The sequence below is a fragment of the Electrona antarctica genome, assembly GCF_951216825.1.
Source record: "Electrona antarctica genome assembly, chromosome: 19".
Classification (NCBI taxonomy): domain Eukaryota; kingdom Metazoa; phylum Chordata; class Actinopteri; order Myctophiformes; family Myctophidae; genus Electrona; species Electrona antarctica.
The window spans coordinates 30,155,633-30,284,606 of record NC_136800.1 but is presented as its reverse complement, the minus strand read 5'-3'; the positions used below and the strand labels follow the sequence as shown (position 1 = coordinate 30,284,606).

The window sequence follows — 128,974 nt, the reverse complement described above, 5'->3', positions numbered from 1 at the left end:
CTACAGATAGTCCTTTAAGACAAATGTAGATTTAAATATAGTGCAGTAGCTCTTTGTGGTTTGGTTTGTATGATTGCCAAAACCCAGCTATTATTGAGTTGATTGTTTTTATACTTGTTAATGTTCACTTACGAAAGCACAAGCGGTCTTGTCTGCAAATTAATGCATTCACTCACGAACCAATGACCATCAATTAAGATGGAGCCATATTCCCTCGCCAAACTCCACCAATCGTCGCTTGCAAAAAGAAAAAAAAGAAAAGAAAAGAAAAAAAGAACAGATCTACAAGCTAACAGGGCGTCGTTGGCTTGCAGATCTGCTCTGTTTGGACCAGCAGCGACACCGTCCGTACTACGTCAGCTTGTCCCGCAGCCAAACACCAGTCATAACAACAGCGCCTCGCCCATCCCCCACTTCACCTCATTTCTGCCTGCCGGGTCACCACTAGGCATAGATTAATGACCCCCCCCCCCCCTCCTCCGCTCTGCTCAGTCATTCAGACTGGGAAAGTCAACAACTCTGACATCACCAGCTCAAATGGATGTTTTACACTCATATTTTGTACGTAAATACATAATCCATGATTGCATTTTGTATTCATATATGGTGTTTGACCACATAACACAAAGAAAAACACTTTAGAAAGCCTTGTCACTTAATACCAGGTCCCTTTGTATGTGTTTGTGTACAGTATGCCTAAACATACTGTACATTGATTGATTGATTGATTGATTGATTGATTGTACAGTACAGTCAAACACTTAGTCCAAAAGGGATAGCACCAACAAGTCCTTGCGTTCCTGTGCCCTATGGCCTATGCAATCAATTCATGACATGAAGAATAACAACAAAAATGCAATATCATCAATATCAACAACCAAAATCTATATCATTGCAGATAAAAATAAAACACTGTATGTACAGAGTGGGAAAAAAGATAAGGGGGCCTTGCAGAAAGGTGGATTTTCATGCTTTAAAAGACTAGACCAGTGCCCGGCTGTAGAGCACCCAGTCGGTAACTTTGGAAGTTGGAGATCCATGCCCCACCATATGCAATAGCTACCCGTTGTACCCGTGTCAGAGTACCCATGTCTGTGTCCCTTTTATGCCCATATATGGAGATTTCTGTATGTGTCTCTCTGTGTTGTGATGTCAGAACAGGCCAGAGCCCGGGGAGAGGCTTTTGTGCTGCACGTTCTCAATAACCGGCTATCCGTCGGACCTGACTCCTGGAACGTGTGTGTTGAATTTGAAGTCGGTGGGTTTTCGAGTTACGTGGATTACAGACATACACACGTACGTACGTACATACCCGCACTGTTCGTATGTACGTAGAGAGATGTGGTGCATTTATAGATAGATGTAAGTGATCTGCATTTTTTGAGGGAGCGGGTCAGGGCATTCCACGCCTGGGTGGCCGTGCTGTAGAAGGAGAATTTACCCCTATTTGTTTTGAAAGTGGTAGGTACAAGATGGTTGTTCTCGCTCCCTCTAGTATTGTGGCTGTGGGTGTCGCTCACTTACAGCAGGCAGATTCATCAAGTGAAGTGCTTCTCAACGTGGGGTCCGGGCGGAAACCCCCTTGAAAGTTGTTAGTATAGCATCAAAATCAGTTACTACTTTGCCTTTAACCCTATATATTTGATGATAGTCAATATACAAGCTCCCAAGTCACAACGCATCACATAGGACATGTTTTGCAAAAGGGGGAAAAATCTAGAAAAAAAACTTATTTTAATTTTTTTTACATTAACAACACAGATCTTGTATGGTCTCTGGCACAACATATTTTCAGATGGGAGGTCCGCAGCCAAATTCATATTAATTTGGGGATCCTATGATTCTCAAATGTTTGAGAATCATTGCTAGAGAATAAGAATCAAGAAGGTTTATTTGTCACTAGTCAGGAAAAAGCAGCTAATTTCAACCATCTGAGGTCCTCAGACAAATCTGTGCCACAATCAACTTAAAGGGATAGTTCAGATTTTTTGAATTTAAGTTGTATGAAATACTTGCCATTAATATAGTGGTTGCAACTGTATTCATTGATTGCCGAACTGCCACCATGGGACTCGGGCAATCAATTAATACAGTTGCAAGTATTTCATACAACTTAAGTTAAAAAAATCTGAACTATCCCTTTAAATAAGCAATGAAAAAAAAATGACTGTTCCTCACTGCACCCAGATGCCCTCTCAAAGTGACAGTGGCAGTGTCATTTATGCCAGGGCCTCGTTGTGTTTTCCTGCCTGTGTGTGTGTGTGTGTGTGTGTGTGTGTGTGTGTGTGTGTGTGTGTGTGTGTGTGTGTGTGTGTGTGTGTGTGTGTGTGTGTGATCACGTGCGTGCATGCATGTGTGCATGCGTGCATGTGTGTGACTCGTAGTGACTAGTGACTGCATGTGCGCCCTTGTGAAACGCTCCAGTGACTGTGTGTGTGTGTTCCTGTGGGACATGATGACATATCATGTAATGCTCAATCTGCGGCTAGCAAGTTGTACAACTGCAGCTGCTGTGTGCGCGACACACACGCACGCACGCACGCACGCACACACGCACACACACACACACACACGTCATGGTCATACCAATACAAATATAACAAGTTATTGTCTCCACCAGGCCGAAGGCATGGGGAGAGAGTATGTTTTGCACTCCGTCCGTGTGTGTGTGAGTCCGTGTGAGTGTGTTTGTGTGTCCATCCGTCTGTGTACAGCTAATCTCCGGCACAGTTAACCCGGTCAATGCCAAATTTTGCACACACACTCCCTGGATGCCAAAGATGAACCTCTGCCCCAAATTTTCCAGAACAGCCAGTTATTGCGCCACCAGGAGGCCGACTTTTGTAAAACACATTTTTGGATATATTACTCCTCCAGATTCTGTCCAAGAATCCCACAAATCGTTACACAGTATCTCTATAGTCAAGAGACGGATCTGTCCGATATTTCATATTCCATCCTAATTGGCTAATATTGGCTTTCAAAGTTTGCAGGATTGGCCCGTTTTGAACAAAAAAAACTCAAATCATGAACGCAGCATGCAATTTACGTGAAATCTTTTCACGTAACGGACTTTCCTACTAGGCTAGGCTGAGGAATATATCCCACCCTTTTCACATTGGCCTGTTATAGCGCCACCAACAGGTGGATTTTAGCAAAACACATTCTTCGAACAAAATGCCTCAAATCATCCAATTGCCATCCAAGGCGTAAGAAGAAATGGCACCCTTTTCACATTGGCCTATTATAGCACCACCAGGAGGCCACAACCTGACCTGCCCTGGTGGAGACCTGTGCCCCGAGGGGCACTTTATCTATTTTTCATTGTTTTGAACAAGATGGTAGGTATTGTATTGTTCGTTCCAAGAGAAAGTGATATGGCCTGATGGCAGCTCAGTATTATCCACATACTTATTTATTCACCTGTGATAATCTGTTCATTATGTTCTCTTCACATTTTGTGAATGAAGCCTCATTTTGTAACTTCATCATTAATCACAATGTTTTTGATCATTGAGGTGTGGCCTTATAGATGGAAATGTGCCTTTGTACTATACGTGTTTCCTTAATTTTTAGACTAGTCGTGTAGTCGGTTACAAAATAAATACATACACGTTTCAAAATAATACTAACATTTGTAGGTTGCACACTTGGACTTTTTGAATTTTGCTGAGTGGGCCCTGAGCCATCTTAAGTTGAGTAGCCCTGGTATGACACCCAAGACGTCCTATAGCCTACGCAAATTTCAAACAATCGCAAAAACAACTGGATGCAAATTTGATGTTGGATAAGTAGGCCACTTTTCATGGAGGAGGCCATGTGTATAGTCTTCTTCAGCTACAAGCCACAGTGGAGGACATGACTTCACTAAAATCCCATTTGATGTGATTTGCATGGGATCTGATACTGCAATGCAACGTGTGAACACTTGACATTTCCTTTTGTGTCTGATAAATTATGTCTTGTCTGCACGCTGTTTTGGTGTGTGTGTGTGTGTGTGTGTGTGTGTGTGTGTGCGTGCGTGCGTGCGTGCGTGCGTGCGTGCGTGCGTGCGTGCGTGTGCCCCTGCACTGTAAAAACAATTTTAGACAATTTGTCCATTTGCAACTCTGAAAAAGGTATTAACTATTAAACTAAAGTCATGCAAATGTAACCAAACAGAAATGCTTGTGTACGGTATATGGAGACTTTGGAGTGCGCATTAACCAATACTGCCAGGGTTAGTGGGTGTTAATTCTCATTGAGGCTTCATTGAGGTCATGTGTTGTCCCAGGCACTTACACTTACAATATTTCATGGTCCTTGGGACAAAAGTGTTCACTAAGATGGATGTATGTATCTGGAAGTATCTATATAAAGCTAGGGGTGGGGGGGGGGGGGGGGGGGGGAGAAAGAAAAACATTCTATATGTGGAATTCATGGGAAAACTAAGTCATGGTGATGCAGACAGTAGGAACTTGCTGGCTGGACAAAAAAATGGCAGAGCAATTTCATGCAATATATTGCTTAGAGCCTTCTACTAAATGCTGCAAAAGATGGCTAGCTGGGTACTGTACATCCATTAGTTCCACCGTAGGTATTTTCCCACATTCCACCTCCCCTTCCTGTCTCTCTGTGTGTGTGTGTGTGTGTGTGTGTGTGTGTGTGTGTGTGTGTGTGTGTGTGTGTGTGTGTGTGTGTGTGTGTGTGTGACTGCGCTCTGGCAGGAAGTAATGAAATGCAAAGCAAATTCCTCATTTCCAGTGCCAGGCCTTTATGCAACGCATTATTCACTACACGGAAATTGTCAATTGACGAAACATCAACCCTGACCCCAGCCACCATAAATCCTGAAGGATTTATTTTTATGCACAAACACATGCCTTCAATGCAATGTACGTCGTATACAGTCAAATCCTCAATGGATCCCATTTGGTTACATTTTTACACTCTCAGAGATGTCTGTCTGTCTGTCTGTCTGTCTGTCTGTCTGTCTGTCTGTCTGTCTGTCTGTCTGTCTGTCTGTCTGTCTGTCTGTCTGTCTGTCTGTCTATTTATAAAGTAGCTATTTCATTCATATGTTCCCCTTTGCCATATTTCTTTCCTGTGTGAATCTACCATATGGATTATTACCTGGAAGGTTTTTGCCTTATGAAGACTACCTTTCTATGCGGCCCTGCCGATGGCCTTGCTACATTTTCAGCGTACGTCTACTTGTGCATAATGCATATATTATGTAGATATCTTAGTTTTTTCTTTTGACATGTTATCTTTTCTGTTTTTCTCCTTGCTCTCCCATCTCTCTGCTAGAGAGAAGGAGATCAAAGTTGAACATGTTATATGTATAAAGTTGAATTGGGTAGATACAAGGTTTCTGCTTGACTGCGACAATATGCAATGGACCTGTTGGCATTGTGTAATTGCTTGGATACAAGACCATACCAGGCAGGGAAAGCTTTCATAACGGCCTTAGCAACAGCACTGCTGTGCTGAGTAGGTATTCAGTGTGCTTGTCTGTAAGGAAGAGAAAATTGAATGGACAACAGAAAATGTAGCAGATTATTGTTATCCTTTGTCAGTGGTTCTCAGACATTTACAGGTCAAGGACTCCCATATTAATTATGTATTTGGCCACTCACCACCATTTGGGAGGATTTTGTGCCAGGGACATCATAAGAGAATCTCTCAATCTCAAGTGTTATATCAAGTACAGCATTCTACAACTTGTAGATGGGGAGAGAGAAACATATGATTTGAATAGTCATTCTTAAACAGTCCATGCTCAAATTGGATATCCTTCTAGCTGGAGGAATTATGGTGAAATTAATCTCCCCCCATCCTAGAATAGAGAACTTATAGTTATTTGAGGGTGGGGGTATGGTACGTCTGTTTTCATTTATTATTGAAAAGACGCCAAACTGTCAATGTAATTTCTGTCATCGGAAGGTGGGGGTGGGGAATGGTTGCTACTAGGCATTTGTGCTAACAAAATGTTAACAGTAGCACTACGCTTTATTGGGATTTAAGGTCGTCCATAAAACTATTTAATGCACACGGACCACGGTTGTACTATCACATTACTACACACACAAGGGCAAGGCCAGTTGAGAAAGGAATGAGTTTTTAATTAAACAGACAGGCAGGCAGGCAGGCAGGCAGGCAGGCAGGCAGGCAGGCAGGCAGGCAGGCAGGCAGGCAGACAGACAGACAGACAGACAGACAGACAGACAGACAGACAGACAGACAGACAGACAGACAGACAGACAGAGGTTATTTCTCCACTGCCTGCTCAGCGAGATCTATTTTTAGATGTAGAAAAACAAAGAAGAAGAATGGCCTTTCATCCCCCATAACAATGCTGTTCCACCTCCAAATGTGTCTGAGAGAGATGGCTTGTCATTCTTCTGGGACTATGTTTAGGACAAATATACAAATGCCATTCCATCTGCACGCAGATGCCATTGTAACTTACAGTATATATTTACTATATAATATATAGTATCATATACTGTACAGTATATGATAGTATATAATATATAGTATAGTATACCAGTAATACGCTTGAGGGCGAGAAGCGACCTCGAGGTCGCGTCCACGCATCCGCCTCGTTGACGGCAGACTGCTGGGCGAGCATTGGCACTTTGGCATGGGGGATCAGATCAACATGGAATGGATTATGTACTGGCCATATAAGGAGCATGTCTTGAGTGTATAGGGTTTGATGAGGTCAGATCAACATATGGAATGTCAGAACAGGTCAGCTCCATACAGTATATGGAGATCTAAGGGTGGTAGTGGTGTACAGGGTTTGATGAGGGCCCAGGTAGGGCCGGGCCTTAATTTTCTGGCCTGTTGAGAACTCTAGTTTTCGCCAGCTGCCGGGCGCGGCTGCACTAATAACTTTGGGGCAGGCCCGTCTAGAGTTTGAATGGACAGGTGGGCCTGTTGAAAACTCTATTTTTCGCCGGCTGCCCGGCGTGGCTGCACTAGCCTAATAACTTTGGGGCAGGCCCGTCTAGAGTTTGAAATTTGAATGGACAGGTATAAGTCAAAAGGGAGACATCGAAGAGGAAGGATGGATGGGGAAGGATCAACATATGGAATGTCAGAACAGGTTCTGAAATGTATCCATATATGGAGATCTAAGGGTTTAAGGTCAGATGTAGAGTTGCTGGCCAAAAGTGATGACATCAGGGATCTCCATATATTGGCCTAACTGTGACAGCAGGTCGCATTTACTATGACATCAGGGTCTCCACATCTCCATCCCAGATGATGTCACATGATGTCACGAGACCTGGGCACCATATATGGTGCCCGACACACTAACTGACGGGAAATGCTCGATTCCATAGTTAACTTCGCAATTATACACTGTCACCAGTACGTCAGTGATTCGCAACCTTTTTAATTCCAAGGACCCCCTGTTTCATATGCCTTATAGAGTTAGACCACAGACCCCCATTTGATACCATTTTCTATCTAGAGTGTAGAGTGTACAACTACAAATAGAACCAAATGGACCCTAGCTGATGGTCCCCAGACCTCACATTGAGAACCACTATAGATCATTAGCCCCTAAAAAGTAAGCTGAGATGATATGATCTGAGGGAGAGCTGGGAGGGGGGATCTTTTATGATCTTAATCAAGAAATGCTGGTATTGTAGCAACATTCAACAAGATTTATAATTGATTAAAAAAAAAAAGCAAATACAATTGACGTAGACTCTGCTCCTCCTGGGTTATACATTCTTTCTATAAATGCTATTAATATTATATGAAACTATCTATGCATGTCTGTAATCTATCCATCTCTATTATGAACGTACGATCACCATGCATGATTATAATGATGACATATCATATAGGGCCTGACATATGATATGTCATCATTATATTTATGCATGGTGAATACTGTATATATAGGCTATAGTTCTTCCATTTCTGTCTGGGGCATATCCTAACCCCTGACAACAGGTTACATATTTTTAATGTTCAGCTGTTGTGTGATAACTCAACATGACTGTAATGAGTTTACCAACTCTCACCTGGGCTGGTTACTGTCTACTATAGACAGCTACTATCTGTCTACTATCTAAATAACATTATGAGAGTGACCCATCACACTATATAGGCTATAGGGTTGAGAATGACCAGATTTCCACCTCTTCTTCTTTATTCTGACCTATATATTCAGAACAAACATTAATATAATGAAGGCATTACCATTAAGTCCACAGATCATTAGCCTACCCCACAACAACAACAACATTGAAACTGTTTAGTGTACCTACCTTTAATAAAGATCAACAAACAACATGTACCGTACATTGTAATTTTGTACATAATAAAAACATCAAAATGGGACTGCCGATGACTTTGTAAGGCTACAGTGACACCGTGTGGCCGAACTAAGTAACAACCATTTGATATTAATGATATTTACAGCGCTGACCTGCGCGGTTGTTGTACTTGTATTACACAACTTATCACAACAGAAGTTTGAACTAGAGGAACACAGGGGTTGTTAGAAAGAAATATGTCTCTCTCAAACGTCGCTGTGGGCATGCTGTAGTGTAGGCTATCTATTCTACTAGAAGTTTAACAACCAACTCACTCACACAGGACAGGCAGGGGTCGCCTGAAAGCCAGCTGTACAGTTGAGTTGAGATTCATTGTAGCCTCCTTCAGTTCACCAACTCACGCAGGAGGGCATTGTGTGACGGTGAATTCCTATTACGGCGCACAGACTGGCATCCTGTTCACAGTCACTTGAGTTTAAATAAGAGGTACCGTAGCTCAGTAGCTGGCTGCTGTTCCCGAGAGTGCAGAACATGTTGGAGTGAGAGAGAGAGCCTTCATGCTGACAGTTGAATCCCCAAACTGGGATTATTTTAACAAGCTCCCAATAAGAGGTAGGACCTCACACTGTCACACATCACTCACAGTATGTCTGGCTAGTAGGCTACAACTAAAGGCCGTTATTTTACTCTGACTCTGATGTAAATTACTCTAGATTTGAGATTTCAGTGTCTGTACCACATGGCAAACAGCCAGGCTATATGAGAAAGAAGACAAACGATTCTTTATGGTTGATGGTTAGGTTTTATTTGCATTTTAATAGATTCAGGAAGGCCTACAGTAAGGCAGCTTTTAATTTCAAAACACATTTTACAATGCACCTTTAAAGCAAAACAACAGTGTCACATGCCTAAACTGAATTACAAATAAATAGATGTAGCATTTGAAGATTAAATTGATTTAACCTTACACTGTAAAAATAACAAAATCACACTTGTGTGAAGTGAGGGGCCGGGGCGTCCAGACTTTTGGGGACATGTTGATGTTCTCATGTCCGTGAAAAATGACAGCCTAAATGTATTACAAGATGTATTTATATCAGCGAGATGACTACTGATTTACCCTAAACAAACATTAAAGTCCATTTGGCTGGCACAAATTACATTATAATTTACCCTTAAACATTAAAGTCCATAGACTTGGCTGGCCTATGTAATTTTGGAAAGCCATGCAAAAAAATGAAACAAAAAAACATCAGTGTTAATTTAAATAAGAGAGAATAGCCTACACATGGAACTAAGGCCCCATTTACACTGGCAGCCAAATCCAGCCTGAATCAGATCTGAGCCACATCCAGACTGGAATCTGATTTGTTTAAATGAGTCATGTGACATGTTGGACTCATTTAAACCAAGATTGGATTTCAATCTCGATGTGGCACAGATCTGATTCAGGCTAGATTTGTCTGCCAGTGTAAAGCAGGCCTAAATGGCCCTATGTAAAACATGTAAAATATGCGCAGCATGCAGGGTCACATGCATGCTATGCATGCAACATGCATACAATGTTCCCTCTATGAAAATTCTCAGCAGCACCATGCAGTACACCTGGCCACACACTAATAATCACGTCGAAGAACGAGGCCAGTAAATGCTTCCCAAGATATTCTTCATCAAAGAGTCGCCTGATGGGAGCTAAGCTGTCAACTCCTGTGTCCACTGTGCCCCCCCTTGCATGTAACATCATTGTCATGTTACAGTTACATTCACTGTCGTCCTGGCAAGCTAGCCTGTTGCCTCCTACAATTTTCAAATGCTTCCGTCATACATACAACTGTATATAGGCCTAGCATTCGGAAATTGTCGAGTAGTTGTCTTGCTACGCGAGATTACTGTAGCTTGTGCCTCAGCCAATTCACTGCCTCACAGGGTGTATGCCCACTTTACGAGGGTCACAGATCCTTGTTATGGAGGACATCGGGACCCTGAAGGCCCCTGAGCCGAAACGCCTGCATTTTTAAAACCTGGGTTCTTCTTAAGTTCACCTGATTCTCTCACTTGGATGTCAGGCTACCACAAAGGGAAGGGACTTAAATGTTTTGACCTTTGACCTACACATTTTTTTTGTGTTTATTTAATTTTGTTTATTTATCTAATTGTGGCAGAAATGGTCCTACATATTAAAGCCCCACTAAGGAACTTTCCTCTTCTACACCCGATTTGAACCTGGGTTTCCTGCAAAGTGCTTTTTTTAAATTTATTTTTTACCATTGAGCTAATAGAGTCTGACTGCTTGATCAGGGGATAAATTCATGTCAAACCAGAAACAGGATCGTGTCAAAGGTCATGTCTCAACAATTGCACGAGTCCCTCCGATCCGAGTCCGAGTCGAGTAGCAAGTCATTTGGTCCAAGTCTCAAGCAAGTCTCAAGTTTTTCTGTTGTGGGCAAGTCAAGTGAAGTCGAGTCACAAGGTTATGTCAAGTCGGGTCGAGTCACAAGGTTGTCGAGTCAAGTCGGGTCGAGTCACAAGGTTATGTCAAGTCAAGTCGGGTCGAGTCACAAGATTGTCGAGTACTGTACTGTACTGTACTGTACTGTACTGTACTGTACTGTACTGTACTGTACTGTACTGTACTGTACTGTACTGTACTGTACTGTACTGTACTGTACTGTACAAGCTCTCCTCCCTGGCCTCTGTGTGTTAGGCTGCACAACAGTGACACTTGATGGTGGTGTCCGAGTCAGCTTGTCTCAAGTCGAGTCGAGTCTGGAGTCATTGTCTTCCAAGTCAAGTCGAGTCTCAAGTTTTTACCCTTAAGTCCAAGTCGAGTTGCAAGTCGTCAAATCAATGACTCGAGTCGGACTCGAGTCGAGTCATCGAGTCTCGAGTCGAATACTCTGTCACCTAGACAGAGGGCAATGACTCAATAGAAGAACAGGGAGACAAAATACAATCAACCCAATTGTTATATTGTATTAACATAGTTAGTACATACCATATACATATTGGACAAAATTAAAATGTATTCCTTAAAAAAGTTACATAATACCGCTTCCTCCATAACTTGTGGCCTAGGACATATAGTTAATTTAAAGATATTATGTGAACCATAGCATCCTGCAGTGGCTAGCAGTACTGAGAGTACTAAGCATCTCGCTGCTCGCTCAGCCACAGAAGGTCCCTCTGCAGTGCCTTGTGAACATTCAGCCGCCGGAATACGAAGGCATATGACGTCAATCTGTGATTAGAATAGCTCATACTGAGCATGAAATAACCAAGTTTCACGTCATTCAAACAACCTTTATGCACAATTTTGTCCATGCAGCCAACCCTTTCATCCACAACGTGTGTTTTCTTTAATCACATAATGAAATGTATATCAATGTCAGATTTAAAATAATAATAATAATAATATAAATATAATTATAATAATATAATGATGTATATATATATATATATATATATATATATATAGACAGTATATGTTTATGTAATAATAATAATAATAACTATAGAACTGCACTCTGTCGAGTGCCTACTTTCTTGTTGCACACAAGTAGGCCGTGCGCAAGCAGAGCGTGCAAGTACTGTCGACCGCTACAAACTGTCAAATCTCAGCTATTTGCTACGTACCTACTTTGTGCACGTAAAAAAGTAGTATTATGAAGTAGTATTATGAAGTATATCGTAATAAAGAGTGTATTAAAGGACCCAATGCCTTCGATGGTGACGTATATCTCGATCAGTGTCGGGTGGATTAAAGGAAATGCCTCTATGTCCCAGCATATGACGTCAGGGTATAACTGGCGTCATATGCTAGCTCTCAATGATGACTAGCTCTCAATGATGACGTAATAAAGATGTGGATTAAAGGTCCCAATGCCAAAGTGTAATTGGTTTTCGATGGTGACGTAATGACGATATGTTTTAGTGTCGGGAGGATTAGAGGTAATGCTCCTATGTATACATGTATGTAGTCTGGCACCACTGCCGTATCAGGCACAAGTAGTCATTACGTAATTTGCTGGGACGGTGCATACGCATCGTCGGGCGAAACTAGTACTTGCGCGCTCTGCTTGCGCAAGTAATAATTAATTGCATTTTTATAGCACTTTTCCAAGTGATCAAAGCGCTTTACAATGGTTCATTCATTCATACATTGGGAGGTGAAGCGGCGAACAGTCGATGCCAGCGTCCTCACTTCCCACATTCACACACCAATGGTGGCATGCAAGCTCACACCGATCAACTCATTGGAGGCAATGTAGGGTTCAGTGTCTTGCCCAAGGACACTTTGGTATGTTGACAGGAGGAGCCGGGATTCGAACTGCCGACCCAGGGATCATTGGACGACCTGCTCTACCTCCTGAGCCACAGCCGCCCTGATAGATATTAATAGAGGATATGTGCGTGACATCATCATCATCATACCCGGATGTTATGCAGGAACGCCTACAAGTTGCAATAAACTACTTTCTGGCCTTGACAGCCCATACATCCAAACAGAAATCTGATCTGATTGCATTAAACAACGTGAAACTCACTTTGACACTCACGTTGCCACTCGATTTGCCACTCACTTTATGCATGCACATACCCTCTATATTTTATAAATCTATCCATTTAAGACAAACCAAGGCAGCCGTGCCAAAGTCATGCACTGAGCCCAAAGTCATGCACTGCGCTTGAAAGTGACTCTACCTGTTCCAGCTTTCACACGTCATTAAGGAGACTGCCACTGGTCGTTCCTTATATGTGATTAGGGCAGAAGGTCACCTGCTCCAGCTAGTTCAGCCTCTGTGGAGCGTGAAGCACTACTGTATCATCTGCTGAACTCAAGTGCCTTTAATAGCAATGCCAAAGTCTGAGAGCCGGTAGACGGAGTCCAGGCAGTCAAACTGACTGTGTGTCCCTGTTTAGCTGAAATCAATACAGTTATGTGTGGAACTTGAGGCACTCCAGAGGTAATGTTGTTAGCATGCTTTTTGCTCACGAGAAATGTTGTACATTTTGATGATACTACTGTCATTAAAACTGAATGTACTCTGTTGCTAGAAAGTATGCATGCACATGGCCGGCCGTTATGTTGACCGATATTGAAGCTGATTCTAAGTATAAGTTGTAGCTTCGGATTTCTTTTGGTAGTTTTGTATTACATTGACGTTCTTTTCTCAGCAACATTTGTCGGTAAAGCAGCTGGGAATGAAATTCAGCAAGGAAATTACTCATCCAATGGGAACTTGTGTATTGGCGTGTTCCTCTCTCTCACTCTCTTTGCTGCTCCTGGGGGAAATGTCTCATCCCTTACTGTGAATGAAGTCATGTTTATTATGTTTACATGGAGTTGGACGCCATAATGCAGAGGATGTACAGTGTAAGTAACATAAGACTTTATACTGTATAGCCTATTGATGACAACTGTAGAATAATGATTATACGAGATATGATTCTTTTCACAAGGTCATATTTTGGATTTATAGGCTTTAATACTAAATTAATTATTAAACATAATCATATAATTATCATCGTTCAAATGTATTTCAGCACAGAAATGTGCTAATTTATGTCATTTGTTTGTGCCTTTTTTATATTGCGAAATGGACAAGTCAGACTTGAAACACGCGGCCATGTAAACGTTTCCGTCTCGTATATTACTTATGAATAACGGCCTGGCAATCTTCAAAGTGGGTTTTCATCGACCCTCACCTTAGTGCTGACCCTGGGGTGAACCAAACCTAATAACTCACAATGCCTGGGTCATCATGACCCAGGCATTGTGAGTTATTAGGTTTCAGTCCCTGATTCATGTGAAGAGTCAAGACATGACTCATGTCTTGACTCTTCACATGAATCAGGGACTGAAACCTAATAATTTATGCTTCATCGTATGACCATTATTTTTTTGTGTTCATGCCTTTTAGCCTAACAAAGCTGCTTGGCACTGAATGCTGTGTTCGTTTCAAAACCGCAGGAGGACCCAGACAGAAACGGCATGAGCGTGGCAGGCAGTGTGGCACCGCGAGGGGACCCAATGAGTTTGTGTTGACAGCACTAGTAGCCGTCCACACTGCTGCAGGTATGTCTTTCAGCAGCATTAACACCTTTCATCTGTTGCTATCCATCACCTTGTCTCAACTTAACAGCATTTCTTTGTGTTTCAAAACGAGTTGTTTGCCTGGTTTGCACTGACCCCGCGAGCCTCGTGTGAGAGGGCTCCGCTCTGTTCCATGTGTTTAGGCTATATCACATACTGAGGCTTCTTGTTGTAACGGTGGGTCGTTGTTTATATAGGGTTGTAAAAGAGTAAATACATATTGTATCCTTTGTACAAACGTGGATTTATTTTACGAGGGCAGTGTTTGATATGCACCAGAGGTACAGTATATTTTGTACCGCTCTTTATCTAAAACAAAAATAGCTCCTTATTACTTATTCACCTGCTTACTTTATCTAAATGAAAGTGAGCAGGTTTTCTTTTCAAAAGAATAGAGGAGAAAAAAGTGCAGTTTATATGTTCAGGTGACAGGTGTAGAGTGGACTACATTTACATAAATCCTTTTATGGTTTGGGACGGATGGACGTAAATCAACTCTATAATTCTTCCCACTCAGGTCTTTTCAACAACCTTTCCGCTCCCCCCAGGGGAGCAGAGTAAGTCGTGGGTCATCAGGGAAAATGTTCTTCGTGGCTTCCAGAAATGCTCAGGCAGGAGGACAAAGTAACAACAGAAGGTAATGTGACTGTCTATAATAACTTTCAGTTATCGGCTCTGATCCAGTGATTCCCAACCTGTGGGCCCACTGGTGAGTTGTGAGGATATTGCAGGTGGGCCCCCAAATAATAATGCAAAACACTTATGCCCCCCTTGATCATACTACAGCGTAGATGCAAAAGCATCAAAAGTAGCAGATCTACAAGCTCGAAAGGTGGCGTGAAGCTATGTGTTTTGAGCTTGTAGAAATCTTGGACATAATGAGGCTTCCACCCGACAGGGACGATATAAAAACAAAACAAAAAACAAAACAATGTATTTATTCTTTAAAGCCTTGAAAAATGTGTTCCCATTGTGACAGATAAATAGGAACTTAAAGTATACTATGCTATTTCCATTGATCGAATCTGGAACCTAATCGACCCTGATCCGGTAAAGGTTGAGAACTTCTATGCGCTCCTCTCCTCTCAGTACACACTCTTTCATCTCATGCCATTTTAATGCCATCAAATTATACTTTTGAATTTCCTATCAGCCGGTCATTCTACCAGAAGACTCCTAAGGGTGATGTATTGGACAAGAAGAAGCCTGTGACCGCCCTGAGGGCTGGTGAGGACCGGGCCATCTTCCTGGGTCTGGGAATGATCCTTTCCTCTGTTGCCATGTACTTTGTCCTAGGCATCACCATACTGCGCTCCTACTCAGACAGGTACCCACACTATGCACTCCTTCTACTCTGACAGGTAACCACACTATACACTCCTACACACAGACAGGTACCCATACTGCGCTCCTACTCAGACAGGTACCCACACTATGCACTCCTCCTACGCTGACAGGTAACCACATTATACACTCCTACACACAGACCATTACTGTGCTCCTACACAGCAAAGATTCTTGAGCCAGTGGGCCACATTTGTTTTCACGGTCCTGTGATGTGATGTGACTCTCTCATGTTTTTGGTGAGTGGTCAGTGAGTGTTTTCTTACTTACTGCGACAGATTGTCGCCAGTGTTGTTTTGTTCCACAGCTGAGCTGACCCTGCTGGGTCGAATCCGACCTCAAGCACTTTTATTGCACCTCTTTACCACCTTTCGAGTCCCTCTGCTGTCCTAAAATAATCAAAATATACAATGTCATTGAATAAAATAGTCTAGTACAATTATATGATGTGCTCGTTTGGGGCATGGCTGCCGTTCAGAACACATGCCAATAGGGAGCTGACCAATTCTGGATAACATGCTCATCTGATTGACTTCCCACTCGACACTGCACTTCCTTGGGTTATCACTCAGTCCTCAGCAATAAACACATGCTAAGTGTTAATCCGGTAAGTCCACCGGATGAGCGGTTCGCAGGATAGTGTGCCTGCAACTGAGTGGGCTGATTCTCAAGAACTGTTCAACCGATTGAGTCCACATTCCACACTTAGCTATTTCTTGAGTCCTCGGAAATACAGTCAGTCAGCCCCCAAGTGTGAAGATATGTGAAGGACATGTAGTCCTTAAATTGTTTTGCGCATTAAAATGTGATTCTCATTCCATCCCGCCGCAGTGCGTGGACAGAGGAGGGCATATGTGTTGTCGTCAACTCGTCCATCACGGCGGACATGAACTGCTCCTACAGCTGCGGGTCAGACTGCTGGCGGGCCTCCAAGTATCCCTGTCTGCAGGTGTATGTCAGCGTCAACGAAACGGGCCGCGTGGGACGCTTGTCCCACAACGAGGAGACACAGGACTCTAACTCTGAGGTGAGTACAGCGAGCGTCCCAGGGAACCCTCTGAGAGTGGATGAACCCAGTGGTGGAAGAAGTAGGCTACTCCGATTTTCTTTTACTTTAATTAGTAAAGTAAGAAGAGCAATACCACAATGTAGAAATACCGGTAACTAGTAAAATGTTCACCCGATGTAGTATGAATCCACCCATCGAATGCACAGGAATTACTATAAATGTCCCCCATCGTATGGGCTCAGACTGCATAATTCAGATAGTCTGAGGAGATGAGATTACCCAAATTACTCACTAATGCCCATCTAATGGTGCGCTTTTTACTATTGGTTTGTTCTCCTAGCCACCCCCGCCCACCCTTTCAGGGGGGGGGGGGGTGAGTGAACATTACATAATCTCAGCAAAGTAATAATAATAATTAATAATAATAATAATTATTAATAATAATCTCAGCAAAGTAACTAGTGACTAAGGTTTTCAGATAAGTTTTTTTTTTTTTACCATATTTGCCTCTGAGATGTAATGGAATAGAATTATAAAGTTTGAAAAAGTAAACACTCGAGTAAAGTAAAAGTATAGCTCAAAATTGAACTTTAGCACAGTAGTTAAGTAAACATGTACTAGTTACGTTGCACCACTGGCTGAACCATAACGTTGGCACATGCTGTCAGATGCCGTCTTGGTTGCCTAATTTAGACCAACTGTGGTACCTTCCAAGAAAACTTTATCGGACCTGGATTACTTCCCAGACGCGTGAAAGGCCATGAACTGTTTGTCAGCATGACAGATCTATTTGGGGTTATTCAACATTTCTGAGTAAAAATGTCTTGTAACTTTCTGATTTTTTTTAACGCCCACACACAATGCAGCAGGTCAATCATGCTTGCTCGGTGTGGTGAAAATGCCTAAGGGGCCGAGTCCACTGAGTGACTGAGGCATTTCTTCCTGAGTGCAGCAGCGTATGTTTTGAATTGTTTCCAAAGGGAGTGCCGTGTTTTTGGAAACAAGCATCTATTTTGCACTCACGTGTTCACATGTGGTTGTTGAGAGCTGATATATTTTCATTTTTAACCTGTTCTGTAAAGCACTTTGTAAAGTTGTTTTTGTAATTGAGTCCAGAACTCGAGCTTGAGTCCTGGCTAGGATTTGAGTCCAACTTGAATCACAGTAACCCATGACTTGTGACTTGACTTGGACTCAACAATCTCTGACTTTGCATTGAAGTCAAGTCTGTCCGAACACATTTTTTAAAGTAACTTTCAGGATTTCACTGTGTAGAGTTCACTTACGGTAAATGATATGGTATGTGTGCCAGAGGAGGGTGATTGGGTGAATGACAGGAATTTGGTTTGTGCCAATAATGTGTGACTTTGACACAGCCTTGAAGCAATGTGTATTGGTGGAGCAAACACTTGGTCGTCTACACTCTCCCCAGACCAAAAGTAGAGGATAGTCATGACAAAAGACTATACACATGGGGTGGGGGGGATTCTTATTATAACCTAGTTTATTGGTGGCCTTTTTTCCCAGCTGAAAATGCAAGACGCTAACAAACAAATAACGCTTCCAAATATCTGAGTTGAAAATATATCAGCTCTCAGCACAGGCCCTTAGGCATTTTCACCACAACGAGCAAGCATGATTGACCTGCTGCATTGTGTGTGTGTGTGTGTGTGTGTGTGTGTGTGTGTGTGTGTGTGTGTGTGTGTGTGTGTGTGTGTGTGTGTGTGTGTGTGTGTGTGTGTGTGTGTGTGTGTGTGTGTGTGCGCGTGCGCACTTGTGAGGACTGTGTCCCTAGACTCCCCACAAGTATGGTCAGTGAGGACCACATTTTCCTGGTCCTCACGAGAGAAATGGTTATTTTATGGTTAAAAAAACATGATTTTTACAGATAGGTTTACAATTAGGAAAATATTCAGTTTGTTGGGGTTAGGATCAGGATTAGACATTTATATTAGATATTAGGTTTAGGGGTCGGAATTAGAAGTTAAACGTGTTTTATACTATAGTTGTGTGCCAGACTCATGCACCCAAAGAGTTCTGATAGAGCGTCGCAGTCCCGCCCCCTTTCAGAACGACGAGTGGCCCAGGAAATGATTCCCCATTCATTTTCCCCATAGGTTTTTCAAAAAGTATCTATTTAAAGACGTTTACACCGCGGATCGTGACAAATCAGGAAAACAAACACAATGTTTTGGACAGATCAAATAATTAGAAAGAAGGAAAAAAAGGCAGGGTACAACACTTTTTGTTATGTTTTTCTTCTTACTAATTATTAGATCGGCCCAAAACATTGTGTTATTACTATTGTCATGATTTGTCACGAGGTTTTGTCCGCGGTGTAAACGTCTTTAAATGAATACTTTTTGAAAAGCCTATGGGGAAAAATAACGGGGAATCATTTCCTGGGCCACTCGTCGTTCTGAAATGGGGCTGGACTGCGACGCTCTATAAGCTCTGCTTATAGGGGATAGCCGTGACAAGGACTATACACATTTTCCCAGCTGAAAATGCAAGGCGCTAAGAAAGGCGATGTGTGTGTGTGTGTTCGTGTGCGTGCATGCGTGACACAATCTCCTGTCCCTGCAGTGCTTATATGTGCCGAAGTGCCAGAAGGACAGCTGGCTCATGCACGCCATGGTCATGAACATCTCGGAGCGCCTGCAGGTGCACCAGCAGGTGCCCTGCTACTACGACCCAGACGACCAGCAGCAGGACGTCGTCCTCCTGACCCGCATCTATGGACACAGTGCCGTCTTCCACTCGCTCTTCTGGCCCTCCTGCATGCTCACGGGAGGGGCCCTGATCATCCTGATGGTCAAACTGACACAGTACCTCTCCACACTGTCCGAGGAGATTGTGAAGTTCAAGCGGTGATAGCCTTGGATCAAGACTATACCACAGATGCAGTTTATCGAGTCCGACTTTCGTTATCTTCTATGATAATGAGGGCTCTAGCCCCCTTATAGTCACTGGACATCTGTGCGCAAATTCTATACTTCTCTGGCATACATGTACAAAGGGAAAAAATACATGCGGGGGACCACATGTAATTCCGACGGAGCATTAGTCCGACATTCGTGCCACATGTCGGACATGTGCTGCTCCCGTGCTTGCGGTTATGGTTAGGTTAGGGTCTGAGGTACTGTAGGTTATGGTTAGGTTAGGGTTTGAGGTACTGTACGTTGTCGTTTGTCGGACCAATGACTAGTCTGAACGTACTGCACCCAGCCACAGATGTTAACTCGCCATTCGGAACCTGGGTGGACCGTATTAGTCCGTATTTTTCAATAGATATGTTTTAATCCCGTCTGGGCCTTATAACAGCATTTTATTTCTGACAGAATCCGACACAGACGGGATTAAAACACATATCTATTTAAAAGAACAGAATAATGCAGTGCATACAGGTTCCTAATGTCGAGTTAACATCCATGCAGGCTACAGTGTCTGTCGGTGGTAGAGATGAAGACTATCATAAGATACGAAAGAAAATGTCAGACTCGATAAAATACACCTATGATAGTTTCGATCCAAGGCTAAAGCAGTGAAAGCGGTGGGTGGCGGAGGGCCAGCAGCTGAAGGGAGCCACCCCCTGTCATGTGCCGGAGATGACACTAAGACATGAAAGAGATTATTTTAACCAAATGACCCCCCCCCCTCACCTCCTCCTCCTCTTGCAACTTCTCCACTCTGGCGGGAGACATTTAGAACAGCTGGCTTCTTTTCCACGCCGACGATGGAATGGTTTTTTTAAAGGGCACTGAATGTTCGAGACAGCTAACTGTCAAGCGTGTCACGTCGCTAGCAGTTAACGCGGAGCAGCCGTGAAGCGGGCTTTTAGTGTGCATGCTGTTCAAGAGCAAGCAAAAACACTTGTTAAAATGTTAACAAGGGAGCTCGGTGTACCTTGTTGTAGAATCCTGAACATGGCATCTTACAGACTGAGCATGTGTTTGTTCTTTCACCCCAGGTGATAATACTGAGCTGAACGTGAACTGACAGAGGAAGACTATGTTATGCTTGCTTGCTTGTAGATTTGCGATTTTTGCCCGCGCATCACGGTATTACGATGAAGTATAAACCAGACTCATGTTGGCAGTTGATTCTGATGACTGTGCTAAATGGTGTGACTTTTCCAAATCAGATCATTTTGATACCCTGTGTGATTGTTGTGAAACACACAATAAAGCATTGTTTTTTACCCACATTCCCAGTGAAATATGTTTTCCAGGCAAATACCCAACATAATCAGTGACTTACTGAACGGATGTATAACTTCAGTGATTTTTGTTACTATCAAGTTTTCATCAATACTGTTGAACACTAGAGATAAATATTAACCACTTTAACCCTAGTCTCTCGAGACAGACTGTGGGTTCTCAGATTGCTTTAACCCTGACAACATTTTGGGCATGTTATTATAAGCGACACTTTTGAAAATGTTTGGGAATGTTTCAGCACATCTACAAGCTCATAGATCTTGAAGATCTGATATTTATTTCTGGGGGGGGGGGGGGGGGGGGGGGGGGTATGGCTGGTTACGTGGTTAACATATAGTTTACCAAATTACTCCAATTTGTGCCAAGACGTCTCCAGACGTCCTGGGAATTACTATAAGGGCTTTTTGAGGTGTGCACACAACCAGGTAGAATGCTCACAATGTAACTGGCTTCCGTTCCATGTCATCCTTGCTGTTCCTCTTCATAGTATCTAATAGAACACAAGTTGTGCAAATAATAATTGGCCCGATTTTGCTAACTTTAACACCACAAAACACATGAACTTTATAGGCCTGCATACACATTGGGTACATAGATCAGTGGTTCTCAAAGTGGGGTCTGGGGACCCCCAGTGCTCCATGAGGGGGTTCTAGGGGGTCCCCAGCTAATTAGGAACCAATAGGACCCATGCAGGTCTGTAACTGAGTGTACAAATGGAACCAAATGGACCCAGAGTTATGGGGGTCTGTGGCCCAAACTGGGGGTCCTTGAAATTAAAAAGTTTGAGAACCATGCACTGATCTCAATTAGTAGCTTTTGTGGGAATGGTGGTAAAGATACTGATAGTGTTATCAATGCGGAACTTGAGAAACAGAATTTGGACACGGACCCCCATTTGATACACAGGGATCATATCATAGTAAATGCGACCTGCTTTCGCAATTAAGCCCATATGTGGAGATCCCTGATGTCATCAATATTAGGCTATATGGATGGTTCTGACATACTGTATGTATGTCAGAACCGGTTCTGACATTCCATATGTTGATCCTTCCCCATCCATACTTCCTCTTCGATGTCTCCCTTTTGACTGATACCTGTCCATTTTAGACTCTAGACGGGCGTGCCCCAAAGTTATTTGTGCAGCCGCGCCTGGCAGCCGGCAAAAACTAGAGTTCTCAACAGGCCCGAAAATTAAGGCCCGACCCTACCTGTGCCCTCATCAAACCCTGTACACTCAAGACACTGCCACCGCTGCCACCCTTAGATCTCCATATATGGAGCTGTTCTGTTCTGACATACCATTGTTGATCTGACCTCATCAAACCCTGTACACTCAAGACACGCTCCATATATGGCCAGTGCACGCTGACGCGACCTCGCCCTTGGGCGTCTTACTGGTGATACTTTGCTATAGAGTTTGTTCAGTAACTAACAGGGGTCTCTGCATCTCTCAAGCTTTTAAGAATCATTTTCGCCTTGATGAAGACCTCTCATGGTCAAAACACGTTGGCAGTTGCCTTTTAATTCAACAAAGGATAGGCTATCCCTCTTTTTACTTTGTTTGTGTCACCACTTCCAATTTCTCTTGTTGAATCTGTATGCTCCTGATTGGATAAAATTGGTATTCTGACCTGAAAATGTAGCCTATTTTCTGTTTAATGATAAGCTGGAGAGACATGGAGAGCTGTTACTGAACAAACACTCTATAAAGAGTACTATCAGAATATAGAGCTATTTAACACTTATTTTAACCAAATAAAAATCACTTACCCATATAGCACCATATAGCAAATGGTCTAATGCCTTCCTGGATTGGTTCCTGCTGTAGAAATATTTGTCTTGGGGCTTTGCATTACTACTGTACCTACAAATAGAACATTGTCTTGATGACTCATGAGCACATGACTCTGGCAGATATACTGTACTGTAGGCTAAGGCTATACGAAACGAACCATTCAATTTACAGTAGCTGTAGGCTACAGGCTGACCACCGGTCCACCACTGATAACCGCTAATAATGTCGTTTTCTAATCATAAATATGAAATAAAATTACAAAATTAGTCCATCACACAATAATGTTGTTGTAGTAGTCTACTGCAATATCGAAAAGGCCGGCGGGCAATTAATTAGAATGCCTCTCAGCCAATCACAATGACATGTCATGTCAAAGCATTGACATTGAAGTGGGAAATGTAACCGAAATTAAACTGCGACGGCCGACGAAAAGCTTCAGGCTATTCCTAAACCCAGCGAAACCATGAATAGGCAGAGCAGATAGAGAAGATAATTAAAAACAAATAGGCTACATATGGTATTTTTGACTGAACAACTTTCACTTTTATTGCCAAGAGTAGGCCTACTTATACTTTGAAGTACTGGAGTTGTGTAGCTACTATTGTCCAACATCGGTGGACTCTTTATAATATTGTATTTTCTACACTGTGGTATGGTATTGCTACTTTTACTTAAAGTAAACAGAGTACTTTCTCCACCAGTAGGTGGTGGGCGGTCCGTTAGGTTATGATGAGCCTGATGCTGCTTCTAGGCTAGCCGTGTGGAAGCTAAGCACTTAGCTAGCATTGACACTGTGCTTGTGTTTATGTGGGGAATGGAATGGCACGATGATGATGGACAACAACACGATGGAGCTCCTTTACAAGCGTCTTCCTCAGCGATACACTGACAGCATCATCAACAGCTACCGTTAGAGGGACCAGGGACCGACGACAGGGGCCCTTTGTCGTGGGGTGTCCCCTGCCCTGCCCGCCCCGGTGCGGTGGTCCCCCCCAGCCGTGTGGATGGACGCGAGCCCAGCGACGCCCGGCGGTCCAGAGGTCTAGGACGGGACGGGTACCTCCTCCTCCTTCTCTAGCTAATGCTAATGCTAAACGCTCCAGCTGTCTGCATCGTATTGGCGGCTAACCCGGCTAGCTGCTCTCTGCTAGCTTGGCTAGCTGGCTGGCTTTACATTTGGGTGGTTTAGTGTTTTTTTTTGCTTGTGAAATTATGTGTCGAGACTGAGTCAGCTTCATATATCCACAACATGGTTTGCGAGATATTATATATATATATAAATATAGTTTTGTGCATTTTACTGCGAGGAGTGCTAAAATGTAGCTTGTGTTTGTTGCACAGTTGAACTTGGGGGAACATATCTAGCATGTCCCATATTTTATCAAGGAGAGGGAACAGGAATGCAACATGATAGCATGTAGTGTTAGCCGCTGATGCTAACCACTGTTAGCTGCAGGTTTGTTTACATTGTTTCGTATCCGTTTCATGACACATCTGTATTGATAGTTTACACGAACTGACGCATATGCTGCGTACTTTGGACACACGCTGGAATACAGTTTAGCGCCGTACTTGCCAAATCGGAGTGTTTATATTTAGTTTTTATTATTTATCCTTTATGACAGTTGTTAGCGTTAGCTAACTTTAGAATGAACGTGGGGACGTCCCCTCCTTTATGGGCAGTTGGATCATTAGCAAAGAAGTTAGCAATGACATTTAAAAATGGGCATGTCATGTGTTTGTTGTTGTTCACCAGTGCCACACCTGCCACTTTATACGTCACACAAAATAAGTCCTGTGTTTTGTTGGCTAACATTATGTGGGGTGGGGGGTGTCTAATGTTAATGCAACCAAGCTAATGTAATTTATATTACAACACACCCACACCCAGGGGTATCCTTCCATTTCTCTTTATAAAGTACCCAAGGTATGACCCATCCTGATAATGATGATATTTGGTTACTTTGCACGTACATTCTTTTTCTGCTGTCATCGTGCAAATCTGCCTCCACTCTAATCATGTTTTACCATAAACATCTTGCACGATTATAATCGGGTCACTGGCTCTGATGTAATAATAATCTCTCTCTCTCTCTCTCTCTCTCTCTCAGTGGATAGACATTACTCAAGCTAATTACCAGGCGTTGTGCTGAAGACAACAGACTAGCGGCACCACCGCCATGCCTCCCAGGCCGTCCTCGGGGGAGCTATGGGGGATGCACTTGATGCCCCCCAGCATCCAGGTGGACTGTCTGCTGCCGAACGGCATGATCCTGACGCTGGAGTGCCTCCGTGAGGCCACCCTGATCACAGTCAAACACGAGCTGTTCAAGGAGGCACGGAAGTACCCGCTGCACCACCTGCTCCAGGAGGAGACCTCCTACATCTTCGTCAGCGTCACCCAGGAGGCGGAACGGGAGGAGTTCTACGACGAGACCCGGAGGCTGTGTGACCTCCGGCTCTTCCAGGCCTTCCTCAAAGTCATCGAGCCAGTGGGCAACAGGGAAGAGAAGATCCTCAACAGAGAGATTGGTATGACGTCGCTCACTGGCTGCTGTGGCTCGGGTTGAGGAGGTGGCCGGGCAATTTACTGAAAATATAGCAAAACTCGCATTTAGAAGCTTAGACTTTTTTCTCTCGAATTCGAAGAATCGACACGAAGAAATTCAAGACTATTTTTCTTAATCTACTATAACCACAATATGATATACTTCGTTGTACAATGGTGGCATACAAAAGTTTTAAATAATTCTATTTTATATTGATTTGAAGTCATATCACCAAAGTATGGTGCTCACTGCTGTGACTCAGTTGAGGTGGCTAGGGTGTTGTGTGTGTGTGTGTGTGTGTGTGTGGGTGTGGGATTACCCCTGTCCAAATGAATGGAATAGATTTTTTAGAGAGTAAACTAAATATTCCATCGTGGGAGAAAAAAATAGGATGCAATCACTCACTGCCAGCCTGCTGATTGTTCCCGGACTGGCCAACCTGCAGGCTTCTCTGTGGGGTGGAGGCAGCTAGCGGCATCTTCCATGCTGAACATCAGCATGGAAGATGCCGCATCTAAACATAAGAACATTTGTTTTTGGAAATACACATGTTATGCCCAGTCTCTAGTCTGTACTGCACCAGATATGTTCCTTTTTTCACTGAGACCAAGTTGTAGTGGTCCTTGAGGGGGAGAGGATTTTTGTCCAACCTTACCTAGCAAAGCAACTAATGTCATATCATTGAGAGGTTAGAGGGGCGGGACCACGGACGGGACTTGACAAAGGGTGAATTGCATATCGTCGCTGTTGGGGTAGAAACCTTATATGTCCAAAACATCAGGATTCAAATTCAAAAGTACCAGATCTACAAGCTGAAAATGGATACTTTTGTGTGACGCTGTACTAGTATGATCAGGTAGGGTGTTAATTTACGAAAATACACAAAGAGATAGGAGTTTTCTACCCGATGGCAGCGATATTGTGTTAGGGATTTTAGTCCAATATTATGATATGACATGCTGCCTTTCAGATCCAAATGGTAATTAAAGTGCATGCTTTTTATTAATATTATTTGTATTATTAATTTATTTTTATATATTATTGGGTTGGCGCCCCAGTCTCCATCCTCCGTGAGGAGGAAGCCCAAAAACATTTGATGAGGCCTTTAGGAGGGCCATTCGAGCCGCAAGCCTGCAGTACCACCGTTGCCCAGATGGAGCCTGCGGAACCATTGCGGCTCAAGAAACCACCACTCCTGAATGAAGTCTCTGGTGCTGGGAGTCTGGTGCAATGCACAGGTCCTGGCGATACTCCTGGTGAGAGCAGGAGTGGACCTGGTGAGACGTAGGAGGGGCCTGGACAGGAGTCAACACACAAAGCCTAGTCCCTCCACATGCCAGAATTGTGCCTCCCAGTCCCGGCAGAGTAGTTCCGGAGTGGTTCCAATGGATTGTTTGGCCCTGGTCTTTGGGTCTGATCGAGGGTAGCTACTGGGACGTAAGGCGGGACTTGATCACCCCGGCTGGGTCACCCAAGTGAGGGGTATGATGTTCGCGAGACCTGAAACCCCGATGACCTTGGGATACATCACTGAGGATACGTCCCAGGTGCATCCAAGCGATGTATTTTCATTTTAATGTTGTTATTGACTTATTACTAATGACATTAATGCTGCTCTCTCCTGTCATCCCACAGGGTTTGCCATCGGGATGCCCATATGCGAGTTTGACCTGGTGAAAGACTCTGAGGTGCAGGACTTCAGGAGGAACATCCTGAACGTTTGCAAAGAGGCTGTGGACCTCCGAGACACTAACGGACCCCACAGCAGAGCCTTGTATGTGTACCCCCCCAACGTGGAGTCTGGAGTGGAGCTGCCCAAGCACATCTTCAACAAGCTGGACAAGGGTAAGATTAAAAAAAAAATCACAATATAAAATAAATTGCTACAAGCACTAGAAGAAGTGACGCACTATGAAGTTGTATATCTGCTGTTCAAGTAGGGCATTCATTTACGGAAAAAACACACATTTGAACACAAGTTAAAATATGGAGATAAGAGGTTTTCTGACTGACAGTAATGATATAGGGCTTACACAACGGTTAAATAGAAAGGATATAGGAAGGATAGTGCACACTGTCACATCTAAGTGCTGAGCTGCAGGACAAACAACAATACATGGAATGCAAATTAAAGTTAAATGAAAACGAAACAATAGATTACTTGATAATTTTCTGGTGGTGAGGCCCTTGACATTGACAGGCCTTGGTTTTCAACGGTACTGGGGATGTCCTGAAGGGGAAATTCTCATGATTCACATGATCTTTCCCCAGCTATTGCTACTTGTGTGGGGAGGACCGCATACAGGCTGTCGTCTTGTTACCCAACAGGATTTATATGTGTACTTCTGCAGAAATAAGATACAAACTAGATAAAATGCCCCTCGGGGCACCGGTCTCCACCAGGGCAGGTCAGGTTGTGGCCTCCTGGTGGGCTGGTGGCGCTATAATAGGCCAATGTGAAAAGTTTGGCATTTCTTCTTACACCTTGGATGGCAATTGGATGATTTGAGGCATTTTGTTCCAAAAATGTGTTTTGCAAAAATCCACAGGTTGGTGGCGCTATAACAGGCCAATGTGAAAAGGGTGGGATATATTCCTCAGCCTAGTAGGAAAGTCTGTGAAAGATTTCACGTAAATTGCATGCTGCATTCATGATTTGAGGCTTTTTGTTCAAAACAGGCCAATCCCGCAAACTTTGAAAGCCAATGTTAGCCATTTAGGATGGAATATGAAATATCGGACAGATCCGTCTTGAACACATGACTATAGAGATGGTGTGTTGGACAGAATCTGGAGGAGTAATACAATTTTTTTTTTTTCAAAAGTTGTCCTCCTGGTGGCGCTATAACAGGCCGTTGTGGAACATTTGGGGCAGAGGTTCATCGTTGGCATTCAGGGAGTGTGCGTGCAAAATTTGGCACCGACCGGGTTAGCGGTGCCGGAGATTAGCTGGTAACAGACGGACGGACGGACGGGCACACACACACACAGACTCACACACACACACACACACACACGGACGGAGGCCTTCGGCCTGGTGGGGAGACAATTAATAAAAAATCACACTCATGTTGATTAGGTGATGTAATGGTGATGTAAAACAAACGGTGCCAACACAAACATTAAATTCTCTTTTGCCATTGTTAATGGCATTTAATGTTTGTTAGGGACAAAATGACATAAATTGTCCCTTCATTGTCAATGGCGTTTTTAAAACAAACATTGAACTAAAAACAAACATTAAACCTATATATATATATATATATATATATATGTGTGTGTGTGTAGTAGTAGTAGTAGTAGTAGTAGTAGTAGTAGTACTACTACTATAATTTATATATTATATATATATATATATATATAGGAAAAAATTAATGGTTCTGGAGGATAACGCAATGGGAAATAGGTCTGCAAAAAGGATATATATGTCACTTTTCAGGGTGCTGGTTTAGGATATGATCACGAGAAGTGTTATTTACAAGTGAAAATGCACTGCATGGTGCCACATTATCAACTTGCCTGCCATTGCTGGGGTTATTGAGTTCAAGTTTCAGTATCCAGCGCTCTGGTCTGACATTACACACAACCTCCTCTCTCCCTCCCCTTCTGCCTCGTCCTCTCTTCATTCCTCTCCTCCCCCCCTCTTAGTCTTTTCTTACATATCGTTGCTGTCGGGCAGAAACTCCTTATCCAAATTCCAACTTTTTGTGTTTTGTTTTGTAAATTAACTACCTACTTGATCATGCTACAGCATCACACAAGTATCAAAAGTAGCAGTTCTACAAGCTCGAAACGTGGCACGAAGCGGAGCTTGTAGATCTGCTACTTTAGATGTTTATGAATCTTGAAAAGTAACTGTTGTGGATTTACATATGAGGTTTCCACCCGACAGAGACAATATATTTGACGTACAGTACATGCATATATTTGTCTCTCCGCAGGACAAATCATCGTGGTGATCTGGGTGATCGTGTCGCCCAGCAACGACAAACAGAAATACACCCTGAAGATCAACCACGACTGTGTGCCGGAGCAGGTGATCGCCGAGGCCATCAGGAAGAAGACACGCAGCATGCTGCTGTCCCATGAGCAGCTCAAGATGTGCGTGCAGGAGTACCAGGGAAAGTACATCCTCAAAGTGTGTGGCTGTGACGAGTATCTGCTGGAGAAGTACCCCCTGAGTCAGTACAAGGTAATATAATCCTATTCTCCAGAGAGATCTCAGCCTTAACGTCATCCACTCAACATAATTGCAGAAAGCAGCCTGACATTTATGACTCAAGATTGAATTTTAATTCGACATCCCGGTGAAAATGCGCTGATGCAAGCCTGTGACATACGGCTCATATATACGATATACTCACTGCATTAATACAAAATGCAGTTATAGTTCTGCTCGCATCCGATGCCATCACCTCAGTGCTAAAGATGATGGTACTTGCAACTGTGATACTCCCAACAGCCAATTTCACAATAAACTTGGAAATGGAATCAGAGGGAGAGAGAGATTTACTCTCTTTATTTACTCTGGCAGTAAATTAATTTAGTTTAATATACCACAGTAGGCAATTGGCGCCCCCAAGCTAGGCCTTTTATTGACCCTGCAGGGAAAATTCAGTTTCAGGTCCACCTTAGGGGACTACCTCAGGGGCACTTTAATAAAGGGACCTGGAAGGGCAGCAAGGGTGATCTTCTGTTTACGGCCTCTCTGCCCACTGTTCAAAAACAAAGTACTCGGGCATCTGAGGTGTGCTGAGGTGTGCTTGGCATTCGTTGCTTGCTTGAAAGATAGTGTCATTCATCGTATTTGTCGTCCACCCCCCCCTCCAACAGTACGTGCGTAGTTGCATCATGCTGGGCCGGATGCCTAACCTGATGCTCATGGCAAAAGACAGCCTGTACTCCCAGCTGCCCATGGACACCTTCACCATGCCGTCCTACGCCCGGCGCATCTCCACCGCCACGCCCTACATGAACGGCGAGACGACCACCAAGTCACTGTGGACCATCAACGGAACGCTCCGGATCCGGATACTGTGTGCCACCTACGTCAACGTCAACATCAGAGACATCGACAAGGTACGGCTTACAAATAGTTCAAAACAGTGCGTTGCGCACATCCAGTTTGTCACTGGTTCTGGACACAAAATGACAGTTTAAATCCCCCCAGCAATAGTAGTTTGGGGAAAGAAAATAGTAGTTAATATAGCATCACAATCGTTTTAAGCGTTTTATCCATTTATATGTTGGCTATTGATTTGTATTATAACGGATGTATAAGCTCACAGCACGCCACTTCATGCCACGCTGCGAGCTTGTACATCTGCTATTTTTGAGAATTTTGGAAAAATATATACAGAATTTTGAATAATCTTAAAAACATATTCTCGGGTCCCTGGGACATTTTCATATGGGGGTCCACGTTAAAATGCACATCAATTCGGGGGTCCTTGGAAGTTTGAGAACCACTGCTATATGGGACTGGGATTTGAGAAGTGAAACCTAGTAATACTGACTTGGTTTCTGCTATCAATTGTACTGAACGTTGCGCTGAACGTAATTATCAGAAAACGTCAATACGGTTGAATTTCTACAATGAATCTTTTGTTCCCTTCTGGTTCATGGAATTCTGCACAGAGGGAATCAATGTCTTGTCTTCTGGTTTAACTTAGCAAAACAGATGGTTCATACAGATGTCACTCATAAACCAATTTTCCTCTCTTATTATTATGAAATGTGTTCAAAAAACAAAACATTAGAATATAAAGTGTTTTGCGTGGAGTATCAGAATCGGATTCCATCAAACTGAATGTCCTTGTCCTTGTGGTTGGCTTTCAGATCTACGTCAGGACGGGGATTTACCACGGTGGGGAGCAGCTGTGTGACAACGTCAACACTCAGCGCGTGCCTTGCTCCAACCCCAGGTATGTTGCCGTTGAGCCCAGCCTCATTTATGTCTTCAAGTAGAGGTTCACCGATACAATTATTTTTCTATACCGATTATTACACCTGCAAGTTGAGTATTTGTCGATATCGAGTACTTATCCGATACCAATGTGTAATTAAAAAAATAATCAAGGACACTGGTTCTCAAAGTGCGTCCGTCAGTGTTCTTTGAGTGGGTTTCAAATTGAACCCTCACAGGTGTAACAAAATGGACCCTGGTCCATTAGGTAACATTTGTACATTCTCAGTTATGGTTATGATATAAAAATGTTTGAGGACCATTCTGTTCTAGGAATAAATACATATTCAATTAATAATAGTTAGATTGCAGCTCCAAGTTAGTTAAGAGTATAAAACCGTAGCATTGAAGAATTACAAAAATTACTATTTTAAAAAGAAATATCATGCGATTAATTGCATGGTACTTGAATGGCATAGACTGGCTGATACCGATGCCAGCATTTTTCACTCTATTGGGCGCTTTTCCGATAATGGTATCTGTAGAACAACTCTGTCTTTAAGCCTCCGCCATCTTCGTGACCGTCTCTCAGGTGTGATATTGTGTTTTTGTGTTGGCAGGTGGAACGAGTGGCTGAACTACGACATGTACATTCCAGACATCCCCTGTGCAGCCCGCCTCTGCCTCTCCATCTGCTCTGTGAAGGGCAGGAAAGGAGCAAAAGAGGTGAGACCAGACAAGTAGCTCTATCAGGGGTAAACTGGACACCAAGGTTTGCCCTATTGCCGGCCTGGGGCTAGTAAAAAATAAATAAGTAAAGTGGGTTTTTTTGTCCCAGGGGCTTGGAAGCAACCTCCCTTTCTTCACTATTCACACAATCTAAAGTACTGTATATGTCAATGAACACGATTGAACGTCCTTGCAGCTCTGTTCAGAGCACCCTCTCTACAGTATATATCTCTTCCTTGCTCTCTATCATTCTGACTATTCAATAGAAAGTACTGGTATGTTTTGTCCACCTACTTTGCCTACTGAGTTTGGTGAATGTGTTTCTATGGTAATAGAAACACACTGTTGATTTTTGTTGTCCTAGAAAACTGCAGACAAGCATAATATAACATGAATACAGCAATTTCACTTCCCCCAAATTAAGTTCTGTAGCAGGACTCAGTTTTGTATGTTAACAGACTCCACTTTGTGCATTTATGTGCAGAGTGAGATTTTGAGATAAAGACGCTAGACAGTATTTGCACTAACATCATACATCAAACTGTATACAACCCCGATTCTACAAAAGTGCAGCATCGCTATAAAGAGTAGGCTAATGAAATAATGCTTGAAAAATACAAGCATTATTTATTTTGACAATTGGTATCGGGCATTGTCAGTAATTTCTTTGCATTTCAGTTTTTTGTCATATCTGCCCCATGCAACTCTTTTGTTTACAAAGCCTAAAAGCCACACAATTAAATTGTTCATTTCAATTTGTATGACAATCGTTGACAGCCCTATGCGCTGGGCTTTTGTTTTCCTTTTTTTCTTTTTCATCATTTTGAATCCATATGATGTGTCATTGGTGTGTGTCCCTTCCAGGAGCACTGTCCACTGGCCTGGGGCAACATCAACCTGTTTGACTACACACACACGCTGGTGTCGGGGAAGATGGCTCTGAACCTGTGGCCCGTCCCCCACGGCCTGGAGGACCTGCTCAACCCCATCGGCGTCACAGGCTCCAACCCCAACAAGGTCAGAGGTGGTTCTCAGACCCCCTGGTACCCACCCCACCCACCCCACTTTGAGAACCAATGTTTTTTTACAACCCCAACAATGTCCTGTTACAATTAGTACATAATCACCCGATTGCTAATTGTTTTTGTTTGAGATAATTGCAATTGTTTTTTTTGCATTATTGTCAGAATTGTTTTCCATTCATGAGTGTCAATTCAGCTGTTGAGAAATGTTCATACAATTTCAAACATTGTCAAAATTGGTGAAAATAGCAGACCTACAAGCTATGCTATTCGTTGTGAGATTGTAGAGCAGATGACCACATTAAAACAAACTTACCTGATAACCTTCTCATACGATTATTGGTTCTACCAGTCATTGGTACTTCTATTGAAGTTATTTGAATGTTTGTTTAAGAAGCCCAAAGACAAACAAATATAATTATTTTGTAATGCAATTTCAAGATCGTGACAGCCCTACAAACAGCTTAACCAGAAAAGTTGGCAATAGATTGTGGATGTCAGCACGCACGCACAGAGGTTGACATTAAAATTGATTAGCAAAATTATATGAACAGTTAACATAGCTGAAACAGCACAACAGTTATGAACAACCTCGGAGAACAAGTTTTCCAGTCTGTCTCTAATGCAGTGGTTCTCAAATCTCAATGTGAGGTCCGGGGTCTGCTATTTCTTTTTTTTCTTTTTTTACATTTTTTAAAAAGTGCTTTAAAATCTTCTCTTCTGTGGTGATCCCTGGCACAATGCCTTCTCAGATAGGGCTGAGCGGCTAAATATATATCAATTTGGCACAAAAGTTTGAGAACTACTGGTCTAATGGCTCTTTAGCACTACATAAACTAAGCGAACGGTGTAATAAAACATAATTCTTAGGTTCTGGGGGTTTCCATACGCTGCGGCTGGGTCGCAGATGAGCTTCAGATCTACAAGCTCACAAGACGTCATGTTGTGAGCTTGTAGATCTGTTATTCGTTTAGCTCAGTCGGTAGAGCACTCACCTCTTGACCACAAGATCACGGGCATCGCCAACTCGGCGAATGAGTAGCACTGCACTGCTTGGGTGTGGCAAGTCGTGCGGTAAGTACTGGGAGCTGATGATAGGTGTTGCGCTCAACCACAGCAATCCATCTCCCACGGGTCTAGCGCACTGCGAAACAGGGATGTACTCCTGTGCTCTGGCTGATACCGACAATAAGCCTGTCCGACTTACTTACTACTACTACTTATTAGTTTTATATAAAATGGTTCATTTATATAGCACCTTTTATGCAAAGCGCTTTACAATGTGCATTACATTCACACACACAAGACGGCAGAGGAAATCATGCAAGACACCAACCTGCTCTTCAGGAGCAATTCGGGGTTCAGTGTCTTGCTCAAGGACACTTTGAGTAACACAGTGGGAGCCTGGGATCTACCGTAATTTCCGGACTATAAAGCACACCTGAATATAAGCCACACCAGCTAAATTTAGGGGGGGAAAACAAATGTGTACATATACAGGCCGCACTGGACTATAAGCCACGACGCACAGCCAACCTCAGACTGCCAAGGCGATTTAAAGGCTGCACACACAGGACCGATATCCTGTTTTGGGCGTCCATCTTAATGCTAAATAAATAGCGGCAATGCTAGCGAGCTAAAATATAGCCATCCTTGCTCTAGAAAGCGCCAAGATTTCGAGTTATTCAGCTTTTTAGTCAGCCTGTATAATGGGATACGCTGGTCTAGGATCGCAAAAGAAGGAAAGGCCAAGCCAAAATAATAATGAAAAAATAGAAAGTATTACGCCAGAAGCAGTTGCTAGTTGGATTCCTTCTGGTGGAACGTTACGTTACAAGCAGTAAGTCTAAGGACTGGCCATAGAGATAGATTTAGAAGGTCCTCTAGTTCGCTGTAAAAATCCATAGATTAGCCGCACCGTTGTATAGGCCGCAGGGTTCAAAGCATGGGGAAAAAGTAGCGGCTTATAGTCCGGAAATTACGGTAACCGGAAACCTTCCGGCTACTCTCTTCTTCCTCCTGATCCACTGATGTGATATACCTGGAACGTTTCTGGTTATGGAAGGTTCTTGGTTACCCTTTGTAGTGGAAAAAAGCCATAACATGGACCACAGTGGGAAGCCACAAGGTTTCACATTTCTGAGAGTCACCTCATTAGCCTCCAGCTAAGCTTGTTCTCATCCCACTTATAAATGATTCACTGGTACAGTACATGGCCCTCTGTGCCATGTACGTACATGTACCATTATTTTGTGGTTCTCCAACTTTAATTTCAATTTCAATCGGTTTGGTTACCGGTATTTATTTTGTTCTGCATAATGCACGTTTTGTTGAGAGTGTCTACTGTTGTATACTATTTTTCATTATTGATGGTGTTCCTTCTTTGTGTGGTGTCTTTAGCCTGTACCTACAGTGCTTTTCTTGCCCTGTAACTGTATCTTAACTGCTGTGCTGCCTCTGGAGACTGAATTTCCGTCTTGGGGTCAAGAAGTTATTTTCTTAACTTTCCTTTCAAACATCCAGGAAACGCCCTGTCTGGAGCTAGAGTTCGACTTCTTCAGCTGTCCTGTCAAGTTCCCTGACATGGCGACCATCGAAGATCATGCAAACTGGAACATCTCCAGGGAGCTGGGCTTCAATTACAGCCACACCGGTTTGGTAAGGCCTAGCAAACGTGTGTGTTTTGGGTGTGTGCGTTTCCATCATAACATAAGGTGTGTGTGTGGGGTATGCGTACGCACACATATGCATGTGTGTGAGCATACCTTTACAGATAATTCATTACAATTTTGGCATTTTAGCAGACACTTTTATCCAGAGCGTCTTAGAGTATATTTCATGACTCCTTATTCAACCGATGACCGGGTATATTGTAAGTAAACAGTGCAAAGAAACTAGGACACCAGGTAAACATCAAACCTAGCACCTAAACAACATGGTGTCTAAATAGCAACCCACATGAAACTCTGTTCTAATTATAATATTGGCAAAGATGATTCATTTGTTGTGGTGTTATTTTTCCAGAGTAACAGATTGGCGCGTGACAACCCTCTGACGGACAGTGACAATGAACAGCTCCGTCTGATTTGTAACAGAGACCCTCTGTCTGAAATCACAGAGCAGGAGAAAGACTTCCTATGGAGACACAGGTATAGTATGGCTGTCTGCTTGTTGAACACTGAGCACTACATCCATTTCTCCTCTATGACAATTTAAATACATGCATTAAAAGGTCATTATAAATATGGAAACTATTCTGATTTTCATTGCGTCTTTGAACAATTTGTTAAAATAATCTCTTTGCTCTCTGTTGCTACTACTACGGTTTAACTTGTGTTTACCCATTTTGGACTGAGGCCGATTCTAAAAACGCCTTCTAAAAAGTTTTCTGAAAAACTTCAAATATTTATATAGCAGCGTAAAAAATAAATACATTTTTAATACAGTACAGAACCCCAAGAGGGGTTCCCGTCCAGAATGGGTTGAAGTTTGATTTCAGTAAATAAAGATAAAACATGGAGGTACATTGTTGAATTGAATATCAGTGTTGTAACACTTTTAAGCCATATTACTCCTCTGTTATAGGCTGATCAAACTGTTTTAACTTACAATTGCTCATCCAAATAATCTATACAAAGTGAAATTGTGCAGACATGCTTTCATGTAGATGTTTGTATTTTCCATCAACTATTTAACCCATTTTGGGCGGGAACCCCTTTTGGTGTTTTAAACATTATGTTATAATTTAGCTATTGAAAAATAGCAGATCTACAAGCTCATAGCTACGAGCTTGTAGGTCTGCTATTTTTGAAAAATCGTGAATTTTTATTTCAGAAAACTGGAGGATTTAGAAGATTTCTTTTAAATTTCAAGGTCAGGCCTAAATGGGTTAATCTCTTCATGTCTTATTTCAGACACTACTGTGTCAATATACCAGAGATTCTTCCCAAGATCCTCCTGGCGGTGAAATGGAACTCCAGAGATGAGGTTGCACAGGTGGGGCGTCTCACGTTTCTGCTACTGACACAGTTACATTGTTGTATGGCATTGCTCCGTCACGTTCATGTTAGACCAGGGGTCTTCAACAGGGGTCCCGGGACCCCTAGGTGGTCCTCAGAGATATTGCAGGGGGGGGGTGCCAACTCTTTGTGTGAAATAGGGACTTTATTTTTGAATTTTTATATTAACCACTTGAACCCTCACATCCCTATTCTGAGGGGAACATTAGTGGGAAATAGCAGATGTGCTATTTTTGGTGTAGAGGGAAGCAGACCAAGTACAGAGCCAAAGATCAAGTTTACAAAGTATTGATGGTTTAAGCCGTTTAAATGTCTGAAAACACATTTATCATGAATCCAATGTGTAGTGGGGGTCCCTGCTTCATCTCTCTCTCAGCTAAGGGGTCCTTGGCCTGACAAACACTGAAGACACCTCCCTGTGTTAGACATTACTTTACATTACCTTGATACCACTCCGATAACACTTTATTAGTAAACACTTTCTAATAGATTCTAAAGTAGAGTCCCGACGGTTGTGCGCTTTTAGAACTGCTATGTTTGCGGTTGCATACCGTATTGTATATAGGGTTAATATACAATCCTAGTCATTCTGTTCATTCTAACCAGTTGTGTTTTGTTTTATGTCCAGATGTACTGCCTTCTGAAGGACTGGCCTGCCATTAAGCCAGAGCTCGCCATGGAGCTGCTGGATTGTAACTTCCCCGACCCCATGATCAGAGAGTTTGCTGTGAAGTGCCTTGAGAAATACCTAACGGACGACAGACTCTCACAGTTCCTCATTCAGCTGGTTCAGGTGTGGGACAGGTTGCACCGTTACAACATGGCCTTCATTAACCCATTTCCACCCTTGAAAGCCCATAGTGTTACTACGTTGTTATACTGTGCATTTTAATCCGGGAAAGCATCTGTGCTATTTTAGATGTATATAGCAACATTAATTTTGTATTAAAAATATGTATTAACATTTTTCAGAAAACTTATATTGGGATTTAGAAGGCTTTAAATGGGTTAAAGCAAGTAAGCCACACAATGGATGAAATATTAATGATACAAAGCTTGTCCATTTAATAAGGGATGCACAACTTGGCATATATTATTGTATATATGAATAGTATTTATATTATTGGTCGTTTTTGCTTAGTGCTGTTTAGTTGGCTATTCCCTATGAATTAGTGCAATAAAAGATTTTGTTTCCAAAAATCTAATTGTATACAGTACATAAAAAAAAATGGTCAAAAGGTGTTTATGCAAGCATTGTGCTAGACATTGTGTTGTGTGCAGCCCTACCGCTAATGGCATTTCAAGTATGTTGCACAGACGCACGCTGATTTGTCCCTCATTGGCTTCAGTGTGTTGCATGTGAGCACAGCATTTTACAGCACATCCTTTGTTGCCTGTACCCAGGTCCTGAAGTACGAGCAGTATCTGGATAACCCGCTAGCACGCTTTCTGCTGAAGAAGGCTTTGACCAACCAGCGGATAGGACACTTCTTCTTCTGGCATTTAAAGTGAGTCAGTCAATGTCACATTCCGTAGCTGCGTAAGCAGCCATACGAGTTGTTTATGTTCATGTTGAAAAGGTCGGCTCGTGTGAATGTCATCCGACAATCTAGTTTCAGGTCCGGTTGAGCCCGTTGGAAGTGTCATTGCTCTGTGGAAAACGCTGACCTCAGTGTTTTTTAACACTGTGTGTTGTGAGGACGTAAATGCTCTCTCCTCCGTGCCTCCCTCTAGGCCTGCACCTTTTTGATTATTTTCTTAACGATTATGCCATTGATTACTTTTTCAATTCATCAAATTAATATTTTCTTATCTTTTATACACGAGATGAAATGACTTGAACGTGGTTAATCTATTAGTCGGATTAACCTCTTAAACCCCACGGTGTTGCACAAAATTAGCAAAAAATGGCTGATCTACAAGGTCACAACGGTCACATTGTGATTGCATAGCGCATTGTGAGCTTGTAGGTCTGCTATTTTTTTCTACAGAATTTAAGGGGCGCTAGCCCCTCCTATATTCAGCTATAGTGTAACATTAAATGCCATTGACAATGAATGGAGAATTTATGTCATATGTGTCTGAGCAAATCGATATGTTGCGTCATGATGATGTAGAATGATAAGAGCTTCACACAGGTGTAAATTATTTTTCTATTTCATTTTTATTAAAATCGATTCTCCAAATCATCAATCGATTTGAATTTGATTGAATTGTTCCATGCAGGTCGGAGATGCACAACAAGACGGTGAGCCAGCGCTTCGGCCTGCTGCTGGAGTCGTACTGCCGGGCGTGTGGCATGTACCTGAAGCACCTGAGCAGACAGGTGGAGGCCATGGAGAAGCTCATCAACCTCACCGACCTGCTCAAGGCGGAGAAGAAGGACGAGGCCCACAAGGTTGACACACCACGCCACCACCACCCGTCACAAAACATTTACATGTCACCCCCACCTGAAATAAAATGTTGTTTGCTGGGGAGCCCTTGGAACTCCCTCAGACGACTGGAAGGTGTTTTTGTACACATTATTGTAAGCAATCTCGTACTGTGCGGAAATCCCTGCTCGAGCCAATGTCAAGTAAAAGTTTTATTTAGAGCTGCCAATGTCGATGTTCAGCGACAACAACTGCATATCGTCTCTGTCGGGTGGAAACCGTTACATTCCAGCATTCAAATTAAAAAACGGCTAAAACTGATGAGCTGTGCTGTGGTCTCTCAGGTCCAGATGAAGTTCCTGGTGGAGCAGATGAAAAGACCCGACTACATGGATGCACTACAGAGCTTCACCTCCCCCCTGAATCCTGCCCACCAGCTGGGAAACCTTCGGTACAACAAGCCACACACCACTTAAACCCCATACGTTTAACCACTTAATTCTTTCTCCCTCAACACCCCGATCTCTTCCGCAAAAATAGCAGATCTATAAGATCGTAGATGACCGTTTTCTGGATGTTAGGGTGTATGTGGTTAACCACAACATTATGTGTTTGCCTGCTCAGATGATCCTATAACCTTCTGCTTTGAACGGCAGTTTCTTTTTAAACCATATACAGTATGGCTAAACGAGTCCCTCAGGGCTCTATACTAGTGTATTTTCTGTTATTGTGGTGACTGTGTGACAACTTGGGAGCTTGTCGATGTGCTATTTTCAGCGAAAGCTTTCCCCACATATGGATGCTGTAGACCAGGAAGAAGAGCAGTAATAAGCTTTGGAAATACTAACCATGCACTCGGCAACCTTCAAGCACTTCTGTGCGGTGATTAACACCCCGATCGCCCGGGACGAAGTTCACCGTCCTTTCAATTAGTAACACCCCGCGCCCAGGACGAAGTTCACTGTCTTTTCAATTAGTAGCGCCCAGGACGAAGTTCACCGTCCTTTCAATTAGTAGCGCCCAGGACGAAGTTCACCGTCCTTTCAATTAGTAACACCCCGCGCCCAGGACGAAGTTCACTGTCTTTTCAATTAGTAGCGCCCAGGACGAAGTTCACCGTCCTTTCAATTAGTAGCGCCCAGGACGAAGTTCACCGTCCTTTCAATTAGTAACACCCAGCTCCCAGGACGAAGTTAAAAAAGACGGAGGTTATTGATATCAAAACCGATCGCATCATTTTTCTTTCTTACATTAATAATTGTAAGAAAGGATATATGATCCAACCTTATGAGACCTGCAAAATGTCCTTTGATATGTACGAAGCAGTGTCGCTTTTTGACAGAAAATTTAGATTTAGTTTCAGTCAATCTTTTGAATAAAATTCCATTTAGTTGAAGGCGCATTTTAGTCATCGATACAGATCCCATCATTGATCCTGTCGGGGCTTTTTCAGTTTTCTTTCAAAGGATTTATTTGTGCAACTCCCTTTGGTTTTGCGCGACAACCTTTTTTCCTGCCCTAACTCCCTCACCACATTGCATGGTGTGTGTTTCCAGCCTGGAGGAATGCAGGATGATGTCGTCGGCCAAGCGGCCACTGTGGCTCAACTGGGAGAACCCGGACATGATGTCAGAGCTACTCTTTCAAAGCAACGAGATCATCTTCAAAAACGGAGATGGTGAGCAAATCTCTCTCTCTGTCTCTCACACACCAGTGAACGTGGAAATCTGCTATTTTCACAGAAAATGTTGCCTTGGGACGCCAGGGTGAAAGTGGTTCATATAATAATATTAATAAAACTTTATTTGTATAGCACCTTTCATGACATGAAATGCAGCTCAAAGTGCTTTACAGAGCAATGGAGAAAAAATGAAAAGAAAAGCAAGGCATAAAACATTTAAATAATAGCAGTAATGCAATACAGTGAGGACATGAATAACAAGGAATTGAAAAGGTCAACTAAAAGCAAGAGTGTAGAAGTAGGTCTTGAGCTTTGCTTTAAAAATGTCTACATAGGCTGCCTGTCGAAGGTATAGTAGATATAGGTATATAACCACCAGCATTAACAATGGAACCATAAGAGATGAACAATGTTTGTCTGTGAACAGTTCAAATTATCCTGTCTCCTGTCATTAAGGTGTCATGCCTGGCCTCATACCTCATATCCAATATTTAACAGACATTAGGTTGTTTGACATAATGCATTCTAATATATATCGTCTCTCTGTCGGTTGGAACATAATATGGCCAAAACTGCTACTTTTCAGGATTCAAAAGCATCAGAAGTTGCAGATATGCTACTTCTGATGCTTTTGTGTGACACTGTAGTATGATCACGTAGGGCCTTAATTTACGGGGGGGAAAAACCCACAAAGTTAAAATATGGAGATGAGTTTCTGCCCGACATCAACGGTATCTACACTTTTGCACACGGTTCCTCAACCTGTTATCGACACTGCATTCTAACTGGAGCTACTCAGGGATTCTGCCGTTCCATAATCCATACATGATGACCCAACTGAGGACGTTTATAATGCATCACACACCTGATCAAAGAGCTGCTTATCATCTGAGACTTAACTGAACATGACCTCTCTTTTTTTCTCTCTCATTCTCTCCCTCTCCCCTCCCTCTCTGTGGCTCTCGCTTTCTCTCTCTCTCTCTCTCTCTCTCTCTCTCTCTCTCTCTCTCTCTCTCACCCGTCTCTCCCTTCATCTGTCTCTCCGTCCCTCTCCTCCAGATCTGAGGCAGGACATGCTGACGCTGCAGATCATTAGGATCATGGAGAACATCTGGCAGAACCAGGGGCTTGATCTCAGGTACCTGCTGCTGCCTCCTCTTCACACACTGACATGAATAGTGAATGGACCTCATAACCCCAGTGCACATTAATAAGCAGTTCTGCTATTCATTAAACATGAAGTCCATCGTCCTCTGCAGTCCACATAACTCCACTCAGGAAGAATAGCTCCTAGAGAGAGAGAGAGAGAGAGAGAGAGAGGCATGTGAAGAGGGTTATGTAAGTCAGTAGTTCACTAACCTTTTCCATGACCAAGGACCCCCCCCCAAATTGAAAGATATTTGGCAGCGAAGTTGAGCAAACCCCCATCTGAAAATGTGTGTTTGTACCAGTGACCCCCAGAAGGGCATTTCACTTTTCAAGTGTGGGTGTCCCTGGCACAAAACATTTTCAGATGAGAGGGTCCATGGCCAAATTTATATATCAACTTGACATGAAAAGGTTTGAGAACCTACATGACGTTGTCCATGGGCTCAGCGAAGAGACGTGTGTGTTGTAGAGTGTTATGTAGGTCACGCGCTCAGAGTACGTACACCTGGAGGGACAGGAGGCAGTTGGAGCACAATGATTGCAGTTTAATTATGTTTACAACAGACCTTCTGTCACGGGAGACTCTTTTTTTTTTTATGCTTAACGTCGGATCAGTGTAGAACGTCAAGAAAGCCAAGGCCCTGCCCTTGGTTTCTTGCTTACTAGGTGCATATTATCACTGGTGAAAACCGTGTATGTAGTTTCTATCGGGTAGAAACCTCTCATCTCTATATTCTAACCTTTTTATCACGTAAATGAATGCCCTACTTGAGAATATACTACAGCGTCACACAAAAGTAGCAGATCCATAAGCTCATGGCACGAAGCAACACGTTTTACACTTATTTGAATCGTGAAAAGTAACAGTTTTGGACATATGAGGTTTCCACCCGACTGAGACGATATGTTCTGTGCATTAATTGGCTGAGTTACCAGGCACCCCCCACAGGAGACATTTTGACATGTCATAAATGCTTAAATGCAGCTGACAGTAGTGACATGAATGTTTTATTGTCATATAGGTGTGTGCCAGAAGCACAGACCAACTCCTGCACAGTTATCAAGATGTCTGCTGTGAAGAAGTTACACACACACACACACACACACACACACACACACACACACTACCAAATATTCTCTTTGTGAAAAAAGTACTCTCACTCTTTGACTACACAGAGAAAAGAAAGACATCCAACATATAACTATCAGGCTAATTAGGTTCCCGACTTCCCGTGCGATTCTAACTTACCTACGTTGTTACACACTGCCAACGCACCCATACCCCTTTTAATGACTTTTCTTTTCCTGTCCTTCTCGTTACACCCCCCCCCCCCCCCTCTCTCTCTCTCACACACACACCTCCAGGATGCTTCCGTATGGCTGCATGTCCATCGGGGACTGTGTGGGTCTGATCGAGGTGGTGCGGAACTCCCACACCATCATGCAGATCCAGTGCAAGGGTGGACTGAAGGGGGCGCTGCAGTTCAACAGCCACACGCTGCACCAGTGGCTGAAGGACAAGAACAGAGGAGAGATGTGAGTATAGCAAGAATCAAGAAGGTTCTAGTTGTCACTGCTCATGCAAGAAGCTAAATGCTATACATAGGGTGCTGCATAGGGCTCCACATTGTACTTAAACAGTAATTGAGTAAATGTGCTTGGTAACTTTCTACCAGTTGTTGTCGGTGATATATTCTTTGATGTTTATCCAGGTATGACCAAGCCGTAGATCTGTTTACGAGGTCATGCGCAGGCTACTGTGTAGCCACCTTTATCTTGGGCATAGGAGACAGGCACAACAGCAACATCATGGTGAAAGATGACGGACAGGTAATGTTTACATGATCCACATTCTTTGTTTTTACATTTCCCATTGTTTAGTATTAAGCCTGATTTATACTTGCAGATAACACGCATTGATTCAAGTTCTCAGTCGCCACGACTGAGTTCAGTCTTTTGGATTCCATAGAAGCCAGCATGTTGCACAACGAAAATAGTCGCTCTACAAGTTCTCGTAGATAGGCCTTTAAAAATATATATATTACAGCATTTGACGTGGCCAAACTAGCCATATGTTTAGAAGCATTTTCCATAAAATCGTATTTGTCTGGGATATTTCATAAAAGCAACGGTTAAAGCCTCAATCTGTGGTTTCTTCACCTGGTTGGCAGTATGTACAACAGCAGGAACAACATTACTAAAACATCATAATGTTACATATTGTGTTCATTATGTAGGAAACGGTGAGCGGTGCTTCTTTCACACCGTTTCACAAATCGCATGATAAGACTTGGCCACATACAAATTGTTCCAGTCGTGAGATTTTATTTAGCTTTAATCCATGTGTCACTGTCACATGATTGCTGCCTAAGGGGCCGTGTCCACAGGAATCATTTTATGAGCGCTTGGATGTCATGTCCATTGTTGACGATTGCTGTGCTCGAACATCGTGTCATCTGCGTTATTAGCACAAATAGCCCTGTCTGAACCAAAGGTAAACATGCACATTATGATGACTGTGGTCACGATTCATTGTCGGGACGCAAATGAACGGGTTTTCAGACACAGCCGGGACGATCAAATGAGCAAAAAGCCACATGACCATTGATCACGAAGAAGAGCCTTCCAAAAGACTGGTTGAAGCGCTCGGGGTGCTCAGCCAAGAAAAAGCTGGACACTGAGAACGATGTAATGTCGTGATGCTTGGTAGGGCTGTCATAATCATGACATTTTACATGACGATTATCGTCTGAAAAGAGCCTGCTTCACTGAGAAAAACGGGAAGCGGATCAGCATGGGATTTTGTGATGGCGGGACGTTCCATATTCTGTAGGACTGTGACTCCGGTGTTTTACACAAGATGGTGCTGTATGCTGGTGCAGAAATGTCAAATAACTTAAATATACCCAAAAATGACTGGCATATTAAAAGAAAAAAAAAAAGAAAGAAAACATTAATAATGGAAATAGATCTATAAACTCAAGTTATGAGCTCGTAGAGCTGCTATTTCCACTATATATATATATATATATATATATATATATATATATATATATATATATATATATATGCAACGGTTATGACGATTACCTCAAATAATTGCGATTATGTAATAATTGTGCCGGGCCAGCAGCGCTGGGAAGGGAAGTTTATCATAGAAACGCATGGCAGACCTTTTTTGGGCCCCTTACAGAGGTGAAGGGAGAATTGCAAGCCTTAATGAAACAGGGCTGTTATAAAAGTGTGACATCTAGTGGATGAATGTTGTTCCTTTAAGCATCATTCTTTCTTCTCTTTTTTTTTCCCACACATTTCACAGCTGTTTCACATAGACTTTGGCCATTTCCTCGATCATAAGAAGAAGAAGTTTGGGTACAAGAGGGAGCGCGTGCCCTTCGTGTTGACGCAGGACTTCCTGATTGTCATCAGCAAAGGAACACAGGAATGCACAAAAACAAGGGAGTTTGAGAGGTAACGTTGGCCGTGCGTTTTTGTTTTCTGTTGTGCTTTGAAATGTATCAAAATCACAACAAAAATCACTTTTTTATTCTCCTCACGTTAATGCAATGCTGGCTTTAAAACTAGGAAAAGACAACCCTTGTGCCATATCACATTATTACGATTACATTATTATTATCCAATATGCTAGACAATATCTAGTCTAATATCACTATCTATAGAATATCAACATCGTCTCTTGTCGGGTGGGAACCTTGTATGTGCCAAAACTGTTACTTTTCAGGATTCAAAATGTATCAGAAACCACAAAAAAACCACACAAAAAGTTAAAACATGGGGATAAGGGGTTACTTCCCGACTGCAACGATATATCGCACAGATCTACTTGTGGTGTATTGTTGGACCCCTACTCTTCTTAAATCATCACCACTCCTCTCGTCCCCCCTCTGTCCTCATGGTCGTCCGGCCGTCTATCTGTCATCTCCGCCTCCGCGACCACCAGGTTCCAGGAGATGTGCTACAAGGCGTACCTGGCCATCCGGCAGCACGCCAACCTGTTCATCAACCTGTTCTCCATGATGCTGGGCTCCGGCATGCCCGAGCTGCAGTCGTTCGACGACATCGCCTACATCCGCAAGACGCTGGCACTGGACAAGACGGAGCAGGAGGCCCTGGACTACTTCATGAAGCAGATGAACGACGCCCACCACGGCGGCTGGACCACCAAGATGGACTGGATCTTCCACACCATCCGCCAGCATGCCATGAACTGAGGCGGCAGCTCGCCTGGGAAACGAGGCTGACTTAACGGTGCTTTTTCGACTATGAGAACTAAGCATATAGTACCCTGCCGTGAAAAGGTATTTCGCAGGTTCTCGGATTTGTTTTCCTATATACGCTATGGCTCGGGTGAGGTTCTCGGAACCTGATTTGGGCCCTGCTGCTCAGGAGGTGGTTACAGCCATGAGTTCTTGTAACCCAGGGCTCAGAACTTGTACTTTTCAAATGCGAAAATAGCTGTTATACAAGCTTGATACGATGAACTGTGAGCTTGTAGATCAGCTATTTTTTGCTTTTTTTTTTTTTTTAGTAGTATTTTTTTTATGAAGTACCTCCCTGACTCTGGAAAAAGAGACTGCCGGGATGACAAACAGGGCTGTGTTGCGGTCTGATGTACCGGGCCTGTGAGTGTGGAGGGGAAGAGGGCGCACGCAGCCTGTGAGTGTGGAGGGGAAGAGGGCGCACGCAGCCTGTGAGTGTGGAGGGGAAGAGGGCGCACGCAGCCTGTGAGTGTGGAGGGGAAGAGGGCGCACGCAGCTTTTGCCACACACAATAAAGATGTAGATCATGATTTCTCCACCTGGCACGTGTGACTATGAGCGCTCAATCTTCCAGCACGCCGAAAAGCGAGGATGCTGGGGGGTGCCGACCAGGGTCAAAATAATCCTAAATGCTACAAGGATTTTTAAATATCATCTGCCGCCCGATCCATGGACCTGGGAGGGTTGAGATGGTGAACTGAATGAATGGTATTTCATGTAGGAACAAGAGGAGTCAGTCTGGTGCATTTTGAACATCGTTGGCCTTCTCGATATGTATAAACGCCAGGCAATTCTTTTTTCTTTTTTTCTCTCTTTTCTTCAAGTGCAACAACACTCAACACACTACACTCATTAAGCATTAAAGATGAGAACTTCGCCAGGGACCCGGTCCCCTATATAAACGCAGCCAGCTCTGGTCATAAACCACATTGTACCCACTACATTACAATACCATGTACAATACATGCTATGAACTGATAAAATGGCAGATCAATATCTCAGCCAGTGCCGGGCATTTTGTCAACTGAGCAGAAATCCTCTTTACAACCCTAAGAAACAATCACCAGCCCTCTTATAATCATGCCATTTGACCATGTTTGTCAATAGTACTACCAGAAGGTCTGTCGTTGGGTCAGTACTACAGTACATGGTAAAATCCTCTCCGAGAGAGTATCAACAATACAATATATAATGACCAACCTGCACCTGGTACAGGAGCAAAACGTAAGGTCGTCAGCTCGCCACTGAGCAAAACGCTCCTGGCTTATCTTTCATTGTTGTTGACGTTAACTGTATTTTGCCTACGCACCTGCTTCAAGCCTTTTTAATCTAGGTATGCGAACGTGATTCTTTTTTTAAAGAACTGAGAGAGTACGAATCTGGTTACATTGGCATTCTCTCAAGTCGAGTCAAAGTCGAGTCAAAGTTAAACGCTCATGAAAGTCTGCCAAGTTAAAGTTTTTCTGAACATGACATCGGAATACTTCTGGCTCCTCGTCTGTAGTAGCAGGGAGAACGAACCCTTCATCTGTGTCATAAAGGATGCCAAGAATGTTTAGCAGCGTGGGTCTGCTTCCTTCACAGATGATGAGCTCCATGCTCCTCAGCTTCTCAAAGTAGAAGTCTCTTGTGTCGCACTGGGCGATATGACGCCATCGTCAATATCATTATTATTTTAAACTTTTGCCTCGATTACGTGTAATGAACTTATTTTATTTATTGTGAAAATGTCCGATCCACAAGCTCGCAACGTGTCGCGATGGTGACTCGTGAACTTGTAGATTGGCGATTTTCACTATTTTTCTACGCCACCACTTGTATAATGAATTATAATACAGGTTTAAGTGGTTAATGAGACTAATCGATTAAATCGATAGTAAAAAAGGTATTTTTCTTCCCCGATTTGTTGATGTATCATGAATTTAAAAACATTATAAATACTGCTTCTCGATCATTCGATTAATTTACATCAGAAAGTTGGTTATTGGTTCCAAATATGGCTTTTGATTAGCGATGTCACGATCATGCCATTTTACTTGCCGATTAATTGTCAAACAAATAATTGCGATTAACAATTTAATAGCACAGGACAGATGAAAAAAATACTTAAATATTTAAAGAAAAAATTACATTTAATATTTTAATTTTTATACTTGAAATGGCCATCTAGAAGCTCTAGATGTGTTGTGAGCTTGAAGATATGCTATTTTGGAAACGATTTGAATGTGATTATGCAAAAACAATTACGATTATCACAAATAATTGTGGTTTAGGCGATTATGTAATTATTGTGACAACCTCAAATGTCAAACTGTTACTTTTCAGCATTCAAAAGAAGCCAAAGGTAGCAGATCTACAAGCTTGTGCATCTGCTACTGTTGATGCTTTTGTGTGAGGCTGTACTATGATCAAGTAGGCCCTACTTACGGCCATGCTACACCAGGCTTTTCTCGCGCGTTTTCTCCCGCGCGTGCGTTTAATTTAGGTCCAGTCCTATTTTAAAAAACGCACGCGCGGGCCGCGCGTTTAGGGTAAACGCCTGGTGTAGCTTGACCGTTAGTAGGGAATTAGTTTACAAAAAACCCACGAAGTTAAAATATAGAGATAAGAGGTTTCTGCCCGGCAGTTAATTGCCCAGCCCCGTGTTGTCATCTTTGCCCGCCGCTGCCGCACGCTTCCATAAAAAGAGCTGACTGCGTTCTCTGACGAGGAAGACTTTATGTACGAAACAGTAGCAGCGATAATAAATGGTTGATAAATTAGCAGAGGATTTTACTGTGTACCAGCAAGTCTGCGGTTATGAACGCTAAACTAACATTTAACACTTTGAAAGCGTTTTTAAATCTCTCCCTTCCTGCTGAAAAACAATGAATTATTTCAATCTGGAAGTCGGGGAAGACACGTCGGATTCTCTCTCAACCCCCTTTGAGATGTATTCATAGTCTCATTATGCGTAACTGTGCACATATTCCTTTTTTGTTTCTTCAGTCCTTATTTTATACTGAGCCAAAGCACTAGATTATAGCTCCACTACGCAGCAGTCTTATTTAAAAAAAAAAGAAAAAAAAAGTAAAGAAAGTAAAATAGAAAAAGTCACGACTATTCCAAGTCCCGCGTGTCTTCGTAGCACTGATTGCTCTTGCAGTATTTTATTTTTATTTTTTTGGGGGGGGTGTTTGTGTTTTTTTTTGTGTGTGTTTGTGTGTGGTGTGTGTGTGTGTGCGCGCGTGTGCGTGTGCGCGTGCGTGTTTCCTTTGTCTCTGCATCAGTATTATTCTGTGTGTTGAATATTCGGGCACAACATGTCTGCCGTCCGTTCCAGCCCACCCCCACCCCCCCCAGTCGGATGCAAAACACGGACAGAAGGACTTGAGAAAAATCATTATTCTTCAGCCTACCAGGACGGCTCCAAACAGCCTAACGTCAGGTTTTGAATTCACCCTCTTCTTGTGTTATTCAAGGCCTATTTCTTTGTCTCTTTTTGCTTAGTTTATTTTTTATTTTTTGTTACTGGGAGGAAATGACGTGCAATGTTCTTATTCAGTGGTTCTCCAAGTGGGGTCCAGAGACCCTCGGGGTTCAGGAGAGGGTTCCACATGTATCCTCTGTAACTGAGAGGGTCCAGAGACCCTCAAGGTTCCGGAGAGGGTTCCACATGTATCCTCTGTAACTGAGAGGGTCCAGAGACCCTCAGGGTTCAGGAGAGGGTTCCACATGTATCCTCTGTAACTGAGAGGGTCCAGAGACCCTCAGGGTTCAGGAGAGGGTTCCACATGTATCCTCTGTAACTGAGAGGGTCCAGAGACCCCCAGGGTTCAGGAGAGGGTTCCACATGTATCCTCTGTAACTGAGAGGGTCCAGAGACCCTCAAGGTTCCGGAGAGGGTTCCACATGTATCCTCTGTAACTGAGAGGGTCCAGAGACCCTCAGGGTTCAGGAGAGGGTTCCACATGTATCCTCTGTAACTGAGAGGGTCCAGAGACCCTCAGGGTTCAGGAGAGGGTTCCACATGTATCCTCTGTAACTGAGAGGGTCCAGAGACCCCCAGGGTTCAGGAGAGGGTTCCACATGTATCCTCTGTAACTGAGAGGGTCCAGAGACCCTCAGGGTTCAGGAGAGGGTTCCACATGTATCCTCTGTAACTGAGAGGGTCCAGAGACCCTCAGGGTTCAGGAGAGGGTTCCACATGTATCCTCTGTAACTGAGAGGGTCCAGAGACCCCCAGGGTTCAGGAGAGGGTTCCACATGTATCCTCTGTAACTGAGAGGGTCCAGAGACCCTCAGGGTTCAGGAGAGGGTTCCACATGTATCCTCTGTAACTGAGAGTGTACAATTTGAACCAAATGGACCTTTACAGATCCATTTGGTTCCAATTGTACAGTCTCAAGAGTTGTGGGGCGGTCGTTGAAATACAAACAAAGTTTGAGAACCACTGCTGTTATTCTACGCTGTGCAGTTAATACTATGCAAAAAGTGTGGACTCTTAACATGTACTGTACGTACCTCGGAAAAACAAAACGCGTTGAAGCTGACACCGGAAAGACATGCGTACGTACATGCAACACAGCCATTAAAGGTGTCTAAGAACTTTGTACAGGGAACAGTACAAACACAGAAATGCACTGCAACGGTATCTGCCATTTCTTCCCGAACAGGCTATATAACTGAAAAGAACTGTGAAGAGAGCCCCCCCTCCCCCCACCCTCAGAGCGTTACTCGGTGCACGAAATCGATTTATGGGACATGCAGGAAGAATCAGCAGAAGAGAATGTTTTCTTGTAGATTTTGCGTTTTTGGCCCTCCTAAGCCTTTCCTAGTCCAGGCTAGGCTGAGCCTGACATAGGACTGGCAACACACTACTTTTTCTTTCTTTTTTTTTGTCATCACTACGTTTGATATACAATCCTACTACGTTGGGGACAAGTTGATCCAAGACAAAAAAGAAACAAAACAAAAAAAGTTACCGAAGTGGATTTGTGGTTTTAATCCTGAAGTGTCTTTATTCCCACCTTCTATCCTATGATTGTTGTCCTTTATTTACTGGAAAGTGATTTGAGACGTTGGCTCGCTGCATAGACACAGAAGCGGTCAACAGGCGCCACCCCCCCCCCCCCCCCCCCCCCCAAGCTTAACCAAATGACACAAGAACAACGTGGTTACGCTTTTCCTGGACACTTGAGTATGTCTGAGGAAAGTTCAAACTTAACCTTGAATGGATGCTACCTTTTGTTTTTTAGTTACGGACAACTGCCCAGGAAAGTGGTCCTTACTTAGTTTCTGTACGGGATACAGACAGACGAGTGGGCGGGACCCATTTGAAATGAGAGCACTAATAGACCCCTTGACGTACAAGTATAATGTTACAGTATGTGGAAGAGCTACCTTCGCCACCTTCAACTTTTTTTTTTAGTTTCGTTTCATTTCTTTGTACTTGGCTTTAGTTAACTATGTCTTTCCATTACTCTCAAATTTGATTTCTGCGTGGTTGTGTGCCGGTGTCACAACACCGGCAGCAGTGGTGGACAAAAAGTACTCACAGCCAGTACTTGAGTCAAAGTAAAGATACTCATGGTCAAATATTACTTTAGTTAAAGTGCTGGATTACTTGCTTTTAAAAATGCTTAAGTATTCAACAGGATATGCTGAAGTATTCAAAAGTCAGAATTACAAAGTGCATTTTCTTTTTATATATTGAACTTTTGACATTTTCCATAAAAGCATTCAAAGGTTTTCCAGAAATCTTTGCAAGGCTTTATGAGCTTGTAGGTCTGCTATTTTCACAATTTGAAATGGGGCTTAAGTTATTAATTCATAATGTACTTTTTCCCCCCCTTCCTAGAAATTCAATGGAGTCTAAAGTACAATATTTGTCTTGGTATCATTCATAAGTATCCCAAATAATACAAATACTCCAGTGAAGAGACTCACAGAATTTCATCTGTCGGGTGGACACCTGATTTGACCAAAACTGTTCCTTTTCAGGATTCAAATTCAGAAATGCCTAAAGCAGCAGATCTACAAGCTCAAAGCGCTTCGCTTCACGCTGCGTTTCGAACTTCCGGATCTACTACTTGTCATGCTTTTTGTGCGTTGGTTTACGAAAAGACACAAAGTTAAAATATGGAGTATTCTGCCCTGTCGGCAGCGATATACTTAACATAATACAGTTCTTAATTAAATGCAATTGGTGTGGTTACTGTGCACCACTGACCGGCGTGCAACCAGACATGAATCAAGCCTCGCATTGTATGAGGTCCTCAACGTGCTCCTTTGTTTTCGTTTGACCCGGTGTTGTTTGTTTACTTGAATCTCGTGTATGAAAAACCTTTTTACGTTGTCTGAGGTACAACAAATGTCACAATGAAGGTAACAGATTTACTGCTACTGCAAAAAAAAAAAAAAAAGAGAAAAAAATAGTGTGCAAATGCTTTCCTTGAATAACTCTACAGAGGTAATATATTTTTGTATTCTAAAAAATGTAGGCAAACCCATTATATAACTATGAAAATGCTAACCAAAAAAAAAGAGTGCGAGAGAAACAGTGGAAATTATGCATTTTGTACAACATCCTCTTATGTCGGTGGTTCTCAAAGTCTGGTCTCGGGACCTCAGGATTCCTAGTACCTCCACATGTACCCTTACAGATCTGTAACTCTTGAGAGCGTACAAATGGAACCAAATGGACCCTGACGGGTCCATTTGGTTCCAGTTGCACACAGTTGGAGTTATGGGGATCCTTGAAATAAAATAAAAGTTTGAGAACCACTGTTCTTATGAATCCCAGTAGGCGGCTTCTTGTTGAATTAGTCGCAAGCAAATTGGATGCTGTCTGCACCTAAGTTGCCCCAAGCTCGATTTAGACCATTCATGCATGAAACGGAAAAGTCCTATCTGATTGTACGACGATATACCATTACCTGTACATCCTGTTTTTCGAAATTGCATATATGCCGGACGTGAAGTGATTTAAAAAGAGCATGTCCAGACTCTGAACACGTAGAAGAAAACGTGGCTGTACGGACAGAGAAAAGGGATCACCCAAGCTGTACGTACAGGTGCAATATTAGTGAGTTTATCATTTAATTCAATCGAATCAGCACTCTTCTGTTTCATGAATTGGAGCTTGTTGCAGCTTATAGTAGATGCAGATGGGGCATCTAAACTGTTTGTGGCTTGATATGAATGATAAACAGGAGGTGATGAGGAATGAAGGACAGGAAAGTGTAGTGGCACGATTGCAGAGGGGAATGAAGCCACATTTATACTTCATGCGGCCGCGTTGCTCCTGATTTATTTTTATAAATTAGGGGTGCATAAAGCTTAGGGTTGCATCTATTGATTATGTTTTATCCATTACTTGAACGAATAATCGCTTAAGTCCTATTTAATGTTTCAACATACAACAGTATCGCACAAAAATAGAAGATTTACAACCTTGTGATCTTGAAGATCTGCTATTTTTGCTAAATCAAGTGTTAATAAATTTTGTTTAAATACATTTCATGCAGTTAATCAGTCGAATCAATTTAGTCAATACAATGTATCTACTATAATTGCGTAGTGTCCATTAGTTGATATAAGAATTGAAACGCAAAATAAAAAAATGCGCCTGTTTAACCGCAAAAGTGTATCGATAAAATCACTAATGATTGATGTTTGCAGCCCTAAAATCAGTTATATTTGGGGAGTGGCGCAGTCGCATGATAAAATATAAATTAAGCCTGATTTATATTTCATCGCTCGGAAGGTGTGATGCCAAAAATATCCGGCCTACAAGCTCGCCACGCGCCATGTCCGTCGCTTGTAGATGGGCTATTTTAGACAGGCAACACAAACACACGTACGTCAGGGCACACATTGGGCTTTAGGATCTCAACACGGATAATGTCTGTAAGCACAATAAGGATGGAGGGAGAAGCAAAACTCTGCATGTTAAGGAACCTGTCGCATTATGTGTATCTTACTCATCTGTAAATATTCATCTGAAATCTCTAAAAAAACAAATACTCTTTTACTCATATCAATATGACCACGGTGTCTGATGAGAACATGTATTCATTCATCCATTCATTGTACTGCTAAATAAAACATGTCTGTATATGAACTCTGAATATACCTGAAAAAGCTTTTATTTTGCTTTGTACATTTTCCTAATGTGCTTTACGTTGTATTAAAGGGTGTGAATTACAAACAAAAACAAAGGTTTCCTGTGAAAAAAGGCTAACGGTGGTAATATCTTGATGCCTAGGTGCTTAAATTAAAAGGAAGGTTCCATTCGCTAGACTTTTCACCAGAGAATTTGACTTGAAACTATTTGCAGTGGAGAAACGAAGTACACTATGTTTTACTACTTGGAAGTAGAAGATAGATAACGGAACACTATAGCAATACTCGGTTACAAGTAAAAAGCCTGTATTGCAAGTTTTACTTGAGTATCTGTATTGGCATCAAAATATACTTAACCCATTTTGACCTGAGATCAGATTCTAAAAATGTCTTCTACATCCTGACAGTTTTCTGAAAAAGCTATGTTTCTATGTCAGTCGTTCTTCGATTTTTCAAAAATAGCAGACCTACAAGCTCGTAGCGCGCCACTCGGTGGCGCGCTATGAGCTTGTAGATCTGCTATTTTTCAATAGCTAAAGCATAACATGATGCTAACACCAAAAGGGTGGTTAAGAACTAAAGTAAAATATTACGTTTGAAGAACAAATGACTATAGGGTACAGGTATAGGAATATGCAACGTATATCCCTGGTCTGCCCTTGTATCAATAGTATCACTGTCATTTAAAGGAGCTCTTCATTTCAATTTACATTTGGTCCTCACTGCTCATACGATGACACAATGTCCGTCTACTCACTCTGGAGGAATGAGTACAGGAGTAGCTTTTTCATATTTATTTCATATTTTATTTTCACCTATACATGATAGGTGAATAGGTAAAACATTAAATGTAATTAATAGTTATCACCATGAAACTTCCCCTGTTGATTACTTACATGAAGACAATGATTTATTGTATTACACATTTTTGGAAATTGTACATTGATATATGCAAATGAGGCATTATATAAGAAAATATGCACACAAAAAAAGAAAAAGCTGCTATGGAAGGCTTATCATATATTAATTTACTTATTGATCCTATAAACAATTTATACGTATAGTTTTGCTCACTCAATTCATAATTAACATTCCAATTTTGGAGCTCTAAGGACTAAGAAGCAAACGGAACTGAACCGGTTCAATCCCGGTGGAAAAGGGGCCTCTGACTTTGATGGGGATTCCAAGCTACAGGCTGTCTTTCTGGAAAGTTATGGAATGCTGAAATAGAAGCCATTGTTATTGCCTTCATTGAAAACCTACCTACCGCTGATGTCACTGGTAGTCATGTTTCTGAACTGTCCACACACAGTCCTCCCCTGAAACACAGAGCCAATATAGTAGACAGAACTGGTGCCATCTTTTCGTGAGAATGAGTGAGGACCAATTATACGAAGATACGGTTGAAAATGAGTGGTCTGTCTCCCATTAAAATGTTCAATAAATTTCTTCCACAGAGGATTGTCACAACTTGTGCTTACAGTAATTTATATTCTGATGGTGTTCCATGCTGAAAATAGCATATTGGCTATGTGTTGGCATGGGACAGCATGAATTAGGCATCATCGTGTGTTGTCTTTCCCCCCTATTGTGGGGAAATCTTTCACAGTAAATGGCATATTGATAAGCTCACAACGCTTGTCGACCTGCTATTTTCTGCAAAAGCTTTCCCCAACAATAATAGAAAACAGAGACCTTGCCAGTATAGAGCCCTGAGGGGACTATATGGGGGTTTAAATGGCTAATTAGGCACATTCCTGTGGGGGGAGGCGTTCCCGCCGGCCCTCCTGAGCAGCCTGTAGAGTTTACCCCGGGTGTTCCTGGAGGCCTCGCCCCTGCCCTCCGTGCCACTGTTGCCATCCAGCTGGGAGCACAGCTGTGCCAGCGACTGCGTCAGCTTGACCAGGGCCACCAGCAGAGCGCCACCGCCCAGCATCAGCCCCGGCCACAGCAGCGCCCACAGAGCCCGCCGCAGCGTGTACTTCCTGTTCAAGATGGCGTCGGACGGGCGCTTGGCGGGGTCCGTCAGACACGGCAGGGAGCCCGCCCCGCCGCCACCACCACCACCCGGCTGTTTGTCCAAGCTGCTCTTCACTTGGAGCACCTCTTGCTGGAGCGCCGCCACGTCCATCTGACACTTGGGTATGTAGAAACACTGGAAGGAAGCGTTTTACATTTAGAGTTGGGTTTAAATAATAGAGAGGGTGTTCACGTTCAGTATTGCTGGTAATTTAATAGTGAGATGACGATCCTGACATTTTCAAGTAGTAATAGTATAGCCCCGAAATCAGAATCCTGTCCTGTTTGTTATTTTTTTTCTTTTTCTCTCTCATTTTCATTTCATTTAATATCTGACGGGCAGCAATCTCCTATTTCCATATTTTAACTTTTTGTGTTTTTTCGTAAATGTATGCCTTACTTGATCATACTACAAACTACAGCGTCACACTGTTGCGTTTCAAGCTTGTAGATCTGCTACTTTTGCTACTTTTGAATTTGAATCCTGAAAAGTAACATTTTTGGACATTTCTGTCCACCCGACAGAAAATATGCAAATATCATTCAGCATCATGCTTCTGACTTCTGACAGGTTCATATATTTAAACTACATATGTAAACTTCCTTGAATAAGCGCTTATGTGCTCATTTAAGGAAGTTTACATGCACCACGTGTTGAATATCATGGAAAAGTGGTGATATTTTTGTACTACTAAAGTACCGTGCCTAAACTTTAAATGGGATTTATAGGCTATATGACAAGAGCTGACCTCGAGTCACAGAAATTAATGATTGGGTGAGCAGGCTTAAACAGAAATTAATGATTGGGTGAGCAGGCTTAAACAGAAATTAATGATTGGGTGAGCAGGCTTAAACAGAAATGAATGATTGGGTGAGCAGGCTTAAACAGAAACTAATGATTGGGTGAGCAGGCTTAAACAGAAATTAATGATTGGGTGAGCAGGCTTAAACAGAAATTAATGATTGGGTGAGCAGGCTTAAACAGAAATTTGGCGAGAAATTGGTATGCAGCAGAGTTGAGTTCCTCCCTAACTTACTGTGATGTCATAGTGATATACACTGTGATGACCTTCACACAAGACAACATCAAACTGCCCTGAGATAAAAGGTATTTTCAGGGGCAAAACATGAAGTATGGTAGCATTATAAAATACAGCATAATATACTGTATATTAGTGGGATAGTATAAAGCAGTGATTCGCAAACGTTTTTTATGTCAAGGATCCCCAAATTAATATGAATTTGGCTGTGTGCCCAGTGCCCACATCTGAAAATATTTTGTGCCATTGATCCCATACAAGATTTTTGGTGAAAATAATTTTACCACACAATTCTATCTCTTAGATCTTCTCCCTGAAAGTATTTTGGGGGTCCTTGGCATGAAAATGTGGGCTAGTGCATTGGTTCTCAAAGTGGGGTCCGGGGAAACCCAGGGGTCCCTGGTGGGGTGGGTACCAGGGGCAGAGGTCCCCAGCAAAGTTAGTTAATATAGCATCACAATCATTTTAACCACTGTAATCATATTTTACACGTTGGCTATTCAAAAATAGCAGATATAGAATGTCATAGTGCGTCACTTTGTGCCATGCTATCAGCTTGTAGATCTGTTATTTTTTTTAAATCATGGAAATGTGTGCAAATCTCATTATATGCACGCACGCGCACAGCCGCACACACAGTTTGCGCACACAGTTTGTTTTAAAGAGAACATTATTAGTTCAAATCTTAGCTTCTTAACTCATCCATCGCCACTAGGGGGCGCCAAAATGCCCTGACCGCCACCATTTTTTTTTTACCATGTTATAAAACACGTCCTTGGCGCTCCAGGACATCATGAAAAAGAAGTTAAATAAGTCCTTGGCGATGGATGAGTTAAGGTCCCTTACCCTGGGTTCGAGCCTGAATCAGTTGTCACTGTTGACAAATCAGATTTTCGGAACGCAGAGATTGACAAAACAGATTTACGGAACGCAGCGATTCAGGCTGGAACCCAGGCTAAAGGTCCCTGGCCCAAAATATGGAGTTCCGCAGCCAAATGCATATCATTTTGGGGGTCCTTGGCATGAAAGCCTCTGGTTTTAGAACCTCTAGTGTTGTGAATACAGGCCAGATCCAGGCCTTCGTACCTCCAGGCCGAGGTGGACGGGCTCCTCGTCGTAGTGGAGCAGAAGGTTGCGTTCAGAGCCGCTGGCGTTCACCAGCACCCTGAGACACGGCACACTGCTCACCCCCCTGCACCCCACCCAGTCCACCAGGAGCTCTGTGTGGGACACCACGCAGCGGGACTCCACCTCCCACTGACTGCACACAACACACACACACACACACACACACACACACACACACACACACACACACACACACACACGCACGCAAGCAGATTAGCATAGATTAGCTTCTCTATTAATTCATGTAATGAGTAGTTTCAGACATTTAACCACTTGAAGCCTGAATGCTAAACGTGACCATTGGCTCTGTACTTGGTTTTCTCTTTTTTTTCCCTCTACAATTTACAATTTAGGCATTTAGCAGACGCTCTTAGTTATCATGAATCATGCGTAAACTAAGAACGTAACTACTGTACTGTACTATAAAGTGCTATATCTACATAAAATGCAATTCTAGAGCTGTCTACGTAACAAGCTATAAAATACTAAAATACTATTTAAAATGCTATCTAAGTCTACGTAATGTGCTAAGGGGCTAGGCTAGGGCAAGTGCTACGGGCCATGGTGGAGTCTGAAGAGGTGGGTTTTCAGACTACGGCGGAAGATTGGGAGTGAGGCTGCAGTTCTGACTGTGATAGGAAGTGCATTCCATAGTGTTGGAGCCAGAAGGGAGAAGAGTTTGGGACGTGTGGAGCGTTGTCCCGGCTTACACAGCAAACATTTGCCAAAAATACGTCTCACTCACAAAAAGCACACAATGCCTCACGCTAATATTCCCTCAGTCCCCTCAGAATCCGATCACACAAAGATTTGGAGGACCCCCTGTAGTAACTCTGAGGACCCCCTATTGAAGTCTCCTACTGTGGAGGAATGTCTCACAGGGTTCCCACGGTCTTGACATTCCTGGAAATATTTGGATATGAGGAAAAAAAACTGTTTTCCAGGCCTGGAAAAGGTTTGGAATTAATCAAATGTTTTGGAAAATGTTTGGATACATATCTGCGGTCAGGCAGAAACAAGCTGTTGTCTGGCAGAAACAAGCTATGTCCAACATATTAACTTTTCAGGAAACGAAGGAAAAAATCACACCTGTGTGAACTGAGTGGTGCAACTCCCCTCTCCCCCTGCCCCCCTCTCTCTCTCTCATAGTCACATAGGTTAGGACGGACATTGCTATTCCTTGGAGTGGTTGCACCACTCAAAAATAAAAGAACAACACAATACTTGTATGGTGAATTTATACATTTAGTCAGGGGATATTAATAACATCTGGGAATACATTTCTTACCAAGAATTTTCTTCACCAATGTGTTTGTAAGGGTGTTTACTAACATATCCCACATTGGTTTACTTTATATTCAACCACCCTAGGGGAATGTTTGACAGCTGCTGAAAGTTGGGGTACCATCTTGTTTTGTTTTTTGTTCAGCTAAATTGTAACGGTGTCCTCCTCCTGACCTGTGCATGTAGGGTTTGACGGTAGTGAGCGCCACCACGAAGAACATGAGCACGGAGAAGGCCATCATGGCGAAGGCCAGGAGGATGGCCCTGTCCTCCCCCACGCTGGGCAGGGCCTTAGCTCGCTCTTGTGCCGTTCCTCCACGAGCGTCCATGCCTCTCCGCCACGTCTGCTCCTGATGCTTCACCGGCTGGTATAGCTCTCTACATGACACACACACACACACACGCACACATGCACACTCACACACACACACACACACACACACACACACACACACACACACACACACACACACACAAACACGCACACACAGTCACACACGCACACATGCACACTCACACACACACACACACTGACACACAAACACGCACACACAGTCACACACGCACACATGCACACTCACACACACACACACACACGATTGCCAATGTGGACTGACACACTTACATACTGTACCTCAGGTTTTACGCAGTATTCATTCATGGCAAAATACAGAAATATGTGTCAGAGGACGCAGCAGGTTGGAGATCACCATTTGAAGTATATAATGAGCCCCCAGAAAGCATTCTTAAAAAGACCACTTCACCCACCCATTTTCAACCATATCTTCTTATAATTGGTCCGCCTCACTAATGCTCATTCAGTCTGTGTCTCAGAGGAGGGCTGTAGACGGTAAACGCTTTGGTAACTTAAAAAAAAAATATTTTTAAGATCAATGGCTTCTATTTGAGCATACAAACTTTCCAGTAAGAGAAATGCTGTAGCTTCCAATAACTTGGAATCCGCATAGACGATATCATTGGTAGGCAGGTTTCTGAAGTGCCTATTCCACCAATTTGACACAGAGCAAGTAGACAGAAATGGTGCCATGTTTCAATAAGCATTAGTGAGGCGGCCCAATTATACGAAGATAATGTAAAAAAATTGCTGAAATGCTCCTTTAAGCAGGTTTCCCTCTCTACGTCTTACCGCGCGTTTCGCCTGCGAGCCTGCAGGTTGATGTTGACGGGGACACTGAAGGACCTCCGAGGGGATGCCGGTTTCAGGAACATCCCCACTTCCTCTGACTCATCCGCATACACACACACACACACACACACACACACACACACACACACACACACACACACACACACACACACCTCTCGACTTGGACGTATCACAGTCGCCCCTACAACTGTTCTCTGTGTGTAAAGTCAGTCAAACATCCCTGGCCTCTTCCAGTAAGTCTTATCAGCAGCACACTCCAGCGTAGCATGGCGACCGATGCAGAGTGGAGAGCAGGGAATTACCCTGCTGTTTACCTAGGCTCAAAGGTGAGCACCACACACCTCACGCCCTCGTCTCTTGGGTTTCTGTGGTGGTGGGGGAAATTAACCAAGCTTACATTCACTCAGGTACTGTACGATTGAGGTATGAGTCCATGTGTCAATAGTAAATACTTCTATTACACTACAGTCCAGAGGAAAATACTGTATTTTTTACTCTACTGCAATTATTTGTAGATTTTGATTATTATTACAAAACATACATTAGCCATTTAAGCCCTATTTTATAGTTTGGCTATTAGAAAATAACCAATATACAATGTAGCTTGTAACACGTTGCAATGCATAAATCAGCGATGTTCAAAAGACCCCGAATAGTCGACTAATCGATTGATTTTTTTTTGCATGATTTGACTCTACCAGTCGATTATAGGTAACATTTGGCCAATCAGATTCGATTATATAAATTCTTAGTCGGTGACAGGCCTTCAATAGAGGGTATGCGTGTGACATCATCAAACCAGGAAGTTATGCAATGCCTACTGAGTGGCTAAAAACTACTTTCTGGCCTTGACAGCCCATACATACATACAAACAGAAAAGTAATATCTAATAGCATTAAACGACATTAAACAATCGATTTTCCACTCGATTTTCCATTCACTTTATGCATGCGCATACCCTCTATACATTTATACTTTATATCAAATAACACTTTGACGGCATTGTTGTGGCATTGTTACTTTTACGTAAAGTTAAAAAAATCTTCCACCAGTGTGTTTAGCTAGGCTCAAAGGTGAGCACCACACATCTGCCACTCTCATCTCTCCGGGGTTTCTATAGAAACTGACCCAGGTACACCAGGTAGGAGGACACTAATGGTCTCCCATGGTGCACCTCATCGGAAAGCTGGGTTCCCTACACCCCCCCCCCCCCCCCCCCACCACACACACACACGCACACACACACACACACACACACACACACACACACACACTCGCTCTCGCTCTCGCTCTCTCTCTCACACACACACACACACACACACACACACACACACACACACACACAGGCGGTCTGTTATGGAAAGTGCTGCCATGTGAATCCCTTCTTGATGTTGCTTTAGACTGCAGACTATGAAGCTACTTTGATCAATTTGATATAAGCACACACACACACACATGCGCACGCACATACCGTACAGTATATATTTTATAATGCCATTTTTTTTATTTTTGCTGCAGAAATACCTGATATACAAGCTCACAACTCGCCGGTAAGTATATAAATCAGAGACATACAGTAGCCTAAATCTACACCTAACTCCTACCTGAATCATTTCCTAATTTTAAGCCTAACTATATATATATTTTTTATTTTTAACCATAAAATAACCATTTCTATATCAACCAAATTATGTACTTGTGGGGACATTTGGCCCTCGCCACGCACGCACGCACGCACGCACGCACGCACGCACGCACGCACGCACGCACGCACGCACGCACGCAGGCAGGCAGGCAGGCAGGCAGGCAGGCAGGCAGGCAGGCAGGCAGGCAGGCAGGCAGGCAGGCACGCACGCACGCGCACACACACAAATTTGTACATACTCAGATGAGTTGTATAAGTAGTAAGTAAGTAGTTCATCATACTGTTTGCCAGTTCCTCTCCAAAAAGCAACTGGACTGCCCACCACTTATCACATTGTCCTGGTGAAAAACGTTGGTACTACCACGGTCTACTGTATAGACGTTTATGAACAAATCCATTATTCATGACATTTCTATATCAAAACAACTTATATTATTCATTGCGTGTTGATTATGGGTGTTTCAATAACATATGGAGGAATTATGTTAATACAACAAGCCCAAGGCTCTAGGGGTAGCACAGCAGCTTGTAAATGGAACTGTCCCGTCAATAAAACAGAGTGCATTATCTCGCATAATGCTGAATGCGAATATGAATAATATTAATAATGTGAATATTGTTTCAATAGGTCTTCTTAGCACACACATGAACCTGTGGTGGAGTACATTTTGTGTGTGTGTGTGTGTGTGTGTGTGTGTGTGTGTGTGTGTGTGTGTGTGTGTGTGTGTGTGTGTGTGTGTGTGTGTGTGTGTGTGTGTGTGTGTGTGTGTGTGTGTGTGTGTGTGTGTGTGTGTGTGTGTGTGTGTGTGTGTGTGTGTGGGTGTGGCAGGCAGACCACTTCGGTCTGCCACCCCGGGGCGACTGATTGCCTCGTCACTCAAGGGTCCTTCTGGCCGATCCACACGGTCACGACTCTTTTCTGTTCTGGCCCCAGAGTGGTGGAATGAACTTCCCACTGATGTTAGGACAGCAGAGTCACTGCCCATATTTCGCCGCAGGTTGAAAACCCACCTCTTCAGGAAACACTACCCTTCCTCTCTGCCTGACCTACTTGTTAACTAGTTGTACGAACGCTTGTTTTCTATTGTTGTATTGTTTATTGGATCTTGTTTAGTCGATACACTTAATTGTTTTAGCTCATGCTCATTTGATTTAGCTATTTTGTCTCATCTGTTTAAGGAAATAGGTAGCTGATATATTGCACTTTTACCTTAGCGCTAGGTATACTCTTGGTTGCTTGTTTTTGCAGAAAATGCACTAAAGACTTCTGGTGATTAGTAGTTTTTGTTCCCTACCTATGTTGAATACACTTATTGTAAGTCGCTTTGGATAAAAGCGTCTGCTAAATGACTGTAATGTAATGTTGTGTGTGTGTGTGTGTGTGTGTGTGTGTGTGTGTGTGTGTGTGTGTGTGTGTGTGTGTGTGTGTGTGTGTGTGTGTGTGTGTGTGTGTGTGTGTGTGTGTGTGTGTGTGTGTGTGTGTGTGTGTGTGTGTGTGTGTGTGTGTGTGTGTGTGTGTGTGTGTGTGTGTGTGTGTGTGTGTGTGTGTGTGTGTGTGTGTGTGTGTGTGTGTGTGTGTGTGTGTGTGAGAGAGAGAGAGAGAGAGACACTGAGTGAGTGAATCTGTTTTTTGGTAAATGTATGTCCTACTGGCTACTGATCATACTACAGCGTCACACAAAAGTAGCAGAACCACAATTCTGTGACGCATTTGGAGCTTGTAGATCTGCTACGTTTGCTATGTTTGAAGTTGAATCCTGAAAAGTAACAGTTTTGGACAAATTAAGTCTCCTCCCGACAGAGACGATATGACAAACAATACTATAGTATGAACACTGAGTTCTATTTCTGGCTCCTCAAACTAAGAATAACTGTGTAGCCTTATGTAAATCATAACCCAGCAAGACATAGGGAGAGTGGACGACGGGGCCTAACTCTAGAGCGAGTGTCTTGTGTGAACGAACATCGCTACCTTTGTGTTGTGGTGAGGGAAGCAGCTGTCACTTGATGGCCCTGGAGAAAATCACATTAAAAATGCATCATTCGCCCTGGTGTGCGTCTAGTCTGCCTCACACTGTAACCCAAGACACGGCCTTGGCAGTAAGGCCTGCACAGAGGTACTGCGGTGTTGTCGACTAGACCTGGAACAAGGTTTGTGCACTTACTATATAAAGAAATATTACCGGTACATGGAAATGCACTGCGTTGTTTGGGAATTGATGAGATGATGTGTAGCGCTGTAACTAACGGTTATTTTTCCAGAGATTGTTCTGTCGATTACTTTTTTTGATTCATTGAATAATTGAGAAGCCTTTTTCTCCCAGTATCGATGCTGTCGAGCAGAAACTTTTTGTGTTTTTTCATGAACAAAAGTAGCAGATCTACAAGCTTGAATGCGGCACGAAGCAATGCATTTTGAGCTTGTAGATCTGCAACTTTTTATGTTTTGTAATTTGAATCCTGAAACCTGAATCACTTACTACATTTTCCAACGGTGTCGTGAATTTAATATTCACGACATAGTCGTAGTATACTACTAGTATCGTGAAAACATCAGCTCTAGAGTCTAGTTGTGAGATTCACTGGCCCACAAGCTTGCATATCTACTATTTTCACAATTGTTTTTAAGTTTGGGGGAACTGGGGAATTGATTATTTTATTAAATGATCCATTATTGATTCTTGATTTTAATAATCGATTCAATGATGTCTTCTTTTGTACCTGTACAGGTAGAAGAAACTCTACTTCTCTGGAGAACAACTGTACTTCTTAGAAAAAAACATATCATGTATCTTTCACCATAACAGAAGACTGCTCAAGTCTCCATCATTCCTCCCCCATACAAATACTGTAGCAACAAATTCCTGTGATTATCCGGAACAGCACTTCTCTATAATTGGATGCACAGTGTTCTCTATTTTCTTGAATTTCCTCCTCTGAACGAGGTCGTCTTGGAAGTGACTTGGAACATGTGGAGGCAGACGTTGATGCCTAATAGCCGGGAAGTCTTTGAACGTATTAATGGATAACCACAAAAAACGGACGTTCACCTTCCTCACCATTGGATTGATATTTCTGTTGAGTGGCATCGAGTACGGTACGTTCATTTTGATCTGCTTTTATGTAGTATTGTTTATTGTTATAGATGTGATACTGGCGATGTGTGGAGTTTTAATCTGGCATCGTGACTCGTTCTCACGTTGCAGAGAACATGGGATTTTTGTTGATCACATACGCATTGATGCGCGCGCACACACACACACACACACACACACACACACACACACACACAGTCACACACACACACACACACACACTCACACACACACACACACACACACACACACACACACACGTCACACATCAGTGGTGGGCTGGTGGCAAGTAATGAAGTACTTGAGTATTCTACTGTGCTTAAGTACAATTTGAGGTTGAGTCTTTCCAATTTTCTATACTTTGGTACTCAAATATTATACTTATTACGCCACTACAATTATTTGAACACTTGCATGTGTAACTAGTAACTCAGTTACTAGTTACTTTGAAGATTTTTTTAAAGGATTACAAAACATGCATTAACCAGGCCATGACAGATGTTGAAAAAAGTACTTAATTATATTTTGAGGCCAATATTTTTGTAACTCCAGTGAGATTTTGAATACAGGATGTTTACTTTTAACAGAGTATTTGTATATTGTGGCATTGCTACGTAGTGAAGACGTAGTGAAATGAAACAAGTTTCAGACTCAACCCTTTTAACAGAGTATTTGTATATTGTGACATTGCTACGTAGTGAAGACGTAGTGAAATGAAAAAAGTTTTAGACTCAAAAATAATTATTCTTATGTGAAAAGTCATAATATATTGTGAAAAGTCTGTAGAATTGTAATTACTTACTGTAAATGCAAACGTACTGCTTGATGACATGGATAGACAGACCCTTATGAATATAAATTAACCTTGATTTCATTCACCTGTTTAATTCCCATAGCTCACGTTCCTCCACTTGCACCTGATTTTAATTAGGGAGACATTCTTGGGCTGCTACGTTTTTTTAAATCTAACTCAAGAGGGTGGCCAGACGGTGCATTAGTAATACTTGTTTGAAACTTATACACAGTACATTCAAATATGTATCTGAAAATATTTGAGGTAAGAAATAAGCAATGCAATGCATAAAAGTGCCCTAGAATTGCTCCTCTGTCCCTCAGCTGCACTATGCGCTCTGATCAGTACAAACAGTGTGTTTGTGTGTAGAGTTCAGAGATCCCATAGCCGGAGCGAACGGGACCGTCGGCCGACACTGTAGATTGGTCCAAGAAAAACAACCCCTTAGCTAAAACGTTAGCAATAAAGCCATTTCATGACGTCTTTAAGTAAAACATATTTACATCTTTCTTTCCCCCTCTGTCTGTCTGTCTCAGCCGTCATTCTGCCTACAATATGGCGGTACCTCCAGATCTTGGAAGCCCCTCCCTACTTCCTGGGCCTGGGTCTGTCGGCCTTCAGTCTAAGTGGTCTGCTGATCGGCCCGCTGTTTGGCCTCTGGTCAGACCGCTCCAGAAAAACAAAGACCATCATCCTTTTGTCCAACCTCTTTGAAATTGCCGGTGAGCACGCTGCTGATTTGAGTCAAAATGTATTCCAAAATGTTCACATTTCTTGGTCATGTCTCACATATACTGTAGACACAGGATCTGACACGAATTTTGACCTGTTGGTGCTGATGGTCAAGACTGACCTGATGGTCAAGACTCTACCGGCCCGTACCGGGGTAGAGTAGAGTGGCAGGTAGAGAGGCCGGTTGGCAACTGCAAGGTTCCCAGTTTGATCCCGGGCTCCCCCAGAGTTTATAGTGTCAGTGTCCTTGAGCAATATATGAAGTCTGAACCCCTAATTGCTCCCGATGTGCAGGTTGGTGCCTTACATGGTTTCCTCCGCCATCGGTGTATGAGTACGTGTGAATGGGTGAATGTAATGCAAAATCTATGTAAAGTCAAGTGCTTTGGATGAAAGTGCTATATAAATGCACCATTTACCATTTACCAATTTATCCCCTGACCAAGCAGGCAGGCTCTATTTGCTCAATGATAAAAAGTTTAACACTTAAGCAGGAAACCAGTTTCAAATCCAGGGTAGAAGAGAAAAGTTACATAGTGCTGATTTAAAGTTAGGGTAAGTGATATTATTTGGTTAGACACAACATTTACATAAAATGTTAAAGCACTAGGAGTCTCTTCAATATCATCACTTCCAATTTATTTGTTTGTTCTGTATCCTGACTGAGTTCTCCATCCTGATTGGATACAATTGGTATGCCGACCTGAAAATGCATTTTCTGTTTAATTTTCTGTTATTGAACAAACACTCTTCTATAACAATGAGTACTATCAGAATATAGAGCTTTAAATTACAGTACATTGAGAATGGTAATGCCAGGATTTCAGTTAGCATAAAGGTTCATATACTGTATGTCTGTCTATATAGTGCACATGGAGTGCTTTGCTTTGACAAAACAGGACACGCTTGTGGACTCAGAACAACGAGCACTTTAAGTGCCAAGCGTTCAAGTGTGGATCAAGTGTGGATAATGGGATGGGTCCGAATAAGCCAAAGCACAGGGTGCTTGCTGTGCACTTTATCCACACTTAAGCTATATAGCTTAAGTGTGGATAAAATGCAGCTGGGGAGCAGCATTTGGCTACTCTAAATGGTAAGTGGTGCATTTATATAGCACCTTTATCCAAGGTGCTTTACATAGATTGTGCATTACATTCACCCATTCACACACACATTCATACACAGATGGTGGCGGAAACCATGCAAGGCACCAACCAGCACATCAGGAGCAATTAGGGGTTCAGTGTCTTGCTCAAGGACACGTCGACACTAACTCTGGGGGAGCCCGGGTTCGAACTGGCCATCCAGCCACTCTACCCCTGAGCCACCTCTTTTCCTATGGAGGGTACCTGAAACCTTAGAGAACGTGATGTTCTGGGATGGTTTTTGTTTGTGTTGCCATTATAACTAGAACTACTGTACCCCTGAAAGGGTAGGTTAAACTGAAATCAGGATATGACCACTACCAGATCAAATAGGATTGATTCATTGATTGACTACTTTATCAATGTGTTTGTTAACAGTACAGGAGTCAAAGGTTATGCCAAAAGTATAACACCAAACACTTATAGGGGGCTTGTTTCCATCGTGGTCTATTGTAATAAATGTATTGGTCATACATATGATACATACAATACAATACATATTTATAAAAACCTCAGTAGCATCGAAAGGTATTCTATAGAGAAAGGAGGGGGGGGGGGGGGGGGGGGCACAGAGGATGCTACTACCAAGGTTACACTAAGAATTGTATTTTAAGGTCAGCCATTCTTTACAAAGATAACAGTCTTTTGTTACACACTAGTGGACACTGACTATTCTTAAATGAAAACAGCATTAAGGCATAAAGGTTATAATTGACATTGATACAATTTTGCAACCCATTTTCTTCACCCAGTGTCAATTATCTAATGTAATCCTGGGCGCTACACTTCCTCTGCCAACCTGGGGGGTCAGCGGACTGAACTCATGCTTCGAAAATGCCATCTGATATGTCTTTTCTTTAAATCCTCAGGTAACTTCATGTATTTCTTGGGATATTCAAAATGGCTGCTGTTGAGCAGTCGACTTGTAGCAGGTGACCACGAATGCACGCACGCACGCACGCACGCACGCACGCACGCACGCACGCACGCACGCACGCACGCACGCACGCACGCACGCACGCACGCACAAACACACGCACATTCATACATTTTGTAAACAAATTCATAATCAATGAAGGTGATTTTCTGTGGTTTTGATCGTCGTTCTTGTGATGCATGTCAGGTATTGGTGCAGGAGCCGGCTCCTCCATCTTTGGTTTCCTGACGCGGTGCACGCGCTCAGACGAGCGTGCCGGCGTCTTCGCTGCTATAATGGCCTGTCGTCAGGCCGGCCTTCTCATTGGTCAGTATACAGTATTTAAAAGTTCTCAGTTGCCACGACTGATTTCAGTCATTTGGATTCCATAGAAGCCAGCATGTCATCTGTGGAAGCAAAAACAGCTCTCTACAGCATCTACAGCTCTCCATGCATCTGTGACGCATTAAGAGCTGTTGATAGGCTGTTTTGTTGTTGTTTTGTTTGTTTGTTCTTTTTAAATTAGAGCATTTGAAGTGCTCAAACTAGCATACAATCCTAATCTGGTCTGGGATATTTCATAAAAGTGAAGGTTTAAGCCTTCACCTGGTTGGCAGTATGTAGAACAGCAGGAGCAATATTATTAAAACATCATACTTAACATATTGCCTTAATTGTTTAGGAAACAGCGTGGGGGCTCCTTTCACACTGTTTCACAAATCACACACTCTAGGACACAATTTTTCACTCGTGAGATTTTATTTTGCTTTAATCCATTTATGAAACATTGTAACCTCTTTATACTTTAGCAGTGGTTCTCAAACATTTAGTATACCCCAGTTTGGCATGCATTGATTATTAGGGCATTGACCCCTATAACTCCAGAGTTAAATGAACGCCCTACTTGATCATACTAGTACTACAGCATGACGCAAAAGCCGCAACGTTATTAATACATTTTATTAAATAGACGATAATACATGATGAAGCATTGTCTATTTTATCGTTTATTTAATGAAATGTATTATAGCCACAATTTATAAAATGAACCTCATGTATTGAAAGAGATTGTGCCGTTTTAAGTAACTTCTGCACTGACATCAGTTTTCAGACCTGAAGTACCTGCATAATTTATGATGGGATTGTGCTTAGGTGCATCCATCCTTATGGGTTTTTTCATTGAATCTCTCCTTTCCTCTGTTGTGTTTGCCAGGCCCAGCATTCAACCTGTTTCTGCGACTGTGTGATTTCAACCTGGGGCCATTCATTGTGAACAAGTACACATCTCCTGGGGTAACAGATCATCCTTAAACCTGGGGTCTCTGGCACATCAGGCCCGGTCGTATGCTTATTGAATACTGACACAATCCACTGAAATATCTGATGTGCAGCTTTGTTTCTGCGCTTGGGGCCCTGTATCCATTCCACACATATCCATTTCCATATCCATTTCCACATATCCATTTTCCATCCTCTCTCTCTTCTTCATAGCCTGTGGTTTCTGATGAGACATATTTTATATTTTCTAAAGCACTGTCAGATTAAAAATCAACCACCTAGGCCACATTATAAGGACTGATAATCCTGTGTCTTTTAAAGTTTGATCTTGTTGAAAGTTTATCTTTAAGTAAGGAACAATTGCTCAAAAATGATGCGTTGTGGAACTTGTAGATCGCCTCTTTGCAATTTTTGAAACTTCATTGGTAACATTTAACGTTGGGTCTATAATGCATTATAATGCATTCGACACTCTGCATATCAATGTTACAACGTGCTGTTCTGCTGAGCTTATATAATGCATTATGACCAACACTTATCTTATCTTGTAAATCTTGTCATAATTATAAACATTTATGATGAGTGTATAATGACTTGTAAGTGTATTATACATTATATATATACATTATACATTTTATAACGTTTTTTTTTTAGTTTAGTTTATTTCGATCATCATCAACAGTATAACACGTCATTACATTTAACATTACATTCCAACATTTCTTTTTTTGCTTGATCGAAAAGGCATATAGGCTGAAACTCAAAGCTTATTAATGCCTATCCTTAATAAATGTCAGTTTACCCTTTAACATTTACAACTGTTCATATTGAATGAACCAGCAAATTATACATTTTTACATTCATGTCTACTTACATTGTGCGTTATAAACAAACCTAGACTTCATTATTATGCACACAGTATTGCGTACATACTTACGTACATATACACACACACGTATCATACATATACCAATATTTATTCATTTATTATTAATTTGTCCTGTATTATAGACCTGAAGTGTCACCCGAGCGTTTTTGAAAGATATTCGCCTATAATGACCAGAATAGGGATGCAAGCTAGACAGTGCGTAACAAATCCTTTTCACAGTCTACACACGTACTGTACATCACAACTTTTCCAAATGTGTATGACCCATATCTCTGAGCTACAAGTTACATTTTCAGAACCCTCAACAATCTATCAATATCAAATGTACTATGATTCGGCTTCTGCGGATTGTGAGCTCAAGGAGATTCCAGTCCTCCGTCGATGGAGTGGAATGGGGGTTATTCTTTGACCCGCAACTTTTTGAATGTAGGCATGACAACCCGCAAAGTTATGAACGGATTTGCATGAAACTTTGTGAACTGTTTGGGCATGGGACAGGAAAGAACTGAATAACCACCTTACGTACTTAGTCGTACCAAATAGCAAAAATCACACCTGTGTGAAGTGAGGGGTGCTAATATATTAACACAATTTGTGTCCAGACGTCCTAGGAATTATAGTCTAACTCATGTTGATTAGGTGATGTAATGGTGATGTAAAACAAATGACGTAAGTTTTCCCTTCATTGTCAATGGCGTTTATTAAGCAAACATTGAACTAAAGACAAACATAGGAGGAACTAGCACCCCTCAAAATAGACAATCTACAAGCTCACAATGCACTGCATGGTGATGCATTGTGAACTTGTAGAGCTTTTTTTTTGATTTCCTAAAGGGGGGATATGACATAAAAACGGTTCTAAAAGGATTCACATAACACCTTGACACTTTGTGCAGCTATCAGCTGACATGAGAGGAGACCCTACATCATTGGTCAATGGTCCTATATAACAAAACGGGGGGTCGGGGTGTGTGTGTGTGTGTGTGTGTGTGTGTGTGTGTGTGTGTGTGTGTGTGTGTGTGTGTGTGTGTGTGTGTGTGTGTGTGTGTGTGTGTGTGTGTGTGTGTGTGTGTGTGTGTGTGTGTGTGTGTGTGTGTGTGTGTGTGTGTGTGTGTGTGTGTGTGCGTGCGCACATAAAGGTTGAATGAATCTATAATGATATACCTTATACCTACATGCAGAGTTAGTTCAGGCAGACAACTCAAATCATATTTCACGCTTTACAGGGAATGAATGAAACGAGACGGAGCCTTGACGCTAAATATGCTTATAAATATTTATGCTCAATATGTTTATATTCATGCTCAATAATAAATAATTATATTTATTCAATCCGAGACTTGTCTGACTGAAGTTCTGAACTACATATCTCTCTCCTCCCTTCCCTCATCCTCGTTGTAGATCTTCATGTGCCTAATGTGGACCCTGCTCCAGTTTGTCATCCTGGGTCTCTACTGGGACCTCCCCCCCATCGGCGCTGCGGAGGGCGGCGGCGTCATGCTGACGCATCTGAAGGTGGAGGAGGAGGAGGTGCCGCTGGTGGGCTCTGAAGAGGAGGCGGTGCACACCTACAGCGCCGTCAACTCGGACGACGTAGAGACCACGTCCACGACGTCTGAAACCGAGCCTCCGTCTGCCGCCAAGGTCTTCAAACACATCGGCTCTAGTGGTGAGCAGACCGACGGTCAGACACTCAGTCAGGTGGTACGTCAGCACTAGTGGTGAGCAGACAGACGGTCAGACACTCAGGTGGTACATCAGCACTAGTGGTGAGCAGACAGACGGTCAGACACTCAGTCAGGTGGTACATCAGCACTAGTGGTGAGCAGAGAGACGGTCAGACACTCAGGTGGTACATCAGCACTAGTGGTGAGCAGAGAGACGGTCAGACACTCAGGTGGTACATCAGCACTAGTGGTGAGCAGAGAGACGGTCAGACACTCAGGTGGTACATCAGCACTAGTGGTGAGCAGACAGACGGTCAGACACTCAGTCAGGTGGTACATCAGCACTAGTGGTGAGCAGACAGACAGTCAGACACTCAGGTGGTACATCAGCACTAGTGGTGAGCAGAGAGACGGTCAGACACTCATGTGGTACATCAGCACTATTGGTGAGCAGACAGACAGTCAGACACTCAGGTGGTACATCAGCACTAGTGGTGAGCAGAGAGACGGTCAGACACTCAGGTGGTACATCAGCACTAGTGGTGAGCAGACAGACGGTCAGACACTCAGTCAGGTGGTACATCAGCACTAGTGGTGAGCAGACAGACGGTCAGACACTCAGGTGGTTTAGACTAGAGTACCACATGGTTCCCAAACACTGGGTCGGGACCCAGTTGTGGGTCGCGGACAAATAGTTTTTGGTCCCTATACTTTTTTGTTTTAATTATTATTTCAAAACATTTTCTTAAATGGATTAAAAACTAAATGTAAAAGTAATTTCATGAAGAAAAAAGATTCTATAAATTAGAAAACAAATGTTTTAGAAGTAGTGAAAATAGTCGATCTACAGTACACGCTCACATCGCGGCACGATGATGAAGCGACGCGTTGTGAGCTTGTAGATCTGCTATTTTCACTAATTTGGGTCCCCATGGTTTAGACTAGAGCAGTGGTTATGGGTCTGTAACTCCGAGGCCCATTTTCCACCGAGGCCGAACCGGTTCAGTTATTTTTTCCTGCCTAATATTGAACCAGTTCAGAGTGTTTCCACTGAAAATGAATTCGTTCAGAACCCTAAAAGTTGGTTCGGAACTGGAACCCCAAAAAATGGCCGCCAGTTCCGTGAAAGCACCAAGGTTCCAAGACTCTAGAACGGAACCTGTTCTGGAACCAGAGTTATTTTGGTGGAAAAGGGGCCTGAGAGTGGGCGTTGCATTGGGGTCCCACAGATCGGAGTGATTGGCCTCATGCATATCAAACAAGGTTTGAGAAGGCCTGGTACAGGAGTACAAGATGGAAGAGGTTTCAATACTAATGCTCATGTGCTGTGATGCGCTGTAGTAGAATATTCACTGTTACAGTCATTTAACCCACACTCACATGCATACAGACACGCACGCACACACACACACACAATCTCCAGCTTCGGCATGAATACAAAAATATATGTAAATGTATTCTTAGGTAACTCCAGTGTTTGTTAGTGTGTGTCTGTTGTATGTCAGATGTGTGTTAGTGAGTGTCATAGTGTGCCTGTTGTGTGTCAGGGTGTGTATACATATGTAGGCAAGCGTCTTATTGGATTAGTGTCTAGGGAAGTTTGTATCAGATGCCAGTAGTGTGTGTGTTCCAATATTGATGAACAAGCACTGGAGTGTGTGTGTGTGTGTGTGTGTGTGTGTGTGTGTGTGTGTGTGTGTGTGTGTGTGTGTGTGTGTGTGTGTGTGTGTGTGTGTGTGTGTGTGTGTGTGTGTGTGTGTGTGTGTGTGTGTGTGTGTGTGTGTGTGTCAGACCTGTCCTATTGATTCCCACTCTCTTTGAAGGGGAAGAATGGATGACTGCCGTAGTCGACATTGGCGGACGTAATAGATACAGAATTCATAATGTAGCAAAACATTCTGCCCATTGATTCCGTCGGCTCTTTGAAGGAGAGCTGGCAACACTCCAGCAGCTCCGATTCAAAGTGGAGAAGAACCTTCCAGCATGCTGGAATGCACATAATAGAGCATTCTAGTGAGTGGTGGAGATAGCCATGAATTATTGATCATGCCTGACGTTTTGAGTGAGGATTAAAAGCCCCTGGCGGATCCGCAGCGACCAGGTCCATTTCATGCCTTTCCTACTAGCTGGAGTTGTGCTGTACTTACTTCTCTTACTGTATGAACTACAGGGTTTCAAAGTGCGGCCCATGGCCCCTATGAGGGCCGCTAGGGGGACATTGCAAAGGAGAGAAAAATGAATATATCATAGATGGGTAGATAGATACTGTAAGTACAGTAGGTAGGTAGATTAGGTAGGAAGGTTTGATTGATTGATTGATTGATTGATTGATGGAGTTATTGACAGATTGGAGAATTACAGTACATTTCAAGCACAACTCAATACAAAACTGTTAACTGTGGACGACACCATAAAGTATTACACTTGTTTACAATAGGGCCCACCATGTTCAATTCATCATAATTGGTACTGTGTGTGTACTAAACTATCTCTCTCCCTCTCTCCTCTGGTGTGGTAGAGTTGCTTCGAGAAGAGGTGGTGGTTCTGCTCACGGCCCAGTTCATTACTCTCTTCAACCAGACGGCTCTGGAGGTGAGTGCAGAGTGTGTGGGGGGGGGGGGGGGGGGGGGGGGGGCAGAAAACAGTGGTGGGAGCAGTACTCCAATTATTATCGTAGCAATACCACAATGTAGAAATACTACTGTTACAAGTCGTTGCTGTTGCCGGGCAGAAACTTCTTATCTCCTATTCTAAATCTTGTTAAATTAATGCCCTACTTGATCAGACTACAGTGTCACACAAAAGCATCAAAAGTACCACATCCTCTACAGATCTGCTACTTTCTTTTTATTTGAATGAATTAAGTTTTGGACAAAGGTTTTAAAAAAAATTGGTCAATCTTTCAGAATTAGTATTAAACAGAGCTTAATTGGATAATGTATATTTTGTAACAATAATATAAATATGCAAAGTAACTAGCAACTAAAATTCAAATAATCATTATTGGAGTAAATGTACAGAATTTGCCTCTGAGATGTGCTGGAGGAGAACGATTGAAACAATTGGAAACATTTTAAATACTCAAAGTAGGTATACAGTAAGTACCTCAAAATTGTACTTAAGTAGAGTCTACTTTCCCCCAAGGCCTGTGAAGTTGCCACTTTAAAATAACAACACTGATTAAACAGCTGGCAGAGACTCAGAGGAATACAGTCGGGTCGATATTGTGTTCCTGTTATTGCACGTTACTAATTACTGTAATGGGAACATGATATCCACTCACTGCCTGCATCACATCTACGGTAAATAATGACAACCCTTTCTCCCCTTTAAGCCAATGATTAAGTGTGAGTCTTAGCTTGGGCCAGGGCCAGTGTGGGCCAGGCAAGTTGTTTTCTTTCTGCACATTCTGCTGTTTACATGGATTAAAGTTTTCTGTTGCCACGGCAGACTTCAATCATTTGGATTCCATAGAAGTCAGCATGTCTTCTATGGCAGTGTTTCCCAAACTTTTTTGTCCCAGGGCACACTTTTCATAGCCTTGATTTTATCTTCCCGGAGTAAAACTTCTTTGATACTCAACCCAATATACTTTTAAAAACACACATGACAGCACTCACCAAATAACTTTAAAGAAAAAGAAAAGAACAAGAGACTGCCTCAGTTTCACCAATTTATTTTTGAAAACTTATATACAAAATATAGCACACACATGTTCAATTTGCTTCCATAGAATCTATGGAAGCAAGTCATGGACCGACAATAGCCTATCTACAAGCTCACAACACATCGACACGTTGTGAGCTTGTAGATTGGCTATTTTTCGTTATTCATTATTTTATGTTTAACGAGTATTTTAATTGGTCAAACGAGTTCAGAAGCATCTTCCAATATCTGGGATATTTAAAACTAAAACAAAGGTTAAAGCCTCTATTTCTTATTCCATGGTTGGCTTTATGTAGAAGAGCAAGATTGACAACAATATGACATAATTTTACACATTGTGCTAATAGTTTAGTAAAACACAGCGCTAGTGTGTGGGGGCTCCTTTCATGCTGTTTCACACATCACAGATTAGGACCTTTCAGTCGTGTTTATTGTGTCGATGGAAATGCCATGAGACTCTCAATCAGTGGCAGGTAGCAGGATTTTACACTGGAACTGAGGAAAGCTAAGAGAGCGCATACTGTCACGATTACTGACCTCGACTATGCAGATGATGACATCGCCCTAGCCTCGGACACAGCAGAGAAATAATGGGAACCACTATTAGCAGTAGAAAAGGATTGCAGGACAAGGCACTCGGGTGGAGATTGAGAAGTTGTAAAGTCCCTGCCTTAACCACCGCAGAGTTTGTGGGTTCAAATCCAACGTGGTGCATTCGGCTTTGTCGAGTGTCTATGCGAACTCAATTGGCCCGTGTTCAGGGGAGGTAAGCCAGGCGGGGAGGCTGAAATTGGTCATTGCACATACTCTGTAGTCTTATCAGGCTCTATCAGGTGGAGCCTGTCAGCAGGGAGTGTTGTGCGGGAGGAGTATTCCTCCTGGTGGGGGCTCCTCACTGGCAGGTGAATCAGTTGGACAGAGGAATTAATTGGCACAACAAGAGGGGGGTAAAAATAATTGGCTACTCTAAATTTAAGGGGAAAAAAGAAGGAATAAAAAGAAAAGGAGTGCAGGAAGATTCTCAAGCTTTAATGACATGAAAACCAAAATAATGGCATTTAACATGGAGGACAGAAACACATTGAGATAGTCAACGACTTCAAATATCTGAGTGCCTGGACTGCCTCAATGGAACAGGTTCTGAAAGTCTCGGCGGCACGTGCCTGGAATACCTTTGTATTGAATGAGGAGATTGTGGGAATCTGGCATATTGGGAGATGACCTCAAGAGGCGGCTGCTTGTGGCTGCAGTAGAATCAGTACTGCTGAACGAGGATGAGACATGGACGCTCACAGTAGAGCGGGAAAGGGTCTTAGATGGTGTCTAGTCTGTCTACACAAGAGGCAGCTTGATGTACAAGTACTAAAGTAGGCTACACTACACCCCTGGACACGACGCCAGTACAGTTGGGTGCCACCGATATTGTCCCTTATCATTTGACCCATTTAGGCCTGACCTCAAATTTTTTAAAAATCCTTCTAAATCCTCCAGTTTTCTGAAAAAAATATTTTCACGATTTTTCAAAAATAGCAGACCTACAAAGCTCGTAGCGCGCCACTCGGTGGCGCGCTATGAGCTTGTAGATCTGCTATTTTTCAATAGCTAAATTATAATGTTTAAAACACCAAAAGGGGTTCCCGCCCAAAATGGGTTAACTGTCCTTTTGCGCAGATCACGCAAACCTCAGCAAAAAGAAAAGGACAATATCGATGGCCTCCAACTGTAGATGGTGTCTAGTCTGTCTACACAAGAGGCAGCTTGATGTACAAGTAGGCTACACTACACCCCTGGACACGACGCCATTATGTCTCAGGGACTAACGCTCAGTCCAACCCTTGATGCTGAGTGGCAAGCACTTTTATAGTCCTTTGGTATGACTCGGCCGGGGGTTTGAACCCTGACCTTTCAGTCTCAGAGAGGACACTCTAACCAAAAGGCCTCTGAGCTGGTCGATATTCAATCAATAAAGGTCTATCAGTTTATCTTGGCTTGTGAGGATATTTTAATGTTGAAATATTATATAAGTTTCAGTCATAGATTAAAAGATACTTACTGCAGAGGTGGGGAAACGTGTGTTTATGATTATATCAGACAAAGACATTCATTTATTTCTTCGATAGCACTTTCCTCTGCATATAGTCAGACTTTATTATTAACATCATGATTCATTCTTCTGTGTATTATCCTCATTAGCAGTCTATAATAAGACTTGGCTGGTGACGGTGGTCCATTAGAACTGTCAAGCCTTGGAATAGACGGCATCATAGATCAAATACCCCAAAAGATTGCCCACCCCTGTTTTTACCACCCCTATGTCCCTCCCTCCCCATCTCTCTCTCTCTCTCTCTCTCTCTCTCTCTCTCTCTCTTATATATATATTATATATCGTAGGCCTATTAGTATACGCCTGTCTACTGTATATATCGTCTCTATCGGGTGGAAAACTGTTTTCAGGATTCAAATTCACAAGTTGCAGATCTACAAGCTCAAAGCATGACGCTTCACACCACATATGGAGCTTGTGGATCTGCTACCTTTGATGCTTCTGTGTGATGCTGTAGGATGATCAAGTAGGGCGTTAATTTACGGAAAAACACCAATGTCTCCATCTTGTGGCAGGGGCCCTTTTTCCTTCATTTGGGGATTTAGTATTGTGTGAGAGGTGTGGCCTCGTAGAATTTGTTATCTTGTGCCACAGTCCCTAAAACACCTCCATTACCCCTTACATTATGCATAGGTGTGGTTTGGGCGTTACAATGATTAAACCAATCACCATGCCACATGCCATTGCCTTTACGAGATCTATTATCCATTTAACATTATGCCCAGTGATTTACACTATGGCCCATGACCATGGAAGAGCGACACACGTTGCTGCCTTGAAATATAGCATATTTATATTTGATACAGAGGCCGGGTTGTTTTGTGTCCAGTAGCTCCAACACAGCCTCACTCGTGCAAATATAATAACTTCTTTGACTAGACAATTAAACTTGTTATTGCTTAATGTAAATCGCTCTGGATTAAGAGCGTCTGCTAAATGCCTAAATTGTAAATTGTAAATTAAACACAATAAGCACAAGGAATTGACACTGATTATAGTAAAATTCCAATCACAGAGATTTGTGGAGAATTAAGACAGAACGAGACATCTGAGCTGTGAATGTTGTGCAACATTACATGACTCAAGCCGAGGCAGCTCCAACTCAGGTCTTACCGTCTCAGAGGAGCGCATTAAGGAGCGCATTCTTTTATCAAACAGAATTCGCATTATGGGTGGTTTGAAGAGGCACTTTCCATTGTCCTAAACCTGTGTGTATAAGACTAGAATTTCGCGGGCCTTCGGCCCGCTCATCCCAGAGTTGCGTTGCCCCGCGTTGCGATACAGAAGTCCACAGATACAGAAGTCCACAGTGACACGCGTTGTATGCAGCTGTTTTGTGTTGCAGCGCGCGCGCGTGTAGTGTTGTTGTTATCCATATATGCGCCTCGGTTCGTCCCGTTTGTTCCACGCCAGGTGTCGACGCAGTCGTTTGTGCGATTGGCGTGTTTGCATTATTGTAACTGTGTAGGCATACCATATTCTGAATTACCAAAAAGGACACATGCGCGCGTGCATGTGGATGTGGATGTGCTCATGCGCGTGCACGTCGTGCATGTGCCGTGCGTGGGCGGTTCTGTTAAATTGAGATGTCAAAAGAATCTATAGCCTAACAATAAATGGATCAAATATGCTCTGTATTAGTTATGTATTTATTTAAAGCAGTGGCTGTGAAAGGTGTGATCCAGGGACCCTCATGGTTCCTTGAGGGGGTTCCAAATGGACCCATTATAGGTCTGTAACTGTGAGAGTGTAACACATGGACCCAAATGGACCCTTACAGGTCTGTAACTGTGAGAGTGTACAAATGTAACCAAATGGAGTGTTGTATAACTGTTAACTGTGATACTGTAGAAATGGAATGAAATGGGACTGTTATGGGTCCATTTGGTTTGACTCTCAGAGTTATGGGGGTCCTTGAAATTAAGAAGTTTGAGAACCTGTATGCAATGGCTTATCTGTTGTAAAAAGAGAGACCAGCCTATTCTCCAAACCATCATATGTTATGCTTTGCTAGGTTGTACGAAATAATATTGGGTCATTATAATTTGCAGGACTCACCGCGCGCACAGCTGCCTTGTCTGTGTTGACATGACATGGGCTTGCAGGACAGAACTTGTATTTGTGACAGACACATAGTTCCTTTGCAGACAATACAATGTGCTTCTCATTGGGCAGTCACAAAGCTAAGAAAACAGCAGCCTACTTTTTCTGCATGTCAATGATGAGATAGTTCTCCGCTGTCTGTCTATCTGCAGACAGCGGAGCAGCCAGCGAGCCTTTCTCTGATCTGCGGTCGGGACCAGTGGTAGTGGTGTGAGCGTGCAGCGCATGCAGAGTTATGAAGAATACACATTCCGGGGTTCGGGCTGAAAGTCCACCTCTCACAGTGTTTTGCCACTACGAACCATTGAACGTGCATTGTAATACACATTGGTGTGAATGGTCTGTGAGCGTAGCGATACACTACAGGCGATACGTGTGAAACCCCGGACATTTGAAGGAATGTATAAAACCACCCGGACTGGCCGGACAGGCCCCCAGAAGAGGACGTATGGTAAACTGTGTATGTAATCGCGGCGCTGTCCATCCAAGTTAGAATGAGTGTGTGTGTGTGTGTGTGTGTGTGTGTGTCTGGCTGCCCTGTGTTTTGCAGCGTGGGGATCGCCATGTGAGGGGGCTAGCCAATAAGGGCCCTGTGTTGCATGTGGAGAATTCTGTAGGTTAGTGTGTGTGGTGCAGCCGAACGGGGTGGTGAGAACATGAGGGGGATGTAGCACAGCAATCGGTGACCCCTACATTAAGCTGTGTTGCTCCCAAGATGCAGTGCAAATGCGTGTTGTAAGCAACCGTAGCCAATGGGAAAACAGGATGCAGTGTTGCCAGGTCCGCGAATTGTAAGCGAGTTGTAAGTAGCGTGTTGAATGGCATTTTTTCTGGGCTTGTTTTCATAGACGTGGCAACAAATTAGGCGGGGGTGTCGGTGCTTGTGGCGTGTTTGTGTTTATTATTGATATTGATATTGTTTGCGAGTGTGGACGGGAGCCGGCTTTAGTGGCAGTGCGATGACAATTTTTACGCGGCTGGTGTCGAGTGTGGCCGTGCGGCGCGACATGAGGAGATAGCCGTGGATCGACGCGGAGGGTAAGGCTGTGTCGTGTTAGTGTGTTGTTGCAGTGTGTGTTGCAGCGTGTTGCAGCGTGTCAGTGACGTAGTAGCTGGTGCCTTTTGTTCCTGTGCGTGCTTTTGGGCACATGTTTTCAATTGTAATATAGGATACCTGTAGCAAATATAGGGAAAGCGCATCAACACGCCTACAGACACACCACCGCAAATATAGGAGTTGGCAAAATTAATAGTGGGTTGTGTGGCCGCAAGTTAACGTTTACGCATAGTGGAAGCTCCTAAATGCGTAATTCTCGGAAAATGTTTATTACTTGAGGATAAAGCATGGCATAAGATGCCCCCCCCCCTCTCTCTCTCTCTCAGACCATGGTGACTCCTATGACTCAGCGTTACTTCAGCTTCGGGGAGCTGGGGAATAGTGTGATGTACGGCCTGTGTGGCGTGGAGGTGATCCTGGGCTTCTTCTTCGTGCGCTGGCTGAGCAGCCGCGTGGCGGACCGCGCCGTGCTCGCCGCCGGCCTGCTCATCTGCTGCGTGGCATGCGTCTGGTGCCTCATCTTCCTCACGGACCCCCAAGGTGACTGCACATTCATTGACCACTTTCATTATCTCCCAACTACTTGTTAACTCCCAACTACTTGTTAATGAACTCGGAGTCAATGTCGGTCCGTTTGGTTACAAATGATACATTATTGGTCCTCACTAATGGTCACATGAAATTACACCATTTCTGTCTCACTCTGTATGTCATTGGTGAGCTGGGGACAGCTCAGGAACCTGCCTACCAATGATATCATTGCATGATGTCATGTCTTAGAAGTTAGTTTAGCATGCTGAAATAGAAGCCATTGTTCTAACATAAAACTAAAAGTTTGAAATCTTTGTTCTTGTTTCTGCACGGTCCACAGCCCTCCTCTGAGACACAGAGTGGGTAGACAGAAATGTTGCCATGTTAGCATTAGTGACAGCCAATTATATGAAGATACTCAAGATAGGTTGAAAATGGGTCAAGAAATGAAACAAATCTGTACACCATTTTCTGAGAAATATTTGGGAGCAGAAAATGGTGTGTGAATTTATTTCATTTCTTGATTTGTGACAAGTTTGTGCGTGTTCTTTTTGGCTGTCTTTTTGGCTGTTCGTTCAGCCAAATGGGTGACTGCAGATTGTGTGCGTGCGTGCGTGCATGCCTGCGTGCGTGCGTGCTTGCCTGCGCGTGCTTGTGTGGTACTACTGGGGAGTCGTATAAGGTTACACTCTTGTTGAATTGAGTGTGTCCTGCAAATTATGTCATTGAACAGCAGGAGGCTATAAAGCTGCCAAACATGATCTCATGTTTATGTTGGCGTGTGTGTTATATTACCATCACGATTATGAGTGACAGGCACTGGACAGGAGGCGTTCGTTGAGTGGTCCGTTTCTGGGGGAGAAACTCGATACAATGTGAAAGAATTACTGGAAGTAATCTAATTACAGTGAAATGGTAACTGATTACAGGTGCCTTTGAAACATGTACTGTTATAATATGCTTGATTCACTACTCGGAACATTGTTAAAATTGCATTTTTTGTGGTGGGAATGTTGGAATGCTTGCTGCTTATAGTTTAGCCAAATTAACTCAAATGGACCTGGGTCCATTTTACTGTGCAGGCAAACATTTACACAAACATTGTGGTTGTAGATCACAACGATAATCCATCTGTCAAGTGGAATCCTCGTATGTCCAAAACGGTTACTTTTCAGGATTCAAATTAAAATATGGCAAAAGTAGCAGATCTACAGTACATGCTCAAGCTTGAGCTAGTGGATCTGCTGCTCCTTTTGTTGTGTTTGTGTGACACTGTAGTATGATCAAGTAGGTAGGGCGTTAACTTACGTGAGATCAGAGGTTTCTGCTCGACAGCAATGATGTAAATACCAGGAATCTTTGTGTGTCCATCTGTATGTATGTTCGTGCAATTGACACATTTGACAGATGAGATGTAAAGTATTGCTGAGGACCCAAGGAAGTGGGATGAGCGATACATGGACCACAATGGGAATAAGCCCTTGAGCTTCATTGTGCTTTTATTCTTTTTACAGATGTACAGTTATATTTATTCCAATGTATTGTTTTAATTAATCCCATTTAGACCTGAGGCTGATTCTAAAAAATGCCTTCTAAATCCTGACCTAAGTTTTCTGAAAATCAAACTTTTCTGAAAATCTAAATGTTGCTATAAACTGTAGCCTACATAGCCACAACTATACCCCAAAAGGGGTTCCCGTCTTAAAGGTAAAAACAACCCAAAAGGGCTTCCCGAAGTTCCCGTCCTATGTAGGGGTTAATAAAGATGTCAAATCAAATAGACAAAAAGATGGATCAGATGGAGTCATTGCTGAAGTGTTTTTTTTGTTGCATGCTGTTTTAAAGTGGGCACTGGGTAGATCGTGTGAATGTATGCATGTTGTGCTTGGGTGATGGCTGATGGGTGACCAGAAATGGATTGGAAAATGGATAGCAGATGCATTTTTATATCGGTCTTCCTGGTCCTCCTGCAGGTGGCTACACGTGGGAGCTGACGGCCTTCATCGTGGGTGTGTTTCTGCAGCTGCTGGGCCTCCCGTTCGTGGCCGTGTCGCAGGTGTCCCTCTTCTCCAAAGTCACGGCAGAGAAAACGCAAGGTGGGGTACACTTAACTTTTTCAGCTTGAGACCCAAAAAGATACGTTTGGTACATGACGGGGGCAGCTCCGTTTGGCCAGATGCTGTCCCATCATGCCATCACTATGCGGCTTGAGAGTGAGAATCCTGAAAGGTAACAGTTTTGAACATATAAGGTTCCATTCGACTGTGTGTGTGTGCGTGTGTGCGTGTGCGTGTGTGCGTGTGCGTGTGTGTGTGTGTGTGTGTGCGCGCGTGCGCAACGTTAAACTGCTCCGTTGTAACTACCACCGTTAATGTAGTGGGTGCAGATTTAACCTCTGTGGACTGTGTGCTTCAACACGATCGCAAGCTTGCATACAAAAGGTGCTGCTCACCGATGGAGTACACTGACTCTGCCTGGCGGCCCCTCCCGTGAGTATACCTACCGGCTGGGAAGAGAGGCGTCGGACCTGGCCTTCTACCGATGTGTCTGTCCGCTGTCAGAACAACAGTGGGTGGATTTTGGGCCCATGGGATCAGCTACAATATACGGAGAGCTCTTTGACAGTGGGAGGCAATGCTGGAGTGGACTGGGAACTTTGTTTCCTCTGGTGGAAATGCCTGCGGACTGGTTGTTGGAGGGGGTTTCGAACTTAGGATGCCTACGCTACTCATTGCTTGTTGTATCGTGACGTATGTCTGTCCTTGTACAGTATGCAATTTCCTTTGTGTGGACATAAATACATTGTTGAAGTGTGAAGTAAGTGTGTGTGTGTGTGTGTGTGTGTGTGTGTGTGTGTGTGTGTGTGTGTGTGTGTGTGTGTGTGTGTGTGTGTGTGTGTGTGTGTGTGTGTGTGTGTGTGTGTGTGTGTGTGTGTGTGTGTGTGTGTGTGTGTGTGTGTGTGTGTGTGTGTGTGTGTGTGTGTGTGTGTGTGTGTGTGTGTGTGTGTGTGTGTGTGTGTGTGTGTGTGTGTGTGTGTGTGTGTGTGTGTCCAGGCTTCAGTCAAGGTGTGCGTCGGTCAGTGGGCGGCTTGGCCACCATCCTGGGTCCTCTATGGGCCGGAGGTCTGACCAACAACATGTACATTATGCTGGGCATGATGCTGGCCCTGCTCACCATGATCACAGTAAGTTTAGAAGAAACAAACACAGCTTTCTAATATCCATGCCTCAGAACATGTTAACATGCGTTTAAAAGGACGGTTAAGTATTCTTTTCATTGTTATTATTATTACTTGCGCAAGCAGAGCGTGCAAATCCTGCGATCGGCTGGGTATGTATGTATGTCGGTGTTGTCCACCGTATGTTGGTGTTGTCCACTGGCCAATAAGGGTCCACCATTCTTGATGACGTAACTAAGGTACGTTTGGTGATCGGCTGGGTATGTATGTATGTATGTACAGTATGTATGTATGTATGTGTATGTATGTATGTATGTCGGGGTAAGAATGGTGGTCCATTATTGGCTGTTGATTATTGGCTGTTGATGGTGACGTAACTAAGGTACATTTCAAGGTTGGTATAAGGTCAATAACGGGTCTAAAGGATTTAGGACAGCAGTTGTAACAGACATTAGTTAGTAGCAGTTCTTGCACGCTCTGCCTGCGCACAAGTAGGCCATGTATGCAAGGCGCAAGTTGGCACCTCGACAGAGTGCATTTCTAGTTATGATTGCTTTTGTTGTTTTCAAGGAACGGGCCTTTATGCCACCAGCAATACATATCCATTACATTGTGAATAGTGAACTGGAAACACATGTCGTCTCTGTTGCGTGGAAACCTCACGTCTCCAAAACTGTTACTTTTCAGGATTCAAATTCAAAAACGGCAAAAGTAGCAGATGTACAAGCTCAAAGCGTGTAGTATGATGAGGCAATCATTTAACTAACAAAAACACAAAGAGTTAGAATATGGAGATAAGCACTTTCTGCCCGACAGTGACGATATAAAGGTGTCATGTATCAACTTTTTAAAGATCTCATGCGTTTCTGAGCTTGTCTGAAGTTCTCTGCACTGAAAGGAAAGACCCGACAGTCAAACATACGATGACGTGAGCCGACCGACCCGGAGCATATAGGGGTCCAGTTTCTCCAGAGCCCGCAGGGTGGCATAATGTGCAAATTACTCCCACACACGTGATGCTATTTTGGTTCGCAGGTGATGACAGCGCTGTCGTACAATCGTCTGATCGAACCCAGACCGGTGCAGAGCGCCCAGAACTCAGACAGCGGAGGGTAGAGCCACCGGCTGGCTGGCTGTGGTCCCACACACCTGATGGCACTCGCTCTGTCCCTTCAAGAGACAAGCACATTATGTTTTTGTTCAAAAGTTTTTTTTTGTTTTGTTTTGTTACAATGGTTAAAGTTGTATATTCCAATAGTATTCATGGCCGTAGAACAGTGGTGGTAACGATTTCAATTCCACGGACCCCCATGACTCTAAAGAGTGTACAAATGGAACCAAATGGACCTGTAACGGTCCATTTGGCACCACCACAAAGAATCTTGAGGGTCCCTGGACCCCACTTTGAGAACCACTGCCATAGAGTGTTTGTTCAGTGACAGTGGTCTCCCCATCTTTCCAGCTCTTTAAGTAACCTTGAAGCCTATCTCCTGTTTCTGTAGTGTGATGTGGCTTGATGTGATGTCCCCCCATCCATGATGAACAAGCACACCCAGACAGTGGACATGACCACCAGGGAGGGATTTTATGCCCAATCCAACCCTTGATGCTGAGTGCCAAACAGGGAGGCACTCAGTCCCATTTGTATAGTCTTTGGTATGACCCGGCCCGGTGGATTGAACCCTGACCTCCCAGTTTCAGGGCAGACACTCTAGTCTAACCACAAGGCCACTGAGCTCTTTAGTAAACAGAAAATACCTTTCAGGTCGGGATACAAATGTTATCCAATCAGGAGAGAGAACCCCACAGAGAAAATGTGTTGGCTTCAAGTTCAAATACGTATATAGTGTTCCAGTTCCAATTTCTGGGCAGACCCCTGTTACTGAACAGACAAGGAATATAGAGCTATTATAACAACACTTTTTCTAAACAAATAATATCCCATTTAATTACTCTGATTGTGTACTCAGAACCAAATGGAAGCTTACAGGTCCATTTGGTTACATTTGTATGGATATATAATTATTAACACAGGATTTTACTGTGTTAAAATACGCATAATTGTCATACAACACACTTCAGTGCTTGCCGTGGAATCAGTATTTAACAGACACAAAGATCCCTTCCTATGTTTTAAACCTTTGCGCATGAGTTCTGTTGCAATGCTTGTGCCTTTTTCTGTATTTAAGGCTATGCTGTTTGAATGTGTCAAACAGTTCATTACAATTGTACACAAGGGGGCACCATTGCTCTCAGATGGACAACACAGCAGTGTAAAGTGAATCTGCAGCAGTTTTCGATTGTAGCCTACTATTTATAATAAGTGTTCAGATAACCATATAGTTGTTTTGTTTTTTTGTTGTGTTTTTCAAAGCCATTTTCTTATTTTGTTGGTTTAAGCATCTAAACAGTTCGGTGTCAGTGGATGAATTAAGCCATTAGAGAAGGAAACATAACCAATATATATATTAATTTGTACTTTTTTCTTTTTTGCACAATGATGGTTGATTTTTGCTGTTAGAATGAAAAGGAGAGATAAAAAAAGATTCTTTATGTAGCGATAAAAAGGAGTGTTTAACCAAATCTGCACTTAAAATAAACATTTGGAGAAAAACATATTGCATGAAATTAAGTATTTGCGTACAGTATGCATCATTTGAAAATGTTAAGGATGGACAGCCAAAATGCACTGTGTCACACAGTAACTTGTAGGCAGTGGTTATCAAACTGCATGGGGTCTGGTGACCCCCAGGGGTCCTTGAGGGGGTTCCAGGGGGTCGCCTGAATAAATATAGTATCAAAATCAGTTTAACCACTTAAACCCTATATAAATAGGCTATTTGAAAATTGCCGATCTACAAGCTCACAACGCGTGGAGATGTGACGCGTTGTGAGCTTGTAGATCAGCAGTTTAAAAAAGAAATTGGAATAATTAATATAAATTAAATATTAAATAAAAAAATATAAATAAAAAAAATTAAATTCTTATACGGGGTCCCTGGCACAAAGCGTTTTCAGATGGGGGTCCACGGCCAATAACATATCAATTTGAGGGTCCTTATCCTGAAAATGTTTGAGAACCACTCTTGCAGTGTAGACCATTCTATGTAATATGACGTTGGATGTTGTAGCGTGGATTGTCCTCTAGGAGGTGCTGTGTGCTGTGCATTCCAGCAGAATGCCCACAGCAAAGGCTGCAGTGCAACATCAAGAGGTTTTGTAGCTTGCCTTTGTACTAGTGGCCATGGTTTGAGCAAAATCTCGTTGTCTTTATGCATATTCACAGATAAGGCTGAGTAACCTTTACAACGCTCTACACTCAGCATGCCTTGTTTCGTTTCAGGCGACTTCAGCCTGAAATGGAAATTCTAATCGCCAGGAGTCGGGGACATAATGTATGAGTACTTTCATGCCCTAATCAGCATATGCAACGTACTTGACATTTTAAGAGAGATAAAGGTGTTCGTAGAATTAGGTTAAACTCAAAGTTGTGCACATTGGGATTCCTGTTATCAGTGGTGGACAAAGTACTCAACCCCAGTAGGATACGTAGGCCTATAGATACTCCTGTGTGAAACCAACTGGGGTTCAAACCCTGCATGGTCTCTCATGTTGGAAGGCAAATGCTATGGGCTTCACACAGGTTACAATCACATGATGATGAGAATGTATACTGACCATGATACTGACCATATACTGACCATGATACTGACCACAATACTGACCATATACTGACCATGATACTGACCATATACTGACCATGCACTGACCACAATACTGTCCATATACTGAACATGATACTGAGTCTGACCATGATACTGACCACAATACTGTCCATATACTGAACATGATACTGAGTCTGACCATGATACTGACCACAATACTGTCCATATACTGAACATGATACTGAGTCTGATATACTGACCATGATACTGACCATGATACTGACCACGATACTGACCACGATACTGACCATGATACTGACCACAATACTGTCCATATACTGAACTTGATACTGAGTCTGACCATGATACTGACCACAATACTGTCCATATACTGACCATAATACTGACCACAATACTGACCATATACTGACCATGATACTGACCATATACTGACCATGCACTGACCACAATACTGTCCATATACTGAACATGATACTGAGTCTGATATACTGACCATGATACTGACCATGATACTGACCACGATACTGACCACGATACTGACCACGATACTGACCACGATACTGACCGTGATACTGACCATGATACTGACCGTGATACTGACCATATATTGACCATGATACTGACCATATACTGACCATATACTGACCATGATACTGAGTCTGACCATGATACTGACCACGACACTGAACACGGCAGTGACCATGATACTGACCATATACTGACTATGATTCTGACCATATTGACCATATACTGACATGATAGTGACTACGATACTGACATGATACTATCACTATTATACTAAACATGGTACTGCCCCTCCCCCAATTGGGAAACCTGATCTGGACGAGCCCCCAGTGTACTTTAACCTTAAGCCTGGTCTGGCTCAAGCATCCACTGCTATGCCAAAGAGGACCAGGCATCCACTGCTATGCCAAAGAGGACCAAGCATCCACTGCTATGCCAAAGAGGACCAAGCATCCACTGCTATGCCAAAGAGGACCAGGCATCCACTGCTATGCCAAAGAGGACCAAGCATCCACTGCTATGCCAAAGAGGACCAAGCATCCACTGCTATGCCAAAGAGGACCAAGCATCCACTGCTATGCCAAAGAGGACCAAGCATCCATGCTATGCCAAAGAGGACCAGGCATCCACTGCTATGCCAAAGAGGACCAAGCATCCACTGCTATGCCAAAGAGGTCCAAGCATCCACTGCTATGCCAAAGAGGACCAAGCATCCACTGCTATGCCAAAGAGGTCCAAGCATCCACTGCTATGCCAAAGAGGACCAAGCATCCACTGCTATGCCAAAGAGGACCAAGCATCCACTGCTATGCCAAAGAGGACCAAGCACCCACTGCTATGCCAAAGAGGAAGCCCTTTGGCATCTATATCAGGCTTTGGAGATAATTAGGCTCCTGGTCTATAGGCTGGGATTCTACAATGCTAACCGGTATTACAAATGCAAAATACACAAACTTCAAGCAAGTAATTAACCAAGGGCATTACCATCTATACAGAGAAAATGTTTTCACTTTCTGCTTTCATTGTGTATTTGTTATGATTGGCATATTTGATTTCAGTTTTTACAAAATGTATCACGGTATCATAAGCACGCACGCACGCACGCACGCACGCACGCACGCACGCACGCACGCACGCACGCACACGCACAGGCACACAGACACACAGATACACAGGCACACACACACACAGGCACAACAAACAAAGGCATGACCAAAACTTAGGAGAATAAAAGAAGCAAAACAGAACAGCAAAACCTCAAAACAAATACATTAAGTATAACAATAATAAAAAATAATAACATTGCCCAAAGAAGCCTTAGGGTATTCAACCAAAATATTATTGCATCATTAAAAAAAATCTCTGTGCCTCCCTGGGAGAGCCCCACTAATTACAAACATCCCTTCACAAGCATGCATTCTTCTCCCTAGCTGTGTAAACACTGAAATGGTGACTTATCTCATTTTGGAATTAAACTCCTAAATGAGGAGTTATTTGAATGAATAAAACATTACCTATGTTAATTCACCCACTAGTCTGTGGTTGGAGGTGGTCTCTACATTGAGACTATTTAGTATTTAGATCTGGAGGTGGTCTCCTCATTGAGGCATTTAGACCCTGGTGTCAGGTAGCAGGAAACACAGCAGGCTGGAACCCAGGCTAGCAGGAAACCTACTGGTCAGTAAAGGACCAGCACAAGTGAGACTTCAAGGCAAGCAACGCATCACTCTTCCATGGGAGACCGTAAGGCTATGAAGCAATAGCACATGGGCAACGGATAAGGGATCTCTAAAGGCAATGGCATGTGGCACAGTGATTGGTTTAATTATTGTAACACCCAAACACCTATGCATAATGTAACGGGTAACGGATGTGTTTTAGGGATTTAGACAGGTAATCAAAATACCATCTTTAGTGGGGAACACCCCTTCCCCCCTGCTAAATCCCCAAATAGTGTATTTAGAATGCTCGAACGGAAATGGAGCCCGATATGCCCTACTTTATCGTTCTACAGCGTCCCACAACGCTGTTTAAAAAATCGTGAAAAATCGTATCGTGAACCTCGTATCGCGAGTTGAGTGCCTAAATATGTTATTATGAAGTAGACATTACACGGTATTGAACGCTGGATATCTTTACTGTAGTTTGGACATTGTGTACAATTATACCTCATAGGTTAAACATGCAAATTGACTATTTTTTTTATTTGAATCTATAACTTAAACGTATAGCTTCAAATGAAAAAAATAGTCGATGTGCATATTTAATGAGACCCTGCTTAATGAGAACTATAGGTTACATGTAGGTTAAAGGAGCATTGACCCTTTAACCTCATCTTCATCTAAGGTCCTAATGCTCATTATAATTATAATTTCTGTCTACTAACTCTACCTCATTGGTGTACTATGGACAATTCTGAAACCTAGCTGCCTATACCAATGACATCATTGATGAGGATTCCAAGCTAATAGAAACTACAGTGCAGCCTTTCTATTCCTGGAAGGTTATTGAATTGAAATGGTGCCATATTATAATGAGCATTAGTGAGGAGTGGACCACTTCTATGAAGATATGTTTGAACATGTGTGAAGTAAACTTTAATTTGTGGCCACAACTGAACGGCACCAGTCAGAAGTTATTCTCCTTCGTTTTCACCCTCTTTAATTGGCCACGGAATATGAAGCCGAAATTATTCAAGCCTGTCCTATTTGTATTCTGATTACAGTATTTGCTTCACTCTCAAGGTGCCCAGATTGATCTAGTCCAGTGGTTCCAAAGCTTTTCAGGTCGTGACCCAAAAGAGAAATTAGCTAGTTGTTTGCCCGGGACCCAAACTAGTGAAAATCTACAAGCGTATAACACTGCTGAAGCTTGTATATCGACTATTTTCACTACTACTAAAACATTTGTAAATAAACAAAAAATAATATATATTTATATTTATTTATTTTAAATGTAGGAAAATTAAATGGGTTTTTTTCTTGAGTCGTGAGCCATAAAAACTGGTCCGCGACCCACTGTTTGGGAACCAGTGTTATAACTTATAGTCTACCTAACTGTGGACTTTCTTTCCTCTCCGCTTCTATATCAGTCTGTATGCGACATACAACCCCTGAGCAGGACACAAATAGAAAAGTCACGGCCCCAAGCTTGTATGTTACATATAGCCATACCAGAGGCTGCCACGAGCAGCACACATGTTATGAATTTTTAAAGGTACAACGGAAGAGCCATATACGCCATTTGATGGTTAAGAAGTGTTGTTTGAAAGTTGGCTGAGAGTTCTTAAGCCTCTGGGATGAAATTCATCGAGGTAATCATTCTCAAAGCCATATACTGTATGTCTGCCGTCTGCCCGAGGAAGGAATGCCCTCAGAGATACCAATTTAACCAAAACCTCATAAAGTAGACACTTGACGGCATGCAATTTGTGTCCTCGCCAGTGGTGGACAGTAAATGAGTACATTTTGCTTGAGTTTTTTTTAAATCCCAAATGGTTGGAAGTGGCAACCAACTTGTCACAAGCATACTCATCTAACTATAGAGGGTATATGCGGCATGCATAAAGTGAGTGGAAAATCGATTGGGAAAGGGAGTGAGTTTAATGTCGTATTGTATGTATGTATATATATTAAAACATAAATATATATTTAAACATATATATATATATATATATAATTATATATATATATTTAAACAGTTTTACTGCTAAACCCGAGTTTCCCGACTTCATTGATAGTGTCTTTTCCTGCCGAACCAGTTTCCCGAGCTTTGTTTTATTTGTTTTATTGGGTGATTTTGATAACTTTTAAGACATATGAGCTTTTCCGCGGCTACTTTGTGACTCATCACACGTTTGGATCACGTGACCGGAAAAAAAACAAGTGACGCTCGCTTCTGGGGGCCGCTGGGTAATCGAGTCTCCAAGTCTCCAATGGAATGCTATGGACAATGGTGGCAGGCTGCGAGCGCCTGTGTTTTTCTTCCTTGTCTCTCTCTACGTTGTCCTCAGACGAGCCCTCCATCGGCGTCTCCAGTCATCTCGGTTCTCCATACATCTGGCCAGCTCATTTGTGCTTTCTGCACCAGCATCTTTCTTTAGTACGTCCACCTAGGTCGGTGTGGGACGTCCTCTCAATCGATGCCCATGTGTTGGTTCCCACAGTACAAGCTTTTTGGCCAGGAGTTCTTGGTGTCGGTGGCAGTGGCCAGCTAGTGTCATCCTCCTCCTTACTGCTATCTTCTCTGTTACACTTGGTAATGCCCCGTACAGACGCTTGTTGGTGATGTGCTTGTCCTGGTTGATGTTCAGTACCACACGTAACATTCTGGTGTAGCACCCGTCCAGGGATTTCTGTAGGGCTTGTGTTAGTGTCCAGCATTCACAGCCATAGAGGAGGACGGACTCCACAGTAGCAGAGAAGAAACTGATCTTGATGTGTCGGGGGAGGTTAGATTTCCACACACTGGTCATACCATTACGATCTCTCCAGGCAAGTGCCTTCCTCACTTTAAGGTCATTTTCTGTGGAGTCGACCCATGTGCCCAGGTATTTAAAGTCACTGACCTCCTTTAGGACAGTACCCTCTATTGTTGTTAGGGGCAGATGTTATAAGTTATGACCTCAGTCTTCTTTGCATTTAGCCTGAGGCCAACATTAGTGCACTCCAACTACACTCTGGTCAGGAGAGCCTGTGCCTGCCTTACGTGGTCAGATAGAAGGCAGATGTCATCAGCGTAGTCCAGGTCTGTGAGGTCTTGTCACTGGTGATTGTGGAATATTAGGACATTCGATTGCGTTATTTTAAGGCACACGTTTGTGAAGCGGGTTGAGTAATTGATTAATAAATGTAATTAGTTTTTTTTTTTTTAATAATTTTGAAATTTTCTTATGGGGGTCCCTGGCACAAAACCTTTTCAGATGGGGTTCCGTGGCCAATAATATATCAATTTGCGGGTCCTTGGCTTGAAAAGGTTTGAGAACCACTGCAGTATTCTTATTATCCAATATCCGATAGAGGGTATGCACATGCAAGTGAATGGAACATCGAGTGGCAAAGCAACATGCAAAGTGAGTTTAACATTGTTTAATGTTGTTTAATGCAATCAGATGGGACTTTTCTGTGTGGATGTCTGGGCTGTCAAGGCCAGAAAGTAGTTTTTTGCCACTCAGTAGGCGTTCCTGCATAACTTCCTGGTTTGATGATGATGTCACGCACATACCCTCTATAGTATAGTTTGCCAATTATTTGAGGGCCTGCTTGCAATATCCCCACGGCTCACCAGTGGTCCCTGGGCCACAGGTTGGGAACCGCTGGTCTATTGGTGGTGCAATTGATGGGTTCAGAGATGTTGTACCCAGCAGAGGAGTTGGTGCAGCTGGTGCTAAGGGACTATGAAGGTAGATCTAATGAAAAGGGAAACCCATCTCAACAACACTGGCTTTTATTGAATTGTATTTCTCATTTTTAGCATCGTATGCTGCATTCACACTCCATTCCATTGACAGCACTCTCCAAATAAAGGGGAAGGGGACATGATATCTGTTTGCCAATTAGACATGGCTGTCGTTAGTCAAAGTTGCACATTTGTCAGTGGAATATTGTTCATACGCCTGCATCAAGAATGCCACAGTGACGGTTTAGGCTAGAATAATTGGAAATTTCAGCGCTGACGGGGTAACTCATTATAGGCTGTGTAATTCTATTTTCCTCTATATCAGAGGGGGTGGGTGGGGCGTATGTTGTGAATGGTTTGAGTGATTGTGAGTTCCAATTAATTGGAGTTTGGGAATAAGCAAAAAAAATCCAATGGTTGGTTAGGCACTCAGTGATGTTGTTGTATACTGTACTGTGCATATAGAATGGCCTGTAGTATTGAATTATTGGCTGTTTAATTAGTAACGGGAGTCAATAGAGAAACATGGTTCTGTGTATGGCATCATGCACTTGCGTGAAGATCCCATGTTCAAATCCACCTCTCTATTGTTCAAGGTTTTGGTTTAGGTAAAAGACTGCTATATGTATATATAAGTTATTGAAAGCACTGTAGTAGTCATATTCGTATCAAATCTGAATATTATTTAGCTATTGATATCTGTACGTATGTGCTCCGGCATTGAGGGAGCAGTGATTCTATTCACTCACTGTAATTGTTTGGTGAAACAGGTCTCAATAATATCAAACTTTAAGTAATAAACAAACACAAAGTGTGTGTGTGTGTGTGTGTGTGTGTGTGTGTGTGCGCGTGTGCGCGCGTGTGCGCGCGTGCGTGCGTGCGCTGTACTAGAGATTCAGTGTTGGAGTCCCAGTCCTCCAGCAGCTAAATGTTGGAGTACTTTTACATTTGGAAGGCTAATACAGTACAACAACACTTTTAAAGCACTAGGAGACCACTGTTCAGTGTGTTGGTGTGAGTGCAGTCCCACACAAACATTGTTTCCATATTTTAGTGCCAGGCCTACCACAGTTACAATTTGAGGCCAATATACAAAAGAACACTAGAAAAACATTCGGGGAGAGCTGTTAAGCTTGAAGGTATAGTGCAGTGCTCTGTCTCAGAGACATTCCTTGTTTGAGTCCCATACTTTCTGTAATTAATATACAGAAAATATGGCGCTTACCTGATATCTATGCTGCTTGGTTACCTGTTTTCTATGGTGCTTACTATGGTGCTTACTGATTACCTGCTTTCTATGCTTCCCTGTCTTCTATGGTGCTTCCGGTATACACATACCAGTTTATAATCACTAAATCATGACAATACTGTAAATAGATGGCTGTACAATTTATTGATTGTTAAAAAATCACACCTGTGTGAACTGAGTGGTGTAAGGTCTTATATAGCCTGTCTGACGTAATGAAATCATGTCTGACGTAATGAAATCACACCCGGGTGAACAGGGTGAACATAGCAACCATGCTCATTTTTTCTGCACAGACTAACAAAGCCAGTTGTAGGAGTGGTTGAAATCACACCCGGGTGAACAGGGTGAACATAGCAACCATGCTCATTTTTTCTGCACTAACAAAGCCAGTTGTAGGAGTGGTTTACACCACTCAACAAAAAGGACGTGTGCATAATGTCTGAACAAGGTACAGTAAACAAGACAGGGTCTAACAATGGCGTGGCTTCCCTGTGGAGCGCTGACATCAAGTTGATGATGTCATATCGATGACATCAACCCCGCACCTGTCCCTCCTGTCCTTCCAGCTCAGTGGCTCCCAGGGGTCCTTGAGGGGGTCCCAGGGGGTCCCCCAGTGAAATGAGTCATAGCATAATAATGAGTTTAACCACTATAACCCTATATGGCTACTTGAAAATAGTAACCCATTTTATGAAAGTCTTGAAAGTGAAGAATTTGGAATAGAATTTTTATATTTTAACAACACAAATCTTGTATGGGTGTCCCTTGCACAATATTCTTTCAGATGGGGCTCTGCGGTCAAATACATTTTGGGGGCCCTGAACTGAAAAGGAACCACTGCTCTAGCTTATTGGAATTTCTACAACTGCTAACAAGTGCTGTGCAAAGACCTCTTTAATAACCAGCCGTGATCATTCATTCTTGAAGACATGTTCAATGCAGAGTCGCACCCAAGTCTGTCGTCGCCTTGTGTGATTAGCAGTCATGTCAAAATCATATGACACGCTGCGATTAAAGTATTATTTTAAAATTAATTTCAATGTAAGAAAATAAATGACTGGGCCTACTTGTCACGGCTGTTTTGTGACACAGCTTGAGGCTATGTCTATGAAAAATACATGTTTCATTTATTTATTTGGCTTCCTTCAGCATATTGTGTTTTTGTGTTATTTCATAAATGAACGCCCTAGTTGATCATAATACGGCGTCACACAAAAGCATGAAAAAGTAGCGGATCCAAAGCTCATTTTGAGCTTGTAGATCTGCTAAATTTGTTATTTTTGACAAGCCTCTCAACTCCCTGTGTCCGTGTCGACATCAAAGTAACTGGACTCAAGTACTCAACACATCTAGAGTAGTGGTCATCAAACCTTTTCATTTCAAGGACCCCCCATAACTCTGAGAATGTAAAATGGAACCAAATGCGACCATAGGACTCCATTTGGTTCAATTTGTAAACTCAGAGTTGTAAAGGTCCATTTGGAACTCTAAGGAACCCCAGAGGGTCCTAGTGTGTTTAACATTGGGAATGATGGAGCAGCTTTTGAAGATTAAAAGCCACATTATGTTTTGTCATCTGATAGAGTTAGAGGTAATTGGTCGCAAAAAGAATAACAGCATATGATTTGACTGAAGCCAATTGATGCATAGTAACAATTATCTTACCGGCAACCGAGGGGGAAAGAGGGGGTTCCTGCCTGCATTAGCTGGACCGAGGACAGTTGTTAATGGGCCGTAGATGATGGACGACGAGTTATAGTCAGATGAAAAATACGAAGGAGAATGAAATCAGGCCAGCTACATTCGTTCCATAAGTCGTTTTTTTCCCCCCTCTCCTGCTATCTATATTTTCTGCTGAAGGATTGTGTCGGGACAGTTACATTTATAAAACCATTTTCATTTTTGCAAGAACAGGGGCCTATATTTGTCCGGGAAGTAATTTGGTTTCCAGGGTTGAGACCATCCATTAAAAACACAGTTTTGAAATAGACGTCAGTCGGGTTTGGTAGCTATAGACGTTGTTTTCCCATCATCATACTTCTCCCCTGTGTTGCTGTTGTTGGCTTCAGAAGGATCTAACTGTTGGGATTTCATTGAGTGGTTCCTGCCAAAGCGATGGAAGTCAAGTATATTATGAAATGTTAAGCGTGCGTGTGGGGAGAGACGCTGGTCACAGAACAAGGAATCCTGGCGATCAATTAAATGAAAATGATTCCCTGTCGAATGCACCGGATTATGTGTGTGAACAGGCATAATTGGATGAATAAGAGTTTTGAATCTCTACCTTGTAGCAATATCTGGACGGGATGCTAATGAGGTAGCTGGGGACTGAGGAGAGAAGAGCAGCCTCATACAGTAGCTCGGTATGAAGTGGATGCAAATCACACTTATTTTTTTGACATATCCCATATATGCATATTGAGTTTATTATGCATCTGCCTAAACACAAACGGAAGGAAAATATATATTTGATTTATTCTTTGTATAGCATTGGTGCACTAGAGGCCTGTGTGTGCGTGCGTGCATGCTGTAGGCCTACATATTACGTATGTACAGTATTTGTATATATGTATAAGTATAGTATGTGTATGTATGTACATGGGCCTAAACCTGTGTATGAGTGTCAATTGTATTCATGTTGTATTTACTTATTGTTTCTCATTGCTGACTTAATTTTGGTTTCTGTTTTCTGTGCTCTTGCAGCCCTTTGGGACATCCTTTGCGATATTCCTCTCTAATAAATTTTTGATTCGACTTGACTCGACTGAACCACGGATATCCACTCTCTCTCTCTCTCTCATCCTCTCTGCATACCCACAAGGCCGAGCTCCCCATGGCCGTGTTTCTCTGTGTCCTGCGGATGCTTGCCGGTGGAGAGCCTCAGATTCATTGGATCAATTACCTTCCACCCACAGCCGTCGTCCACGTCCACCCACACATCTGTGGCTTTGGCGGAATGAATCCCTCTGGGAGATACCCTTCAGTGCAGGGCTTCTGCGGAAGACGGGCCTGACGGCACAGCTCTTTGATTGGAGTTCACGCTATTAGAAATGGAAATATTTCAGATTATTACTTGGCTCATTTGCGTTAAAGGGCCCTGGCTGTGTGTCTTGGGGGGCTTGCTTTGTGTGAAGACTGGGCGATGGTTCTTGCAGAGGAAAAGCAGAGGAATGCCAGAAGAAAATAGAGGGCGGTAAAGAAAAATAACCTCTTAAGCCCTATTTCAAGAATCACACCCGTGTGAACTGAGCAGTGCAGGCTGCTCAACAACTGACTGCAGTTACAGTATATAGTTATAGTGCTCAGTGTGAATGACCCTTTAGACACTTTAGATCACCCAGCGGTATTGCAGCTGTTCGTATAACAGACAGACGGACGGACGGACATTGGAGCGTTTAGGCACCACAAAAATAGCAAAAATAGCTGATCTAAAACGTCACAACATTGTAAGCTCGTAGATCAACTGTTTTTTTTAAAAGAACTGAAGAAAATATAAATATATAGGCTACATATTATTGTGTTCGCATATTACCATATATAAACCATATAGCCTATTAGGCTATATGGTTTAATGGTTAACAAGAATATATAGCCTACATGCACTACACATACTGCAATAGACGACATGTTGATTTAAATTCATTTGAACGCACGCACGCACGCACGCGCGCACGCACGCACGCACGCACGGACGGAAATATCCATAAAAGGACTGAACTTGAGGTTAAAAGCGTATGTTAGGGCGTGGCAGTTGCCGTCCCCCTGCAGCCCTAAAATGACGCCCCGGAAGGAAGGCCATTTCAATGCCTCTCTGTCAACCAGTGAATATGCTCATCATCAAAGCCGCTCGGCTATAGTCTGTGTGCAGTGAAATTAGCTGGTATTTCATGGCATTCCAATGGCGCGCGTTACTCAGCATATCTCTAAGGTGAGATAGTGAGCACTACGAGAGAGTGCGACTTATTGATATTCATACTGCCGCCTCATTTTGCAAATGTTAGTCACGGGTAGATAGATAGGAGCCCCGTCTAACCTCCCACAGTTAAGAAATGATGGTAAATTAGAACTCAGGCAGCCTCTTGACATGCCTGCCTCCCCACTCTCTGGCAGGCAGCACACAGCATCCTCATGCATGAAAATAACACTATACAAGAAGAGGTTAGTCCCGATTTTAGAAATACCACATTGTAGCAATACTATACTGCAAGTATAAAAGGCCTAATATTACTTAAGCCAAAATACAAAAGTATTGACTATTGTGGCGACTGATACACAACTCAGGAGCAGAGAGTCAGGTTTGCCCATTCACTAGGGCATTTATTGGATATAAATCGGGAAACAGAAATCAGATATCAGAAATCAGAAATTAACTTTTCTTTGCAGGGGAATGCAGTCAAAGGTAAGTTTCAACACATAGTTCATTTCCAGGTTAATAGGAGGATCTTCGTCGCTGGACTTCGTCGCTGGACGTCACAGGTAGGTTTGGATTACTTTCCCCAGGGGCTCGGGTAAGTATTCCTGCAAGGGATTCCACAGGTGAGTATACGGGGTTGACACAGATAGTTTCAGGCCTATTGTAGCTCTTAATCTTCCTCTTCTCCCACAGGGGGGTATCAACAGGTCTAGCCAGACAGATGGATAACAGTCAATATGCGCCCTCAGAAGGGGGGGGGGGGGGGGGGGGTCAGAGGGACAAGTATTTCTACTCAGCCTGTACTTGAGTAGATGTACTCCTTCCGTATACGCTGTGTACTGGGGTCGTATTTCTACTCCTTTTCCATACTCCTGTACTCTGGTTGCTGCCCTTCCATTTCCATAGGCCGATAGTCACTTGTATCTAGCCGGTTTCATGCACGCGCCTTTCGGCCACGGAGCACGTGCCCGGTATATTGCCTGCGAGTGAGATACAGAGAATACACTCGTCAGTCCAGGGATTTCATCATAGAATGGTATTTGAAATAGTGGTGTTTTAGCTTACCGCCCAATGCTGTTGTTAGAGAGACAGAGAGCTCGCCCCTTTATACTACTGTGCTCAGGTGCGCTGATGAATGCAGGTGCTCCTAGTTGTCTGAGTTGGTGATGAGGGATGTACCTGCTGTCAATCACCCGACCTAAAGGGCGGTGGCTTATTGGCGCTCTCTGTCTCCCTCTCTCTCTCCAGAGCGGCGCTTGCATATTGGGCGATAACTAACCACTGAGACACCACACTATGTATTGACTATAAGTGTTGACTATAACTATACTTTATAGCAAAAGTAAAATAACTCCTTATGAAGAATGTCAATTTAGAATCTACCAGCAGGTAGACTGCATGACATACCCCTAAAAACATTAAAACAATAACAACCAGTAAGATGCCTAAGGGCACGCATCCGCCTCGTTGACAGCAAACTGCTGAGCAAGCACTGGCGCTTTGGCATGGGGGTCAGATAAACATGGAATTAATTATGTACTGGCCATATAAGGAGCATGTCTTGAGTGTACAGGGTTTGATGAGGTCAGATCAACATATGGAATGTAAGAACAGGTCAACTCCATAATCTAAGGATGGTAGCAGGGACATTCTCTTCAGTTTACAGGGTTTGATGAGGGCTGGGCCTTAATGTTCGGGCCTGTTGGATGCGGCTGCACTAATAACTTTGGGGCAGGCCCGTCTAGAGTTTGAATGGACAGATGTCAAAAGGGAGACATCGAAGAGAAAGGATGGATGGGAAAGGATCAACATGAACAGAACAGGTTCTGACATATATCCATATATGGAGATCTAAGGGTTTGAGGTTTGAGGTCAGATGTAGAGTTGCTGGCCAATATTGATGACATCAGATCTCCATATGTGGGCTTAATTTGCGACAGCAAGTCGCAATTACTATGACATCAGGGATCTCCATCCCTGATGATGTCACGTGATGTCACGATCGAGACCTGGGCACCATGGGGCAGTATGGGGATATTGAGTGACTGGGGGCATTCCCATGTATGGAGATATTGAGTGATTGACGGGAAATGTACGATTTCATAGTAAATGCGACCTGCAGTCACAATAACGTGGCATCTGCCACTTGAATCTTGATTGATTGACGTCCTGTCAGCTCCCTTCACTGATTCTATAGTAGGCAATCCCACAATGCAATACTTTGTTTTCAAGAGTGTTTGCGAGCTAACGCTACAAAGTTATATAAAAATGTGTGAGGCAAAGAACCCGAAAACCGACTACTTTCCTACAGAATGGGAGGAAGACTTTTTTCCCCCCCACAATGGCCCAGTTGGATGTGTGTATGTAAAGTCTGCATCGCTATTCCAAAGAAAGGAAACATGGAGAGACATCTTCACAATTCTTTATGTATTTTCTGTAATGGCAATATTAATTGTTTGGTTGCTAGATGTTGTTGAGCTGGTCATTTTAAAAGTATTATCAAGTAAAAAAGGTATGGGCACCCCTGCACTAGACCAGAGTTTCCTTTACCGTCCCTTGACACCCAATTCAAAATGTAAGTTTTATTTGTATTATGTACGAGGCCGGCCTTTATAATTGTGTCGGCAGGGCAGGCCTGCCACAGCCCTGTCACAGGGATGTCATGCCCAGACATGTGACATGATATTGACCATGATACTTGATCATGATACTGACATCATATCAGTAACATGGTCAGTATCATGATACTGACCAAACCATATAGACACAATGACCAGTACCATATAGACACAATGACCAGTACCATATAGACACATGAAGGACCAGTACCATATAGACACAAGGACCAGTACCATATAGACACATGAAGGACCAGTACCATATAGACACATGAAGGACCAGTACCATATAGACACATGAAGGACCAGTACCATATAGACACAATGACCAGTACCATATAGACACATGAAGGACCAGTACCATATAGACACAAGGACCAGTAGCATATAGACACATGAAGGACCAGTACCATATAGACACATGAAGGACCAGTACCATATAGACACATGAAGTATAGACACATGAAGGACCAGTACCATATAGACACAAGGACCAGTAGCATATAGACACATGAAGGACCAGTACCATATAGACACATGAAGGACCAGTACCATATAGACACATGAAGTATAGACACATGAAGGACCAGTACCATATAGACACAAGGACCAGTACCATATAGACACAAGGACCAGTACCATATAGACACAAGGACCAGTACCATATAGACACAAGGACCAGTACCATATAGACACATGAAGGACCAGTACCATATAGACACATGAAGGACCAGTACCATATAGACACAGTACCATATAGACACAATGACCAGTACCATATAGACACATGAAGGACCAGTACCATATAGACACAAGGACCAGTAGCATATAGACACATGAAGGACCAGTAGCATATAGACACATGAAGGACCAGTGCCATATAGACACAATGACCAGTGCCATATGGACACAATGACCAGTGCCATATAGACACAATGACCAGTGCCATATGGACACAATGACCAGTACCATATAGACACAAGGACCAGTGCCATATAGACACAATGACCAGTGCCATATAGACACAATGACCAGTACCATATAGAGTCTATATGGTACTGGTCATTGTGTCTATATTATAGACACAATGGCTTGGAGAGGGCCCCCCTTTAAAAATCATTGCTTCCAGAGCCCCCAAAACTTCTCTGTACGACCCCTGAGTCAGGGGGCATACAGAGAAGTTGCCCTGAGAGGCTGTACCGCCCCCGTGGAGGAACACTACACGGCACTCACATCTAGGGCTCTATTTTCGTCCATGCTAAACCCCTTATCCCTAAACTACTTTGCCTTTTTTTGTTTTAGTATTTTGAAAATATTTTTTTAATAGTTCAACCAGCCGATCGACACGTGAGCTTGTAGATTGGCTATTTTAACAAAAATGTGTTTACTTTCAAAATAGTAAAAAAAAGGGCAAAGTAGTTTAGGAATAAGGGGTTTAGCATCATGGACGAAAATAGAGCCCATAATAGAGTTGGGGCTGCTATTGATTGATTGATTGAAAATTTTATTAACAGTTTGCAGAATTACAGTACATTTCAAGCACAAACTCAATACAAAGGCTGTTAACTGTGAGTGGACGACCCAATTAAGCATTACACTTGTTTACAACAGGGTCCACCATGTTCAATTCATCAAAACATTTAGAGACGTACAAATAGACACTTCTATATAGACAAAGAACAGTACATGAATTCATCATAATGGAGGTAAAAAGGGAAAAGAAACATATACAGTGAGGGGAAAAAGGGGGGGGGGGTGGGGGGCGGTGGGGGGGGATTCAGATTTTACGGGGGCCAGTTTCGAATTGCAGCCATCCGTAGGTGCCCTTTGAGAGCGGTTTTGAAGGAGTCAAGGGATTCGCATGTCTTAATGACTGTTGGTAGGGCGTTCCACATTTTGGTGGCATTGGAGCGAAAAGAATTTAGTCCCTTGTTTGTGCCGAATCTGGGTTGAACATGGTTCTGCGGCCCTCACACCTATACTGTATGTGTCACACCACCGATCCGACCGATGTGCTCATATACAGTATGGGTGTATACAGCTTGTCAAACTCCTATTTTCTGTATGGATACTGGGGTTTTAGTGGTTAGGTACTGTACTTGAGTAAATGCACTCTGTCACTTCCCACCACTCGATTAATAGCCTCTTATAGATGAAGCAGAACCTTCATCCATAACAGCATCTTCATAATATTTCACGTGATTGAGCACTGTTTCCAAAGCATAACCCACACACGCACTTGGCAATGGATGGATGCTCGCCGCTCGGTCATGCCTAGCTCCCTGGCAGTGTTAAGGTCATGGTTTATCTGTGGACGGAAACCAACGGGGGAGGCCATTGATCTCATTAACAGTTTGCGTGAAGGATATTATAAAATGATGAGTGCTTCGTGGGAGGTCAGCCAAGGATCAATATGAAATCCAATCCCATTTATAATCCTGCTGCGCTTATGGAGCGGCAGCAGGCAGCCCATGCTTGGCTGTTTAAACAAGGCCATGTTTGTCACTGTAACACAATGCTCACAAGGATGAATGAAAATGATGAAATGGTATGGAAGCGCCTCGGAATCGAAGGCCATCAAACGGCTTTGCGAGGCACTTATAAGTCTGGCCAATTTGTCAACAAACACACAATGTACGTTGACGGATGATAAGCGAGGCGCACAACAATTAACCACACATGCACGCACAAACACATTACACACTGGAACATAGTGTTCCGTTTTAACTTGATGGCTGGGTAAAGAACCGACGTGGAGGTGAGGTAACAAACCATCGCTTTTGGGGCAGAAACCTCTTATGTCCAACTTTTTTATGTTTTTTCATAAATTAACGCCCTTACTTCGTCATGTGTCACACAAAGGCAGCAACAACAAAAAGCCGATATAGCCTACAAGCTCAAAATACGCATTAGCGCTGCAGCACACTTTGAGCTCGCAGATCTACAAATCTTCGCAGCTTTTGAATTCTTCTTGAATTTCTGAAAAGTAAATTATTTTTGGGGCTACGAGGTTTCAACCCGATAGCAACGATAATAAAGGACACTTTGTTAATAATTGAGATAATGCAGGTATAAAGCGTTCAGTGTGTCGTCATGCAGGCCTATGTGTCCTTTAAGGAGATTTGACCGCTCCTATCTGTGGCTGTGTCCTCTCCCTCACAGACACACTGTCTTCACTTCAAGGATTAGACTACTTAATATACATATCACACAGGGGATTAACCCTTTCACACACACACACACACACACACACACACACACACACACACACACACACACACACACTGTCGATTCGGAATGTGCGCTCTTGGAGTTACAAATAGATAAACTGACAAGTGAGAGTTAGTCTATATATATCTCATAACCCCAAACACGGTGGGTCAGATGATATTAAGGCTGGAAATTTAAATTCAATATAAGCTCAATTGGCTCATCGTCAGCCCTAGCTTGCGAAAGAAGTTGATGGAAGAAAACCATCGCCGCTCTCCCCGCACGCCCCCGAAAACTTAAGAATTTAACCTTAAAGATCTCCCATGTTTGGGTAGCCAATTAAGCCGTGAGGTTTTTGTTTGAAGTTCTGCTACTGAAGGGAATGGGTCTTGCCAGTCAGGGCCCTGGAACACGGCAGGGGGGGGCGGGGGGTTAGGCTTTTGGGTTCCAGGTTCCCAGAGCACCGCATCGCATGTGTAATCCATGCTAACATGCATGCAAATCTCATCTATGGCTGCACACAATGGTCTGTCTGTGTGTGTGTGGAAGAAAGAACAGAGAAAGAAAGAGAGGGGGAGAGAGAGAGAAATGGAGAGATGTAATGCCATTTGCTCTGCTCTCCTCTCTCTCTTGCTTTCTCTCACTCTCTCTTGTTCTCTGTCTCTTTCTTTTTCTCTTTATGTCTTTTATGTCTCTCTCTCATTCGTAGCTCTCTCTCTCTTTTACTTTCTCTCTCTGTCTCTCTCTCTTATAAGTATGTCTCTCCATGCCAGCGTGTGTGTGTGTGTGTGTGTGTGTGATAGGCCTGCAGAGAGATATATAGCGAATAAAATCCATCCATCTCTCTCTCTCTCTCTCACGTTCTCTCTAACTCTAGTTTTCACGTTCTTCAGTCTCTCTAAGGCAGCATATCCTATCTGCCAGGTAGAAGCCTCATATGTCCAGAATGGTTACTTTTCACAATTCAAATTCGGAACGACAGCCCAAAGCGTGTCGCTTTGTGTCAGCGTTTGGAGCTTGTCGATCTGACTATGTTACTATACTATAGAAGCTTGTGTGTGACTCTGTATAGTGGTCAAGTCGTGCGTTAGTTTACAAAATAAAATACAAATAGAGATAAGAGGTTTCTGCCCGACAGCAACAATACAGTATGTACCATAATAGGTCTGCAGAGAGAAAGAGAGAGCGGTTCAGTAGAGGTATGATCTGTCCGAGGGTCTCCATATTCAAACGTCTACATAATGAAGCAGCACACTGTTATCTGTGGACGTGTCTGAAGGCAGAAGACCCAGAAACAACGCAGCGGAGGAGAGAAGAAATACAAAAGAAGAGAACGTTGTAAATTCTTGGCACACATGCTCTGGGTTGCAGTTGTTTCGCTTTTTTCTTTATTATCATTCTCTCCGAGTCGCATAATAACAAAAGTTGGCAACCCGGAATCTCAGGGGAAATTAAAACCTTTGTCTTATCCCAGCCAATTGAGCAAAGGCCCTTGAATCTATTTATGTGTTGTCGCTGCCACTTGCCGCATGCCCACTGAGCTCCAACGCAGAGCACTGTGGGAGGCAGTTGGATGTGGTAGCGATAGGCCAAGAGGTGTATTATCCTCCCATCCACAGAGCAGAAAAACAGAGAGCACGCTTATCGTTGCTGTTGTCGGGGCAGAAACCTAGTATCTCCATATTTCAGTTCACAATAGGCTCTGTGCACACAGAATAATTCTTCCTTCCTACCTCCGGGCCCCTTCGATCCCGACTTCCTTCAAAGGTGTTACCGATTTGATACTATACTAATTAAGGCACTGTCCCATTTAATGTACAGTGGTTCTCAAACAGGTCTTAAGTTAAGTAATAAGACCTGGTACTTGGACACGCATAATACTGCCCTTACACGCCTGTTCGGGGCCATTTGGAACGCACTCGAGGGCATTTTGAGACCCAGATTGTGTACCGTGTAGCAGAGTGTTTCCAGTGAGCCAACATGCACAGTAGCAACACTAGTTCTGATAAGCAACACCCTGACTCTGTTTGACCAGAATGGAAAATAGCCTTCATTCATTAGTATCATCGGTAACACCTGTGAAGGAAGTATAGGGAAGGAAGGGGCCAAAGTTCTTTCCAAAATGGCATGTGTTCCTATAGAGCCTATTTAGGCATTTAGCAGACTATACAGAGCAACTTACAATAAAGCATTTCCTGAAACGTAACGGCTCATATGTCCAAGTTTAGCAAAAGTATAGCAGATCAATAATCTCGAAATGCATCGCTTCGAGCCACGTTTCGAGCTTGTGGATCTGTTACTTTTGATGCTTTTCTGTGAGACTATAGTATGTTCAAATAGGACGTAATTTACGAAAAAACAAAAAGTTAGAATACGGAGACTAGACATGAGGTTTCTGCCCGACAGCAATGGTGTGGTAGTGTGCGCTAGGCCAAGAAGGTGTGGAGGGTATAATCCTCACACCCCCTGCAGCTCAGGACCGAGAAACGGAGCCACGGTTTGAACTTATTTTACATCTGTCACTATCATGTATAGATTTATAGGATTAGGCCACACTCTGTTTTAGTGCTCGGAAGAGGCTCAAGGCTTTCATGTGAAACATTGGATTAGGTGGTGTGTGTGTGAGCCTTTGTGCGTGTGTGTGTGTGTGTGTGTGTGTGTGTGTGTGTGTGTGTGTGTGTGTGTGTGTGTGTGTGTGTGTGTGTGTGTGTGTGTGTGTGTGTGTGTGTGTGTGTGTGTGTGTGTGTGTGTGTGTGTGTGTGTGTGTGTGTGCGTGCGTGTAGCCTCTGTCTCTTCAAATGGATATGGCCCTTTGCTCTGGCATCCATCCACTTATTCTAGTCTAGTGTGTGTGTGTGTGTGTGTGTGTGTGTGTGTGTGTGTGTGTGTGTGTGTGTGTGTGTGTGTGTGTGTGTGTGTGTGTGTGTGTGTGTGTGTGTGTGTGTGTGTGTGTGTGTGTGTGTGTGTGTGTGTGTGTGTGTGTGTGTGTGTGTGTGTGTGTGTGTGTGTGTGTGTGTGTGTGTCTGTATGCATGCCATGCCTTGAACTTTATTCCATTCTGATAGCATTGTGATGTGTGTGTGTGTGTGTGTGTGGGGGGGGGGGGGGGTGAGTGCGTGCGTGCATGCGTGCGTGCGTGCATGCGTGCGTGCGTGCGTGCGTGCGTGCGTGCGTGCGTGCGTGCGTGCGTGCGTCCATGCGTGCGTCCATGCGTGCGTGTGTCCATGCGCGGGTCAAATAGCCCCAAATGTATAGTAGAATTTGAGAAATAGACATTTAATGGAAACCATTTTCCTGGTCCTCACAAGAGAAATGGTTGTTTTATGGTTTTAAAATATTTTGAGAGTTAGGCTTATTAGGAAAAGATTCAGATGCGTGCGTGCGTGCGTGCGTGCGTGCGTGCGTGCGTGCGTGCGTGCGTGCGTGCGTGCGTGCGTGTGTTCTTCCAAGCTTGCACCTCTGTTGCATTGTGGTCCCAGTTGGCAGACCATAGCTCAGCGGGGGGCCTTCAGTCCAATTTGCCATCGTTTGTCACCATTTGTTCACCCTGCAAACAAAACACTGTCCCCTCTGTCCCTCTGTCCCTTCTGTCAGTCGCTGTCACACATGGGATCAGCTGCACTCCCACCAAAACCATTTTTTCTTTTAATTTTTTTTTTACAACAATCGCTGTGTGTTTTTGGTCCGCAGGCGTTTCACAGTTTTTGTGCACCACCATTTTACAACGAAGTATATATTAAGATTTAGTTGCTTTTTGAAGTCGCTGCAGTTGGGCAGAAACCTCACATCTCCGCATAGTTAAACTTTTTGTGTTTTTTTTTGTAATTTAACGCCCTATACTTGATCATACTGCAGCGTCACACAAAAGTATCAAAAGTAGAAGCAGATATACAAGCTCAAAACATAACACAAAGCGACGTGTTTTGAGCTTGTAGGTCTGCCACTTTTGCTATTTTTATTATTATTTGAATCCTGAAAGGTAACAGTTTTGGACATATCTTTGATATATTTTCGTTTAATTGCCCAGCCAGGAGTGAGTGTACTTATAGTTCACGTACATATCATGACATAAATATTGCATTGTGTTGCTGCTGGCAACTGACTAATGTATTTTTTTAAATACATTAGTGTATGTGATGTTAATTAAAAGATATAGCGGTGGTTGTAGTATGACAGGTTCTTTGTGCGGGGGAGTCAGCGGGCTCCTGTAGAGGCAGCGCTGCTCTCCATTCTCTCCGGCTCTCTGTCTCTGACTCCCTCCATTGTGCGGTGCAGCGGTGGCCATTGTCCATTCAGTTCCCCGGGTTTCGTGTGTACCTCGGCCCGACCAGATATTGTATTTTGGTGGATATCTCTATTGGCATTCCCGAGGTAATTGAATTACCCCGCTTGCAAGGTCACGCGACACGGCCATGGCAAGTCACTCGGTGTACTGTATGAGCAAAGGCCTGCTTCTCACATGCTGGGAGCTGTGTTGGTTGGTTGGGAACTTGGGTGGCTGTGCTGTTCGCCGCATTCCTCTAAAGTAGTGGTTCTCAAAGCGGGGGTCCTTGAGGTTCCAGGGGGTCCCCAGCCAAATGATTGATAGTTAGTAACCAAATGGACCCTTATGTGTCTGTAACTCCGAGAGCGTACAAATGGAACCAAATGGACCCTGTCTCAGAGTTAAATGAACACTGATAATTCACCGGTGTAGTGTAGATTGTGGGTCCCAGATATTTAAGTTATCAAATGGGCATACGTGGCCTAATGCATACAAGGCCAACTGGCGGCCCGGGGGCCACATGCGGCCCCCATCTTCACTTAATTTGGCCCACAGGTTGGAATACTGATATATTATTGATTTCAGCTGCATTTGAAATTAAATTAAATTACATTTTTACTTTTCAGGATTCGAATTAAAATATAGCAAAAAAGAAAAAGGTCAGGATTTTGAACTTGTAGATCGGCTATCTTTGCTACTTTTTGTTTTGTAGAGGTTTCTGCCTGACAGTATATGCATATGTGGCCCTCTGGAGTGAGTGTGGAAATATACAGTTGGAGGCCATCGATATTGTCCTTTTCTTTTTGCTGAGGTTTGCGTGATCTGCGCAAAAGGACAGTTAACCCATTTTGGGCGGGAACCCCTTTTGGTGTTTTAAACATTGTTATAATTTAGCTATTGAAAAATAGCAGATCTACAAGCTCATAGCGTGGCGCGCTACGAGCTTGTAAGTTTGAAAAATCGTGAAAATATTTATTTCAGAAAACTGGAGGATTTAGAAGGATTTTTTAAAATTTTGAGGTCAGGCCTAAATGGGTCAAATGATAAGGGACAATATCGGTGGCACCCAACTGTATGTGGCCCTCTGGAGTGAGTGTGGAAATATAGTGGCCCTTTCCATTATCAAAGTTGCCCACCCATGGCCTAATGCATTTATGAAACTGGGATTAAAATGGTTGAGAACCACTGCTATAGCTGTAAGAATTCTCTTCTCTTATGGGGTCCCTGATATGTTTTCAAATGGGGGTCCATGGACTAATATACGGGGTCCTTAACATGAAAACGTTTGAGAACCACTGCTCTAAAGTGGTGGTTCTCAAACCTTTTCATTTCAAGGACCCCCAGTTTACTATGCTTTAAGGCCATGTTCCCCCATGGCTCTTTGAGTTCGTTCCAAGGACCTGGCCTCAGCTGAGAGAGAAACAAAGCAGGGACGCCCAGAACTTGATATAATGTGTTGCATATTCAAGTTTTTTTAGAAAGCCTTCTTCTGTACTGGCTTTCAGCTAAGCTGGCCATAGTTAACTGATTGTTGCTTCAATGCCTGTCAACTGTTATGAGATTTGAGACTAGTATGGAAATATTCAAAGGTTTTTCAATGGGTTGTCTTCAAGTGCTGCTGCAGCTTTGATGGCTACATAGATGGCTTCACATATTCAGTTGGTTTTTAGTTGGTTATTTCAGGCATTTATGTAACAACATAATATTTATAATTTCATGGGCAATTGGGGGTGGCAGGGGCGGTCTAGGCCTATAGGGAAGTTCCTATCACACAAATATTTGGCTGCCTCCCTGTAGTAAATCTGAGGAACCCCTAGGGGTCCCGGACCCATTATGCGCCATAAAGAGGAGTGAGTTGATTAAAGACGGTGGAGTTCACCGTTAGTCATAGAGGCACATGACCCTTCGACGTGGTCAGATTGCGCGCAGTGATTTCTGACGGTCGGGTCATATCAGTCCCTCCATCTTTTGCTGGCAGAGCAGAACATCCAAAAAGCATGTTAAATGGCTCCACACGCCTCCATAAAAACCTTAGAGGAAGGTCAGGGCAGTTAAAGAGTCCGCTCCAGCCTTCCTGGGGAGGCTCGGGGCTCTTTGGGACTGCCTGCAAATGGACAGGCAATAAACTTTAGGTGGCGTTTTACGACCCAAAACAGCTAGGAGTGAATCCAGTGAGGGATTCGGTTTCGAAACCTTTGCTCTCTTCTTTCCTCGTCCTCCTCCACTCCTTCTGCTCCCTTTCCTCCTCCATGTGCGTCTATACCTCCCGATAAAGCCCCCTGTCGTGACCGTCCAGTGGCGGTAGAAGTACGACCAGTTTTTCTTAACCACTTAAACCCTCTAGTCTTAGTGGAACCGACTTGAGCTACAACTGCACTGTACTTTATTCCATACACCAACTCTCTTTGCCAGTGCCAAAGATGGCAGATCTACAACAAGCTCACAATACGTTGCATTGTGATTATAGAAATACTTCAGTAAAAGCACCAACGTATTGGTCTATAAGCTGATCAGCTGACAGGCAGGCACACAATGCGTGACTTGTGTGCAAATTTAGATCAGCTATTTCTGAATAGACAAAGTATAATAGGGCATAATTAGTTAATGTATGTTTTGTGTTAGTAATCTAAATCTGCAAAGTAACTAGTAACTAAAGTAACTGTCCAGAACTGGAGTAAAATGCACACTATTTGCAGAGGCAATTACGCAAATATTGGAGTAGCCTATTGAAAAGGTGGAGTATAAAAATAATGGACACGCTCAAGGTAGGTATCAGTGCCGGTACCTCAAACTAATGGACACGCTCAAGGTAGGTATCAGTACCGGTACCTCAAAATTGCACTTAAGTACAGTACTGGAGTAAGGGTACTTAGTTACATTCCAACCAGCGGTGATGTCCCAGCTGCAGGTCATTAGAAGAAGCGACAGACAGACGACGGTTCCATTAGGCTGAGTGGCTGGCTGTGTCCCTGGTCAGCAACGATGGCCTTGGTGACAAATATAAGCTGGCACAGAGCGAGGACGTAGGCTGAATGCCCGGCCCCGCCGAGAGCATGGGGGTGGTAGCAGACCGTCGCTGTCGGGCAGAAACCTCTTATCTCCATATTCTAACTTTCTGTGGGGTTTTTTTGAGTGGTGTAAACCACTCCTACAACTGGCTTTGTTAGTCTGTCTGACTGTCTGTCTGTGCTCAAAAAATTAGCACGGTTGCTATTAACACGGGTGTGATTTCATTACGTCAGATATTACGTCAGACCACAGCTGATCAGTCTATATAAGACCTTACACCACTCAGTTCAAACGGGTGTGATCTTTTTGTAAATTACGCCCTACTTGATCATACTACAACGTCACACAAAAGCATCAAAGGTAGCAGATCCGCAAGCTCGAAATGTGGCACGAAGCGAGGCTATTCGAGCTTGTCGATTGCATACTTTAGCAGGTTTTGGGATTTTAATCCTGAAAAGTAACAGTTTTGGACATGTGAGGTTTCCACCCAATAGTGGAACGAGGTGTCTGATGCAGAGCCACACACATTCCCAAACCGCAGTAAATTAGTGTCTTGTTTGAAGTCAGCCGCGAGGCATAAATCTCATATTCAGATCTTGTTTGTGGAAGAATCACGACACGCACATACCTTTGTTATCTCCTAGACCCATGATGGGAAATGATGAGCAGTGGTGGACAAAGTACTCGACCCAGTACTTGAGTCAAAGTACTCGACCCAGTACTTGAGTCAAAGTACTCGACCCAGTACTTGAGTCAAAGTACTCGACCCAGTACTTGAGTCAAAGTACTCGACCCAGTACTTGAGTCAAAGTACTCGACCCAGTACTTGAGTCAAAGTACAGACACTCAAAGGTTATTCAACTACAAGTGAAAGTTGCTCCGTCAAATTTGGACTGGGGTAGTTGCTTTAATAAATACTTAAGTGTACAAAAGTACATGCTTTTGAAAATACTTGAGTATTGAAAAATGCAAAGATTTAAAAGACATTTTCGAATACAAATAGTAGTGAAAATAGCAGATCTTACAATGCTCACAACGTGTTGCATCACAGCATTCACAGAAATGTAGTGGAATGGAAAATGCCATAGGCCTATAATATTTGCCAAGTATCCCAAAATTCAAATACCCAAGTAAAATTTGACTTAAGTAACAGTAATCAAGTAAATGTACTTAGTTTCTGTCCTCCACTGGCATTTGACTTAAGTAACAGTAATCAAGTAAATGTACTTAGTTTCTGTCCTCCACTGGCTGTAAATTTGTGTCTTGTTTGAAGTGAGCCGCGAGGCATATAGCTCATATTCAGACGATGTTGTGGAGAATCACGCACATAGCTTTGTATCTGTGAGTCTCATTATGTGAAATGAGCAGTGTCAGATGTGAAGGAAGCTATTAGGAGGAGTAGCCAGCCCACTGGTCTATGGTAATTGGAGACAATGGTGCCGAGACAGGTTTTATATCACCGAATACAGAGTAAATACTGACTTGGCTCTTTTTTTATGTTATTTACCCTCAGGCAGTGTTTATACTCCAAGTGTAATTCATAGAGCAGTTATTGTAAAACATCAATTCATGTTTTGAATCAAGAACTGTGCTTGGAATCGGAGGTGTATAGTTGGCAGCACACACACTCAGACTGGGTGTTGAAATTGTAAAAAAAAAAGCTGTGCTATCAACCCAACAGTTTCTGTTGTGCTGGGATAACACCCAGACTCTCTTGTTTAAAGACCCAAAATTGTGTTTTTTTGTTTTGGTTAATAGCTTTTGGGGAAGCTTAGCCATGAAAGTACTGCTAGTCTCTTGCGCTCTGCATTATATTTCCAAAGCATTAATACAGAATTGTACGGTTAAAAGAAATTAGGCCTATGTCTGGTTTTCAGACCAGTATTCAATGAAAACAGAGTTGATGCACGGCACGCAGCTACGACGAGGAGTGGCGCTTGCAGGAGAAATGTGCGCGTTTTGTAGCACAGACCTACCCCCCCCAACCCCACCCCCTTGCACCGCCTCACCAGAAAACGAGCGCTCCTTCCTCGATCTGACTGATTTTCCACATGTACTGCAACAATACAGCATATGTTGAGTCTATTTATTTGGGTATTTAGTTGTATGTATATTAATGTATATTGTATTTTATACCATACTGTATGTATGGAAACAAGCGTTTTTACGTTTATCCTTTTGAGCATGGTGGGCCATAAGTAATGTAATTTGTCGCATATATGTTTTTCATGATCAATAAAGATGTCAATCGATCAATCGATCAACCCAACACCAGCATGGATTCCATCAACAAGGAAGTGACTGGTTGTTATTTTTGCAGAGCATTTAAGGTTCTCCGTGGGCCGTGGGCCTATACCCACATTCTGGTAGGTAGATCAAACTTATGCATAATTCATATGATATGGAATACTAAATGAGGGCAAAAGCAGGGAATGTTTATTGAACGACTAAAATACTTGGTATTTTTTTGAATAGAGATGATTAGTTTTCTTTCTTTTTCTGATGACTTGAAGTACACCAAGGACATTCGGAGAGTGACTTTAAAACCAAGGCGCCCTAACATTACAAACTATAGTCAACAATAAGTGATGTATAAAAGCTGTTCAATTCATTACAGTATGGTTTCTCCATTTTTGTCAAGGTGGTAAAACGTCAATGTGCAGACCTTGCGCTGACCGTGGGTCTATACCACATCCATTCTACTTGTCATGCAACTTTGTTATAGCTTACCAGGCGTACCGACATTATGAGCAAATAAACACCTCCATTCAACACGAATGTATATGTTTTATATCTTAAGTGTTATGTCAAAATATATAGTGCAAGCCAGGTTAATTCATTTAGTATGTAATGGTCAAATCCAGGAAAGTCTGACTCAAAAGGAATATACTGTACATCACACACATTGACGTTAAAAGCAGTAAATTCACTTTCTTAACCACTTAAAACCGACAAGCTCACAACTGTAACACATTGTGAGCTCGTCGATCGGCTATTTCCAGCTAAAGTGTTCCCCACAATTAACTGAAAATTGAAAAGACACTAGCCTGAGGGACTGTGGTCATCCATATGGGGTTTAAGTGGTTAGGCCCTCTAAACTTGGTTGACCCCCACTTTTCTACACCTGTGTATCTCTTCCCTCTACACACCACAGCTCACAATACGTTGCTTTTGTGATGCATTCATTGTCAGCTTGTAGACAATTTTTTCTGTTCGCCGAATGTTTGCCTATTTTCAACGAATGTTTGTCATAGCACGCCCAGAATATTAGGGACGGCCTGGGACGCTAGTGTGATTAAAAAAAAACTAATTGAATCTTAAATGAAACTAGAGAGGTGAGCCCAGTGGAGTGTAAATCTCGGCCAGGAGGCACGCCCTGCTTCCCTCCATCATTCTGTGTGTGTGTGTGTGCGTGTGCGTGCGTGCGTGCGTGCGTGCGTGCGTGCGTGCGTGCGTGCGTGCGTGCGTGGTGCATGAGATGACAACGTTCTAGGATGGATACATTTCTTACTTTTTTAAACATGAACGTCTATTAATATGTAATAATTCTGCTTTTGCTGCTTGCTTTGTCTCTCCTCAGTGTTAAGCCTTTTTGCAAGCGTAGGTTGCAGATTACTATGAAAACCTGCAAAACCTGTCAGTCGCTCGGTCACGCCACAATATATGGCCGTCAGTCTGTGACGCCTCCTGGCACGTCATGCCACCAAATATGGCTGTCAGTCCATCACGCCTCGTGACACGCTCCAGTCTCCTTATATGGCCGTCTCCATATATGAAGATCACGACAGTGACAACACTGACCTCATCAAACCCTGGAGAAGACTGGACCTAGATCTGCATATATGGAGCCGGCCCCTATACCTGGGCCCTCATCAAACCCTGTACACTCAAGACACTGCCCCCGCTTCCACCCTTAGATCTCCATATATGGAGCTGATCTGTTCTGACATTCCATATGTTGATCTGACCTCATCAAACCCTGTACACTCAAGACACGCTATGGCCAGTACATAATTCATTCCATATGTTGATCTGAGCCAGCGCTCGCCCAGCCGGATGCGTGCACGCGACCTCAGGGCTTCTTACCGGTAATTAAACTGCTAAACTGTTGTATACTTACTGTATATGTTGTTTATTAATAATACTAGAGTACAGTGATGAGTCCTATAGGGGAGTTGGTTATGAACCTCAATGCAGCCTGCACCTGTAGTTGTGACAATAGCTTTTGATTGACTGATTGACAATAACCTGGCCAATGCTGGGAAACAAAATCACATTTTTTGGTTCACATTTTTGGTTCACATTTTTTTATTCACATTTTTTGTGATGTAGGATTTCCTCTTTTAACTCACATGAAACAGATTTTAACATTGTGTCCGGGTTGCTCGGTTGGTAGAACTCTTGCCTTTGGACCTCAAGGTCACAGGTTCGATCCCGGGAACCATTTTATGAGTAGCATGCCGGGTGCAGTGAGTCGTGTGGGAACTAATGGTATAAGAGTAGCACTCCAGCTCAGCAATCCATCTCCCAGGGGACTATAGTGCACTGTGATGGGGACAGACATTTTAGGTTCACATTTTAGGTTCACATTTTTTTGTCACATTTTAGGGTCACATTTTTGGGTCACATTTTAGGGTCACATTTTAGGGTCACATTAAGGGTCACATTTTTGGGTCACATTTTAGGGTCACATTTTTGGTTCACATTTTAGGGTCACATTTTTGGGTCACATTTTAGGGTCACATTTTTGGGTCACATTTTTGGTTCACATTTTCTTCAAACTAGGGGCGGCAGTGGCTCAGGAGTAGAGTGGCTGGATGGTAACCGCAAGGTTGCCAGCTCGAACCCGGGCTACTGTGAAGTTGTGCAAGCGTAGTGTAGTTGTGTGGCGTTTGCCGTGCGATAGGCGAGAGATGTGTGTGTCGGGTTGTTGCCGGCGTGTTGTTGCTGGCGGTGGCCGTCATGGGTCCTTATTAGTGTAGTCTAGTCAACACGACGTGATGGAGTGTTCGCCTGGCCGGCACAGCAGCCAGAGGGGGAGGGGGCGGACGTAAGATGAGCTGGTGTAGAGCAGAGGTAGCGAGATTGGACATTGAGGGTCGGAAATAACGTGTGTGTCACTGTGAAGGCCGTACCATTGGACTGGCCCCATGAAGTGAACGGAGTTGGCGTAACTCGGCGAAGTGGTGACGATTTTGACGTAGGCTGGTGGTGTTGCGCAAGAATGTGTTATTTCATAAAAATGGGTATTGTACTGTAAATATGACAGTTGCATGGATGCAAAGTAGTGGTTGATGTCTGGACAGGCATGCTGTTGGTGGTGTGCATGGTGAGATGTGTGCAAACGGTGTGGTTTGGTAGGAGAAGGCGGACAAAGGATGGGGTGTTGCGCTGTCTATTAGGGTGGCAGGATTGGGTTAACATGTCTAAATACTTACATTCCTCTTCCCTTTTAATTTTCAATATATTTTTTTTTAAATTGGAAGCCTTATATTTGAGGCCTCTAAAGTTTAAGAATCTACAAGCATGGAATATCAAACGACCTTGCAGGCTTATGCAAAGGAAATTAAATTAATTTAGATGGCATTTTTTTGTACACAGATGCCAGGTCTTTTGTAGACCTGGCATTTTGTAGTATATATATATAGCCTATATGTACAGTTTACAGTATGTATATAGTTTCAATATACAGACTATAGATTATTTTCAATATAATACTGTTTATAGTCTGATGATAGGTTATTGGTTTAACTGTCTACGATCCTAGATTACTGCATGTTTTATGTATTACCTCGTGTTGTCCATGATGACTGTAAATCACTTAGTCTGCTAAATTCTTAAATTGTAAATTGTAAACAGCTTTTTGCTACACCCAAGCATTCTTATTCAAAGCTAATTAGACTAGATGATGGTCTCAAATCAAATTCACACTCCAGTCTGTACTCCTCCTGACTCACCTGGCACAAACACAAACACCCCACCAGGACACTGAACCGTCCACACACACTGAGTCTAATTCAACAGGTTACGCTGTAAATTATGTTGGTGTGTGCTGGTGTTTTAGACTCATTTGAACCCTAGTGTCCCTATTCTGGGTGGAACATTAATTCGCCCAAAAATAGCAGACCTATGAGCTCAGCTATTTATGTGTTTTAGTCAGTTACTGTTATAGGACCTACTCCATGAATTTAAACTTTTACCCATTTTTTAGTGGTGCAACCACTCCCTTACGGAGCTATGTGTGTGGGTGGGTGGCTGGCTGGCTGGGTGTCTGGGTGGGTATGAGCACGAAAACACACACACACAAACACACACGCACGTATTAACTGTATATGATGCTTTCGGGTGTGCCAGTACAGTACAGTGACAATACAGTACAGTAGAGGGTACAGTAGAGGGACCGCCACACGGTAACTGTCATTTCTCAACCGTTTCGGACGCGGGGCGGCACGCCGGAACCGGCCCGGCCCCCTGGGCGTGTTCCTGGGGGTCTGGAACTCCCCACCCCCAGGGACCCCCACATGGTAACTGTCATTTATCTACCGTTTCGGAGGCGGGGAAGCTCGCCGGAACCGGGCCGGCACCCTGGGTGCGTTCCTGGGGGTCTGGAACTCCCACCCCCGGGGACCCCCACATGGTAACTCTGTCATTTCTCTACCGTTTCGGACGCGGGGCGGCTCGCCGGAACCGGGCCGGCACCCTGGGTGTGTTCCTGGGAACCCCCACACGGAGTTGCACCACTCACTTCACACGGGTGTGATTTTATGGGGTTTTTTTGGGCTCGATCCCTATGTCTCTTCTATCCCCATCATATTGTGGTGGCTCTTGCAGTTTTGGACTCTAATGGCAGGAAACTAGAGGGGGAAAAGGTCATGTGTAATTGATCGTAACAGAATGTTACTATCTATTTCCGTTGAATATGTGTTATGTAATATGTGTCACAACATGCAACCTTTACAGCGATCATAGGCTTCTACATCGTCACACAAAAGCATAAAAAGTAGCAGATCAGCAAGCTCGAACCAGGGCGTTTCGAGCTTGTAGATCTGCTACATTTGATGCTTTTGAATATTAATCCTGAAAAGTAACAGTTTGGGACGAGATTTACACCCGACATAGACGATATATATACATTATACATTATTATATTTCTTTTTTAATCAAAAACGTCTTTATCTGTCTGTGGGCTAATGCATGCCAAACTGGGGGTCCATGGAATTAAAAAGGTTGAGAAAGACTGGATTGTTGTGGGGCTGTTAAGCCTAATTTATGCTCCACCGTGCAACGCCGTGGGGCGACGGAGTGTGAATCAGGCTTTTTGCTCAACACAAAAACTAGAGTATGGGGCGGAGCCTCGACAAAAACATGTCAATCTCAAGCCAGTGCTGTCCAAAATGCCATTCCCCTAATCCAATCAGGTGTGTGCCCTAATCTTTAACCCACAATTTACAATTTAGGCATTTAGCAGACGCTCTTAACCAGACTTCTTACGGCCGTATAGTGAATGTCTAGCCTGTGCTCGGCGTGCCACACATACTGCATCGTAACATGATCTGCACAGTTTGAAAAATAAAGTCCTGAATTCAGACTTCCGGAATTAGATTAAGTCCCCCTCCTCTCAACCACCCTAATCCTTGTATTCATCAGGTACTTAGCATCCTTAATGGTAAACCACACCGTTCCTATTTTGAAAACATGTTGATATCGTGCAGATGGTCAGAAGTTCACAACCCAGGAGCCTGTGGTAGAAAATAACTGTGTACATCAATACTCCAAGTACTGTACTTGAGTCAAATTCTTTTTTCTTCTTCTTTTCTTTTAACTTTACTTCAGTATTTCCAATTAATATACATCATACTTCACTAGATCTCAGAGGCTTTTTACTTCACTACAATCATTTGAAAACTTTGAATACAAGACTTTGTAGATTTATATTTGTCAGGACCCTCCTGGACTCCAGGCGTCGTGGGGGTCGGCTCCAGTATTTGGTGGACTGGGAGGGGTTCGGCCCCGAGGAGCGTTGTTGGGTTCCGGCTGCTGATGTTCTGGATCCGAACCTTATCCGGGACTTACACCAGCGGCGCCCCGATCGACCCGCTCCACGCCCTCGGGGTCGGCCTCCAGGCCGTGCTCGTCCTGCGGCTAGTGCTGCGCGTCAGGGGGGGGGGTACTGTCAGGACCACGCCCATGCCCTCTTTCCAGGGATCATCATCTCCAACCTACTAACTATACACACCTGCTCCTCATTAGTCCACACCTATATAATCACCCCCTCTGCCACTCCACTTCAGTCAGTATTGTTTGCCTGCACTAGACACTAGCCACTCTACACGGTCCCGTCCGTTTGTAGCTTATGTCAGTGTTTGTTGCTTATTCTAACTTTGCCTTTGACTACGACTTTTGCCTATTCCCTTGTACCTTTGCCTGGATTTATTAAACATCCTTGAAACCTGCGCCTGCATCCAAGAATGTCATTACAATATTATTATTACAAAACATACATTAACCATAATGTCTATTCAAACATATATGCATTGGGATGCATATTCTTTAATAAACTGAAAAATTTTCTTAAGTGTATTTTGATACCAATACCAGTACTTTGTAAAGTACTGGTAAATAAACCATTGAATGCAGTAGCCTATTTGTTACTTGTAACAGAGTACACGGTGGTATTGATACTTTGTCTTCAGTAAAAGGTCTGGGTACTACAGTACTTCCACCATACCAGGAGGTGATGAGCACTTATCCGTCTGCAGCAGAAGCTTTGCTGTCACAAATCAAAAGAAGTCTTAAAACGAGTTCATTAATAATTTGCATCCGTTGTCCTATAATTCATCCTTTTGACTCACTTTCCCACACACACATTTACACACACAGGCAGACACAGACAGACACACTTTTATATTGTGGGGACGGCAGAAGCAATTCTTCTGAAATTGCAATTTTTACTTAAACCGATGGGCCATGCAATTAAGCCTTATCCCTAACCTTAAAGGACGACTTTCTTCATATAATTGGTCCTCACTAATGCCCATGATAATATGGTGCCATATTTTCTTCTCTGTCTGTGTCTCAGAGGAGGGCGGTGGACAGTTAAAGAAATCCGCCTACCAGTGTCATAATCTTTTGGCAGGTTTTTTTCTTCTTCTTTTTTTTCAAACAATATTTAAAAGTTTGTATAAGATTTCTTATTAATGCGAGAACAATGGCTTCCATTCTAGCATGCTAACTTTCCATTTATATAAAACCTGCAGTTTCTATAATAGCTTGGATGTCTGGGCAGGTTTTTGAACTGTCCACAGCCCTACTCTGAGACACAGACTGAGTAGAAATAAATGGTACCATCTTATCATGAGTCATATGATATCATCATTAGTGAGGACCAGTTACAAATTTGGAATGACAATTTTACTTTTACAATACATAAACCACACCTGCTTGTGGGGATGGCTAAAGCAATTCTTCATTATAAATGCAATTTACTGAAATAGAAATGCTGGCCCAAATGAACCCATATCCCTAATCTTTTTTTTTTTTTAAATAAAGATGTATTTATTGACAATGCACACATTATCATCATATCACTCTCTGTAAAAAAACAAAAACAAAAAAAATAAACAAGGCATACTGAAAAAACAAAAACACCATGAAAAATAAAATACAGAAAAAAATACAGTCCCTAACCTCCCCCAACCCCTGTCAAACCATAATCGGAACAGAAATGATGGAGCTTATATATGCAAAAACTAATTTCACCCACTTCTCACACATGCAAACCAGTGGTGTGACAATAAAGTTGGTTCAGATTCTGAATGTTTTACTAATTGAAAACGCAATATAATTGTAATACAATTACACGTTCTCTCAGACCAGAAATAATTGTCAATTTTGGACAATTCTGACGGGAATTAAGATTTGTAGTCCGCACAAGGACACCAACACATTAACCCCCCCCCCCCCCCCCCCACCCTCCTCACGCACGCACGCACGCACGCACGCACGCACGCACGCACGCACGCACGCACACACACACACACACACACACACACACACACACACACACACACACACACACACACACACACACACACACACACACACACACACACACACACACACACACACTCTCTCTCTCTCTCTCTCTCTGCCGTGTTGTTGTTTCTTCATGCTAATCTAAAAGGTCTCTGTCACGGCGAAACCTTCCTACCAGAATCAGATTAGGGGCTGATGAACTTTCGCACACAAAAACTGTAAAGTAAATGTTGTCCTCGTACAAATGAATGCAAACCCGTTTAACTAACTGAATTTGGTGTTGTGTGTGTGCCTGTGTGGATGCTTGTTGTGTTTTACTGGCAGAGAACAGCCTGCTGGCAGCACTCCGCCTGTGCCCAGGGTCCCCACTGAGTCAAAGAGTCTCTCTTTATTCAAAGAAACAAGCTTTCCTGCCAAATGGTGGGAAAGTAGCCTACATTACTTTAGTTCTGGCACTTAAAATAACACTGCAAAGTAGATACTGTACCAGTCAAACCCTCCCCATCTAATGCAGGGCAGGCCATAGCTACTTTAAGCAATTGAGCCCTTGTTGTACGATGAACCCAAAAGGAAAGCCAGTAACTGTAGTGGAATTCGTTTTTTGAATATTTTGGAAAATATTTGCCTACAATGCAGCTGTTAAGCTTTTCCGGGGGTCGACTTGAAAATTTCGAAAGCGTTCGCCGACCACCCATCTGACCACTGTCCGGCTGCCGTGTTCAGTGGTCAGATGGGTGGGCTGTGTGTATCTGAGCATGTTTGTTGTTTAAACAGTATTTAAATGATCAATTACCGGTTGTGTTCCGGCTTGGCTCAATGGGACCAACATAGTATACTTTAGAGCTGCACTATGTAACTATCTTCTTCTACCCTGGATTTGAACCCGGTTTCTGTGCTGAAAACCGGTGCTGAAATGTTAACCATTGAGCCTGCTTGCTCAGGGGATAAATCTTGACCATCAGGTCACAATTTGTGTCAGATCCTGTGTCTACTGTCTAGGTTAGACATGACCTTCAACACGATCTAATGTCTCAATAGAAGAGCAGGGAGACAAAATACAACCACCCCAAGTACAGTTGGGTGCCACCGATATTGTCCCTTATCATTTGACCCATTTAGGCCTGACCTCAACATTTAAAAAAATCCTTCTAAATCCTCCAGTTTTCTGAAATAAATATTTTCACGATCTTTCAAAAATAGCAGATCTACAAGCTCGTAGCGCGCCACTCGGTGGCGCGCTATGAGCTTGTAGATCTGCTATTTTTCAATAGCTAAATTATAACATAATGTTTAAAACACCAAAAGGGGTTCCCGCCCAAAATGGGTTAACTGTCCTTTTGCGCAGATCACGCAAACCTCAGCAAAAAGAAAAGGACAATATCGATGGCCTCCAACTGTAGTTATATTGTATTAATATACTCTACCATACAGATTGGACGAAACATACATACACACAGCGCTGCTTTAAGTGCCTATACTTACCGGTATATCCTCATGGCCCACAGTTTGGAATAATGACATGCCCATCAGGGTGAAAGCGGTTAAACATAATTTGCATTTTAACAAAACAATATCCCATAGTTGAGCACTTTACTGCAGGACAGAAAGCTTTTAGTTAGATTCCACTGAAGATGAGTGTAATTGTGTGCTTTGATCAGCGCTGACAAACTATATTACATTATTCTTTTTGGGCAGTTTCCCATGTATGGAACGAAACTGGCATTCAAATAATGATCACAAAAAATGGTCACTGAGAAAAAGCAACGTAGCAACGTTATGGAGGGCCGGCATACAATACCTCAGATGAATCTATACAAGTAAACATACAGGGGCCTGAGAATACATGGAATCATATGGCAAAACGGACACGTATTACTATTTATCCTTCCCTCTCTCATGATAAAAATGTAAGATTAAGCCATTTGGTCAAAACCCTCAAACGTTTTGATGTAGCTGGAACACATATTTTTGAGGGGCGCTAGGTTTAATGTTTGTCTTTAGTTCAATGTTTGTTTTGTAAACGCCATTGACAATGAAGGGAAAATTTACGTCATAATGTGCCATTTACGTCATATTGTTAATGGCGTTTAATGTTTGTGTTTGCACCGTTTGTTTTAAATCAACATTACATGACCTAATCAACATGAGTTAGACTTTAATATATTAGCGCCCCTCACATCACACAGGTGTGATTTTTAAGTTCCTTTCCTCTAGGCAGGTACTGTATCTTGACAAACTGAAAAAGAGTCCAAGGCACACAATATAGGGTTGTAAAGTTTGCCGAGTGGCCTAGGCTCCAAAAATGAACAAGTTCAGGATTACCGGTTTTGGGTTCTTTATTTCTCTCAAAAATGAAGGCCTTAATAAATAAGACTGGGAAAAATAGATTTACAAAAACAATGGAAACTTAAAGCACAACCAAAGACAACAAACCATACAGTGACTGCACTAAAGGCTATCCCTTAAGCCTTAACTAAGGGCCCTGGCAGCTCTGTCTCCTGCCTGCCCAAGTACTACTCATTAGGGACTTTAAGCAATGCCGACGGCTACGGCAGTCCGCTCCAGCAACCGGAAATCGATCAGTGCTCGATACATAAACCTGCTTGCCGTCGCAGCCCTTTCTACTACGGTAGAACCTACACTTACACGTAGTGTCTACAACGCCATGTCATAATCAAGTTTATTGAAATTAGCTGTCATACATTTACACCGATTGCTCCATCATCACCTCTCTTATGCTGGGTAATCTGTTGGCATGACCTGAATGAAGAAATAACACTAATAGAGGTTATGCACATATATAAAGTGAATGGCAAATCGTGTGGGATAGTGAGTGACAAAGTGAATTTAATGTTGTTTAAAGTCATTTAATGCAATCAATGCAATCAAATAGGACTTTCTGTTTGGATGTATGGGCTGTCAAGGCCAGAAAGTAGGTTTTTGCCACTCAGTAGGTGTTCCCGCATAACTTCCAGGTATGATGATGATGTCACACGCATACCCTCTATACCGATCATAATAACCAATAACCATGTTTATTAAAACGGTTTTAGAATAATAACACAGATTGCTCCAGCACCTTCTCTTTCCACTGCTGATCATGTCCAGCGCATGTAAGAATTAAACAATGTCGGCAAGTTAGATGACACGCGACGGGGTGTTTTTTATTTTTATTTTTAATGTGTTTATGTTTGACACATGCTGCATAGACGCGTCACCATGGGAACCAAAAATGGATGGGAACCCATCGCCGACGGCTGTTTGCTTAACGATTTTGACAGCTACGGCGACTGCGTCATAGCCGCCGTACTTCCGCCTAGCGGAGCCGTCCTGAAAACAGTCGTTGCTTAAAGTCCCTATTGTCTGTCCCTTGCAGCCTCCCTTTATAGGGAGTGGATCCTACCACAAGTACAGATTCCAATTAGCCATCAATTAGCTTTTACAGACATTCCCCATACCACAGGAATAATCTAACTGTTAAATAAATGTTGTACAACACAATTGAATCACATTTCTAGGCGCCCATATAATCAAAAATACTTTAACAACCAGACACTGTTAAACCCAACACACACACAAATTCTCCTCTGCAGTACTTGGCACGTTCCAACCCTTCTTAACCAATTGGACTGGCCCTGCTCTGTTCTTAACCAATTGGACTGGCCCTGCTCTGTTCTTAACCAATTGGACTGGCCCTGCTCTGTTTCGGTAGTTCAGGTTTAATTCAGAGGGGTGCCAGTACTGCAGAAGACAGACAGGTGACAAACAAATTAACATTTCAGAGGGGTTCCAATAAACCGAATGCTTGAACCCCTGAAGTCTGTCATTTTTTAAATTGCATGTAACAGGTAAAAATCACACCTGTGTGAACTGAGTGGTGTAAGGTCTTATATAGCCTGATCAGCTGTGGTCTGACGTAATGTCTGACGTAATGAAATCACACCCGGGTGAACTGGGTGACCGTAGCAACCATGCTCATTTTTTGGTACGAACAGACAGACAGAGAGACAGACAGACAGACAGACACGTAAACTAACAAAGCCAGTCGTAGGAGTGGTTTACACCACTCAAAAATCATGTACTACTACCAAACCTCACTTCCCTCTTAGTGTGTGTACTGTATATTTATAGGGCACGGGTTGCCCTGTGAGAAGAGTATTTTAATTTATTTATTGTTAAAACAAAACTTTTTTTCTTTCGTTTTTTTGTTAAAAGGTTAAAGCACTATATATTCTGATAGCAATCATTGTTGTAGACTAGAGTGTTTGTTCAGCAGCTGGTCTCCCTGTGTCTCCAGCTCTTTAATAAACAGAAAATATATTTTCAGGTGAGTTGCCAAATTCCAGTCAATCAGGAGAGAGTACACATTTATCAGCCAATCAGGAGAGTGTACACATTTATTAGCTTCAATTTGATACTGTTCCAGTTCCAATTCTGTCTGCAGTGTCATCATCACTCCCAAAGTCACTTGTTTATCCTGTATCCTCTGTGAGTTCTCTCTCCTGATTGGATAAAATTGGTATCCCGGCCTGAAAATGCATTTTCTGTTTACTAAAGTGCTGGAGAGACAATTAAGACAGACAGTTACTGAACAAACACTCTATAACACAGAATATAGAGCTATTTAACACAGATTTTAACAAAGGAAAATCACTTACCCTACCTTTCACGTTGTTCCAACGCGTTTATCCAGCCCACATACGTGCGACCTGAAGGATTAAATGACATGTTCTTCCTCAGTTTCAGTTTAATTTATCTCTCGGTATAGAGGTGACTCTTGATGACCTGCCTGGGATGGGGTTGCCATGGCGATTAATTAGCTTGTAAGTGGGTGTGCTGCCAGAGCCTTTTCTGCAATGCAAAGGGGAACTTCATTCACAAAACCAGCAAGAACACCCTTAACAAGAGCTAAAAATAGCAATGTTCACGCATTTTGAAAAGTTGCAGTATATGTTCCCAAACCTTTCTGAATAAGGGCCCACTTGAAAAGTGTTCCAGGCCCACCCATCTGTCCACTATACGTGCATTTTCAGAGCATGTTTATTTATTGTAAGGATCAATCAATCG

The 128,974-nt window shown here is 43.0% G+C and overlaps 4 protein-coding genes across 10 annotated transcripts; 3 read left to right on the top strand and 1 right to left on the bottom strand.

The window, feature by feature from the left end:
• The first annotated feature begins 8,781 nt into the window (after window positions 1-8,781).
• Window positions 8,782-19,672, top strand: LOC306943397 (calcium-activated potassium channel subunit beta-2-like). Of its 6 annotated transcripts, XM_079529700.1 has the most exons (8): window positions 13,163-13,246; window positions 13,458-13,656; window positions 14,254-14,358; window positions 14,450-14,553; window positions 14,894-15,013; window positions 15,530-15,703; window positions 16,552-16,747; window positions 19,316-19,672. In XM_079529700.1, the coding sequence occupies exons 5-8, from the start codon at window positions 14,958-14,960 to the stop codon at window positions 19,601-19,603; spliced, it is 714 nt and encodes a 237-aa protein (XP_079385826.1). In that variant the 5' UTR covers window positions 13,163-13,246; window positions 13,458-13,656; window positions 14,254-14,358; window positions 14,450-14,553; window positions 14,894-14,957; the 3' UTR covers window positions 19,604-19,672. The 6 variants fall into 6 exon arrangements, with proteins under 6 accessions (XP_079385824.1, XP_079385825.1, XP_079385823.1 ...); XM_079529699.1 differs by lacking the exon at window positions 14,450-14,553 and having other exon boundaries at window positions 13,145-13,246; window positions 13,627-13,656; XM_079529695.1 differs by lacking the exon at window positions 14,450-14,553.
• Window positions 19,673-23,515: 3,843 nt separating this feature from the next.
• Window positions 23,516-52,913, top strand: LOC306912371 (phosphatidylinositol 4,5-bisphosphate 3-kinase catalytic subunit alpha isoform). Of its 2 annotated transcripts, none has more exons than XM_079488543.1 (21): window positions 23,516-23,803; window positions 24,859-25,279; window positions 26,932-27,141; window positions 29,238-29,488; window positions 30,130-30,375; window positions 31,135-31,220; window positions 31,822-31,927; window positions 32,795-32,947; window positions 35,476-35,610; window positions 35,977-36,101; window positions 36,867-36,948; window positions 37,600-37,764; window positions 38,376-38,479; window positions 39,198-39,369; window positions 39,691-39,797; window positions 40,903-41,024; window positions 42,087-42,165; window positions 43,542-43,712; window positions 43,889-44,006; window positions 45,496-45,647; window positions 46,138-52,913. In XM_079488543.1, exons 2-21 carry the CDS (start codon window positions 24,928-24,930, stop codon window positions 46,406-46,408), a joined length of 3,207 nt encoding a protein of 1,068 aa, XP_079344669.1. In that variant the 5' UTR covers window positions 23,516-23,803; window positions 24,859-24,927; the 3' UTR covers window positions 46,409-52,913. The 2 variants fall into 2 exon arrangements, with proteins under 2 accessions (XP_079344669.1, XP_079344670.1); XM_079488544.1 differs by lacking the exon at window positions 23,516-23,803 and adding an exon at window positions 24,123-24,203.
• Window positions 52,914-56,303: 3,390 nt separating this feature from the next.
• On the bottom strand, window positions 56,304-61,263 carry kcnmb3 (potassium calcium-activated channel subfamily M regulatory beta subunit 3; the record flags this gene model as incomplete). Its single annotated transcript, XM_079529307.1, has 4 exons — window positions 56,304-56,717; window positions 58,708-58,882; window positions 60,208-60,411; window positions 61,181-61,263. The coding sequence occupies 4 exons, from the start codon at window positions 61,261-61,263 to the stop codon at window positions 56,304-56,306; spliced, it is 876 nt and encodes a 291-aa protein (XP_079385433.1).
• A 4,605-nt stretch (window positions 61,264-65,868) lies between these two features.
• LOC306943520 (major facilitator superfamily domain-containing protein 8-like) lies at window positions 65,869-87,893 on the top strand (the record flags this gene model as incomplete). The annotated part of the gene is made up of 11 exons (XM_079529909.1): window positions 65,869-65,944; window positions 67,272-67,457; window positions 69,482-69,544; window positions 69,736-69,855; window positions 70,742-70,821; window positions 73,097-73,364; window positions 75,881-75,954; window positions 82,619-82,832; window positions 84,797-84,919; window positions 85,877-86,007; window positions 87,037-87,893. 11 exons carry the CDS (start codon window positions 65,869-65,871, stop codon window positions 87,115-87,117), a joined length of 1,416 nt encoding a protein of 471 aa, XP_079386035.1. The 3' UTR covers window positions 87,118-87,893.
• Between the last annotated feature and the right edge of the window lie 41,081 nt (window positions 87,894-128,974).

What these genes read in the sequence shown, in the direction of transcription:
- LOC306912371 (XM_079488543.1), top strand. Translation starts at nt 24,928, where the DNA reads ATGCCTCCCAGGCCGTCCTCGGGGGAGCTATGGGGGATGCACTTGATG. An exon ending in CTTCAACAAGCTGGACAAGG is followed by an intron (nt 27,142 to 29,237) that starts GTAAGATTAAAA and finishes GTCTCTCCGCAG; the next exon opens with GACAAATCATCGTGGTGATC. An exon ending in CACCAGCTGGGAAACCTTCG is followed by an intron (nt 39,798 to 40,902) that starts GTACAACAAGCC and finishes GTGTGTTTCCAG; the next exon opens with CCTGGAGGAATGCAGGATGA.
- LOC306943397 (XM_079529698.1), top strand. Translation starts at nt 14,958, where the DNA reads ATGTTCTTCGTGGCTTCCAGAAATGCTCAGGCAGGAGGACAAAGTAAC. An exon ending in GGACAAAGTAACAACAGAAG is followed by an intron (nt 15,014 to 15,529) that starts GTAATGTGACTG and finishes ATTTCCTATCAG; the next exon opens with CCGGTCATTCTACCAGAAGA. An exon ending in CTGCGCTCCTACTCAGACAG is followed by an intron (nt 15,704 to 16,551) that starts GTACCCACACTA and finishes ATCCCGCCGCAG; the next exon opens with TGCGTGGACAGAGGAGGGCA.